The 116,407-nt window shown below is 39.6% G+C and overlaps 2 protein-coding genes across 8 annotated transcripts; one reads left to right on the plus strand and one right to left on the minus strand.

The window, feature by feature from the left end:
• Positions 1–21,620: 21,620 nt before the first annotated feature.
• LOC119744383 lies at positions 21,621–64,854 on the minus strand. 7 transcript variants are annotated; one of them, XM_038220288.1, is made up of 4 exons: positions 64,224–64,854; positions 40,378–41,052; positions 31,253–31,497; positions 21,621–27,086 (listed from the first exon to the last, which is right to left on the minus strand). In XM_038220288.1, exons 2-4 carry the CDS (start codon positions 41,036–41,038, stop codon positions 26,988–26,990), a joined length of 1,005 nt encoding a protein of 334 aa, XP_038076216.1. In that variant the 5' UTR covers positions 41,039–41,052; positions 64,224–64,854; the 3' UTR covers positions 21,621–26,987. The 7 variants fall into 7 exon arrangements, with proteins under 7 accessions (XP_038076216.1, XP_038076214.1, XP_038076213.1 ...); XM_038220286.1 differs by lacking the exon at positions 64,224–64,854 and adding an exon at positions 56,537–56,722 and having other exon boundaries at positions 31,253–31,494; XM_038220285.1 differs by lacking the exon at positions 64,224–64,854 and adding an exon at positions 56,537–56,722.
• A 905-nt stretch (positions 64,855–65,759) lies between these two features.
• LOC119744385 (serine/threonine-protein kinase ppk5-like) lies at positions 65,760–79,486 on the plus strand. The gene is made up of 6 exons (XM_038220293.1): positions 65,760–65,951; positions 69,366–69,487; positions 73,646–73,696; positions 74,352–74,503; positions 75,722–75,790; positions 79,361–79,486. Exons 1-6 carry the CDS (start codon positions 65,884–65,886, stop codon positions 79,469–79,471), a joined length of 573 nt encoding a protein of 190 aa, XP_038076221.1. The 5' UTR covers positions 65,760–65,883; the 3' UTR covers positions 79,472–79,486.
• The last annotated feature ends 36,921 nt before the right edge of the window (positions 79,487–116,407 follow it).

The following is a 116,407-nucleotide window of genomic DNA, read 5'->3' on the forward strand; positions in this document are numbered from 1 at the left end:
ATGGTTTGGGCTTTTGCCAAAAACATCCACCAAGTTCGTCGAAGATAAACACTGTGAGTTGTTTTGACATCTAGTAGGCCTAGTACGCCGTGCCAGCAAGCAACCATAAATGACGCAATGTAAACCGCGATTTATTTACGGACTAAAAGAAAAGGGGAGGGGGCAGTTTTAAATTTGAGAAATCCAGAATATCCCCAGGGAAATGATGCAAACGAATGTTCCAGTAAACGGGTGAATTGTTTGCCGTTATGCACATTGCACAACATAACATACAGTGACGTATCCAGTGTTTTCCCAAGGGGAATGGTGCCTAGGGCCAGGGAGTTGAAGATCAATATTTTTCAACCGGGGGCAGGGGTGTCTACACCAAAACCTGATCAATGAACCGGGATTAGAAATATTGGCCAGTAAAGACGTTATTCCGTAAGGAAATCTTGGGGAGGGTTCCGTTATGTAAATCATTAACATTGGTAACGTAGTAGGAAGGGGAGGGGTGGAACCCCCCCCCCCTCCCCACCACCCCTACCCCCGGATCTGCTCTTAAACACTATTTTTCGGTTTGATTCATAATTTGACGGCAAATCTAGAGAGACACGGACTTGTAATCAAATTTTTATCCCAGAAAAATGACGGCTCCCAAAGGCTTTGAATGGATTGCATAGAATTTTCCGAAGGATATTATTGCTTGTGGCTTGTCAATAAACTACTAGAAGCTCGTGCCAGAATACAAGCTGACTCGTGACTCTCGCGTCAAAGGACAGAACTTTCCCACGGTCCACCCAACACCGTACTCACCTAATCACATCAAAAGACAGGACCAAAACATCTTTTCGCAAACTGAATAAAACCTTGAATCTTGTTGGATCATGTCCGAGATTTTGACAGCTGGCTGTATCCAATTGCACTGAGAGTGTATTTATCTTTCTAGGCGCACGGTATCCATCGCTGGTGTCGTTTGCGGCTGTTTTCAGACCGGGATTGGTAGACTTTAAAGTGAGCGTAGGAGGTTGTCGGGTAGTTTGTCATTCATATAAACGATCTGAATGACAGACTGACAAAATTTCAGTACCAAGTTACGGCTTGTTCTGAGTCCTATCTCCTTCGCTGCTTGCAAACCACATTTAAACTTAATCGTCCTATATGGGACTTTGTCTTGGATTGTGAACGCGCTTTCTTACCCGATCCACCCGAGCCACAGTACCAAAAATGGCACTAAAACGTTTTCTTAATAGAACATCAAATCTCATCCGAAAAGCAAGCCTTTAATGTGCCTTTCTGTGACATATTTTCCCCTGATGTAAATGTAACCATGATCTATCACATCGTCTCAACTCCTAAGTTCACAACTTGAGCAGAAGGGATGATATTGGCCATTTTATCCCGACTTTCATCCAACAGCTTTAAAAAAAGGTCCATACCTCAAGTTGGAATTTACACCAATAAAGGGGAAAAAAACTTGAAGGACTTAAAGGTGTGTGAAGGAAGGTGTGGTCACCGGAAAGTGGAAGGGGCGGGGGGAGGCTTTGTGATTGTCTTAATATCGTTTCTGTTGTGCTTACGATTGCTGATAGGCAGTGGCGTCACCAGACTTTTCAGTCTGGGGGGGCACAGGGGGGGGGGCATCAGCATTTGATGGGGGGGGGGGTACTTAGGTGGATACGGATCGCCGTCCTGGGGGAGGGGCTAAGGGGAGGGGGTGCCCCCTCCCCTTTGGAAAATTTTCGCATACGGAGGATGGGCTAGATGCAAAATGGTGCCACATTTGATGCTAAATTCGATCTGAAGATATCTCCAGAAATTGCTATTTTTGGGGTAATGATTTTAACAACGCGCAGAATTTTGCAGAGGATAGGGGGGCACCAGCATTTGATGGGGGGGGGCACTCGGGGGGGGGCACTAGGTTTTCCAGGGGGGGGCACGTGCCCCCCCCCCCCCCCCCCCCCCCCCCCCCCTTGGCGACGCCACTGCTGATAGGTAGCCCGGGACCCCTCAGTAGTGCTACATCCCATTTTCACCCATCCCACTTCACGATATGGTGCTGACGTGACGTCGTTTGATGTTCAGGCAAAGTTGGCCAAGTAAACCAGATGATAAACACACAACGTAGATTTGACTTAGTGGAATAAATGCATCGTTCGCACGCTTAAAGGAGTGCGCGTGTGGTTATGAGAGACACTCTTGTCCACGTAGCTCATCTCACACAGTATCTCCAGGGTATGATGTTTATAAATAATACATATTGAATTGGTTTGTTTGATTGTTTGCTGGAAGACTTATACATGGGACCCGTGATCATTTAGAGGTCATTTTTAGCGGGGTTTCAACAGCTACCTATCACGTGGCCACTTAAAGGATAAAACCGCGCTCATATCCTCTGTCACGTTCTCAAATAGCGCTAACGTACGCCTCACCTTGAAATGAACGTAAGCACAATGGGTGTGTTCGTAGCTTCGGGGAAGACCCAAGGACGTTTGCATTGTTTGCATTGAATGCGCAAAAAAACCCAATTGGGTCCATGTGTTGGTCTTGATGCCAAGAAGATCGCGCAGAAGAAAAATGAGTAATAAGCAAGCGTTTAGGGTTGAATTCGCTGAGAGGAAACCTGTTCATGAGTTACGTGAATGCCTGCTGCAATGTATGTACCATGTACAAAGTGCAAGTTAAATCGAAACCTCCGCTAAGTATTATTTCATTTTTACGATATTGCATCACTTTTAAATCAAATTTCAAACAGAATGAGCAAATTTTGACAGGACTCGAAAGAGAAATTGGCAGCAAGATGTCAGTTTCAAAGACTCTTGCGTGATAAATGAACTTGAAAATGGAGACATTTTATACTCGGATGAACTTTGCTGTAAAGTGCAAAAATATAGACATGCATTTGTGGGACCTGTGTTACCAACTTGTCTGGCACGGTTCAGTACGTTTAACTACATCGTTTGAGCTTGAGTACAAAGAGATGAAGGCCTATAGAGCCAATATACAGAGAAGTAAAAGTAAAGACTTTCTTTCCACGCTATTTTGAGTTTCTTTTAGAATAGCTATTTTACTAACAATACTAAAGTAATTCACTTTTGAATGAGACGTTGGACGGCCAATTGGCACACGTTTATTTATGGTATGATTACTTTACAAACGTATTTGTGGCCCGACAAAAATTCACTTGAAGATCTCGTAGGATAAACGTGTTCCGGCCTCATACCAGTTTTCCCATAAAAAAAAGACTTCTTTCAGAGGGTTGCAGACGCTTAGAATACGAAAAGAGTCGTTTTTTCCCCTACAAGTTGACAATTCGTCAGCTTCTATTGAAGTGCAAGTATAGTGAATCTTTAAATGCGGATTTTCTATTAATCGAATTGCTACTAAATTCGGGGATTTGTAAGAAACGCACTGTGAAAAGTCCTTACACAACGATTTTTGTAAGTGTTTTGAACTTAATTATTGTCGAGGCATTCAATTTGTGACTTTTGAGACTTCGATTTATCGCTTGTATTCGATCTTTGTGTTCAACAAAGTTCATTGCCTCTGCTCTCATACCACATCTTTCACTTTCGTTTTCACTTACAATACATTCCACAGAAGGAGCGGCACGCTTATTTTCCATACCGTCACATGCCTATTGACAGCAGGCATGTTATAAGGCACACGACCGGGTCTGAGTATAAGCAGTAATGAAAGGGGGTGACACAGGGGTGGTGTTTGGGGGTGTAAAATGACAATCTGTCACGGTTCGTCTGATCGCGCGTGACTGGCACGCGTCGGGTAAATTGGCCGGTAGTGAAAACTGAGAACTGCTCCATACTCTCACAACGAACTCAAATTAGTTTTTTTCTTGATAAAAATGGGTTGGTGGATTGAAGATGAGCTTTGCCTCGCTAAGGAAAGAGAGATGCTCAGAGGCACACACAGTTTCCAAATTGGCAGAGACAGATAGTGTTCGTCGGACATGTTCGGCACACTTCTTTCGTGGGGTTTGCTTAATTCCTTCATGAGTTCGGTTAGGTTCGGCGAGTCATTGGTAATGATAATTAACACATGACAGTTACTGAGTCTGTAGGCTTCCTTGGAAAAGCATGGCAGGCAGATTCAGGACACTACATGAGTTATGAGAATATACCTGTCAGTGTGGGCCCATGAATAGAAATGAAATGGTTCCTTTCTGCTTCTCACCTCACTAATACTTGATAGAGCAGTTTTCAATACTAGACATTCTCTCCGAAGTTGGTGTATACGGAACTAAAATCCTGAACTCGTATTACCCAAAGTCCCAATTAACAATACATTATCATTACTCATTTCCAGAGTTTTGAAACACGGTGTGAATTTCATTTTCATCGGATGTACATCGGTGATAGTTTACATAAAGATAGGTGACTGAACGAGGGGCACCGGTCATAACCTACACAACACGCTGATAAGTGAAATATGAAACGAGCAAATATTAAACAGTCAACAAAAGGCCGCTATCCAAATGAATTATGATTGCCTGCACGCTGTGTTACCCTCGCTTTGTTGAACGGTCGTCCCCCTCGATGTTCCTCTTATAATTGGCTGGCTTTTAGAGACTTGAGAGACATATTAGATTTCGTTTCAGGGGAGCTATCTCCCCACCTCGGGTTATTTAGTGTCTCGCGAGGGAAGACTGCACCGTGTTTTTGATCTCCGCTTCCCCTCGCGTCCACGGCGAGCCGGACCAGTGGCGCCGCGTGCCGGAATTGCCGGTTGAAGCCTTGCTCTCGATAGCCTCTCTCAACATTTATCTTTTAGCTTTTGTAGGTATTCCCCGTGTATAACTTTCTCTCGTGTCGATATGAAGTAGTGGACTCCAGGCTTGATCATGTCAACTTATCCCGCAGGGGGCTTTTGTGTAGATACCCCGCCGACCCGTGCAACAATGTAGCGCCTAGCTTCCGCTGGATGCAGCCCGGGTAAAAAGCGACAATCTCCTCAAGATTGCGCTGTGCCTGATAGGCCTAATGATAGATGATACGCCGCATAGATGAGTATATGAATATGAAACTTGACTGATAAGATAGGATTAGTGGATTGAAATAGCCGTCGGGGTTTCACCTGGTTATGTGACGAGTGGTGAGATGCGTGAAGACATTAATGGAGGGATTCGCAATATCGTTTTCCCAGATGACTTTATAGTATCTTCATTCCCATCTTGAAGGAAAAAAAGTAGTCGTACTATCACCACTTTGTTAAGTTAGGAGCCCGAAGCTCCATTCGTAATCCAGGCTTACCTGGCTTGTCGAGGTCTGCAGAAAAATCATCTCAAAGAAAATTAATCTTTTCCTGAAGACATATTCTTTGTCTCAGGATAAGGGACAATTGCCAAATTAATTATCTCACCTTGAGCAATAGGAAAACTACGCTTGGAGATGGACGGATCATATTGGACAAGACGGCGTGTTGATTGTGTAAAGAAGGAACCATGTGTTTTGTCGTATCTTGTTAAATATACAACATTTGAAAACTTAAAAAAAAAGCGACCAGATTGTTTTGAAATATACCTTATTTGACTGTAAGTAAATATAGTCTCAAACATCCTGTGAACTCATGACAGCTGCATGTGTGCTCTCAATTCAAGAAAGTGGAGTTTTTGTATTAATTTCCAACGATGGTTGGCTGGCCATCGTTGACAAAAATAGTTACACATCCGTGAACGGCTGCAAGCCAGCTTGTCTGGTTCCCCGACCTGACAATTCCCCCACGTCTATAAAGGTACCCGACGTCTATTAAGGTACCCGACGTTTATGAAGGTCCCCGACGTCTATAAATTGCTCGTTTCGTCCGAAGTAGAGTCAGGGAACCTGACTATACAAGAACAACATTTTGTTCTTGGTTTGCCAGCATTTATGAACACATAACTTTAAACAGGTCATTGTAACAATACTTGCTACAAAATACTAAACCCAAACCCATCCTCTTCTGAAAATTACAGCAAAAACAAATTTTGTATAGTACCTTTAAGGTTCATTTCACCATGATAGTCACATATTTATCTAATATTTATTTATTCATTAATATCCTCCTGCGAATAGACAGTACATCATGACTGCGCAATGCGGTTTAGAATTCAATCTCACATTTTCAGCCCCAACTACTCGTACTTCTAAAGCTCTTTTTTCTAAAAGTTGTAAAAGGCACTGTTCAGTTCTTTTGGAAGTTAAAGCTGAACCATGGCCCTATATGGGAGCATCCTGAATTGGAAGTCACTGTGTCACTTTTCGCCATGCATGCCCGGTGTATGGGGGGCAGTGCATTCCCGCAACAATCTGAACACCTACAAGGGCAGCTCCAGGTAAAATTTGAGGTGGCTAACCGCCCCGGCCCCCTACCCCCACTCCGACTGACCAATGCTAATTATTTGATGATGGAAAACTCTCAAATAACGATTTGAATCACTGCAACAGGCAGCAGCGTATCCAGCTGTTCTTGTCAGGGGGGCAACCGCACATCCGCGCCGAAATGTACACATGTTTTTCTCCGGACACTTGGCCTCCGTAAAATCAAAAAGCGGGGGAGGGGAGGGGGGGGGGGAGGGGGGCTGGTACCCATCTTCCAAATGGGGGGGGGGGCGCTCTTCGAAACTGACCATTATTATGCATACTTTTCATTGTAATGGTTGTTGAGCGGGTTTTCTTTGGTGGGATTAATGTCACAAAAACTAGCAAAACTTCATTTAAATCTTTGCTGACAACAAAAATTGTCAAAAAATCTGTCGGGGGGGGGGGGGGGGTCAAGTGCAAAGTTTGCCCCCCATGCCCCCCCCCCCCGGCTGGATACGCCACTGGCTACATGTCTTCGGTCTTTTTACTGAAACGCAAATCCACCGCTCCATACTTTGAACAACCCAGCCAGCCACACGCTTGAAAAATCCTGGATTCGCCATTGTACTAGTATACTGTATAGTTTGCCGCCATCAAATCCTTCGGACATGATGGATCAAAAAAAAATATTGAGACAGACTTCAATATCATTGAACGGTCGTCTGTCAATGTTGTGATTGGCTGAATATTTGTCAAGGATTTACCATCACAAACTGACCTGGAGTGATCAATTTACGAGGAAGATAGAAGCGGGTTGTTTGAGCGGAGTGAGCAGCAAGTGTTTGGCCGTGTCGCCGCGTCGACTGCCCCGTTACACCCCGCCCGTCGCCGCCTGCTACCATTGGCGTCTGGAGGCTCGCCACGGGCTAATGATACTGTCGGTATGCTCAGAGATTGCCGCTAAAAAGCTTCAGGTTTGTACCAAGTTGACGACGACTGTTTGAGTGTATTTCAGACTGATATTACAAAATGTCCAGCTATTCCGAATCATTTTTATGACCATCATAAAATATAAATTTGAGCTTTTGTTCGTGACAACAATTTGAGTCGTTGTTTATATAATTGAGTTTTTTATCATTATTAAACCAATATTTCCCTATTTATCTTCAACGATACAATTTGCATTTATAAATTATTATCGGATGGGCAAAGTTTTTAAACAGAACACTTGTTTTTTTTTTTTTTTTTTTTTTTTTATCGATGAACAATTTATACCAACAAGGATCTAAAGCCGTTTCGGCAGTGCATTTAACTGCTTTGATGTGGAGATATGATTTCCTAATGGTGTTATAAATTTAGCTATTTCTTTAATTCTATAACAAAAAAATTATAACATGAAATAGCTACAGATTAATGCAGTTGTGCCGAATGCAGATGAACCATCTATTCATCCGAGTAAACTGATATGGCTGTTAGATTACCAGGTGGTACGCTTCAAGTGATGATATTGACTTTATCTAAACGCTTGTCGCCATTGTGTTTGTTCAGATAGGATGACCAGTCCATTCGAGTAATTGATATATCGTTTTAATATCAATTTGGTTATAACTGTAGCTGTGGTATATGGTGATAGTGAAGTCTGGTTTAAGTGATTCCCAAATTGATCGATGGAATCAGTCTGCAATGACTTGGTGTGCCAAATTATCGAAGAAAACGAAGAGAACACATTAAATTATTTCCAAATGTTACCCTAGACTTCACTTTATGAGTATGATTCTTGACAAATGAATGAAGGACATAATGATAATGTCTTATTTCGAGGCGTAAAACCTATATCCTGATGCGCGTTGACCTTAAATTAATTCCTGTTAACACTTTGTTGCATCTTTACTTTTGCTTCTACATCATTGATGAAAGAGACACCACACTTACTGAAAAAGGCGCGCAAATTACCATGGTAACAGCCAGAAGGGCGCGAAAACATATCTCAGTGATCTCTGGCGCGATTTTTAAATAAGTAATCACCTGACCGGAATAGGAGATTATTAAGAAAAGGTCTATTCGCATGATGGAACTTGGCGCCATTCGGTCCAGCATTGGGGGAGATTTGTTGCATTTGGTGGGAAATTAGAATACTGTTGCTCGCAGTTGGCTTGTCCATTTCACGCTTGATCGAATGCAGCGTCAAGTTTCAGTGTTATACTTGGTCCATATAAAAGATTGACCGTCACGTTGCTAATGGGCGTTTTTGATGCTGCATAGTGTTTTTTTTTACACTGATACAAATTTTATCGGCTTGCATTGTTTTATTGAATATTGTATCTAAGGTTCAAGCTTCAAACTGCCTACCGATTGGTTTAACTATATACACATTGTAAAAGTTGTCTTTTCTCGTCGAAACGTCCGGCTAACCTTAATGATTTTTAGTAAGTTTATGCAAGACGTTTAACAAGACGTTTATGCAAAGCCTATCGTTTAGCTTTTGCAAAATCCACGACAAGAGGGGCGTGATTGATAAATATAGGCCTAGACATATATTATAGGGTTTCTCGAGAATGTTGCAAGAGTAATATTTAATTGATATCGGAATACTTCCAAGGGAAACGTGAAATTGATGGGCCTTAAATTGTAACTGTATGGAAATAATTTGAATCTTTCAAGCTTTCGTGAATTATGATTGAACGTTAAGATGCGGTACCGGTAGTGAAACTATTCTCGTATAGCAATTCATCTATAAGGAAATTAAGAGAAATCTCAATTAATATTAATCAGGTGTACCGCAGGTGTTTCAATCCTTCAAGATTTATCAGTGATTGGCCAAGGCTTATGTATTGTCCTACTCAATCCATCTATCTGACGTTCACAAATCCCGCCCGATTTTCAAGCCCGACAGTTGTAACAATTTTGAAAATAATCGACGGCTGTTTACTACAACCTCAAAATAGTGCATCCTGCCCCTGCAACCTTTGTTTTTAAAATTGCCACGACAGATTTGAAAACACAATCCTTCACAATCTGGTTTCTCCAGGAAAAAGTCATTTCACATGTGTAATTTTCGAGCAGTAAACAGACGTCGGTATACAATAGCTGACTTGACTAGTAGCTCATCTCCAAGTTCGTTGGTAACCCCAGCGCGTATCTCATGGCTCCGTCACCTTGGGAACGCATTAGTCTCGCTTCATAAAAATCCTTGTCCTCTCACATCTTACCTCTTCAGGGTTAAGAGTACTTTGTACAACCTGCAGAAGAAAAAGATCTAAATACGAGGTTGGCTGTACTTTTGAATCTTTTTAAACTTCAAGGCACGTTTCATTTGAGCAATAGGTAGGAGAGTGATTATTATTAACTAAATTATTCAGACTGTAAATCGGTGCAATCATTTCATCCATGGCCCAGCTGATACCGCGTACTTTGCCGTCTCCGTCTCTGACTATCTCGCTGCCTGCATATACTGTACATCAGAAACCTACAACCAGTTCAGTTAATACTTTGGTACAACGATTTGGTGGTTCAATATTTGCGAACTGAAGTATCTCTCCACCAAATTTGAATGCCTAAACAAGCTTGCCGTCAACTTGGGATGACACTTTGTGAAATGGTTTTTCGTAATTTTCTGTCTTCCAGGGATTCTACAAGTATTAACGTTTTGCTGGAATAAATCAACCATTTTAACGGAGTGTGCCATAATAGTGGAAACCATGAAGGTGTCCATACCGCAGTGTTGAATAAGCAATACAATAATGATAAAAAGATTTGTCCGATTGGGCTAAAACTTTGATGAAGTACTGATCATAGATGTCTTTACATGCATACTAAACCACACTAAATCCGTCATTGCCAGGGGCGGAGTTTCCGCCCCTTTCCGCCCCTGACTATAAAGGAAAAAAATAATACTCGGCTATTAATTGAACGACTGTTGATTGTGTGTAAAGATCTCGACCATGTTACCATGTCAGTGATCGGTGGGTCAACCAACGGAAAACCATCTGCTCTGGATGACACACATAACAAACCATATACATTCTCTCTTTTCCTAAATGACAATTTTTTCTTGTTTGGATGTGTTTTGGCGGAAGCTCTTAATAGCTCAATCTGATCACCCTCTTTTCTCCGGAACACGGCAGTCATCCAGAGAGAGAGGCGTCCCATTCATGTTGTCACAGATCGGAAGAAGCCATCAACAATTCAGGTCAGGGAGTCTAAATCCGGCACGTCCGATCAGTATTAATAGGCGAGGGTATTAAAAATGCATGGAGGTGGATCAGAAATCGCAATGACAGTGGGGAGATGTGATAAATGGTTTTTGGAGATCAGTTGACTCGAGATCCATCGTGAGTGGCCCGGTGGGGACAGACCAATTAATGTCCACACCGTCATAATTGGGTCGGACACCTGATGGTTTGCACGGAGCAGGTGACGTCCAAGCTGTAATTGATGTATTTCTCCCTTTTATGTTTTGTACAGGAAGGATGTCAAGTGATGAATTTTTCAAATAAAAGATTACTGGATTGTTAAAATATACAAATCGAAAGAAATAAGAGGGCTTGAAATTTCGAACCTGGCCTGGTCTTTCTCAAAGGCAAAATGATAAGATTCATTCTTTTCGCAGGGATGAAAACATGCCACTTGCAAGGCTTGGTCATAGTAGCGTACTGTGGAGAGTGCATACCAATGACACCCCCCTCCCCTGCGGAAAAAAAGGGAGGGAATCACCCAAGACATACATTTTATGCTCATCTTAAAAACCAGATGCAAGAATGTAAATGCAAAATGATCGAACTCTGACCTCATGCACACCACCAATGCCACAGGTCACCATAAACTGTATACCAAATATCTCATTTGAAGCCAGTGCTAGCACTGATTAATTCAAAAGTGTAACTTCCTTCACAAGTTATGATTTGTCACGGATCGTATGAAGCATGAAGTCAGACATGTGCCACCCGAGCGAAGTGTGACTGCCCAGGGTCACACTATGGACCCTGTCAAGCCAGCCCGGTATGTGCACCATCTTCCTCGGTGATATGACTTGTGAGTTACTGCTCAATGTATCAGCAGGAACGTGATAAGCCTCACAATCACAATGAAACTGTCTCCTTCTCCATATACCACAGTAGATTTATGCATGTGTCTGCAATTTAGCGCCCGATTCCCTACTTCAGTTGAGCCTACTTTAGACACGAAGCATTGGCATATAAAACGAGAATGCATTTCATGATCTGTGACTATAGACCTCTGAGGGATTCTCCAACGTGACTGGAAATATATCGCAGCTCATTTCATACTTTTTTGAGGTTGATGAATGACCAGTTGAGAGTAGACTAAGTTACATCTTTGAGATGGTGATCTTTCCCCTCTGTCGCTTCAGTAGTTTAAGTGGTCTACTGGCAATATCATAATAAAACGATACTCTTTTTTTCTGTGAACTTTCCAGTCTTCTGACGTTAATACACACGGGATTATTTTTTGTTTCATGTGAAACGAAATGGGGCTGATTGATTCTGTTCTTCACACCGCGATTTACACCTTGCATGCAGACTAGGCCTACAACACATCGGATGATCTTAGACTTTAAGTGAAAGTTTGGGGAAATTGAAAACACTTCTCTCTATATTACTTATTCATGTCATTTTGTTTTAGGGAGGGAAAGAACGAATTCGATTCTTCGTGTTTAAGTTGATGGCCATCTCCCACGTTTAATACCCAGTACATCTGTTCCGTCTGGAGGTGAACACAAGTGCACGATCAAAGCAGAAAAGTGTCTATCTTCAGGCCTATAAGCATACGTTCAACTTGGTAAAGTGATAAGATTCTCCCTCCCAAAACGGCGCCTGCAGAGGGACTAAAACAACGGCCTTAACCTTTCCCAACTGTTGCCTCGTCTCCTGGTCAATCTTGACACGACCGAACGGTAAAACATCAAGGATGAGCCAAGAGATGAAATAAAAAGGACCTTTATCTGCCCATGTCGTCTGATTCGCGATAGATTTAACAATTAAGAGGCGACCCGCCGTCTCAAACTCCAGTCTTTATCAAGAAAGATTGGCGAGTATACAGACTGAAAAGGCGGCACCAGCTTTTTCTCCTCGACTGAAACATTTCTCTTGTGTTTTTAGATGATTTAAACGCGCCGAGTATAAAGGATATTGCTTCTCCCCGTACAATTGCGCAGACAGAATGCCGCCCCTTTTCTTTCTCGTAGCTCACTTTGCCTTCTGGGTATTTCGCCATCACACATGTCTCAGACAAATGAACGTTGAAGCCTCCACGTTTATTGCTATTCATGCGTGGATTGTCGTTTTGGGTTTGATTAGTTTGAGGATAAAAAGTGCAGAAGTGTTAAGCAATTCTTTTCCCAGAATGACTGGAAGCGTGTGATAATGAGGTCTTAATAAAAAAAAAAAATAACTTACGTCTGTGAAGGGCAACCAAATTCTGAAATTATTTCAAAACTCCTCAATGTCATATCTTTCAAAATAGGTCTTCAATAATGAAAGACAATTCAGGATGATTTTATGAAGGCATATAATACCGACATTCTCAATTCGGTATTTGGCGCGCTGAAATGTAATCGAAGTTATACTTGCAGGAAGATATAGACATGTTTCAATGATTACAGATAGTCACGTGACCGCCATGATACATGCTTCCACAGTCATGTTTGTATTTCTTATCAAGGGCGGGTGAATCTGTCTTGTTCTAAGGATGAAGCGGCATCTTCTTTGATCTCTTTCGCTCCTGTTGCTTGTTAACATCTCTTGCAATCTCCCAGACGGACCAGCCGACAAGATACGAGTTCACCTCCCCCCCCCCTCCCCCGCATCTCTCTCTCTCTCTCTCTCTTTCAATTACACTGGACCGACGGCTGTTCTGTGTACTTCGTTGGATCATCAGTCCAGGGTTTCTATTTGCTCTTATGGACGGAGCAAAATGAGAAAAGCCAAGATCAATATGGTCCCAAACAGTCTATTTTTTTGTATGTGAAGTTCCTAGAATTCGTAGGCATTTTTGACAAATTTCCCAAACTATTTTTTTCTTCAAAAGGTACCTTCACCAAAGCTTTAACAAAACAAAAATAAAATTTGTAAATGCGCCTGTGGAGCAAAAATGTTATAAATCAAAAAAGTTCCACCAACTTGCTTTGCATTAATATTACCCTCCACCTTACACAGGTGTGTCGCTCCTCCGGTCAACGAAACCCCATCCACACCCCATCCACGCCCCAGCCTCACCTTATCCACACATCCACGCCCCAACCACACTCCATCCACACCCCATCCACACATCCACGCCCCATCCTTACATCCACGCCCCATCCACAACCCATCCACACATCCACGCCCCATCCACACCCCATCCACACCCCACTCCACGCCCCATCCACACCCCAACCTCACCCCATCCACGCCCCATCCACACCCCAACCTCACCTTATCCACACATCCACGCCCCATCCACACCCCATCCACACCCCATCCACACCCCATCCACACCCCATGCCCCATCCACACCCCATCCACACCTCATGCCCCATCCACACCCCATCCCACCGATATAGTTCTGCACTCCAAACTCACCCGCCCGTATCTCATCGACACCGCAATAATATCTCCAAATTCACGCCAAATTGCCTCAAACTTAAGTACCTGCAAATTTTAAGGCAAATATAAATAAAAAAAAAAGGAAAGAAAATTCCTTAGATCTTCTACCGTCGTTCCATACTTATAATGCTGACAAAAGACCTGTCCCTTAAGTCAAAAATATGAATGAATAATTAATTGTTTGGTTAGAAAAAGGGTCATTTATTGAATGTTATAAATTACTCACTTCATAAAACAGCCACACACAAAAAAAACTTGCGGCTTGTCACTGTCCGCAGTTTCAGAAGTGTGTGTACTTTTCTAAATCTTTTTTCCCCTTAAAATCCCACTGAGGCCTTGCGCGGCTGTTTCCTTTGATTCTGTTGTTGGTTATAATTGGCCGTTCAGGTGGCTTCAATCGTAGCACTTGGTTGGCCTAAATAACCCGCTAATTTATTGCAGGAACTGGTTTGTTTCAAAAGATGTAAACGAAGAGTACCTTATTCATTACATAGACTGTAAACCAGTCTGGACCGCGCTGAAACTAGAGGCATGGGGAATCATCGTTTATCCGAGAAGTACGTGTGATCAGTCAAGAAGGAGTCAACGACTTGATAAACGACTAGAAATCGCACGCGCGCATGCAGATAATTTAAAGAGGGATGGCATCAACATCTCAAATTACTATTCGAGATATTTTGACCGAACGACCACCCACATACGCATCTCAGGTTTGAGTTCATTAAAAAAAAAAACTGCGGTGTAATGAAAACCAGAGGCTAAAGCCCATTCTAGAATTTGTCACTTATTATACTGAACTTATTTTTGCAACAAGACAATGTGCTTCTAGCGGCGCGGCTCGGTCGATAAAATCTTTCAAGTTTAGAAATGTTTGCACATAGCCCTAATCATCTTACTGAAGCACCGCCAAACCAACCGCGGACCACAGGACTTTTATTTGAAAGCAAATAGAGGAAACGTACCTGAGGAAGTATGTATCAAAGAAACAAGGAAACTGGGCGGTTATTTTGAAGTTCCGGACATTGACAATAACATTTTGATTTGCGGTTTTGTCCGACGGCATATCCACCGAGAAGCGGAGAGAATCAAAGAAGTACGACGACCAATCATGACGCATTTGTCAACCAGTTCAAAGGTCACGTAATCTTTGGCGCCATTGTATTTAAAATAGGACCTGTGTTTATTGCAATATATAACGTAAACATTCAAAGACGGTTCTTCTTATTTCTGGGTTTCTGGTTCTCATTGTTCGTCACTTGGACCGAAGGGCAAATTCAAAACTGACGATACATCCCAAGTTTGCTATATAACGACCGCTCGTTGCATGCAGTGCAACTGCACAAAAAGTTGACTTTTGGACTTACGATTTCTCGTAATCGGATTGGGCTGTCGCCTCAAGTCTGCCCTTCAGAACTCGATAGAGTCTTGTCTTTATTCAGACAGAGTATTGAAGATGCCTACACGAACGATAATTCCTACAAATGTCTGCCTTTGGAAGTGATGGCTGATTCTATAAAATGACGGCGCCGATACAAAATGTCTTTTAACTTAATGAATGTCACGGTCGATGAGAGAGTTTGATTCGACTCGATACTCACAAACCCTTTTTTGACTGATTAGAGTCTATACTGTCCTACAGAATATTACATTATGTGTGAGATAACTTTGTTCAGTAGTTAGGGATGCACTGTTGGAGATCCTTCAGGAGTATTATCAGAAGGAACCACTCCAAATATCAAAAGAGGAAATCTTAATGAAGTTCCTGGTCACATGCCTCCAAGGAACAATTGAGTGGGACCCTAACTACACGCAGTACATGTATATACCTTCCCTCGATATCTATGCCCTACAACTATGCGCAGACCTATAGGATTAGCCGGGGACGTCTCTATAGTCCGAAGTCCCATTGGTCCGAAATCCCATTGGTCCGAAGTCCCATTGGTCCGAAGTCCCATTGGTCCGACGCCCCATTGGTCCGACACCCCATAGGATTAGGGTTAGGGTTAGGGCTAGGGTCAGTCAACCTGAACCAGTGGAACTGCAACAGTATTACGTTTCGTCGGACCAATGGGACTTCGGACCAATAGAACGTTGGACCAATGGGACGTCGGATCAATGGGACTTCGGACCAATGGTACTTCGGACTATAGAGACGTAACCATTTAGCCCGTATGAAATAATTATTCCACCAATAATTATACGAGCAAAACAGAACCTTACGACGTATCAACACTTACTTACAGGCATTCTAGGCTGTTGGATTTGAGAACAGAGTTAGGGCGTATAGTGAGGGTGTAAGCGATTTCGAATCTTCCAAACCGCGATATTTGACTATGGGTAAGCCCCCTCCCCCTTTCGAGGTTTCACCGCTTCCCTCGAAGAGGCTCGGGGGGGGGGGGGCATTAGGTGGTTTTTCTTGGAAAACCCATTTTGTGCCCCCTTCAGAGAAAAACTGAGGCTGCCAAGTGTTCCCCCAGCAAATTGGACCGCAGTTACTTGTACAATTTCCTTTTTTCCCTCCTCAGTGCATAATGAAAGAACGGAAGGAAACGTGCAATTAGCTTATAAATTGGGTCAACTAACATCAAAAAATATAACTACCAAATCGTTTTGAAATACCTTGCTGGACTGTTGGTGAATGACAGTGTAAAGCATCCTGTAAAATCATGGCACCTGGTATACTGTCATTTTCAAGAAAAGTGGTATTTTTGTATCAATTTCCAACGCTGATCGGCCGATCAGCGTTGGAAAAAAATGGCTTTTTGTCAAATACTGGCCCCAGTTGACCATCGCACTTGTTTGCAATCGATTACACACCTATGAACGGGTGCAAGCCAGCTAGACTGGTTCCCTGACCTTACAATTCCCCAATATATGTAAACTGCTCTGTTTCTTCTTATATGGAGTCAGGGAACCAGACTACAGGAAAATGATTGTTTTTCTTGGTTTTTATAGCATTTTCGAACCCAAAACCTCAAAAAAGTCAGTGTAACTATATTTGCTATATATTTCCAACCCCCCAATTCCATCCATTTCTGAAAATTACAGCAAAAGCAAATGATGTATATTCCCTTTAACACAAACGATCTTTCTTTCGAGAAGAAATTAGAACAAAAACTTAACGTGCGACGAAGGTTGTCTGGTTCCGTCACTCGACAGAAAACTGACTAGAATATCGATGTCTGGCAAAGCAATTGAGATTCTAATTACTTCGCATTCAGTATAATGTTCACATAAAACATCCTTTCAGAAAAAAAATCATACATGGCCTTACTTCTGAAATTTTCTCAATATTTTCTATGTCTCGTTTTTGTCTCGTCCATGGTTGTTAACGCAGCGATGACAACACCTGATTTATCACGCCTGATTAGGAAGAAGGCGACACGATCAACATTGTAGGCGTGTGCAGACGCACCGGCTCTTCCCTCGTCTTGGTCAAGGTTTGAAGCAAGCGCCAGACATGGTTAAGAAACCATTCATGCAGGAACAGTTAGCTTCGGAACATTAGAAATTGATGAAGAGAAAAGGGGAGGGATGGGGACAAGACAGTCCGTCAGTGAACATTGCCAGGTAGGAAGCAAATAAAGTCGGGGCCCAGAGGATAAAGAAAGTGTTGACAACCCTTGTCTTTGCATCACGCCTAGCCTCTGTAACATCGGAGATAGTGGAGTAATGCTGCTTTATTAATTTGAACTCTTTGCATTCTTCATCACTCACTAAGGAACCAATATTTCACCTCGCTTTGCCGTTCGCTGTTCGTTGAGTATTGAGAGGTTCGGATCCTAGCTGGCCATCTTAGAAATAGAGCCTACTCCCAATCTATCACTTCACCTTTACTCCAAAAGAGTTTTTTTTATCAGGCCAGAAATTTACTGTCAACATTTAACAAACTATAGGCTTACGCACCGATGTTTATAATTTCACCAAAGACAGCTTGGCCCATAATTGTTGACAGAATACTTTGCGGCCTAAATCCCCAAAATGTCCCTTTGCAAAAACCAACCGTATTTTTAGATGCGAGAAAAAAAGTTTCAGAGGAGAAACTTAATACGCAAAGAGGAAGGAACAAGTGGTGCTGCGATACACCGAGGCATATTACGTACTGCGTCAGTTCTAAATTGATCTTGGAATAGTGCCAACATTAATCATACGATGACAATGTGTTTGTAACAAAGACTATTATTCCCTAACGCTACACTCACTAAATCAAATGTTTATTTTTTCTTCAAGCTTTGCCAGGGGAATGCACTGATCGAATCACAAATGAACTACGTCCATTCTCTTACTCTTGATCTAGCTCAAGATTTTCCCCAAATTTCGAAATCGTACGAACAATTATTAAGTGTGAAATCCCTGCTACACCTATATTTTAAACAATGACAATCAAACAACAGTCAGGTAAAAATATGACCGGAGAGTGTTCCACACCGGCCGGTTGGCTGCGCTAGTGGTTTTGGCTATTTGCCAGAAGGGGTCCGCTCATAAGTCCGACGCCTCATAGGTCCGACGCCTCATAAGTCCGACAAAATCGCATCCCCTAACCAAATAAAGGCCCATTAGTCCGACGCCTCAAAGGTCCGACGCCTCATAAGTCCGACGCCTCATAGGTCCGACGCCTCATAAGTCCGACGCCTCATTAGTCCGACAACGTAAAAACGAGGCGTTTAATTTGTCGGACTTATGAGGCGTCGGACTTATGAGGCGTCGGATCTATGAAGCGGAATTAATAAATTGTATGCCTCATAAGTCCGACGCCTCATAAGTCCGAAATTTCGGACTTATGAGGCGTCGGACCTATGAGGCGTCGGACTTATGATACGGCCCCTGCCAGAAAATTGACGTCTGATTGTTCGCCTGAATGTCAGGAGGCTTAAACCGCAGACCAAAACAAGATAGGCCTATCGATATTTTGGGATGGATTGGTAGAAATAAAACTGAACAAAGGAAAAACCACAGGCCTACTTTTTCCGCAGTTTTAGCGTAGACGATGTAGTGTCTGTCTGTTCGTTGCTCTATGGTCTTATTTAGAAAAAAAGGAGTTAAGTTGGCATAGTGGATGAATACAAACGACAGAACGACCTATCATGAGATGATTATTTTCCTTCTATGGTTGAACAAATTAAAAGGTTGACTCAGAATCACATCACTTAAGAAAATATTTTGCAAGATATCAGTCTCGCCACTATTCTTGTCATCGCAATCCGTAGACAAAATAAACAATAACAGTGCATCCTCCCTGCGGGTCTCTGTACTCATATCACATCAATTAAACCCAACTTAAAGATCATATTTCTCAACAAGTACGCTTGTTTTCTGGCCATCCTGTATCAGATTTCTGCCATTATCCTGTGTCGATGCAGACACCGGTTCAACCACAAGTATGATCATCTATGGGTTTCACCTGGTAAGCACGAGTCGTTACGACTGAGCGCGCGCCGGCTGGGGTTGACAAGGGGGAAACTTGAGCCAGACCACGGGTCTAATAAGCCAAGCAGACGACACAGACACGCGAACTTGAAGAAAACAAACCCTCAAGGCCTCAAGACTTTTTTCTTTTCTACTTTACCCCCACCTGGCTACTGATTCTTCTCAACTCAGCTGGGGACATGTTTTGGTCATATTTTTTTCTTGAGGAGAAACAGGGTTTCTCTCGTCATACGTAGTAGTACCACAATCGGGCACCATGCGGTCATGATCCCCCCTCCACATTGAAAACCCCGCCCTTCCTCCCGTTAAACCCGCAGCAAAGTTATGTTCCAACTATAAACTTACTATTGTTGCATGTTACAACAGTTGCTAATAGATTCAAAAATCAAGTTTTTTTTAAAACACAGTTCCCCGATATGGACTTTGTAGTGAGGGTCAAATAAACAATTAAAAGTTCTAGAGAATCCCTACACTGTACATCATACCTCAGTATACTGCAAAGTTGTAGCAGGCTTGAAGAGAATCGCAAAAACGCACATCAAAAATCTTGGTCGGCACAAAACAAACATTCATTGTTGTGCGGTGTGATATAAACTTTGATTTGTCACGCAAAGGTAACGCAAAAAGTCGAGGTTCACTTAGTAAGTCATTAATCATCAATTCCAACCCTTGCGGTTGTCAAATCTTGATTGCAATCAAATTATAACTGTCCATGATAACTTGAATCGCACTGGGGTCTGTGGTATAATTTGACCTCACGCCCCGCTGAGGTCAAACAGCGCTGCGACCATCGCGTGTCGATTGTAATAAGGGTGTGTGCCAAACTTGTGCTGCCTCCAAATCAACTAGGCAGCAACACACGAGTATTATGACTCTCGTCACAATAATAACTCGACTACCCCCTGGTGAGAAGGTCTTGTGGACAGACTTGCTGGTGTCATATCAACTTGATTTGTTTTTCTGCTGCTGGTTTTTATTCCTCCATGGTTTAATTTATGTCGACCAAGGCGATGTGGCATCAAATAGTGATAAAGTTCCGATGACTCATCTTATTTACTTTGTTTCCGACTAAGCATGTTGCTACTTTTACCTTCTACAATTCGGGGAAGGCAAAAACGAGCATTTTTATTGTTAAAAACCCATAGAATGCCCCCTCCAGAAAATGAGCCCCCCCCCCCCCCCCCACTGTTATTTGGGTAGCCCTTCAGTGCAATAAGTCCTTCAGTCTCCTGACGACGGGCAGAGTATACTGTCCGAAACGTTGAGTTCCCTCGGTTCTTTGAGTTCCCCCGGTTCTTTTCAGAACCTGCCAAACTCAACCAAAAACAAAAGAGATTTGTCACATGGTGCTACCGTCAATCTTTATCTTATTGCTGCCTTTACCTTCAAATCTTATTTGCCATAAATTCTGTTTAAAAGGAGAATCCTGAACAAAGTAGAACAAAGTCCTTCGTATTACAAAAACCATCATTTCAATACAACGCTGTACCCACCGAGGAGAAAATTGTCCTCGACCGACCTGCCACCCACTTTGAACGAGAACACCACCTCTATACGTTCGAGACGGTGCTTCAACCTGTAAACACTTATCACCGTCAATCAATCAATATTATCCGTCATTGTTCTGTGTGAGATTTCTGTTCGGGGAATCATTTTTGTTTACGTCTGGAACCTGCACAACGCAAAGCCACAAAGTTTACTCAGTAGTGCTGTCATAATACACGGGCTGTAAGGTGTTCGCGCAAGGACAGGTTATATTATCTCTAGGATGTACCATCAGATCGGAAGATGAAAGGGTGAAGAAAAAACGACACAGTTTTAAGTAAGGCCAAAAAAAAAAAGTCTCCGGTTTCTGGTATGCGCGCGCGTCGCCGTAGCCATGCGCGTCGGCAAAATGAAAAAGTTTTTTTTCAATGAAAGATGATGTCTCAAAACCGCCAAACTCACTGGTTTGACTGGAATCCTGCTGCTGCACAATTTTAACGTGTTTATAGAAGGGGTTATGATCGAGAATAAGCTTTATGTGGCCTCTCTGGACTCCCATATATTTTCTCTAAGTTTAGTTGGGCACCATTTGCAGTCATCAGCCGACATTTGAAGCAAAAAAGTCAGGTAAAAAAAAAAAAAGCCGCGTCACCGCACCACTTTTGGACAAGCTCCATACCAGAAACCGGAGACTTTTTTTTTGGCCTAAAACACAATAGTTGACAATTGTTGATATGCTGTTTGATGTTCAAGGGTCAGAGCTAGCGATTCTGAGACCTTCGGAGACCAAAATAACCCCTAATTACACAAAGTAAGGACAGGAGTGCCAGCGTTTAAGTTTATCAATTAATTTTGTCTTTAATTCAATGATGAAATATTGCGAATAATTAAACATTATGTACAGTCAATTTACAGTACGAGTGCTTTAATCCTTACAAAAATGCATTACAAAAGCCGACAATTGTAACTCTTTATTTTTCCTAGTTTTTTTAAACAAATGATCAACGGTTCTTGATTATAACTGTACAGATTTCATTACAAATTTAACATTCGCAAATTCTTCTGATTCACCATTCTTCTGATCATGAAAACAAATTCATCTCTCTTTGCCAAAGGAAACAAATAATATAACCTGGCAATCCAAATGTCCCAAGAACAAAAGCAAGTTGCAACTTCCATCGACAAGTTGGCCTTAGTGTAATAAATAATAAATATTGAAGCAAAATGGTATCAGGAATAATAAATATTGAGTGTCGTTTACCAGGATTGCACTTGCTGTCTGCAAAACGGCTTACGCAGAGTTGTCGACCAAAAAAATGAACAATGGCATAATAAATACTTAACCATTCCGCTATGCGCGTACTTCTACGCACAATATAACATTTCTGAATAAAATGCGTTTTGGATATTCCTTTAAGCTGTGAAAAGAATTGCAAGAAAACTGTGTATCGGGCAAAAAAATTGAAGTTCGTAAACAATCACATAATATCATAAGGTAATTCCATACTAGGTTATCAACCAGTCGAATCAGAAATTGGCTACATCACCATTGCAAATTTGTCTTTTTCTTATCAGTACATGACCTCGTCAAAAATGATATTTCTGCAATTTCTACAGAACCAGCCCTTTACAACAAAGTGGAAGCACAAATGATCGCAGATCGCCGCCGATTATCGTAACGCTACGCCGACTAAACACCACACAAAAGATCCCAAAACAAACCCTTTTTAGACAAATCTAACATTTACAACTGACTGGTTGTCATGCCTTATTAGGAGACGATTTCATTGATCATTCAGACAAAGGAAAAGCTTTTTATATTCTTTTTCAAGGTTTCAATCGATTGATCCTGTATATATTAAATATTAACAAGTACAACGAAGGAAGAAGGAATGATAATCTGGATTCTTTGTTTTATCGGGAAAATTCAGAATAAAAAATAAACTTTACTAATCTTGTTTCCTGAACTTTGAAAGACAAGATTTGTTATCAGGACATTTTCTAGGGAGCTGTAGGCTTGCTTCATTTCTAATTGTTTACGGTAAACTGAAGTAAGAATTATTCATGACTCCTAAATCTTCGTGATTTTTTTAACAGTATCGAAGTTACAGTTTTTTTGCAATGCTTCTTTTTATTTTAAATTAAATAAGTTACTTACAAGTAATGCATATAAATTGTTAATCTACTCTCTTAAAGCTATGTACATGAACAACAGCGCATACATTACATTTTTGTTTGGCAATCTAGACGCATTTTAGCAATCAGATGATTGCAAATGCTGGTTTAAATTTGCTCCAAAAATGTGAAAATTTCAGAGAAATAACATTTCTGTTAAGAGTACAGCTGAGAGACATGAGCCATCTTCAAATATATATATAAGCAACAGTAACATGTAGCATCTTCCATCGTATATCTGTCTGACGTCAAAACAAACTGAACAAGCATTTATCAAACATTCAAACAATTAACACGTTACTCGACTTTCGCAGTATCAAAATGCCTTCAAAACTTTGCCAAAAAGGTGTATACAAAATCAAGTGCAAAAAAGGTCACTTCATTTAATTTGGTAGAAATATTCAAATGTTTCCAATCTCAAATACTGGAATGGTGTTATGTCTTAGGTACAACCATCCTTTCCATCACGTAAAAACAAACTGTCATCGAGTCATAGTTTGGTTTTCCAGTTAATTGTTTGTCTTGAAGAAAAACAGCACGGCGAATCAGCAGCACCAATCCATGGAGGAATGTTGACCATCTATTCACCCTGTCTACTTGGCCTTCTATCGTCAACTTACTTAGAACCATTTTGTCCAAACACTGATCTTTAAGCCAAACTCACTGTCACAAACCGCACAAAGGATTGTCTAAACAATGAAGGAATCTTAAATATGTTCGTAAGAGGAAAGGATCATTATGAATGGTAAAAATGGCTTACAATGGATTAATGATTTTGGAATGTCACTACACATACTGTGTGGAAATGTTCCAAGGTGCGTAAAAAAAAACTTTTTAAATTAATCATTCTCAGAGGCTCAGCAGAGTTCATTTAACACCATAATAGCACCATGACAATTTCCTTTTAGCTTATTCTAAAACATTCAAAAATTCAAGTAAAACAAAATATATAAATAAATTCACAAAAGTAATAAATTAAATAAATATACACTTTGCACTTTCGTCTTTTCATTCTCTTCTGATAAACTTTGCTAACATTTCACAAAACCTTTCTTTTTCAACAACTAAAACTCTTAGTACAGAAATCTGCCTCTGCAGGCTAGTAGGCTTCCACAGTGAAGTAACAATAACTTGCATGGTAGCTATTGGCTCAAAGATTCCTGATAATTGAAGCTAAGATGATTTACAAAGATAGAACCACATTGCGGCCATTATCACAACTACAGCTCGCTCAGATACAGTTACCTCACAAAATAGTAACATTTCCCTTACATCACCGATGATTAAATTCTACAAAATAACCCCATAAATAGCTGACAAGTATCCAATCAAAGGACGGCTTTTGTAGAAATATTTCCAACTTGGCCACGCCCATACAGTGTAATTAGCCAATCAGAGGACGGCCTCAGTAGAACCTTGGGAAAACAAGGTTTCAATATTCATGACAAGGTTCTTCTACTAAAAGACTGCCCTAGGAATATTAGAAAAAGTGCTTTTATCAAAACTGTCTGTGAATAGTCAGAAAAGTATGTGCCATCTCATTCCCGAAGAGTGATAAAATTCACTTTATCTGAAACTAGAGTACAATTTACTCAATCAAATCAATTCTGTTTCCACTAGAAAAAGTCTTCTGGTTTTGTTTTTAACTCTTTCAATTTATTATTAGTTTATTTTTTTTTACTCTAAATCATCTGCTTTCTACTTCCAGTAGAAACTGAACCAGATTCCAGATTGAACTTTCACTCTCTGGAAATATTATAGAGTGAGATTATTGTCAAGAGCAGATTCCATTATTAGTCATTTTATGCAATTTTCTGGTTATTTATATCAATCATAATCATTCCACCAATTCCATCAACACAGTACTAAACTCATACTTCCACGATCAAACTGGCACAGGAAACTGGCATCTAAACACTTCATTGTTCAATACACTAATCTCAGTCTGCCGGGAAGATTTGCTGGAATTATCTCATACCGGATCATTTTGTCAAGTCAGCATTAGTACAAACAGCACATCAAGTTTGTCAACTCATTGCAGTCAAAAGCATCTATTCTTGAACTTATTTTTAAGAATGTTGGAAACAGACAGTCCGTAAAAGGGGTACAATTCAGAGTACTAGAGAGTAGGGCTGTGTTCTTATTAGTTGTGGTCTCAGTACTATCAAATGTTGCCCCAGCAAGTCAAAGACTGAAACGTTTCTGTAGGTTATGAACAAACAGTACATTACACATAACTTCAGCTAAAATTAAGTACAAAATAAATACAAAGTCATGTTTCCAAAACTGTATAACTTAAACTACATATTTTAATTTATACACATATAGCAACTATTGGGCTCAAAACATCTATCGTAGAACTCTTTTGCTTTGCATGTTTCTGAGGTTAAAAAAATGGTTTCAAACATTTATTTTGGCCAAAAGAGTATTGAAGTGTTTATCTTTGGTTTTTAAGTTCTTCTTTCATTTTCAATGAGTTTAATTTGAAATCAATCAGATTGATCCCTAGTCAAACAATTCATTTTTTATCTTTTTTTTTCTTTCTTTCCATAATTAGTTGATAAAACAGGTCTCCTTGGCAACTGGATGCTGGAAATAGGACAGAACGTGAGACAATGTTTATTAATATTAAGGTGGGTTACGCCCAGAATGCACTTGCACATTTGATAACTACAATCTGTTTGGGATAACCTCAAGACTTGCTTTGAAACATGTTGTAACCACACAAATGATGATAACATCTTGAAAAGGTCCACCGTACAACCAGCATGTAATGCTATGTTGTTTTATAATTAAACGTACCCTAGGTTCAGAATTAACAAAATGCCCATCAGAACAACTGGCACTTGCATCATGGTAGCTGCCACATAAATATCAGCACATAAATACTGTATAGGCACTGGGTACACTGCTCCAGTGAGAATAGCAAGTATCTTTAATTTACACTTTACAAAAGTCGAGGTAGCATCCGTTTATGCTTGGGGGGGGGGGGCAGGAAGGAGGAGTAGAGTTGGGGGGTTCAATATGAGCATAAGCTAAGAGGTTCTAAGAGCATTGAGCTGATGTATGGTAGCAATATACAGACATTATACATAGAAGCAATCTTTAAGTCTGTTAAGTTTATCATAATACAAATATCTGTATGTGACTCATAAAGTATGGTAGAGATACAGCAGGTGGCATCATAAACTCATTCACAACATCCGAGTGTAAGAATAGAAAACCTATGCATCCAACTACCAGACTTCAATAGTCGCCTACATTAGGGTTGGACAATAAGTCATCTTGACAGGTTTCATATACAGCGGAAAATCAACTTAAAAGTCTTGTTTATTTTGTACACAAGTCAATGCTGACTGCTGCAGAGTTTCTTCAGTTGATCTACATTATGACGAGACTAACGGTGACAGTTTTGAGGACGTTGCACATTCACAGACATCTTTCTTCTGTTTTAGGTTCAATCTAGGTAATCCCAAGCCTGTTTAGCACACGATGCGCTTATTGCAGTCCCCACGATGGTTAAAGATGAACAAATCCTTCTAGTTTCCTTCTCTGAATGCTGTCCTTAGTTTGCAATGAGTCCATTGTTCCAACAGCAGTTGATCCCTTTTACGCAGCAGCAAATTTTATAAATAGAAGTCACAGTCTTCTCACAAACATTGCAAGTCTTGGTTGCGTAATACGTCCTTTAACTGATGGGTCATTTCGTAGACTAGTTATGTCCATGTTGTAAGGTCTCGTAGTCTGTCGATCCAAGTACACACACTTTTAAAGGGAAATGCCCCCAACGCACTTTGAATAACTCGTAGTCGGTCCTTTCACTTTTAGGCATTTCTATCCCACAATGCAGCAGCATTCTATAAATAGATCACGCGTCCTGTCCCCAAGCAGGCTTTAGAATGCTCTCATTGGCAAAGTTGTGGAATTCCCACAATGCACTGTTCTGGAATCCCATGATGCAGCATTTTAAGTGGTTATCACATGACGACTCCATGTTAGCTGGTAGTTCATGCTTAGTTGGTCATCAGACTGGGCTACCCTCTCTGTGGCCATGATGGGGGTTGCCTCGGAGAGAGTTCAAGAGTCTCTGTAGAATGTTCTGCTGGTGTCGGGCACGCAGCCTCTGTAGAGTGAAAAGAAAGCCAAAACATGAATACAAAAGGATTGCATTACAACGTTTAATGTCATTTCAGTGATTCTGTAGGATATGTCTTAACATTGTCGTAAACTAAGAAAGAGAAATTCATTCTATGGATTCTATTCTATTGATTCCATAAAAGTGGGGCACTGCAAAGCATCACAAAGGGTGAAAACATATATTCCTATTTTAATATGTTGATTTGACACAAAAAAGGGGATGTTGAGAAACAAAGACATCGGAAAGGAGACCTTGGATAAAAAAAAAGTTGATTACGACTGATTTCATTGTCATTGTTAAAGTTTGTGGAGGTTATATAGGCCTATGTCTCTTCTTTTTGACAGCACTAATACTGTCAAGGGTTAAAAAAGGCCAGGCCACTCATCAGTAGAGTGATTTGGAAATATCTGAATGATTTTAACAATGAATACAGAAGTGATAATTTAGGAAAATGAAATATCTATGAAATAATCAGCAGAGGGTTGCCAAAGGGCCCAAGAGCAGCAATGTATACATGTAGGATCTATGGTACATGTACATGTACAATAATGTACATGTAGGCCTATGTATTGGATTTGCCTAAAAGCGCCCCTTAAAATTACCATTTCTTTTGTTCTATAAACTTTTATAATTAAAATCATCAAATTCTGGATTTTAAAAGGGATTCTTGCTAAAATCGGGAAAATCCCGACAAAAATCCTGAAATCGGGAAAATCCCAACAATAAATCGTGAAATCAGTAAAATCCCAACAACAAATTGTGAAATCAGTAAAATCCCAACAACAAATCGTGAAATCAGGGAAAATCCCGACAAAAAATCCTGAAATCAGGAAAATCCCGCCCCCCAAAAAAATCCTGACAAATTTCACCCAATATGACACTGATCTACATTCTCCTCCCTGCTTGCATTCTTGGTCAAGTTCATATTGAACTAAACAGCAATAAAGTATTGAACCCATCAAAGCTAAATGACATTCAAGTTATAAAGTTTACAATCCAGACAATAAAATCATAATTTCTGTACCAAATGGCAAATCAAGTAAGCTTGAAGCTGACAATCTCTTGGTCATACAGTCGCCCGTTTTAATTGATGGTGAATGATGGAGACAAGACTCTTAAGAAAAATCAATAGGGGGCCTATAGGTCATGGAGGATGTCAAGTCCAATGTTTAGAAGTTCAAGAACATAAAGATCAATAGTTGAAATGAACTTGAAATGATTCAATTTTTAATAATTGATTTCACAGTTTGTATAACCAACACAAAGGAATCCTGAAGACTCAGAGATCACAGAAGAACTATTCATTGTTACAGAGAAGCCTTACAATTCTCCTAATCAATCATGCCATTTGTTAACCAATCAGTCCAGTTATTGATGATCAATTATACTATACCCAACAATGCATTGCCCTTGACATGTAGCTAGAGGTTAATTAACTAAAAACATGATGGCCCCACAACGCGAGGTCGTAGCCTAAAGGGTGGATGCCACATATTGATCAGTTTAAACATGGAATCTTTAGAAAGTCCCTGGTAACAATGGGATGCATGCACTCAACCTTGTTGCTCTACTTGGGATATTACAAGCCAATATACTGGGACAACGTAATGACTCATCCGATCAGAATGAGTACCAGCATCTAAACTGGCATTGTTTAATGATGTTGTCATCAATTAGTATCCAGGTCCAACACTGGTTTTCAATTACCGGAAGACTGGATTAATCATTTGTTTGGTTTCATTTGCATTTTGAGAATAAACCACTTGGAAACACTATAGGCCTACAGATATTTTTTGACTAAACACAAGTCTGTAGGCCTTACAGGTGACAGAGTTTCACATTGTGAGATTGTGCAACTTGAAAATGACATGTGAATAAATAGGGACAGGTAAACTGTACATATAAAAAAATAGAAATATAATCAACAGGATTTTTCCCTGGAAATTTAAGTCAGTTATCTAAAAAAAAATTAAAAAATATTTTTGTGGTTGCGTAACACAATTGCTATATTGTCTTGGTTTGAGAAAATGCACAGCTGTCATTTGAAAGTTGAAGAAATCATATTTTTTTTTAACAACCACAAGTTATTTATTAATTGGCTGACTTTTTTTTAAAGCTTTGGCATCCATGGGTAATAAGTTATATGATTTGAGTTCATATGTGGTGAGTATCAATAATGGTTGAACTGATTTAACTAATAACACAATTTGAAACTGCACTGTCATTTAGTTTGTTGCTTCAAAAACAAATATTTTTCAAGCAAAGTTATCTTTCAATTAAGATCTTAATTCTTTTCAGGCTGCCTCTGGTCAACATCCGAGTAAGCTCTTTTCATAGTGTAGTTCCCAGCCCTATACATCACTTTCCGAGATTATTTCGCATCCTGCCGTCTAATTGGTCAAAGATAAAGTAATTGTTATTGACAGCAAGGAAGGTTATTGGAGGTCTGAAAACACCTCGTTCAACTTCCGCTTTCCATTTTTTCAGTGTGAACAACCGAGACTATCACATCATTCATACCAGCTGTCACACATGAACTTTAATTCTTCTTCCTTTGTTTTTCCCCAGTGGACCTGGGAAGCTCTAAAATACAACCCTGGATGAATTATGCAAATGAGAGGAACTTTTTATGCAACCACTTCAAATAGAAGGATAGTATTGCATGCCAGGTTTACCACAAAAATAAGAGACCACATTGGACATGACATTGCCATGCACTTTTTAACATCTAAGTTCTTTGGCTGTTACATAAAAAGTGAATTCTAGTTGAGCTCTCAAACAGTTTTGAGCCACCTAGTAAAATCATGACCTTACACAAAATTCAAAATACTGAAGACGAATTACACAGGAGTTTTAATGAAATTTGAGTTTGAGTCTTGATTCAGTTGGAGAGAGAAACTTTGTACTTAAAGTGGTTTCTCGGACTCTGGTTATTAAATTTAACTAAAACCCTGGATCTGGATATTTGTAGGAATTCAGACTACTCAGGTACTGTCCATTGGAAATCTGCTCAAATCTTTACACATGATCTAACATCCTTGCCTGAGGCTACACAATTTGTCGGTCTGCTGAAATATCAACTGTTAGATAATTTGCCATATCCTGAACCCCTAACCAAATAAAAATCATCTTTGGCAAGGCCCAGGTATTTCACGCGTGAGTAAACCCACCGTTAAATCCGGCATATTTTCAGCTTGCGGCGCTGGTATCATATCAAATTATACAGCATCAGCTTGGCCCCTTGGCTCCTCTAAATTGCTCCAGGAGGCACAATTTAGATCGTCACGGTAACTGTAAAAACAGGTGGTACAAGGGCACGCGATCCCGCTAATGAACGACCGACGATAAGAAGCAAACGGGAATGATTTGAGTAATCCAGTAAGTCCCTGTGCTTTCCAACATGAATGGATTATAACAAATCCATCCCTTCCAACTGCCAGGGAAAAAAATCCATAAAATTTAGCAGGAGCCAAAAAGTTGCCTTGCTTTTTTTATCACATGAATTTGATTTGCTTAATTTTGAACCAATTTCCAAAGATGGCTTTGCCGCTTACTAAAAGCCATTTATAAACTCTGGGAGTAGGACAGCATGGCTTAAAGACTACAACCAATACGTCAATTATGTATCAAAGAATAGTCCTCTTTGATTACATTTATAACAGGTGTAATAATTGTGAGTCAATCATGAGGCAATCATGAGGTAATCAAACATATTAAAAAAAGAGGAGACAACGCGACCTGTGCCAAGCAAAATAAAAACAAGGTTTTTACAGAATCACGATCGAGACTAACACATAAGGGATATGAATCCTAAATAAATCATATCTGTTTTATATTTATCTATTTATAAAATCAATCCAATTTGCCCTCAAACTTTTCAGTCACAAGTATTGTTGGATGTTTTTATAAGTTTGTTGTGAAAGCCAATCTCCAAGCAAAATGTCCTCCCCAGCACTTATAACCTGAGCAAGTTATTTTGGGGGATTTATGAAGGTTTTATTTTGTGGATATTGTATAGAGTTTGGAAGCTTTTGAAGCTATGATGGGCTGAAAATCCTTCCCTTAGGGTCCTATCTTCCCTATCCCCAAAGACGTCCCCTCTCCCTCTTCCCATCCTGATTTGTCAAAGCTAACGACCATCATTCTCTCACCTGTTGGTCATAATACGTCAGGTGGAATTCATCACTGATCCTTCGCAGCTGTCTCCCTACTCTGATCTCTGGTCTCATCAGGTTACTAGGAGCTGAGTTGGCTCGATCTCGGAAGGCGACCAGGTCAGGTAGTGGCATCCCCAAGACACCCTCCATGTTCTCTATGTTGCCTTCCTCCCCATCATCTGCTCTCGGATCATCTCCATTATTCTCTGAGTAGACACGGCCGCGTGATCTTCTATCTGCTGAGAAAAATCAAATAAAATTGAAACAGTCATAATACAGTCATATGCAGTCTGCACTTCATTTTTAATTTTCCGCATCCAAACTTTGATTTCCACCGAGACAAAAGTTATCTATTAAGGCAATTGATAGAGTGGTGCATTATAAATCTCTCAACTAGCATCTTAAATGCAACAAGCAAAAACGTCTGAATATTGCTTTCCATTGTCCATGTAGTTACTATTTACTTTTCTGGGCGAGGGGTGTTCTACCTAATGTAGTTCAGCTGATGCAATTAAGAAGAAAGAAAAATAGGCCTTTTTGTTCGCAGTTCCTAATGGACAAATAGCATTAACTCCATAGAGATACCAGTATATCTCTGCTGAAACCTACAATTTAACAAAATAACACACAAACTGAATCTACCCTTTAACGAGGGCAGGTTCGTAACAATCTTATAAAAAGTTCCAACAGAAAACACCACCACCCCCCCAAAAAAAACACATACAAACAAAAAATACCTTGAATTTAGAAAGTAACAAATTAATGTTAGTCTCAATGAAACAACTAACATTTACAATAAAATGAAACAAAGATTGACCCATCATTTGAAAATGAAAACTTTTTTTGTTTAATTATGAAAACCGTACTAAATCAAAACTCACCCATTTTTATCAAGTGTTTATTATCACAACACATGTTAAATATAAATCCTCTGGGATAAGGTGTATCAGATCCTTCCTCACTGATCATAAAACAAAAACTAAAAAACACGCTCCATAATGACTGTTGCAATGCCAGTCACTGCTTGCTCCAATTTGTTTACAAGTGAGGTGCTATTAATAGACATGACATCGCCTCTCGCCAACTACATGCGACAAAGGTATTTAAGGGACCAGTTTTTCCTTTATGTTATTCCTTTTGTAAACTCGTCTGGACAAGTTTGGTCATAGAGGTTAGCCTATTGATTGACCAACACTTTGGAGTCCCCCTATTCGAGTAATACTGTTTGCAGAGTGATTATCATTTCTTGCTCTGTCACCAATGAATATTAATATCGATTCCTAGCTTTACACAAAGGGATTCTGTCTGAAGCTGTGTAAGGATTGGGGGGGGGGGGGGGTACGGTGGTCCTACCACCAATCAACTAGTAAACTGATTGAGTGGGGAATACCCAATGACAAAGGAGTTTACTCTCTGGCCCCAGCTCAGTCTGCCTTGATGTGTACAGGTTCATGATTGACAGATACAGCATGCAACCACAGCACAAAGCCACGTCACCAAGTGTTATTGCTTCCATCTCTAATCCTTCTACCTCAGCCACCTGGTTTACCCAGCCATCTGAATCCAGCTCTCTGATTGGCTATTACCATGCCAGCTCTGCTTCATTAACATACAATAGGTTACATCTGGGAGGTGCCTCTAAGAGAGTTTAGCCAGTTGCCCAGGGGCAAAGCCTAAAAATAGTCACTCCCAACTGGCCTCCAGATAAAAAAAATATGGAAATAACCATCAAAACAAAAAATCTACAGGCAGGCCAATAATAAACCCTAGTTGCCCAGGCCAAGCAAATGCGGTGAGGATACTTTTTTTTATAGCCACAAAAGGGCATTTAGCACAGCCTAGGCCATTTGACTTTTAAAACTGATGGTACAGCATATCTCGTAACTCAAGGTAGTCTGTTCTGCAAGTTTGCTGGCAGCTTGCCAAAACTTGAAACCACTTCTAAGTGTGTTGGTTGGGCAGCATGGGCATTGTGACTATGATAAACTCCAAATTTAGCATGACTGATAGTGTTGTACCTCCTCATGAGCTAACCTCCAGATAAACCCATTTATACCTTGGGGTACATGTAGTTAGTAAGGGTCACAAAAGGGGCAGGTCTGCAACTACCCATGCCAATTCTTTTAGATAGGCCCGGCTTACCGGCTATAGCTCAGAATCACCACAATTGTCTTAGACCTCACTTCTACGTGCCCAAAATGCGACTTGTGAAGTCTGTTTTCTTTAATTTAAGCCCATGTAAAAATGATCAGAACACCACAACACTACTTAAATTTGTACCTAAATTGACTGAATCGTTTATTTTACTTTGGAGAGAAACTGTGTTATACTTTAATCACATTTCATTTAGCTTTTTGCAAGAAACTTATAACTTCACTGTTCATTCTATTTAGCACATTTGTAAACAATTTGTAAATGCACCTGAAATTTTAGCATTGTTCTTAAGTTCAATTGAATGTACATTGTAATGTTACCCCATATCTAAGACGCAGGCCCTGATCACTGACTGGCACATTAAATTCCCCCATGCTGCTAGATTGATCAGTGCTGTCCAACCAAATCGAGATATTTCTTCCTGTTTACTGTGAACTACAGCGCTTCCAAACCACACTTCCGTTCAGAAGTGGACAGAAGCGGAAATTATGTTTAATAGGCAACCTTCGGTATGTTATCATAGGAATTCAAAACCATACATCAAGGCAAAACTGATATCAATTGTCTCTTCCTTGTCCTCATGAAAAGAAAACCCTGAAAAAGTCCGCCCTAAATATTAATTTCCCAAGTCTGTTAAAAAGTACAAGATCGGAGCCACGGCTTCCATGATACTTTTTTTTTACTGAGCAAACTACAAACAAATATTCAATACTTTAATTGGTCTGCCAATCGTTTTTTTTTTGGGGGGGGGGTGTTTTGGAAAATTTTACCTTCTTTTGATGACAAAATGAAAATGATACATGCTGTGAGAAGTGCAATCAAATGTGTACAACTGAACTGGAATACCTTTAATCAATATACTCATCAACATTGAATTACACATTTTTATGTAGTGTTTGTCGAGATAAGCATTGTTCTTCCGGTTCGGCAGGCTTCCGGTGTTGCGTGTCTAAAGTTGCAACATCTGGTGGTCTTCCCACTAACTTTTCTAACAATCTAATGATCATTGTACAGCTCATCTGCTCAGATTGGCCTGGTTCAAAAGCTGTCAAATGTGTCATAAGGCCATGTTCTGCAAGTTCCTTTTTTTTTTTACTTATTCTGTTATTGATTTTTTGCATATCTGAATAGGCACTTCTTTGTTTATTTACCTTTTCTATTTCTATGATGCCATCTCTCTTGATGACACAACAAATTTGATTTGTTTTGTGCAACGGTAAATTTGCTCAACACCTGGACAAGTTACCTTGAATGATGTAACAATGCAACTTACTAATCCGCCAGCTAGACAAATATGTATGATAAACACTAATCAATGATCAACCAAGTTAACTGACATTTGTGGGTGATATGTCAGTGGCATATGTAATTCTATCTCAAACACTATGAAGACGATGTTGACAAATGTGACGGGCAAAACATGTCTGCTAGATGTTTTCTAAGTGCAGGTAGTAAAAGTATTTGGTAATGAAGTAAGGGGAATGTTGAGAGAAGACTATGCCCTTCCCTACCCACAAGAAAACTAACAGAGCTCTCAAGATTATGATCATTCAGCGGGCACCTTGTATTGGGTCTTCTGTAATTATTATAAGATGGAATCTGTAATTATTGTTGTATTACAAAATATGTCAGCCAAATTGACCAATCAATAGCTTAGTTCACCTTTCTGATCGAACTGACGTCACAAGTTTAAAAGTCGACTCCGAATGGCTTGCATGCATGGTCGGATATTTACACTGCTCAGACATCATATCAGACGTTGGATACAGAGAGGTCTAGCTCCGTTGGACAACGGGTGATACTGCAGACTAGGGAATGGGTGCGTCAGGACAAACATTGAGGCAGACCCTCCCCAAGATATCTTACTTCCTTCTGTCCCATATGAAATCAAGTTACATGCTCACCTTTCCCCAACATTACATGTAAAGAGAACGCTAGGAATGATATATATATATATATATATACCGGTACCTTCATTTTTACACGAATCCTTCTCCACCACAGGTTTCATTTTATTCCTTTTTTTCCTTCTTGACTGATCCATACTTGGCACAAACATATAGCAGATGGCGTCCAAACTTTGCTGCTCGTCCTATTCACGTGCCCTAGTACAACATGTACATTCACTTCCATAGTCAGACAGTGCATTGAGTGTGTATCTTACTGTAGGTTTTATCCAATGCTTTATGGTCCCGTGTTGGCACAAGGACAAACAGACACACCTACTACCGTACATGTACATGTAGCAGCTTCCATATGGAAGCGTATAAAACTATTTTAAAGTGATAACATTCAGCTGAAGGTCCACTAGTTCAAGTGCCACAAACAGTGTACTGTAGACTTCAACAGGTACATGTAGGTATTCAAGTATTATGCTGATGCAGACTGTACTTCACTACAATAGTAGCTTCAATAGTGAAAAGCAAAATGTCGACCCATACTCCATAACTATATACGGTGCATTATAGTGTAGGGTACCAGTACGTGTGATGGCTTGTACGTACCGGTACATGTACAAGGTCAATGCACACAAGTTAGTGTGGAACTTCCAATGAATATAACTGAACCAAAAGCTGCACAAATAAATATATGAGACATGTAAATATTCGACATTGTCCCAATTAAAATAGTACTTCCTTAATTTCAGTTTTTAAATCATTAATTTCAATGAATTTAGCTACATGTATAGTTAACTTTTCTTTTGTCCTAGTGATCTTTTAAACTTGGTTTGGAAAACAAAACAAAGGATCAATTTACAAAGTCCAAAGTTGACAAAAATCTAACCTTAAATAAATTGTTAAAAAACCTGCTAACCGACTAGCGCACATATCGAGTGTATAGTTGCACTTGAAAGGAGTCAAAGGTCTGATGTGTATAAACCTGTTTTATTTGGAGAATACACAACTATTTGCCTAGTGTGCTACAATTAAACAGGGCAATCTTTTTCCAAACATTTGCCCCCTTGTTTAAAATATTTTCCCTAGTTAATAATAAAAAAAATGCTCTAGGCACATTCACACTTATTTTAACTCCCTAGGCACTTTTGCGAGAATGTAACCTCAATCCTGCAAACTCCTCCTTGCATGTAAGTGCTGTGCTCTGCATCTGAATTAAGCAACATTTTTTTGTTCATAAGAAATGTTTTTTAACTTTTTACAATGATAGTGGTAAACAAGTCCTACAAGTGATCATATCTTCTCCAGGTACCTAGATCACTTGCGGAGGAAGTACCGGTACATGTTTTGTAACTTGTCTGTGTAGTAGCTTGACTTAATAAGGTAATTTGTCCTTTTGTTGCCCTAGCTGTACCACAAAATGTTGACATCTTGCCAAACTCCTGCTGAATGCATTGCACAACAGGTAGCAATTCATTGTTATGATTCAGAGGCGGTACCTCGCTAAGCACACCTGAATGATGGGCAGTCAAGTGCAGAGAGGCTCAACTGGTCGGTGTGGGCCAGACAAACTAATCCGCCATGAACAAAGAGAACCACTTTTGGCATTTTTGATTTTGAATGAGAAATACATCAATTGAGTTTATGAAATGCAAGCCAATTTGACTGGTAGGCCTTACTCTTTAAAGTTGAATGCAAAAAAATTGAAAATGAAATGGTTGGCCTAACAAACACAAATCATCCATTGTGAGGCAAAGTACAACGGGGATCTATGTAAAAGCAGAGCTTAACTCTAGTCATTGTCTGCTCATAACAAAGGGGCGGTTACAATCAGGGCAAAAAATACCCTGATTTTAGAGGACGCCTTAAAATGTGAATTATGCTAATTCATACGTTGCTATTTTTTTAATGTAACCTTTTATAGCTTGACCTATTAAAAAAGAATACCTTACAACTGCAGTGAAAACGATTGTTTTTCTTTCATTTGAAAAAAAAAAATCATTTTCAAGAACTACATGAATGGACTTTTTCCATGTTATTCTGTGCAAGTAGAAAAGTTTTTGAACAAGGGATTTTTCATTTCAATTTCTATTCAGTTTCTATAATTTAATTTTAGAATTAATTTCAAACCTTTAATCCCCCCCCCCTAAAAAAACAGAAGAAATAGCACTGAAATTGTACCATCAATTTTTTTTTTTATATCTACTTATGATGGTACAATGTACTTTAGTTTTTCGAGCAGGTGACCACGGATGAGACGAGGGCTTTTCAACCTTGAGGTGTAGATGACCACATCCTGTCAATCAAAACAAAGGACCTGGACATTTTGACCAGGAAATACAAGTCTTGTGCAACGCGACTGAACAATTAGAAAGAGATCCCATAACCTAAATCCAAAGCAATGATTTTCTTATTTTAGGCCTATGGCAACAATTTTCTCAAACTGCAAGGATTGCAGAGGATGTTAAATTAAACGGCGTGGGTGGAAAGTTGTGCGTATATTGCAGGGTATATTTCTTAATACAAAAAAAGTAATTACAGCTTCATGAGATTTGACACAAATCTAATATCAACTAAATGCTATTACACAGAAAAAGTCATTGACCTAACTTAGTAACCTAAATGCAGATTAGAACTCACCATAAAATTAAAGAAGAAAAAAGAAGTTGAAGAATGATCTGTGAATAAACAGAACTGACCTACATTAAACATATGCAACTGATTATCATTACAAAGGTTATTCATCCCTCCTCTATGATGACTTCAAATTCCTTACAGATGTGATAATTGCTTGGTTGACCTCACAGTCAGGTCAAGCGATACTGACAAACAAGAGACACTGGATGAGAACCATGCCTGGTGTGACTCCATTTATTGTAAATGAGTCGGACAATGGTCACTAAATTCCAAATATCTAAACCTCTACCAAAACAACTGAAGTGTTGAAGTCATGTTATCATCAACACTGATGTCCCGGATGGTCTACTAATGACTCAAACTCAGTGACTTGTTAAAATCAATTCATATGATGTATACATGTATATTTTCGTTACCAAATCCCAACTCTCTTCAGATTGTTACATTTTTGAGGATAGGCAATTCATAAGAGATAGCAAGTAACCAAAAAATGTAAACAATCATTTAAAAAGAAAGTAAACGGAAACAAATGACATGGGATGGGACAAACATTTCATGGTGGGTTTGAAATTCAGGATCATAAGTTTAGAATAATATTTAAAGGTATTCTTTATCCCAACTACACATATCTGGGTGTCATATAATCAAATCTACTATCACCAAGTCCAACTATACGCTGCCCACCACCAGGTTCAATGATCATTGTCGACCCTATTAAGTGTCAACGGTCTTCACACACTCGATTAATTTAATGTCTTCCCTAATTGCTCAACTGACCTTGCATCAGGTCAACCGATGACCGTAGGTCAATATTAGCATAATAATAAAACCTCTGGCTCCAAGTTTAGCATACAATCTAGTTAAATATACATGCGTTTTTATTATTAATAGGGGCGGATAGTTAAATATAGTAGGCCTACTAGATAACTATTTATCAGCTGACAATCGATTATTCAAACTTAGAGCCATAAAATCTTTCGAGCCTTTCCAAACTTTATACTTGTGACCCCCCAAATCTCAGGTCAGTTGTTGAAGGTTTTGTCTGTCTGTCTTAGTTGTGGTCAGTAATATTGTGAAAGCCAGGAGATAATTTCCTGTGGTTTTGATACAATGGGAAATGGGGACACTTTGGAATCATTTATGGAACTCTGTCAAATCTCACGCTATAAAGATAGGGATAAAGTTTGTCATCTCAGCCATGCAGAAAAAGAACCACACATTCCAAACAACCACAAAAAAACTTCATAGACTTTGAACAAAAGAAAACTCCACTGCTCCACTTACTCAATTCTAGTATTGTAACACACTCAAAACTGCAACAAATTGTTAGGACTCAAAATGCTGAAAACAGTTTAGGGGCAAACTGTTCCCAAGAATAGGGCCTAATACTTTAGAACCAAATTCAGTAAGCATGATGTCACTTTTTTTCACTATTTATACAAGCCTATTGATTTTTCATTTTTTCTTGTCCCATCTGTTCCATTCTCGTATTTCAGAAAATACCAAATTGCTGACTTGGTGAATGGAAGACAAGTCTGAACATGCTGATGATCAGATGATGACATTTTCATTTTTATTACTTGCATTATAAATGCAAGCAATAAACATGAATGGATGAATCACCGTGACAACAGGTGTTGGACTTCCTATTCTACTTCAAACTCAAAGGGGAAGTTTGCAATGGAAGTTGTAAACCTGATCAACCTAACGTCATTGATTGCTTTCCATATTTCCATATTTTTGAGGGTTTCGAGAGCCATTCATGGGTCTTTCTATGCAGTGGTGCTATTGAAGCTGTTGGCAGTATGAATTTGACTTGAAAATGTGCTGGTACCGGTATATGCCTGGAGGCATTTGGATAGTAAAATCGAAAAGTTCCTGTGGACAAATTTATGAATGACTCATCGTATAAATATTCGGACAGGAAATGAATAAATCTTGCTCCACCCCTTTTTAACATGAAAAAATGCCTCATAGAACCACATTTATTTTGCCTGCATATTTGTACACCAAACAAACTTTAAGTAAAACGATCATTGTAAAAAATCATCTCTTATACTATTGTGAATACCCGGTAGGTCTCTCTCAAAGATGGCCATCTCTGTAGAACTGCAACTGCGTATTTTACGCAATCAAGCACGCATTGCACACACAGTGTTGAAAATACGCCTGCTTGTTGCTTTAAATGTGTTCGAAATACATGTATGATGCAGCCCATGCGCGTTATGCAGGTACGCTCAAAATGCCGATGCACGTGGCTGTTTTGTAGGAAATGACGTCATTTAAGAGAGACCTATGGACCAAAATTAGCTTGCAATGAAAAAAAAACTATTATTAGCTATTTATCAACTACAAATCCCCTACTTTAGAAGAATATTTTAAGTTGGGGTTTTACATGAAATGAAACTGTACTGTGTGTAGAGTAATTCTTACCTTGCATCCGTCTTCTCATCACTTGTTGGTTTCTTCCGTCGCTTGGGTTACTTGATAGACTTGAGATTCGTAAACGAATTAACGTCTCGCAGAAGACCGGAGTTGATGGGGGAGTCTGAGTGGCGGCAGAATAGAAGTATCTAGGGGCGGAGCCATAGCCAGATGATAAGGGGGAGGAGTCACAGTGTGCTCCAGGGAACATCCGCCCGAGGTAGCTCAAGGTATGGGTAGGCGTTCCTCCTGAACTGACCCGTCGTGTTCTTGGGCCTTCCTGTCCCGAGTTGCCTGGGATGTTGATGGGTGATGAGGTGGCATTGTTTGGGGAATCAGTCTGAGATGGAACACTCAACGGTGAGGATTCAAATCCTTCAAATGTGTCAGATTCTTCTACATCATCCATCATCATCACCTCATCATCTGAAATCTCCACATCAATGCAAGCATCCTCCACATTCTCCTTCTGCATCATCTGTAAGGTCTCTGGATCCAGCTCTATGGTGACTCTGTGTTTGTAGACTGGATTACAATACCTCAAAGGTTGGTCACTGTGGTCAAGGCAGGTTTGGTCAGTCCAAGCTGACTGATAGGACTCAGGAAGTATCTGGCCGATGTCTGTCCGTTTGCGTAGTCGCGTCCGCACTCGGATCTCCAGCTCACTCATAATACAGCAGTGTGCTGTTGGAAAGAAAAGAACGGATTTTACGAGAAATCAATATTGGATGAGTCATTTATGGCTAGACAATTGATAGTAAGAGGACTGAAGATGATCAGGAAGACAATACCTCGTGGAAACAAAGGATGGAATCAATGGCACAATCAATACAAACTGCCACTGTAAAACAATAAGTTGTGGCTCTCTTTTAAGCACAAACAACTTCTGACCCAAACCATTCAAGGGTTAACCTGAACTCTTGATTGTAAACAATCCTACCTTGAGGAGCTTGAGGTCATCTTCAGTTTTAATTTGATCAGCATGGAAGTCCAACAATACTTGACCAATTATTGTCAAAAAGACAAGGACAAACTAAATCTCTACTCGGACCCAATCTCTTCACAATTTATTTGCAAACTCTAGAGCACGTGCAGAAAGTTTCTTTGTCCAATGGGGCATTAGTTCTATTTTGGCCAGCCTATCAGATCACGACCCCAGGAGTAGTTTTTTTGTTCGTTCACAAACTCACAACAAAAGTAACATTTTTTTCTCCCCTATATTAATACATTGCAAAATGTACGCAATTCTTGACTGCCGCCTGCTGTGTGGGCAGGTCCCAACATGTCCACTGTGTGTGCCACTCACTTTCTGCCAAATTAACGGGGTCTTTTCTCCACCAGACCTTCATAGATTTTTTCCCCCAAATCCGCTCTTCCTTTTCAGAGTGAATACCACTGCTCTAAGGGCCAATACACTCAAGAAGGAAATAACTTTGAACTTTTCAACTCGCTGGCTTCTGTGAAGGACTATCCCAGGGTAAGTGCAAAAAATCAATAAATGTGCTAGCTAAAATCCCTTCACAACAAAGACTCAGTGTAAGTGTATGATGATAATACGGTGCTTGTAATTGTGCTAATTGGGTAGCATGCATTGATGAGTACACAAATGAGTAGTTTAAAAACATGTTCGCCAGAGCTGAAATATCAATCCAGTTAAAAAGAAGTGGTCTAATTACATGCAGTCTACTCACCTGTAATCCTTGGTTTAACCACATTTTACTACCACTGACCCAAACACTTTGTACTTTTATTGATAAAACCACGGATAGACACAAGCAACGGACCCAATTATCAACTCGTGGAACCCTAGTACAACAGCTGAGACCCTGCAGAGAAACTTTGGCTAGACTTGGTTACTAAACATTACAGAAAGACCATCTCATAGCACAATGCTGTTTGTATCAGCACCTTGGGCCCAGAGATTGTTACTGCGCAGCCGGCTTTGCAGGCTTTGCAGGCTTTTTGCGGTCAGTGATCTTTCATAATAACAAACCAGACAGACAATGGAACACACGCAACCAGGGGCTGACACACTAGCTGTAGTTGTAAACACAGCTGGTTCAGTCAGAGGTGAGGCATATAGGCACTGACAACAGTGATTTGACAAGTAATTCAGCAGTCAATGGGGACCCATGCAACATCACCTGGAGGGAAAAAGTCTGGCATCTCAAAACATTCATTGCTTACAAAGAGACAGTTGGCAACTCAGGAATAGAACTATAAGAAGACACTCTGCAACAAGCCGATAATGTTTCTAATAGGTGGACATATAAAGAGGAACAATGAGTATTACAATGAGAGAGTTCTCTAAGAATAAACTCTAAGAGGCTCTAAGAATAAACTGATAATGTCTCTAATTAGGGGACAAATTAGGAAGTGAAACAGCTTGGAAACTGACAAAAGGAAAAGCAACAAATTATTGGACCTCCCACTGAAATGGGGTCAGTTCACGGAGCCATCAGGAGCCCTACTTTCATCAAAAATATCATTCATCTACTTCCCTCTTGCTGGAGAGAAGTTTTAGAACTTAATCCACTCTTAGAACAAACTGATGATATCTCTATAATTGGGCAACAAATCAGGAAGCATTGCAGTTTGCACAAAAGGAAGTAAACTAGTAACTGTTTGGACTTCCAATGGGAAGGGGGTCGGGTCACTGGTGACATCAGATGCCCTACTTGCGCCATCAAGATGATTCACGGATAACTTTCCAAATTAAAAGATACCATCTACTCCATTCCTGTTCAAGAACTCCCCCCCCCCCCTCACTGCATCATCACTCCCACTACAATCCAAACATTATGAAGAACACCCCCATGCAGGCACAATCAGCTAAAGGTCACCTGCAAGCTTACTCTCCATGTAAAATGTTGACCTACTTTAAGAGGTCTACCAAAATGCTAATGAGATCCCCTGGTGATTGCTCAAAGCTGACCCCCTTGGGTTTGATTTGTACACAATGGGCGTCTACTATCATGGCTCTAGGGGTCAGGTTTGTTTTGATCTGAAAATAAATCTTGTGTTTTATTTGGAGGTCAATGATAAGAACATTTGAAAGGAAAATGTTAAACTTTAGAATTAGAATTAGCAGAGGTTTTTTTTTGGGGGGGGGCTGTTGTTGAAATATAAGCAAGTTCACTAATTCTAATATTTAAAGTACATGTAACAATCTGAATCATTTGTAAATGTAGGTGATAACCTTTCAGAAAATTGTAAAACTTGACTGTTTTAAAAAATATTGTAACTTTTTTGGGGGCTGGCACATACTCAAGGGTTGGAAGGAGGCAACCCATTCTCAAACAGTTTAAAACTCATCCCCCACAACCATTCCTACACTTACATTTGCCATTACGTAAAATTTACAGCACTGTTTATACAATTCTGGCTGATGTAACCATGGAGGAATGATGTAAAAAAATATGTATGATTGAAAAAAGTTCATCTCACCTTTCCGGAATATTTACAAGGTTTATGTACATCGGGCTAAGTCCTACTAATGAATAGTCACAGTGGTTTTGTTTATAATGACCAGCAAAACCGGAGAAACATCTGGTCATGAAAATATTGCGGTGAGGATGCTTCCACTTGTTAACCAGCTAAGCGGTAATAAGTGACTCCACCCAGAACACCAGATGACGGGGCATGTAACAGATGGTGTGTCACATTCATACACGCTATCTGTGACGACAACTAAAAAACCTGTGAAAATATGAAAGAGCCAATCGTCTAATCCGATACATACATTGTAGGCCTCTATTGATTGTTTTAATTTGGATGGCTGATGCAATAGGAATTATGAATAAAGTCTGTAGGATGCCATACACGCCATAATTCGTGTATGATTTTTTGATGATTCAATTAAATATTTCTGTTTGTCATTTCTCTCTTCTCCCCAAACAATTGTCATAAATCTGTCAGCAGCAAGGACAAACCGCATAATCTTTTTTTTTGAGGGCGAGGCGTCAAAACATGGATAATTCAAGGGGCGGACACAGAAACACACTTGTAGCAAGTACAAATTGATAACTTAACAGGTCAGCTCACAGATTTGTTTTTACTAACCATTTCTCGTTCAATATCCCTAGAAAAAAACATGGCAGAAATCTCTTATCCAGGGATAAAGAATAGTCAGTACACTTGAATAAGAATGACTTCACTGATGCATGACTGTGACAAACACAGCTTGACAAGGACATTTCTGCAAGGTGCCAATCATAGACCAAATCATTGAAGTTACACTACTACTGACCAATGACACTCAACTATGTAAATAAGTACTGGACTATGAACCAATCAGAGGGTGTGATGTAACAAAGTGTTTTTGTACCAGCTGGGACAGGGATTTTCCAGGGTGAATCACAACTATTTCAGGTTATTGTGTAATGTCACAAAGCTCAGAGTTTTGGGGGCTACCTTAGTCTCGATTCAAGGTGTTGTGATGGTTACAAACAAAACTCCCTTGACACTTTGTCAAGTCTATAACTTTGCTGATCACAAAGAAAGTATCTGGAAAATTTCTTAATAAGAGGAATTGCATCTTGTACGACATACAACCCCCTTAAATCCAAAAAACTTCCTAAATAGGGAAGCTGAACCATATTTATTTCAAGAACAAAGAAAATTTTTGCTCTGTAAGATTTATGATGTTGATTGCATGGGGTAGACATAAGTATTGCCTAACAAAAGTAACATTATCAAGCTTGGCAAATGTTTGCTCTCCCATTCTGAAAAACAGTTCCTCTTACAAACAAGTTTTCTGCTTAGCTAGGTCTAATAATAGCTCTTTCCTTTGAATAGATCAATACATTTCTTCTCAATCGTTAATCCTCTTGTTGATGTCAAACCATGGATAAATAACACAACAACTTGCCAAGATTGTTTGCCATTGCCAACCAAGGTTGGCAAACTGTCATTGTTTACAAACAATCCTTGTTTACAAACAAATGCTCAGAATTACAAAATCTATGGCATAGCTGTGGATTGAAAACAAATAAAATTAAATTTCTTTCATCGTTAAGTTGCATGAATATTAAATTTAACTAGAGAGAAACACCCCCCCCCCCAAATCCAACCAAACCAAACTAAACAAAACCAAACCAAACCAAATGATTCCGTAATTGTTAGGTAATAGGAGTGAACAAACTGCTGTAAACAACTTGTTCTCTCAAGTTGTGAAACGTTAATTAAACAGAAAGTGAAACTTTTCCCCAGAATTATATTTAAAAAGGAAACCACAACTTGCTCAATTTGTAATGATGGTATGAACATAGGCCTACCTGGATTTCCGATGCATCTGGCTGCAAAAAACAATGCATGTTGGGCTGAAACGGTGAGCCCAGAACTTGCAGAAGATGTTTCCTTGGACCTCAATTTGCTCTCAATTAAAGGAGCTGCAGGTTATTAATCCCATATCCTTAGATTCTAGTGATGATTTGATAATTTCACATCTACAATTACAGTGCGCAATCCAATCTGGTCTGTTTACATCTGAATCAAATCTATGACTCACATTAGCTACCTCTGAATCTGGCCCGACAGTTTGATTATCTGTTACCAATACTCATCCACAAGCCTCCCAACAGGACCAAACAAAAGACAAGGTCATTCCACACGTCAACATCTAGCTTTGGTAAAGTCTCGTGCCCGCTTATCAAAAGATGATGCAGTTGATGTCAACTCCCCTGTGACTGTACTATACACAATCGTCATGGGTACATGGGTTAAGGTCACCCCTTGAAACCGTGCCAAGATTTGTGACACAGTGACTGAGCCAGTGTCCTGGGGGAGCCCGCCCCATTTAAATATTCATGAGAGGCATTTGGGGCTTTTATTGTTCCTACTCTTACGGCACAACCCTAGCTTACATGCAGCACAGGTGAAGTTGGGTGCAAAAAAAGTTCACCTACACCTACAGTGTGTAAATCAACATGTAGGCCTACAGTGTTGCTAGGATTGGCTTTGTTGTTGAAAAAAGTGGGCGTCGGCTTGAAATGCAAATGTTCGGTTCCAGAAGACAATAGTTGAATCAGTGCCAAAAGGTGGAACAATAAGCCTACCAGCCTGTGCATAGTGGTATCAACTTTCCTTTATATGGTTGGCTGATAAACAAGGGAGGGTAGCAATAACAATAGCGAGGGGGTCGTTAGCCAGGCCAAGCCTCACTGCCAGACTCATAGCCTGGCTTGGCTTTGTTCTGAGTGACTCACCAGACTCTATAAGAAGGTTTCAAGAAATCTGACAACCTCAAGCGTCCATCTGGTTGTGGTGGAAAAATCAGAATGAACAATTTCTCAGAAAAAGTTCCTTCCTTATTGGACTGGATTCCAAGAATGTGAAAGAAAGGAATTAAACATCTGGCTTGTAAGCCAAATTGCATTTTCTGAAGAAAAAACCCAGACAAACAGTGATTTCCTAATCCTCCTTGTTTTTATTTTAAAGTTGATAATTTCCAATCCAATTTTTTTTTAAATACGTACATCTTCAGTAATCAGTTTCTCAGGCAAAGATGATGGGTGGGGGAGGGTGGGGGGAGGGGGGTGTACTGGGTGGCACCTCTCATCTTCTGTCTGATCCATGTTTACCGGTACATACTTAGAAAATTTACATAGATGGAAAAACACAAAATTTCCTTTACAAAATAATGTCATATTGTGAATCCAACCCCCCTAAAAACCACACAACAATTCTCGAATTTGAAATGGCCCTAGATCCACCCATCAGATATTCCCCTTGATTTACCTATTGATCACATTATTAAATACATTTACTCATACCTCTGGTACATTCCCTGAATCTAAATAAGTTGATTGTTACAACTGAAATGACAGACAACTGCAGCAAAATTGAAACATCTCTAACCATACCGGTAGTTTCCACTTGAACCATATATATAGTTTTGTTTTGAAACTAGGATTGAACAATTCAAGACTGAATCAAACTATTAGATAGCAAATAACAGAAACTTGATATTCAAGAGTGCGCCTAGGATCAAAATTAAAAACAACAAAACTAGAAGTTGAACATGTCCTGACATGAATAGACAAAAACAAAACTTGAAGTGTTTCCAATCACTCAAACTCAAACCCAAATGGTCATTGTTTTTATAGAAAGTGAAACTTTGCCGGGGTTTTTTGAAATTCTCTTTTCAGTGCTCGAATCACAGAACTTAGTGTGCATTGTGGAAAGCAACTCCTTCAAATCAAGCGACACAAAAAGAACGAAACAATAGAAGAAATGGGTAAAAAAAAAAAAAAAAAAGTTCACACTCAAGGATTCCAGTTTTCCCGAGTTAGACAAATGCCATAAATTACTGCATCACGCATTCATGCAGGCTACTCATCAGAACTAGTACTCTTCCCAGTTCATCAGTTGCAATTACAGATGGTCACGTAAAGCAAGAAAAAAACATATGAAATAATTTGCAGAAATTGATCTTGACCTCAATGTTCTTTAAATCACTTGGCAAATATCAACCGTTGCAAAAACACCTGATGATGCAGTTTTCAAACAGAGTCAGAATAGTAACCGATAAATGAACCGACTTTCAAGTTGTTGCAAAAAACCCTAAATGCATTAGCTTAGGGGGAAAACCACAGTTTCCTTCCCTAGGAAATGTGAAATAAATCAAAATTGGAGATTAACCTGCTCTGGGATGAAACTGGCTACTGGCTCTTCCAGTGACAGACGGACAGAATGTAGTTCTACAAGGAACTCTGTAGCAGTACCAGTGATACTACACTGTTGTGATATCTAAAACCCCTCCCCATTTCTTTTAGAAAAAAAACCCTCCAAGCTCCACCCATTTGAATATCGGTCTATTAAAGCTGTTCCTCATTCAGTTCCAATCTTGATGCTGCATATTTGAGGGGAGGGGTTAGAGGGAGGGGAGGTTGTGTTGTATCCTGTAAAATGGTGTTGCAACTTGTGATTGAAACTTCCCAGTACAAGTATGAACAAAGGAAGTTTCAACTTCATCAACATGCATCTATAAAAACAAGGTTCTATTAAAAGAAGTTGAATTTGGCAAACATCCATCAAAACCTTAAGCGGAGATGGCACGATTACTTTTGAACAACTTGGCAAAGATTCAAATTGAAAGCTATCAGGTGCATGGTTGTTTACAAGCACTTGAAACCCTGCCCATATGTAACAAATGGAGAATCTTTTGTTTGCCAAATATAGAACTTCATTAATTGTTAGATAAACGTTAGAAAACAGCTTTTGTTTAGGGCTGCGTTGTACCTGGCCATATCTGACTCATTGTCATTGTTAATTCTTAGAATAAATAAATCATTTAAAAAAAATCTTTTGTAATGTTACCCTATGACCCACATGTTTGACAGCTGTCAGTTATTTATAAACAATAGACCAAGAGACTATACACTGGAACTTTGCCCAAAAAAATAAAAAATCACCAAAATGCATATTCCTCCAATCACTTGACCAATCACAGTCCAGGCAGGGTAGGTGAAAATAAGGTTGGACTTACTAGCAGGTAATTTTTCATGATGATTTAATCCCCATTTTTCATTTATTTAGTTTTTGTATGTTGCTTTTTATCTGTTTTGTTTGATTTGGGGGCAAATTTTAAATCCAGTTTTGATTCACACATGAAATGATTTATTTCTTTTCATAAATCACTTCAATACCCAGACGGTAAACAAAACACACATCCCTCACAAATGCCCCATGGGGGAGTGTCTAGGCTACTCCACTAACAAACTAAAAAAACGCAAAAGTTGGGCAACTTCAAGAAAAGATCACTCAAGAATCCAGACAATAATCCAACATGCAACTTTCCTGAAATCCCCACGAGACTGTCATTTTGCTCTGTCAGCTAGATTAATACAAAAGTTGTAGAGGTTTCCAAAACATTTATACAAACCCAACATGCCGACAAGCATAGATCTCTGTGAAAGGAACCTAGTTTTCAACCCCACAATACTTGAATGTTCTTTCATTGTCCCTCCAAAATATAGTGTACACACAACCTTCAGTTCCAAAAAGTGTTAAGTTCCAAAACTGCAATAAGAAAAGAAAGAAAGAGATCATTGATCCATTTAGACAGTACCTGTCATTTATTCCAACTCTGAAAGTCTGCTGATTTCAAGCCCCAGACAATCAGTAGTCCCTGAGGAGACTCATATGCCAGGGTTTTGTCACCCCAGACACACCAGGTCAGACCCCAGGTCATACCCTTGACATTGACAATGTGTCCCCTGGGCAAACCTCCACACAGCTGCACCACTCTCTTCTTAACCTCTTGTAATCAATAAGACCAAGAAATAAAAAGGTTCAGGCAGAAAGTAAACAAAACTGTGGAAAAGGGACTTGCTATCAAGTTAGCCTGATCAATTACAAGATTTGATTAAATAAATTATAAAGACTGACCCATTTTTTATGATGTAAAGAATACAGAGAACATGTTTTTGTTGTGGAAAATTTATTTGTCTTGTTACATTTAGAACATTAAAAAACAACAAGAAGTGTGCATGTAGCTGAAAACACTCAGTTAAAGACATTGTTCATGGGGAGTGACTCAGTCAGTCAGCTAGTCAGTCAGTTAGCTACTCAATCAGTCAGAGGACAATAAGCTGGCCATTGGGGTCCAGCATATATCCAAAGATTTTAAACACCTACTTTTCAAGATGATGACTTCTCGAGCACACATGCTCAGCTCAAGTTTTGTTTCTGGACTGTTAGTACCCTGGGACAGGCTGGGAGTACCGTATCAATACAGATTAGGAAATCTGACAAGCTTCTGACAAGTTTCTGACATCAAGCAAGTCTCAACTGACAGGTCTTATATGGTCATCAGGCTGATACTTCAAACAGTATGATGCCTGAAGCTGCCTGTGATAGACAGGCATAGCACTAGGGGTCTGAAAACAATATCAATGGAAACAGACAAGGTGACTGACTGGCAGCTGTTCTTAATCCCCAACCGTGTTACCATGGTGTAACTGCACAGTTCCAAAATACACACCTGCATGCACAAGGAGTTTCAAATGTTTCACTATGTGTTTAATTACATCATTTCCATACATTACAGGAACTATGGAAATATATAGAATTAACAGTTGGTCCAATGGCTATTGACTTTCTATACTTCTCTTGAAAAAGGTTCACAATTTATTGGCACGGTGAAGCTAGTGAGTCTGAGATATGATACACAGAGGCATGACCCCACTGGCCAACTAACCTGTTCGTGGAAATTTTTTGAAAGAAATTTCTGGCCAGTGACTTGATCTGACTGATACAATTCTAACAGCCTTATTTTGCTTTCTTTGAACTAGGATTGGGAAAGTTTCAGCTGCTACTACGTGAAGAAACACCACAAAACCTGCAGACAATTTCAGTAGCCCTGGTTCTATGGAGGGATTTATTCCAGAGGGACCATACAGAACTTTACTGGAAATTCATGAATGTGAACCATTAAGCAAATGAAATAAACACAACTGGAGACTAAAAAGAATTGAAGCAAAAAAAATGACTAAAGCGTATTACTGGATTTACAGATTGTGCAGTATCAGACAAATGGTAAGACATGAGGCCTTTCTTCTAATTAACACCTTTCCACTGATCAATCCCCCAGAAAAAAATCTTCCCATCATCCTTATGATCATTTTCTGACAGATCCACATGAACAATAACAATTCTGTTGACAAAAGCAACCCAATGCTTACTGTCACAATGGCAATATCAACAGAACTCTTCAGGATATTAAATGGAAATCCTCCTTCTTTCTTCTAATCTTAACTAAACATTGCAATAAATTGAAGCCAAGTAATAAGTACAACAGGTTGGAAAACAAATAGTCAAGATGGAAGCAGCTTCCTGAACCAAACAAGGGATTTCTGTCCTACAGACAATGTGGTGCCATGACTTGTCAGACTTCAGCCTTCAATTAAATGGGAGTCTTCAGTTTTCTACAGACAGGTAGTCTGTTGTGCAAGCTCTCAACCGATTCCATCCTGGTTAGAACTGCGATAAAAACCCACTGTAAAAGATGCTGTCTCCTCCTTCAGACAACTCGCCTCCAACTTGCCTCTAAGAAGAGGGCACACGTGACCTGGATAGATACGTGATGGCTCAGTCAGGCATACTCAGTAAGCTCCTCCATCAATTCAAGAATGGACTGGTAGGGGCCAATGTCAGATCCTACTAGTCCCCCCCCCCCCCCCTGGTGTCGTCTCTCTCCATCAACAAGAAACACCTGAGGGTCAAGGACTTGGTTGCTATGTCAACAGGTACTCTCTAGAGGCTGTATCTGCCCAGTTGACAAAATGCAAAGGTTCTAAGCTTCGGTTCAAATCAGTTGAAATTTTAAAAAAGTAAGCCAGGAACTTTGGTTTGTGGTGAGGCATACACCCCGCGATTTAGGATTCTGCGCTTACAGGGTATAGGAAAGCCTTTTCTGTTACTTGTTGCAAGCACAGAATGGTGATCATAAACAGAGAATTCCATGAAAGGCAGAGCCATGATAAGACTCAGACGCTATTTTTGCAATCTGTCTCCAAATTAGGAAAGTAGTTTTCCCTTCTTTTGAAACAATTAGCCCTTGGCTAACAATAAAGAAGGTTTGCGACGCTCCTTCTACAAATCGGATCTGAAAGTTGGTTTTGGCTTTGGGGAAAATAATAGGCCTACTGTATCACTTTTCTTGTACAATACGATGAGCAGAAACATACATCTTTTTCAGAACCTGTTTCCAGTGGCGTAACTGGGGGGGGGCTTAGTTGGGCACATCCCCCCCCCCCCATGGATGTCCATGTCCGCCCGGGTGCCCCCCTTAATATCTTGAATTGAACCCTCATGTGCCCCCACCCCAGAAGTTTAACTCTAGTTTAAATATGCTAATGCTTTTTCTTCTCTGTCGATTTTCATGCATCAAAATTGGAATAAAATGGAAGTGTCATCACATGCTTCCCAACAGAGAGATCTAAACTTTTAAATTGTTACTTTTAAAATGAATGAGGCACGTGTCACATGGGGAACAATTTAGACATTGAAATTGATGAGGACACTTCTACTGCACGATGGATTTGAAAGGAATTGGATGGATTGGCCATCAGAGATGTCCCATATTCACACTACCAAATATTCTACGCCTAGTGTACATGTGTCAAATTCAAGTTTGGCAATTGATAATCACTTACACATGCATTAGAATTTTACCGAAAAGAACCCAAAGTCAGCGTGAGTTCACATTGAAATAGCCTGTGTCATTTGGGATGGTAATCCAGCTGCATCTTTCAACACAACCAATCTCCTAAGCATGTAACGAGGAGTACTGATCAAATATTGAAATAACAGGTTTGGATTAAGAAATGGCGCATCATCTGACGCCAGCAAATCCGGGCGTAAAATCAAGCCGGTAGGCCAAGTGGCCAATTTGATTGGCTTTAACACCTGTTTGATGACCCTTGTTAACAATCATTTCATCTGCAAGCAAGCCGGGGCTAGACGTGGTAGTTTTACGCAAAGAGGCTCCACTGACCATGCATGAATTCATAGCTATTCGATCCACCGATTCCCCAGCACCACAACCTGAGTAGCCAATGCTGAGAAATGTCAACGATGGCGCCAGGGCATCAACGTCGACTGTATGCTTTTACTTGTAAAGAAGCCAACCAAATGGAAAGGGATTCTTTACTTTTGTTAACTGGTGCCATACTGGTGTGCATTAACAGCCTGTTGAGTAGACGGAAGTCCATCCGTTATCACAACCTCCCAATAGTCTGACAGTCGCCATGCGCAATCTCTAGAAGAACCATGTGTGAAAACAGGGTCACCTCAAGAAGGCGTCATCGGTACGCTCTCTTCTGATTTGCCAATTATGTCACATTGGGAGAGGAGGAGGACGGAGGATTGATCACAACAAACAATTATTGATTCTGTGTGCATCTACGGATGCTATCAATTGGAGAGAAGAGGATACCAGACAGAGACAGGAGATGATGGCTTATGGCGCGATGGAAGGATATTCAAACACATAATTCAATAGAGGAGTAAATCAGCCGGTAATAGGCAATCAAATAATAGGCTCCTTCAATTCTTACAGGACTGCCAACAGGATTATTGGTCAGGAAATGGCTGAGATAAATGCTGCAGACCAATGTGGACTGTAGGGAGATACTGTAGTGGATCCAGGGAAGTCAAATAAATTGCATTCAAGTCTGAAACCTGGACAACTTACAGCAGTTTGCTATTGAGTTCATATTGTTGGATTTTTTTTCTTTGGTTGTTTGAACAACTATTCATAAGTGTGACTACCAATTTGTAAAACTTGATATATTAATGGAGGAAAATTCCTTACGATTTGTGTGATTAGCTATAACGTTTTTATTTCTATTTCTTAGACAAAACAATCAACAACTGTATTTATGCAGATATAAAATGAGAAAAAAAATCTCTGAAACTGTGTTTCAACTACAATGAAATGACTGACAGAGATTTATGAACTACTTAAATTTGACTTTACTTGATGAGGAAAAATTGAATCCATTAATAATAACGCCGTTTCATACTTCATGTGATTGTGAATGCAAAGCGAATATTTGTGTTATGTCACAAATTTGAGTTTGCATTCGCTTCCGAATTCCGTGCTGAGTATGAACCGCAGTCAATTTCACGAAACGGTGCCCAGCTTATGCCATGCATAGGACTTTAAATACGCAACAAATTTTGTGCAGCTGCGCACGAAACTTACGATCGATTTCATGAAACTTGGCATAAGCTGCGCAACGTTTTAAACAATTGAAATAATTTGGACAAGGACACTAGCAGTTTTTTCGAAAGCTATTTGCATATGTTTACATGATTTCGTTCAGGGTCACGAAACAGTCGTTGAATCAACTCCGCCTGCCATTTTGAAAAAAAGATTTGTCAGACTTTCTTTGGAATCATGCGGCAACTGTAAAACTTCTGTCACAAGTAAAATAGCAATTCACGTACCTCAATCACAAAACTGTGAGTGTCTTGTGTATCAACCTTGATAAGTTGTTACGATCACGATTTGCAAGTCAAATAGTTCATTTTCAGTCGCTACAGCACAAGTACACTTGAAGACAAGTTACTAGACAGTCATGTTTTTGTCTGTCGTGTTTATGTTCTAGTTGTGCCCTGATCTATCTAAAAAAAAATATTTTTGTTTGTTTGTTTTTTAGTTAAAAAAAGAAATACCTTCGATGAGTACATGTTTTATAATTATGGTAAATGGGTAATCTGGGAGACATTCCCATAGACTTGTGAACAACATTTTTTCCATCTTTAATGTCACCTAACCTCAATTTTGCTTTATCTTAACCCCCACAAATTTTGGTATATTTATGTTTTGGACTACGAGCAATCGATCTAGCCTATTTGTGACGGTAAAATTTTGCCTCTAAATAGGAGCTGTGACATTAGGGAGACATTAATGGCCGGTGTCTCCCTAATTAATGAATGACGACAAAATGTCTCCCAGAGGTATCATTAACAGGAATTTAACTTCAAACCTTTTTTTTAAATTTAAAACCTGCAATCCTTGGTGAAATACAAATGGGGCACAACATCTGTGATCATTTTGTGCACTTTTGGACTGATTTTGATTGCACAATCCGCAAGTTTTACTCTTTTTTAGGTTCTCTTTTCTGTGGACTCCATGCAGGAACAGCACTGTGTGACGACACCAGAGAGCTCTAGTGTGTGAACACATTGTGTGTGTACTACAGGGGGAGTCAAAAAGAAAGTTACCCAATTTGAAAAATATTTTATAAATATTTGGCTTGCTCCATTTCACACAAAAAATCACAGTAATAAAGTACATCTTATTGACTTACATGTATAACTGTGACAAATTCACATCATTTGCATACTCTATTCCCAAGTTATGTCTATTTTCATAAAAAGATCACAGAACTCGGCTGTCCACCACTGTTCATTTACCATTCTACGAACTGATGAATGCCTATTAAGTACAATGAAACATGGATCTGTAATCTGCAATACCGTACTCACTCAGCTCAGCTTCCAATGGCATTCCATGGACAGCTGTAAAAATTGGTTCTTTTAGTAAAATGTTCATAACTCCTGATAGCATTGATCCATTTCAGTAATTCTTTTTTTGAGATGAATGGAAGATGTTCTTTTCAGAAATACAATGTACTTCATTGGTGTTTCAAATTTGATTGATTTTTAAGAAAAAAAATCATTACCTCAGGTAACTTTCTTTTTGACTCACCCTGTAGTTAACTAAGCAATGACATTTTCATCTGAAGGTGCAAGAACCTGCAGCATCATTACATCTTGGCAAATTCAGCTTCTTAGATAATGAATGGTCCTGCCAAAATCATTTCAAATTGATTCTGCTTTTAACAAAGAACTAAACTTATTTTTTTCCCCTGTTCTTACTTCTTTTCAAAAAAAAAGTAAAATCAGTTAAGGCAATGCGGTTTTTTTCTTCACATTTCATGTAATGGACAAAACACTAACTGAAAAAATTGATGTTTTTAAGTAGTGTTTCAAAAAACAAAATAAATCGATGGTTTGTCTCAAAAGTCACAAGTAAATTTGAACGTGAGCCAGGATTTTATTAATTCAAAATTTTCCCCAAACAACATTAAATGACACATTGCATAAATACAATTTTTTTGTTAATTATATTATCAAATCTGAATGACACATAAACTATCTGCTGATTATAGCATGACAGCTTATTGTTAATAATTGACCACAATGAGCCTGCACTCCCTGTACAGGGCATTATTTCCCTGCCATTTATAAATCATTTGTAGACAGTGCATTATGACTAATACATCATCATTACGACGGACCTACCTCTAGGCATGTGTGATCCAGCGATATGCAGTGCACCACCATACACAGCGTCACTAGCGTCAGGTAATATGAAAGACGGAGGAGAGATGTTGGCTATTCCGGGAGGACAGACTGGACTGCATCCTCATGATAACTGGATAGCTTTTTAAACGCTGTGCAACATCGTTGTCTTGACTACTTCCACCACTACCACCCTTTCTATCACCAGGGCAAGGTGAAACAGTCACGGTCAAAGGCCAACCCCAATTCATGGTGAGATTCTCTTGTTTTTAACTCAGCTTTTTTTCTTACAACAATCTGGCCGCAAGGATATTTTTGGGTGTCTTTCAATGGTACTTTGATCACTCACCTAGCCCAGCCTTGTATAGAGAGACACTCCATGCATCTGGCACTAGCCCTAGTGACATCACAACCATCCACCAATCAGAGATGGGTAGGATGATCGTACACACGGCCCCGCACGCACTCACTTTCATCCCAGCTACAGGAGTGAACATTATGCAAATGAGGGGTGATTATGAACGTCAAGCTTTTATCATTCGTGTACACGCTGCACATGAACTGAATGACATTATTATCCCTAATAGCACATGGGTGAATGGTCCATTGCTGTGTCCCGTCCGATACTGGCTCTCGACAGCCACTGATTAGAAGTGGTGATAGAACACTGATTTCCATACAAGCATTAATTTTCCTGTTCCACACTCTGCAGACCAAATGTGGTTTACAATGAGAATCGCCCATACACTACTATGAATTATCGTGCAAGGTATCAACATTTAATTCTAGTCAAGTCAGCCGTGCCTACATGTATACTGAAGTTCACATTGTTTGCTGTTCCAGTGCACAATATTTTTTTTACCATAATAATTTCTTCTAATTTACTTTCCTGATTTGAACTTGCAAGTGGCCTCTTCAGAAGTTTACAATATTCATCAATTAGACCCTACTCAAAACACAAATTCATAAATACCTAGCTGAGACAGTTTAACCAATTCCTATTGGTCAATAGCCTGCCACATGGGTGGTTTTAAACGGCCAGTTAAACACCGCTGCATTCTGTGCCACATTATGCAGTGCGTGCCGTGCGCGCTAATGTCCACATAAGGACATTTTTAGCACTATGCGCGTGAGGCACATACCATGGACATTGCCAGAGGGGTGTTTCACAAAACATGGAGTAAAACTGTTGAACAAAATTGTTACAAATTTGTGAATTTTTGACATGTTTTGACTTTTTTACCGAAAGTTATTTAGGAATGGAAATAAATATGTGCTTGACTGTTAATCAAGTACGTTTAAAACTGGCTAGGGCCCGCAATGCCAAATGACCCTGACCTTGGGCTCGGGCCCGCATTATCGGTGTCCAGGCCCCTAGCCGGTTTTAAAGTACTTGTTTAAAACTGGCCAAGCACATATTCATTTCCTTACTAACAATGGATTTGAAAAATCTTTTTCCGGTCACTGACAACTAACCATTATTTTTAACGAGTGATAATATTAAACAGATGAGTTCCAAATGCTGAATTATCTTCCACCTCATTAGGTAGGTCACTAATTTTTGGCATCCTTCCAAGTGGCATTCAAGGGCAATTCTGGTAGCAATTGTTTTCAGGGATGTTGATGAACTTAAAGTTGCTCGCCACCTGCTATATTTGAGTTTCAGCCCGAGAAATAGATTTTTTTTTGCTGTCGGTCTTGCCATAAAAAAGTTATTCATTTTTAAATGAGACATCGTGCAAAAGATATTTGGTTTCAACTTTCAAATAATTCACAGGTATCTTTTGAATATGCTGAAGAGCACAGTAAGTTATATTTAAATTTAAAATCATCATGTGTGCTAACTTTTGAGCTCAATATTGGACAAAGAACTTTGAAAAAAAAATGCAATTATTTATTGAGAATTTTATTTTCTTTGTAAGCTGAATTTTCAGTTCTGGAGTAAATTAAATTTACAATCTTTAAAGAAGTTTAAGGACAAGACATAACTGAAAAAAAAGGCATTATGAATATTGACTATGAACATTGAACAAGTTAGATAAAATTTTGACTAAAATAAAAGTAGCGGACAATAAAAGCAATTCGCATATATCTTATGTTCTAATGAAACCTGCAACTACCTTCAAAGCTGGGCGATGCCAACAGCATTGTCAATTATAGAACATCTGTGACACCATGCATCCCATTCACTATGGTTACTATTTATTCTCAAGTGTTTCTATAATGGAGGCAGAACTCTCTTGAATCAGGTTCACTGTAAGTTGAAGGATTTTACATTATCCTAACATCCTACTAGGCGTGCATTTGTTCAATACGTTCAGTGACAAAACATCCGGTAATTACAAACTTGCTGGTAACTAGAGTCTCAATAATCACGCTGGGTTTTAATCATCAAGTTGTCAATTTTAATGAGAACATTATCAGGTTTGGGGATTTTGCAATCAACCTGAACGTGTTCGTCTAGAGTTGAAGGATGTGTTGCAATAGGAAGAGCAATATTAAAAGTGTTCTCCAGAAGAGGTATAACATCAGGTTGTCTTTTCTTAATGAGATCAGTGGCTATAATGTTGGATGAACTTTACACATATACATGTATGCAAAATTCAAGGAAAACAAGTCAAAATTACTTTCATTCAATTAAAGATTTTTAAGTGAATTTTCTTGATAATGTGATGCTGAAAATAATCCTCCCTCCACCCTCCCTGTTAATCTCAGCCGGGGTACATGTTTTAAGTCATTTCAATCTTACTAATGACTTTTATCATGATTCACTGACCATGAACTAATGTCAACCCTCGTTAATCAATACATGATGAGCAATACAAGAAGAGAGAGATAGAGAGGAATGTTAATGACTTACAAAAAACAAAAACAATTAGTTCACCTCAGCCTTGAGATTATCTATCATTTCATGACTGAACAGAAATCAATTTGTGAGGAATTTTAAAAGCACCTTCCTGCCCCCTCCAATTCTAAACATATGGGTTGCTTTAAGTAAACATGAAGGTAAAGACAGTGTCAATCATTTCAGACAATGGATAATCAAATTATTTTCCAGATTAATCATTTTCATCCTCAGTGTCCTGTATATGAATATAGTTTCTAGTGTCATGCTCATTGATACTGGGCACAAAGTAATAAATAAGCAGCACAGAAAAAAAATAACATGTTCATCTCATAGTACATTGTAATTTAATAAAAGATAAAGTAGTTGACTTGTTTGGATGAGTTGTTTTGATTTTGCAAGTATTAGCCTATCCTACACAGAGGGGAAAGAACTGAAATAATAGTATGTAGTCCAAACACATCTGAGAATGCCAAGTACTGAGGGGGATTTCACTGAAATAAAACAAATGTGTGTGCTCCACAAAAATGGCACAACAATAATTGTAGGTTTCAAATAAGATTTTAGAAATATGTAAATACTAACAGTAACATAACACAATAATTGACAGTTTATTACGCTGGAACTATTTTTCTGTGCACCTTCCCGTTTCCGCTGTATTCACACAACACATTATGATAAGTAAATGTTTATTCAAAGGAGGCAGTAGTTCAAGGACAGTATCAGTGAAATGCAAAAACAAATAATTAGTAAAGTGTTAATTCAAGACATCCATCGATTTACAAGCCAGGAGTATTCAGACAACAAAGACATATCGACTGAACAATTGTGGAAATTGACATCAATAATTTGTATGTCTTCAGGCAACAACTCAGGTCAACATAAGTTCAAGTCTGCCATTATAAAAGCCGGACAATGTCAACATCTTTCCTCTGACACATCCACTGACAGCATCATGACAACAGAGGGCGATATTTAGCATCTCTTCACCAGAACTGCGGGGCACGAAACGGCCAAGGTCGTTCGTGATGAGGCTCGGCGACGCTGCCATCGCAACATGCATAACTATTCTAATCTTCTCACAGTAAATGTATGGACGGGACTTATCACGCACACATCCTATACACACACACACGCACTGTGTAGTGTACTGCTATAATGTATGCGCAGGATTTTTCAGCGGCAGTCACGTACATCAAACCGTACCCGTGTACTTACAATGTACTATACACATTAACTGACATCGTATCCACCGTGCGTCTTGACAACACCCAGTGGGATGTGTAATGAGCCAACAGGGAATGCGTGCAATGACATTACAATGTCATCTGCAGTTGTAACATTCCAACATGATATTATTTGTATTCATGAACAATTATCATTTTTTAATTTTTTTTTTTAATTCTAATGATATTCTAGGTAGGGGAGTATTGTGTTTTAATATTAATTATTCCATGCATCTGTAGTAAATAGATTCACAGAATTTCACATAAACGTCTTGCAATGTCAATAACTCTAAGATGCAAAAACTTAGTTCTCGTTGAACAATTGTTCCAAATTTTTGTTCTGCTGCCTGGATTAATGAAGATTGATGCTGATGCAATTTGAAAAGGAAATTGCATCATGCAAATTTCAATAAAAAGAAAACGATTGTGAAGAAAGGTCGATTCTCCATATCTTCAATATCTTTTTTTAAAAGAAAATATATTTTGATATAGTATCTATTTCAAATTCAACCCATTGCTTTTTAAGTTCAAAATTTCATTCTAAAACTTTGACAATTAAGAAAAACTTCCCTGATAAAAGTTGAGCGTGAGTCGGTGTCTTTCCGTATCATAATATCACTGCCGCACTTTTCAATCTTAACTGATAAAACTGTACCCTATGTCTGAAATAAAACGATGGATATATGAATGATGGATACGAGTTGGGAATACGAAAGATATGAAGATGATTTATCTAAAAGCCTTGACCTCAACATAACCCCTACAGGATGGAATGGAAAAGCGATACATTATTATGCCTAAGTGAAATCAGACAAGGGAATATAGGCTCCTAGAAAATCAATTCCTTCAGTAATTTATTTTTGGCTAGAATCTGCAAGCTATTGCAGTATGTGCAAACTTCTGTGAATACTCATTCTGTGATGCTATTTTATCATCGTTGTAAAACAAAATACCCTGATGTCCTTTTAATTATCCAGCAGCTTAAACTAAAGTGAAGTACTTGAAGTACGTAATTTTAGGAAATGATTCTGTCAAAAATATGTTTATCTTCTGTACAAAAAGGGATCATTGGATAAAACTAGATTTGTCTGAGTTTCCGACTAGCTTTATATCATTTTCTCAACTTTTGAAGTACAAAGAAAGTGACAAATCATGAAAGCTTCATGAAGGTTGGCCGACCTTTTTGACTAAAAATAGACAATTTCTTACTACTTGACAACAATAATACACGTACCTGGATACAAATGCTTTAATTTTTTTTATCAATACACCTGGAATTTAAACTAAAACTGATTTCTGTAATTCAGTTAGCCTTCAACAGACAGACCGATAAAGAAAACAAATTAACTTCAAGGAAACCACAATTGAATATCTTACAGAGGCACGTCGGCATTTTCTGTCATCAGAATAAGGTTCAAAGGACAAGACAGCCCAGCATGCGTGCAGACAACCATTGGTTCTATCCAGATCAGCTGATTAAGACCAATTCACAATCTACTGCGCATTGGTGGACCGACCTGAAACGGACCAGGGGCCGCTTAGCAACCGCATCATCACAAATACACCTGGTTGTCATAAGAGAGACAGCAAGATGGGGGGGGGGGAGAACTCCAGAGCCGGGCCTATAGTCCAGACAGCTCACCATTGACGTAGTTCACAACCCAAACAAAATCAAATAATGGCCACGGCGGGCGGTGCTCAATGGCTGTAGTTTTCAGGCCCCTGGATGGACACACAGCCTCATGAGTCATCATCTACTCAATATACATAACAGCTAGAAAGGTAGAGAGCTAGCCATTTGTATAAATAATCATTTAATTCTAAGCAACTGTGTACAACAATCTCTTATTCTCAGTTCAGGACCCTGTAAAAGCATCTTCTTGTTAGACACAATGGAATTATCGTAATGGGAAAAAAACCCAGAAATTAATCAAATGTCCAGGAAAACAAATAAATCAATTTCTAATTAGGTTAGTACAGGCACATTTATATAAACTGTTCAACTTTGAACAAAGAAACTTATCATGACATTGAATCATGTACACGCAGGCATTAACTCACTTTGTGAGGATTTTTACCCAAAATGGGTGTGGCAAATGGGTGTGGTCACAGACAAGCTTTCCAGAAGAAATATGAAGGCTTTATGGCTTAGTGTAATTGCTGCAAACGTTAACATGTTTCATCAGTTAATTAGATTCAAAAACATATAAATGTCATTACATCCCACAACTAATGAATGTGCCCAGGTACAGAATTGCATCAGATGCATTGAAGAAAATCTCCTAACTATTGCTCTCAAACATGGTAACGCACTGTATCAAATACATATATAGCATAGAATATCAATTTCCATTAATAGAAGTTGCCATTTGAATTTGACCACTACTTTCCATTCATCAGTGGTCTAAACTTTCAAAGTTTAACACTACCTTAATTGTGGTTTATTTGTAAATTATCAAGCTTTTAACAATACAGTACCTACCCCTGGTACTAAAGCCAGCATTTATCAAACAGTAGGGCCTAATCCTACAAAGGAACCACAAGCGAAATGGCTTACGGTCTCCTCAATTGTCATATCCCAGTTTTGCAACTTAGAAACTTTGCAAAGGGTTGTTATTTGAGATCCTTTCCCTATTATAGCTTTAGACTATATTAGTACTGTACTCCAAATACTCATACTAGAAAGTTGGATTCCGAAGAAGACAGGGCCCAGACAACATTGCAGCGATCACAACTGCGAATCTCACTTCAATCAGTTTTGTTTGTTCAGTACTTCCAGAAGGTAAAATATCAAGTTTCATGGTTCAGTGTTTTCAGGGTTTTATCCTCAGCCGAGCCTTTCTAGACTTCAAACAAACATTTAAACCTACGTAGGTGTTTACAATCATTATGAAAGCAAACACACCAACTCTGTAAGTATAGAGCTAATAAAAATCACCCATTTTTTATCAACCTACAAATTCAAAATGTTTCTTTTTTAGAGTGCACACAAAACTCACACAAACTTTTTACATTAAGAAAAAACGACACTTAAAATAAAAAGTTAAATGGCTTATTCAAAGAAAACATCAGGGAATGTTAGAACATTTATCTTATCACATGTTCTGGAATGAATTATTCCAACAAGCGTACCAACTTTTACCAATTGAGACTTTGGAACATCTAGCATCTAGGCCTAACCAAATTATTTTCCCCACAAAGTTTTTAGAAACTGCAATAAAATTAAAGCTGCTGTACATCACAGGATGCCAGCTGAAGTTGGATACTGTCACAATAAAAAATCTCCCAGCCAGGCCCGAAAAAAATGAATAAATAATAAAAAGAAAAGAGACAAATTTTATTTTATCGTCAACTTCATTTTTTTCCAGTTTCCGTACACAAAAAGGCAGTGACAATATCGTTGATTGGTCCGTGATGCAGTTAGTAATACATGTTTCGCTAGTCAAAAAGAAAACTTTCTAAAAAAGTAAAAGCTTCCATTGAAATCCAGAGTTCATTTCTGTAAAAAAAAAATGATGGAATAGCTGAGCCGATGGCAACGGAAAACAAACGCCCACTGTAGGCTTACGTGTAACCACCGACCGCAAACTGCTCATCTAGAAACGCTGCAACATTTCTTATTATAAAAAATAAGCCACAAGCTGATGAATGCCAAACATAAAACATCGTTTTTGTTTACCGTTTCATGTTTGATCTGTAAAAATACTAAAATTAATTTGCGTACTAACTACTCAACACCGAAATCACAGCGATCCGAGCGTGGCCAGCCGCGGTGCGCCACAAAACACCGCAAACGTAAAAAGATCGCCATTTCAGTAGAAATCATTTGGATGCACAAATTAAATACCTGCTTTACCCTTATCACGTTGCTCACTCACAACAGAACCCACACGTACGCACACTTGTTTGAATAGACTACATACAGCTGGCTGCAGCAGCTATAAATTCAATATTATTATACTCACTTTCCGATGCGGAGCTTTAGTGATGTGGTCATCCGCCCACGCAATGTCTACTTCGTAACTGTCAAACAGCACGGAAGATGGCGCACACCCAACGTCCAAACTTCACGGCAACTAACTTTGTATTTAATATTTTTGTTACAACAGCGCGGTGTAAAGTCACACAAATAACTGCAGAGTTGTTCAAGAGCGATGCAGTCTCTCTCGAATTCCCCGAAATCCAAAATGCGATCTGCATTCGAAGCGGAATGCACGAGATGAAGGAATTTTGTTGATTCCAGTGACGAAGAGAAAGGCGCATTGGTTTGAACATGAATAGCTGACAGAGCACGCGTTTCCACCTGTCCGTCCACTTGTCCTCTCTCCAACTAATTTCTCGCGGAAAAAAGTTGTGAGTTCTTTGTTTGGGACATGGGCCGCAGCTTTCGGCAACAACATAAAAAAGAATTTGAGATGATGTCAACCCTTGGCCATACATGGGAGCATCATGGCTAAATATGGGTCCACGTTGTACAAAGGCAACAGCCAATAGAATGGTGCCCAATCAAAATAGTGAATATGTAAGCAGTTGAAACATGTCAGGACACGATTTTTATTCCTTTTTTTGGCACTGGGCCCAACCATCAGTGGCACGCGAAATCCTAATGATGTGCGCATGTACACGCACAAGGCTGGCAACTCGGCAGTGTGTCGTGGCACGCGAGCCAACCAAACGCAATCTTGATGGCAATGATGGTGGCGCTATTCACAACTTGTGTTTATTATTATCCTGCTTGAAAATCATGCTTCAATCATTTTCACTTTGCATTTTCACGATCCGATGGCGATGTGTGTCACCACACTGCCGACAATGGCAGAGTCATGAACACATCATGGCTTTCTCAACTGTTGTCATCACTGATAAACCATGAGAAATCAAATTGAAAATGAGCTGCGTAATTACACATTCACATCTCTAGAAAATGTTGCTTTAAGTTGGCTGTAAAACCATGGAGGAAATCCTTCCTCCATTGTAAAACTGTAAAACAGACGACTTCAGCATACAATGGCAACTTATTTTCATTACACACTCACTCTCCTTAAAATAAAATGTAAAAAATGACGCCATGAACAATGGATACATGCATCTGTTTTATTTTAAAGCAAAAACCAAAAAAAAACCAAAACAGAAATTATTAATTCATTCTTAATTTATTAAAGATCAATTCTCCGTGCGATAAAAGCAATGTTGCGGATTGTCGAAGTACTTGTACAACTGTACTATTATTGTTACAAGATTTTATTAAAAAACGTTTTCATTCACAGCCAATATTGCCCAATTATATACATTGTAATGGAAATGTAATACATTTTGCCACAAACGTGCCGCCGCTCGCTCTTGTGTTTACAAACAAAGTTGACCTCTGAATGCCCTTTACATTTAAGCGCACCGTGTAGTTCATGTTTCCTTTTTTTTGGGGGGGTGACATTTTTGAATGGGGTGAATTGAATGATACTTATTTATTATTATTTTTTACAGTTTACTCACTCATGCAAATTGCTACATTTTCGTAGTAATTGAAAGGTAAGTTTAGGTGGGTATTTTTTTGGAAAGGAGAATAAACAAGAATAAAAAGTCATTAGTCATCAAATAGCCGTCTGTGACTACGAACAGGGAAAAAAAATGGCGGTCGCGGGGAGTGCTTTGAAACGGCAGCAATTCACCAAAAGTGCCTTTGGAATTCCTCTCAAGTAAGTTGTTGTTATATACTTGTATGCAATGAGACAGAGTTTATTAAAGTAGATAGTTGTTTAGGCACTTTAGAAAGGATTTATTTACCCCTGTGTGTCCGTTTTTTTGGCGAAATTATTGGTGGTCTGTTGACATTCACGATTCGATGTGGCCGGCTGTACGTGCATGCATGCGCGTTAACCTGCGTTATCAGTGTACGGTACGGTGTGGCAGGTCTGCACGCACGGGCAGTGATTCGTGTACGTGTTGTGCCCATTCTTGAAAATCACGCATTCTCGAGAATGGGCATGCACATTCCCGAGAATGGGCGCGCATTCTTAAGAATGAGCGCCCATTCTTAAGAACGAGCACGCGTTCTTAAGAATGAGCGCTCATTCTTAAAGGGAAAATACAACATTTGCAAACATCAAAAAATAAAACTACCAAATCATTTTGAAATACCTTGCTGGACTGTTGGTGAATGACAGTGTAAAGCATCCTGTAAAATCATGGCACCTGGTATACTGTCATTTTCAAGAAAAGTGGTATTTTTGTATCAATTTCCAACGCTGATCGGCCGATCAGCGTTGAAAAAACTGGCTTTTTTCAAATACTGGCCCCAGTTGACCATCGCACTTGTTTGCAATCGATTACACACCTATGAACGGGTGCAAGCCAGCTAGACTGGTTCCCTGACCTTACAATTCCCCAATATCTGTAAACTGCTCTGTTTCTTCTTAAATGGAGTCAGGGAACCAGACTACAGGAAAATGATTGTTTTTCTTGGTTTTTATAGCATTTTCGAACCCAAAACCTCAAAAAAGTTAGTGTAACTATATTTGCTATATATTTCCAACCCCCCAATTCCATCCATTTCTGAAAAGTACAGCAAAAGCAAATGATGTATATTCCCTTTAAGATTGGGTGGGAATATCACGTGCACAATTTATGAATTTTGCCCAATCTTAACAAACATTGCACGACATAATTATGTTAAATGAATTGTATAGCGGTTAAAAGGGAAACAATTCATATAAAGAGGAAAGAAAATGTGCTATGCTTCTGTACTCGTATAACTACGATAATTTGAATCAAATTACACCTGTTATTATTGCTTTTTTCTGCCCACTATGGGAAGTTTTGTAATAACGGAGGACTGGGAACTAGTCTGGGAAGTGCTTTGTTTAGGCTAGACAAGTTACAAGTCCCTGCATGTATCATATGCGTGCCACGAAAAAAAACGATGTCCAGAAGCCAAGGGCGGATCCAGGGGGGGGGGGGGGGCCAAAGGGGGCCATGGCCCCCCCCAAAACGAACCAATTTTTTTTTTTTATGTGACATCGCAATAAAGGCAGGCAATGAGTACACCACCATCTTTTCCTCAAAAAAACATTGGTTAAAGTGGTCAGAAATTGCCTCAGATCGCACCACAGAGCATCTAGAATCCAAAAAATGTTCAGGGCCCTTAAGCGGGCCCCGAACCCCACGCCGTAATTTTTTTGACCCACTTTTTGGGGGCACCAAAACTTTTTTTGGCCCCCCCCAAAAATTGTGTTCTGGATCCGCCCTTGCCAGAAGCTGCCAAAATTGCTCTTTTGACTAGATAGAATCCAGCTCTGCGACGTTATGGTGGGATGTGAACAATAAATTGGTGGCAATTTAAATGGGAAATAGCATTAGCACTATGGGATGTCGCAGTATTCATTCTCATTCTTCACATTCTTCATTCTTACGTCCCCCCCCCCCCCCCCCCCCCCGCTTTTATTATCCCAAAAATCAGAATTCTTTGCACTAGTATTATTATGTCTCTTATATTTTCCCGGTCCCCCCCCCCCATATTAATACGCCTTTACTTATCATATCCACTCTACTTTTCAGCGCCTTGCGTTGCAACAGTATAATTATTGAGAATCAGTGAACGAGGATTCAGCTAGACTTGCCAAGCGCAGCCGGTGCTCGGCATCGACAAGACCGTTATCTTGTCGCGCATTCTCGAGAATGTGCGCTCAATCTGGAAGAGTTATTTTTTGCCAAGATTGAGCAAGGATCCAGTTGCACATTCTCAAGAATGTGCATGCCCATTCTCGAGAATGCGTGATTTTCAAGAATGGGCACAACATACGCGATGTTCATGTGTGATGTGTGGGAGTAAAATGCTCGATGTATAGCTGGCTGTTAAACCATGGAGCTATTTTATACCGTGGAGGCAAATCCATTTAAGTTAAATCTTCCCACAAATTAGTCGCTGACACAGAAAATACATTCATCATGTTCATGGCGATCATGTACTGTAGTGTAGGGCCCCTGGCCTGTGTTGTTTTGATCAAATTAGGCCTAGAGTCAAAAATGTTTTTTTATTGCCCAAAAATCACCTTTATAATCAAAAGCAGACTTTCCTCAATTCTAAGGACATCCATTTTGCAATTTCGAACAGTTTTTTGGGGTAGAAATCACGATTTTCCTGCGCGGTTTGTGCCTTGCAATTCAGCACACCGTGCGTGCTCATGGTACATCGTGCAGTGATCGCCATCTTTATTTTTGGGTTGCGTGTTGTCGCCGCGCTGTTATTGTCATTTTACCCCCAAGTTGAATAATTTTAAAGTGGATTTTGTTCCCTATAGGAACCGGGCCCTACACTACACCATCGCCATGATCATCATTATGGATTAAATGAGTAAAGTTTCACAATTTAAATTTTATTTAAATTTAAATGGAGTCTTTTTCTTTTTGTTTCAGTTCCCCACTGTCATACAATCATGACAATTATAATTTATTTGGTTATAGGATGTGTTACTGTTAAAAGGAAAGCGTTTGTTTTTCTGACATTTGAAGAGTTTATGTCAAGACCTTGATGTAAAATGAATGAGAAATACATTGTGATTTTCCTAATTTGTGTATAATGTTTACATGTTGAGTTTTCCAAAAAGCTGTTTAAAATGTGGTAAAGAATGCAATGCATTATTCTGTAATTATACCAGTACTTGTAGTTGTACTGATGGTAATAATACACATTGTTGTTAATTACTTTTGAAAAGAGTTATGAATTTGGGTGGGACCATTTCAGATTTGACTAAAATATGGTGGTTCATGAATTCCCACAAGAAAACAATATGGTGGCATCTGAATGCAACATGTTTTTCCGATGAATTAATTCAAATATTAAAATAGGATAAATCAAAAACGGGCTAAACCAATCTTTGGTATTGATTTTTTTTCCGTTCAGAATTCATAATTATTGCATGTTAGTGTAGCCTGTACAATCAAGCTCTTTCTATTATCGGTGTGAGTATGAGTACATAAGATAATAGAAAATAGGAAACTAAAAAAGTTACATCCTGTTAATCTCGTACAAAAGGCTAGCAATTTGAGGGTGGAAATATTATAATTTTCAGTATTTCAGACTTGACTGACCCAGTTTTCTTATTGGTGTACAGATCCTCAACATTTTCCCGCATCCAGCCTCCAGTTTTACACCAGGTGTGTTATGTGACGGGTGGCCTTGCTAAACTCTATCAAACCATTCATGATTTGAACAAAGACTGTGCGCATGACGAGGGTGAGTTGAATAATTGACACATTTCTCCTCTCTCTCCCTCCCCCAGCATCTGCTCAGTGTTGCACTTCCCCACCCCACCCCACCCCGCCCCACTCCACCACACCCCACCCCACCCCACCCATCCCTATCCCCATCCCCATCCCCATCCCCATCCCCATCCCCATCCCCATCCCCATCCCCATCCCCATCCCCATCCCCATCCCCATCCCCATCCCAAGCCCCATCCCCATCCCCATCCCCATCCCCATCCCCATCCCCATCCCCATCCCCATCCCCATCCCCATCCCCATCCCCATCCCCATCCCCATCCCCATCCCCATCCCCAGCCCCATCCCCAGCCCCAGCCCCATCCCCATCCCCATCCCCATCCCCAGCCCCATCCCAAGCCCCAGCCCCAGCCCCAGCCCCAGCCCCATCCCCATCCCCATCCCCATCCCCAGCCCCAGCCCCAGCCCCATCCAAATCACCAGCCCCAGCCTCATCCCCATCCCCATCCCCATCCCCAGCCCCATCCCCAGCCCCATCCCCATCCCCATCCCCATCCCCATCCCCATCCCCATCCCATCCCCAGCCCCATCCCCATCCCCATCCCCAACCCCATCCCCAGCCCCATCCCCATCCCCATCCCCATCCCCATCCCCAGCCCCATCCCCAGCCCATCCCCAGCCCTATCCCTAGCCCCATCCCCAGCCCCATCCCCAGCCCCATCCCCAGCCCCATCCCCATCCCCATCCCAATCCCCATCCCCAGCCCCATCCCCATCCCAATCCCCATCCCCATCCCCATCCCCATCCCCATCCCAATCCCCATCCCCATCCCCATCCCCATCCCCATCCCCATCCCCATCCCCATCCCAATCCCCATCCCCATCCCCATCCCCATCCCAATCCCCATCCCCATCCCCATCCCCATCCCCATCCCCATCCCCATCCCCATCCCAATCCCCATCCCCAGCCCCATCCCCATCCCAATCCCCATCCCCAGCCCCATCCCCATCCCAATCCCCATCCCCATCCCCATCCCCAGCCCCATCCCCATCCCCATCCCAATCCCCATCCCCATCCCCATCCCCATCCCCAGCCCCATCCCAATCCCCATCCCCAGCCTCATCCCCATCCCCATCCCCATCCCCAGCCCCAGCCCCATCCCCATCCCCATCCCCATCCCCAGCCCCATCCCCATCCCCAGCCCCAGCCCCAGCCCCAGCCCCAGCCCCAGCCCCAGCCCCATCCCCATCCCCATCCCCATCCCTAGCCCCATCCCCAGCCCCAGCCCCATCCCCATCCCCAGCCCCATCCCAATCCCCATCCCCAGCCCCATCCCCATCCCCATCCCCATCCCCATCCCAGTGTTCTCCAACATGTAGAACAAACCTGGCGCCCCGCCATGCTTTCTGCGGCGCCCGCCATGTTTAAGAAGTCCCCGCCAAGCTTTAAAATCCTGCCGCCAGGTTTAAATTTTTTTACTCTACAGTGTACATTTACAACTAAAAGAATTTAGAAACAAGAATGACCACTTCATTTTCGAATAAAATTGAATGACTTCCCGCTGAACCTAGTCTAAGTTTGCGATGCGCGCGGATCATAACTCACTTTACTATTCTCTATGATCGATGCAGTTTAGTCTGGTTCTGACGATTCCGTTCTCCTCTATCATCATATTATTCGGGTATCGTCTGGTAACAAGATGTACCATTGTTCCATGCAAAATAATGCTACACGACCTACGTACTGTACGTATACGTACACACGTGTACTGCTTGGATTGCAGGCCAGGCGACGTGCGTGTTACTGTTAAATACGTTTGCGGAATTTGCAGCGGGCATTGGCATCGTTTTTAATAGTCTTTGACTAAAGCATGTTTTAAACCCTAGACTTTGGGGTTAAGGCTAACTTTTGTTGGATGTTGTATTCCATGAACTTCAGTTGTAGATAGCCTTATAATATAATAAAATATTTCGTTTGCTTCCCAGTAAATTGCAGGGCTTGAAACGACGGCCACGACGGCCAGTGCCGTCGTTGCCTTCTCACTGGCCGAGGTGCCCCACAAAAAATCCCCGTCTTCACGGCCAGTTTTGCCTTGCCCCATATTTACCTTGGCCGTCGTGCCCTTTTTGCAAAAACATCCATCAGCCTATTAAAACCACTACAATCCTTGATTTCAGTTGTTTTTCTACACATTGACAATGTATTTTGATGTCATCCCAGCCCGATCGGGATCGGGGTTGTCTTAAAATCTCGCTGAATCAATCACACGCGGCCGGCCGTGGCCAAACACCAGCGATTCCCCATGCACTGTACTGTACGTACTATTAGGTACAATGTACACACACTGACAACTGAATCCCCAGTTCCGGAGTGTGCCGATACTTCAAGTAGCGACAACCCCGCCGCAAAAATATATATCTGTATTAGTACACACACACACCAGCAGGAGTACGTACAGCAGATCTTACGTGCAGCCAACCGACTTTCTTTTTCTCAGTGCTTGCACGCGCGGTACACAATATAATACGCATTGATGTTCTTGTACGAGGCGAATAAGCTCGAGGGCAAAACACGCGTGCACATGGTGTTCCGATCATGCCGATTGTCAAAAGTTATAAATGGCGATCGTGTATGGGCCCGGTTCCCTAAGAGAACAAAATCCACTTTTAATTTATTTGACTTACCAAACTAGTTGGCGACATTAAGAACAAACAGGTAGGTCATAAATAGAGGGAAATTTGGGGGGAAAATGACGATGACAACGACAAAACGCAACATGAAAATAAAGATGACGATCGCACGGCACCGGCACCACCCATAAAATCGCATACAAAAACAGTAATTTGTATCCCTTTTTTTTTCTTCAAAATTACAAAAAGGTGTCATTTGATCTGAGAGAAGTCTGCTTTAGGTTGAAAAGGTAATTTTTGAATGCTAAAAACATCGGGGAAACTGGCCTGGAATCGCCTCAGATTGCACCACAGAGCATCTAGAATCCAAATTTTCCCGGGGCCCTTAAGCGGGCCCCGGACCCCACACCGTAAGGGCTTCGCGCTCCGCGCTCGCAGGAGTCCCCACCGACCCCAGCGCCTACCTTTAATTTTCAAAGTTGGAGAACACTGCCATCCCCATCCCCATCCCCATCCCCATCCCCATCCCCATCCCCAGCCCCAGCCCCAGCCCCAGCCCCAGCCCCATCCCCATCCCCATCCCCATCCCCAGCCCCATCCCCAGCCCCAGCCCCATCCCCAGCCCCATCCCCATCCCCAGCCCCATCCCCAGCCCCATCCCCAGCCCCATCCCCAGCCCCAGCCCCATCCCTAGCCCCATCCCCATCCCTAGCCCCATCCCCAGCCCCATCCCCATCCCCAGCCCCATCCCCAGCCCCATCCCCAGCCCCATCCCCAGCCCCATCCCCAGCCCCATCCCCAGACCCATCCCCATCCCCAGACCCATCCCCAGCCCCATCCCCAGACCCATCCCCAGCCCCATCCCCAGCCCCATCCCCATCCCCATCCCTAGCCCCATCCCCAGCCCCATCCCCATCCCCAGCCCCATCCCAATCCCAATCCCCAGCCCCATCCCCATCCCCATCCCTAGCCCCATCCCCAGCCCCAGCCCCATCCCCATCCCCATCCCAATCCCCATCCCCAGCCCCATCCCAAGCCCCAGCCCCAGCCCCAGCCCCATCCCCAGCCCCAGCCCCAGCCCCATCCCCATCCCAATCCCCATCCCCAGCCCCATCCCCATCCCCATCCCCATCCCCATCCCCATCCCAATCCCCATCCCCAGCCCCATCCCAATCCCCATCCCCATCCCCAGCCCCAGCCCCATCCCCAGCCCCATCCCCATCCCCATCCCCATCCCCATCCCCATCCCCATCCCCATCCCCATCCCCAGCCCCAGCCCCATCCCCAGCCCCATCCCCAGCCCCATCCCCAGCCCCAGCCCCATTCCCAGCCCCATCCCCAGCCCCATCCCCAGCCCCAGCCCCAGCCCCAGCCTCAGCCCCAGCCCCAGCCCCAGCCCCAGCCCCAGCCCCAGCCCAAGCACAGTAACCAACTTTTTAAAGTATGGAATTTGCGTCAGGGTGATCTGCGTCAGGATGATATGTTTATATTGGGTTTGCCCTTTGCCAACTTATATTTTTGGGGATGACTTTTGTTTTCAGAGTCACAATACTTTACTGATGAAGATGGCACATTTAATCCAACTAAAAAAGGTATGTTTATTCCTCACTTTGTTTATTTGTTACCCATATGTTTGTTTATTTGGATGCTCCATTGTACTGGATTGACTGGCTACATAAATGTACTTGTGCAGACGCAAGTCAGACATTGCCCTATTATTTGGATAAACTGGCATCAAGTCTTCGACAGATATCATTGTGTTGATGCTATTTCATTATTTGATAATACTTTAAAACCGGGCTCTTTTTAGCTAAATATATACATTTTTTTCATTTCATAAAATAACTTTCAAAAACAAACAATCCTAAAGAAGGGTAAATTAGCAAAATCTGACAATGTTTGTTGTGACTGAGTTCTTTAACATCATTTGCGTTAGTTGATTCCATTTTCTGTTTCTGGAAACAGTTTCGCTGTAGGGCATCACATATTCATAGTATCTTTTTCTAGTTTTTCCCTCACAAAAAGTACAAAATGTTATCTCATGCAGACTTACATATTGTCTCTTTTAACGCTATGTTGTTCTCTGAAAACCATATGTTTCAACTCAACATTTCAACACTTCAGGTCTACCTGTGAAACTTCTGAACAAATCTAGACATGCATAAAACCTAAATCATGTCATCCCTTGTGGTTCTTGTAGTCAGAAATCAGTGTTTAGTATCAATCATTGTTTATCTGCCTTCTTAGTTCCACTGCTGGCTAAGCGATATAGTTTCATCAGGATTCTTGGTAAAGGTTGCTCAGCTACACTCATACAAGCTGTGGACACATTCAGACCTGACTGTCATCATGTAGCCATCAAGGTACTCAATCAGGAATACTATACATTAGGATACCAGGTAAGTTGATTACAATAAAACCAAAACCAAAACATCAAATTAACGAGAAACCAACATGGGAGAATAATCAGCTTCTTTCCTAAGTTTGAAAATTTAATCTTAGACAAGCTTATGTATGTATACCCTTGCAATACTTGGATGATCAAAAGATATTAAACATGCACTCCAAGTAGCATCACATTCTGTGTCCACACAAAGCGCTGATATCTATATTACGGCTCATGCTTTGTGTGCTTGCATTCAGCAATCATGACAATCATCTGTCTAGCTTTCATTTGTGCCTCAAGAAAACCCAATGGCGTCTCACTGCCTCACTGTCTGACACCATACATGACCCAGAAACAATGAACTCAGTCATATTCTTTCTTTTTAAAACATTTTTGAAGAGACACCAGTCAAAAAGGAGAAGTTAATTAAACATTTGATTGAAGGCTTCACTCAATGTTTTGACAGGACATTTGTTGTGCTTCAGTGGTTGCTTTGTGCCATGGAACATTGCTAGAAGGAGGGCTTAATGTTGGAAAGGACTCAGCGATGGTGGCAATGCTTGCCTGGGGATAGTTTATGCTTATATTAATTTCATGCTTGCCGTCTGACAAACCATACACCTGTATGCTCAACCTGATCAAGAACCATTTATCACATTTTCTGAGTGCTCATCAATGTGGTATTGAAAATACATGTAGGCTCATCCTGGGTGAAGCCGTTATGCTTCATTAAATATTTTGCTGGCCAGTGGCCAGGGATGGATGAGGGTTGGATGGTTTTCCAAATCTGACATGGGTCAAGTTTTTAGTCATCCATTTTTTATCTTAATAAAAGCTGTCAAAATTCTCTCATGCTTTTCTATGGTGTGTTCTAACAGAACTTCTTACTGTGGCATTTGATAATTTGAATTTCCAGTCCTTCATTGTAAGCATGGGAACAGTCTAACACTAAAAAAACCAAACTTTTTTGTGAAACAACCCACCCCCAACATCAGACAGAGGCTACATGTAGCTACTGTACAGGCCTGTATGGTAATTGTTTTGCTCTGAAGTTAGAACTAATTCACAAAGGGTCAGTAAGTCAATGGTCAAGTACAAATATCTGATGTCATTTTACTTTTACCCATATCTGTCTAAGGTACAGAGCTTCAAGTCTGGACTATGTTTGATTGATAATGCTTGACATTTTCAAACTTCTTAAGAGGTGTTTTTTGTTTGTTTGATTTGACAGGAAAGTAACAACATTGAGAGATTGAATCATGCTGACCCACAGGACTTCTCAGGAACCGTCAGGCTGTTGGTAAGCTTGTTGAAGTTTGATCATCTAATTATAAGGAACAAATTCAACTTCATTATTGATTCTTCAAATGCAACTATTTGCAACATTTTAAAATAAAATCTTGAAAGAAGTTAAGAATGTCGTTGAAATCACAGAATGATTCTAAAATGAAAGAATTGATATGAAGTTTGCTGAATGAAATGAGAGGAAAAGGCATTACAGTAGGATCATGATGTAAAATTAATTTTGGAAAAACGTTTGGAATTCTAAGAACTTTTAAAAAGAAGTATTATAAGGACTTATATTTTGTTATCCAAAGATTTGTGAGACTGTGCGACTGCCTAGCATCAGCAGGGTCATATCAGGTGACTAGCTATATGACCCCATCTAAAGTGCATTCAATGCTTGAAATAATTCAACACTTGATATTAAAATAGTGTGAGAGGCACTCCATTTATGAAGATCAGTGACTTCTATTGTCCCTTTTGCATGCTGGGTGTTATTGTGAAAAGCCTGGACAATCGGTATAGCATGGCTCATTGGATTGCTAATATGCCTATACACCTGCCTACAGTACATTGTATGTATGTCATAATTGCATGGATTCAGAAGTTGATGGATCTTAATGATCTGTGTAATGACAAAAAAACAATTATTAAATTTTTGATATCTTTTTGAGCCATATAAGTCCATGCATTTCCATATAAACTGCATTCAGCTATTGTTCTGTAACTTTGTACAAGAGCAAAGGAAAATAATGAGCATTCCCTAATATGTCATGCATTATGCCTTCATTTGGCTGTATGCGCAACTCTAAGCACTATTTGAAAACTCATGTAGGTATGCTTACTTACTGCCTTACTGGAAGGGTATTGGTAAGAGCACACGTGTGTCATACATGTATATATGTAACTGTTAATCTTTTGAATCTAATTATCTTTTTAAGTATTATTTTTAAGGTGGTCTTATTTTTCATTGATATTTATACCTATTTTTAAAATATATTTTGTATGTTACATGTACCATTCAAGTTAGGATTGACAGGCTTTCGAGTCACAGTGTTTTATTATACTTTTGTCAATCCTGGCCAGCTTGGATTGGATTGTTTTTGTTTAGTTTTGTTTACTTTTGTGGATTGCTTGTTGTACCTTGTAATTTGGCCGAATAAATAATAATAATAATAATAATATCGCATGACACTACAAATGTACATAATGAAGTTACTTTAGGCCACTTCTGAATCTTGTGTCTAGATGCTACATGTATTATCTAGATCTTCGTCCGTTACAAACTACACTTGAAACATGATGACAATACATATTATTATTATTATCATTATTATTCTGGTTCATTCAAATAAAAACACGAGGTAGGCAGCCACAAAAGAGTCGCTGATATAACCACGTTTACACTTTACAGGAATTAAAAATGGTTAAATAGCAGTTAAAAGGAGTAGAAGCATAAAATTGCAACAAAGTATCATGTATCGAATCATGTATACAGTACAAAACATAGATACTTTGTAACTATTACTATTGCTTGGAAAGCCTGTTTCGTGACTACATGTACGTGCACCGCCATAACATTAAGACACTATACGTATTCCTATACGTCAGTTCTTTCATCAGAAAATGATGAATGATGAATTATACCAGAAAAATACATTTTTCAAAAATCTGAGCATTCATGTTGCACTCAGAGTGAAAGCGTTAGACTCAAGATGCTTAAGTACATTGTAAAATATTAACCACAGTTATAGTAAAACATTGATTAATTGATCTGAGTGCATGTCTTACATGCTTACTTGTGTGAACATAAAATTACTCATAGTGAGAATTACTCATGTAAAGTAATGGTTTGTCATGATTGTGGAATGAGAAACGGTAATTGATGGCTAGACAGAATAGAATGCGTCCATCCAACCATCAATCATTGTGAGTGATGAGTTTGAACAGTAGATGAATTGCTAACAGTATACGGGGTACCAGTACATGTTCAGTGTACATGTACCAATGCAATTCAATTGTCTTGCCAAGTGTCATGCATATTATACAAGCCCACATAATGGTTAGCGGTGGCATGCTAACAAGTTTACTTAAAACAAATAATAATATCCTCCATGTATCTTACTGCAAAAATTCAAAAAATGACAATATTCTGTGGTGTGATTAGATTTGTAATGACCCAGGAGAACATTTGAAATCCTATGAGATGAAGTCCAGTCCGTTGATCTTACCCAGAGTCATAACAAGTCAATCCCAGAGACAAGCATCAAAGGCCAGTAATCACTTGACCCCGGCCAGAAAGTACAGCCGAGATTCCTCTGAGCGTTAGTTTATAAGACATACATGTACAATGTACTCTTAGACTTGTATTGTGTCTTGCAGTCCTTGTCTCACTGAGTGCACAGCCAGCATTCATTTGACCCATCTCTTCATAGATTCAGATGTAGAAGTCGTTATTCATAAGTTGAGCTACCGTATCACTAGTGCTTGTATTATGTTGACTTCTGTCTATACCTTACAATAGATATGGCATACAATAGATATGGCATACAATAGATATGGCATTGAAGGTTTTTGTTTTCGGAGGGAGTACTGATGCTTTTATGTTTGTGTTTGGACTCTTTGGGTTGAAAGTACTTTTTCCCGTGTTATTCACTAATAATGCTTAGGATCTGAATGACCTGAGTATTGCACTTTTAAACAATTTATCATTAAAAATACAAAATATACAAAGTCATTAGTTTATTATTCTTTTATTGTCGTGCGGCTGATATTAATATTAATACCAGATCCAACCCTGTAAGAAAAACATGTGTTTTCTGCCATGAAGCTGAATTATTGTGATTAACCTTGGTATGTACATACCTGTAGTTAATCCTGTTTTATTACTTGAATAATGCACGATCGATTTAAGTGCATAATGTACAGGAAAAGTTAATAACTTTGTGAATTTACAAAGGGCATTTGAAAGCTTGACAGGTGCTATTCATTAAGTCTGAATAGTGGATTGCTATCATCAAATTTAATTTATATACTGTTGAAATACAGTAACTGTTCTTCATGCTTTTCTCATGTGTCCCTCTCTCAATTTATAGCAGAATTATCCATAATATCAAGAACAAATAATAACTGAAGTACACTGTATACCCATGCAAATATATTTTAAATTAGTAAGCCATATTTTTGAATGTTACATGTAAACTTGTAATTACAACCTTTGAATTTTAAAAACAAAGGTAACTTTTTTGCTGAATTAAAGATCTGAACTGAGGGTACATTTCCAGGAAGAAGTGGTAGAAAATGGTGTCATTATCATGCAGTTGAAGTACATGTAGGACATCAATATTGTAATCATGTAATGGTCATTGTTTTATTATGTGTGAAATGATTCAAAATTTCTTGCTTTATTTATTACTCTTTTACTCCACAAATAAAAATTGGAAATGGGCAAAATTGACTCTGCAAATCTTATGCAGTTTTCACCCTAACTTGTTTGTGTGCAAAGTGAATATGTGCAACATATCAGCCTTACCTTACCAAAAACTGTGTTAAACTTTGGAACTTATGTATTTCCTGCCATTTTCAGAATACTTTTTCATTTGACGGTCATTTCTGCCTGGTGTTTGAGCTCCTTCATCCTAAGCCACTTCATCATTATTTCAAGAGGATTCCAACTGGATCAAAGGTAAGATCTTAAATCCCTCGATTAGTTGTTTTTGGAAAGATTTGTTACATGTTTTTGACACCCAGCACCAGACATTGGCCATATTCCAGAGCCATGGCTGCGTGTATTGTCAGCATATGTACAATGTACCAGCATGTACCCGCGTAGCTGTCAATTTTGTGGAAGACCTTGGGCTCTATAGACAAGAGATTCCAATGCAGCAATTGCAATAAAAACTGATCAAGATGGTCCTCAGTAAATCTCTAATCTCTTTGGCTACAAATTCAGATTTATGACAAGGTCAGAAACATTAACTTAACAGTCACCTTGACTTTATACAGGTAGTGTTGAATAATTACGTGTAGTTTACTGTCATTTTGCATTGAAGCCTTTTTGAATTAAACAATGGCATAGGTGGTTGTCTTTGGGAAAGCTGGGAAGGGGAGGTTGGAAAAGTCTTTGTAACGCTCTACTGTGGTGCGTTGTGCTGAGAAGACTATGACAAGTCCACATTGGATTGATTCTCACACCGTCTCCATACCAAGTGTTTCCTACTCATAGTAACTCATGTAATTGTATACTCACCCATTACATCTGCAAATTTGTATCACAGTAAAGTCTGGGAGGAACAAATACACCTTTGCCTTCTGTTAATGAGTGTGTCAATTTGCAGTGTCTGTAGGACAATCAGTGAAGTAATCAGCGGACACCCTTAAATGAAAGCTTCAACGTCCAGTGTTTTAACTGGATATGTAAATGTTGGCAAGTAATTGAAGCATTAAACAAACTGATCTAATTACGGCCGGGTTGCTTTTATCACAGCTGGGCTGTGCTCACTGGTCAATTTCCATCCCTCCCTTGACCATTGATTAGTTTTGAATTAGCCAACCCTGACCTATCTCTTGTCAGACCATCCCGCTTGCCAGGCCCGCCAGCTAATTTTCCCCAGGTCAGTGGATTATTTCCTTTTGCCTGGCTGAGTTGAATGGTCCCTGGATTGATGTAGTGTAGTGATGCACAAAGATTGGCCAGCCCAGTGGATGTTGGAGTTGAGATAAGTTGCTGAAGTTATTTGGGATCCTTGGAGAGAAATTTAACACATGGTCTCCACATCAGTCAGCTGTGCGTTCCAGCTAGCATAGTGAGATTAACTGGTCTAACTAGTCAAATCGCATATTGTAACAGTATTTATTTTGTTTATGTTATTACACTTTACACTTGCAAAATTTGTTATAATTCACATCAATTAATAAAGTAAATGTTAAGACACACAATATTTAAAGAAAAAGTAAAAATGTAATGGGGGGGGGGGGGATCTCGGCCATTGAGTGATGACAAATTATGAAACTTGGTGCATGCATAGAACAACTTAATATGAACATACCAGATACATTTCAGCACTGTAGTAGGTTGAAGGGTTTTGGAATTATCAGCTTATTAATTATTCATATATATGCACAAATGGTAATCCTGCTTTATGAACACTACACATGGGTAAATTCAGTTTTCACGGCGCGCAGCAAAGAAAATTTATTCGCTGCATGGTTTCCTATGTCGGAATGTTATGTTTTTGGTATCAAAAGATGCGCAAGACTCGAGGCTAAATAGTCAGGAAAGCTTGGGTTGGGAAATTTGTACACTTTTGTACAGTCAAGATTCATCGTAAGTACTGAAGTTGATATTTTATAGCTGAAGCCGCAAAATGTAAACAGAGTTATTGCAGATTTCAACTCTTAATTAATTATTTTTTTGTGGAGTGATAACATGGAGGACAGAGTTGACTAACCTTTTTTATTGATGGTGTTGACAATATTTAATGCCTGGTGAATACTTCACACACACTTGAATGCAAAGCAGATGTACATGTACATGTACCGGTACCACCACAAACAATGTAACAGCAAAAACAATGAAAGTTAAAGAAACTACAATTATCACGCTAATTGGTATGTGTGACACTTGAAGTTGGTTTTTAATTGAGTGTACTTGGCCAACCTTTTTTCCAAAGTAATGATGGGCATCAGTCCAAAATCTATAATGTCAATGTAATTGTAATGCTTTTTTTCCCTCAAAATGTTGTGCTTTTTGGCTGTGGACTGCACAAAAAAATGATATTAAAATAATATTAAAATAAAAAACGTATTTGCCCTGTGCTCAGGAATTGTCGGAAACATTTTTGTGACAATTTCAAAGAAAGTGATTCAATTTTACCTTAAGCTATGATGGCATGGTCATTTGAAGAAAAAAAAATGAGTACCTGTGGAAACAGTTTGGGTAAACAATTCTACATCATAAAACACTGATGTCAAACTTCAAAGCCACTTGTGAATTTTGATAGCAACAGCAAACTACGGTGTTTATGTATGAAACATTTTGACTGAATCTTATTTGCTTTTTTTGCTTGATTTGCACTGATTAGCTTAGGCATAAGGCTGTATCCGAATGGCTTGGCTAGATGTCCAGCAGTAATGTGTGTAATATCAAGCCGTAGGAGCGGACTTATATTCAGTGCAGTACTATATGCAGCTGAAGAAGCTTAGCTCGCTGTGTCAAATCTGTAAGTGGCCTATTTGCGTCAGGTTGACCTACATGTTAGATATTGGATATCCTTGCAATAGAGAATACTTCAGTTCCTAATTCCTAACACCCCCCCCCCCCAAGGTCCCATACCTAATGACATCGTTCACACAGGCTCACAGCGAGCATCACGATTACACATACATGTACAAGCGTTAACAATGAAGATTGTAGACAAGGATTGAACACTTCAAGATCCAGTGCAATAATCTTTTGAGAAAAAAGGGGTTAATATTTCTGTGCTGTTCTTGTGTCCATTTAAGAAGAGAACATTTGTAAACAACCTGAATGAAAAGATTAATATCACAATTTAAAGCAAAACTTTTTTGTATTTAAATTTATAATTTGGTCATTTATTTCAATATTTGAGTTTAATTATATATTAGTGATATGCATTTACATAGTAGTAGTTGTTAGCATGATATGCATATAGCTATTAGTATTATCAAAGTCGCTAGGATCTACAAAATACAATTATGAGACCAAGCCATCCGTATAGTTTTCATGTGTAACTAACAGCATAAAAACCAAGTTACTAGCACCCATAGAAATACTTTTGCTTTGATAGTGGTACCTGTGCAAGTAAAGTATCAGAGAAAAAGTTGTAGCCCAGCTTTTAACAGTGGCTGACGTGCAGTGATTGAACAGTTTTCCTTGCATGACTAGATTCTACATCACCATCTATCCATGCAATCTAACCACACACAGCTCTGCCAAGGTAGAAATCCGTTTCAGATTACATGAAGATGAAGCGGAGCCATTGAGCGTGCAATTTCCTTGATTCACTCCTAGACAGCTGTATAGATGTACTCCATCACCCACCTTGTCAAATGTATCGGCTAAGTCTTCCTTTACTCACTGCCATTTGGGGAAGAAAACGCAAAAAAACGGACTCTCTTAGCTGAAGAATCAGCGCAGCAAAGAAACAACCTCAAGCTAGGGGTATCAGTTTACGTACTCTTTACTAAAAAAAAAACAAGAATAGTGATTTTTTCCCCTGAGTGAAATTTGTTCTTTATCTAGTTGCGTGACAGGGCTTGAGGAGTGATGTTTTTTTCTGGTGGGGGTGTTGTGTTGCTTTTTTTGATTGATTACAGTGTTGGGGAGATTGTCACGTACGTTGATGCCACTCTTAATGAAATTGGATGAAATTCAGCTCGGGGCAGAGTTTGCTGAAGTATGTGCCAGTGTGTCACTGCCAAAAGATTCATGCTTTTTGTGCAAGTCAAAGTGGGAAAATTTCAGAAGCCCCAGTTACATGTACATTTCACTGACCTTCACGAAATTCCAAAGTAACAAATTTATACAAATTAGTCAATAAATATGTATATTTGCTGTTTGTGTGCCTTGGGTTGTACCGGTATTTAGGCTCAATTTAAGATTGGGTTTGTCCGTAAAACTAAATAAATAAATAAATAAATTAAAAAAACTTAGTCATTAAAAAAAGCAAAATCCATGTAAAATGTCCACATCTAATAGGCCAATACACATCTGTAAACTGCAAACTCGGAATGGTCAGTTTATGACGTTAAGTCTCTGATTTCAATTCAACTACCGGGTACTTAAGTTACTTTGTACATGTACCTTTTTGGTGAGAGATCATTCTAGCTGATTTGATGGAGTGCAGTTTAATACTTGGAATTGCTATCTTGTTCATATAATTACTACTGTAGTTGTACTGGTTTGTGCACATAGTACAAAGAAGGTACAGTTCTGAATAAGCACCAGGCATGTACGTATCAACAGCTTTAGTGTCTTCACATGAGTGCTAGACTTATGGCAGCAGTGGTATTCCTGAGTATAATAAACACTGACAACTGTGGACCTAGGTCAAAAGAGTTAGGGCACAAACAATACGTCCACGATTGACCGATTGTCCACGATTGAAATTCGTGTACAAAACCAATGAGAGCTGTTGCTAAAAAGTTGGAGTACAAACAAAGGAATAGGGGGTCCACGATTGCCGGTGTTTACAAAGATGGGTGAGTTTGCGTGTGTCGCTCATCACTGTGAGGGGGTACCTGTGCACAAAGTCTAAGATAAAGCAATGGCGACATTATGTTGGTAAGGTGCAGTTAGTTTTATTCCTTTACACAGATATCACAAGAATCACAGCTCATTATCTATTGGGTGCATGTATGTTAGTATGTAGTCAGAACCTGAATTGCATCGATCTATCTGAATCTGATGAACTGGATAAGAAATACAACTCTTTCAAGTGTGGATTTCCAAAACTCAAAAGTTTAAAGACAAGTTCATCTGACCACAATGGTAATTGAGTAGAGTTTGTCGGCACTTTGGGTTTTCTGTCATCATATGAGATTGACTTTCAAAAGATCCACCAACCCTACATTCTTCTTCAGGTCGTTGCTTTCCCACACACTAGCAACTAGATATCAATATTGTGTTTTTTTATCTGAGATAATCAAAGCATCCACGGATGTCTTCGACACATTACTGGGTTGTTAGAGTGTGTATATAACCGGTATCATTTGATATTAACACAACCAGCGATATGGTCTTGAATCCTACAGACTTGGGAGGCAACCAGCTGGCTCTAATTACTTTTAATCTACAGGCGCTGGTCGCGGATTGCCGCCACGGAATGATTGATTGGTCCATTAAGACAGTCCGAGGCTCTGATTGGTCGGCTTATTGTCAGGGACCAATCGCTGTCAGGCGTTGTGAGGGATTGTATGCAAATGAGGTGTCTCCTTTCAACCGTTCATCAGGTTGGAAAAGTACGGCCGGCCAATTTTGTCCGGGCTGGGTTTGATATTATAGCATGTAGTTGGTGTTGGCTTGTTGCAACAGACTTAAAGGAGTGTTTTGGTTTGCACTACAGGAATACAGTAAAATGCTGCCATAACAAACACTGCTATAACGAACATTGGCTGTAATGAACATCCCCTTTGACTCCTGAAATATAAATTATAATACACAATCACTATAATGATCGACCTATAAGGAACATTTTTTTTGGCGGACCCCATCATGTTCGTTATAGTAGCATTCTTCTTACTAACATTTGAGTTCTTGGGTCTTAATGTATACGTTTATGTGTCACTTTTTATCATAAAATACAATTTGGATACCTTCACTGTAGATGAACCAGTGCAACCAACGAAAGCATTTCTCACAGAAATGCATCAGTATAATAAATGTACCCTACCTTCTTGAAAAATATTGCAAATGATGCTGAGAAAAGAATATTGAAGTAGCCATTCATTGCCATATGAGATTTTCTAGGGACATTATCACTGTGTCTTTATTTTTTTTATCCAGGCGTGTTTAACATTTTCCCAAGTTAATAATCTATCACAATGTGTACCAGGGGACCCTACCAAGTCTTGAGAGATACACTGTAAGCCATTCGTCTTTATCATTTTAAGTCAGCAAAGTCATTGAGTTGGTATGTACTTGCAGTTTCTTTATGTTTGGTTGGGACACCAATCACCAACTATATGCTACAATCCACTGACGATTTTCCCACGGATGGAATCCCGCCGGCAGGAATGATGGGAATAAATAGAATAACCGGGAGGCACTCAGTGTTGTTTTGATAAAGAGATGCAACGATCCAGATAATGATGAAACCAGACATGAAACATGTGCACTGGCTTTCCCTTGATAATATCCTCTCCCACTGCACATCCCAATACTCCACTGTGTTTGGTGTACTGCATTGACTCTTTGGTGTGTGCGTGTACATGTATGTGTGTGTTTACAGAGACTCCTTCAGCTATCTACTGCTGATAAGTGATGAACTACTTGTCTATCACAATCAGGCTTAGGGCTTTGTGTGGCATGGTGCCTTTCTCATTGGGATGTATGAAAATATTCATTAGAGCATTCTTTACAAATCTAGAGGTATGCTTACAATGCTTGGTGAAGATTTTTATGATGAGGGAGTCAATGGTGCAGTGTACTTATCATCAATGTCTGCGTTGTTGGTTGATGATTAAGTATCCCCATGATGAAATTACCTTCATGCTCAAATTACTTGTGTGCTTAATGTATATTTTGCTCACATACAAATTCATACCAGGGCCTTCATTCTTGACTTTCCTTTTGATGCAACATTTGATAGAGATTTTCTTCAATCACTTTACAGCAAAGGTATCTTATATTGTGCCAAATATTGATATTATACTATTGTATGTCTTCCATGACGATTTTCTTTAATCCCAAAAGCTTTGAATTTGTCTTATCTTTATCAACAGACCTGGGTAGAAGAATAGTTGTTGACATAACTTCATTTTAAATCAGATGTTAATGAGAACTGTGTGTGTGAAAGGGAGGTACTATGAAGTAATTTGTGTTATCTGATATGGAGGGAATGCCTATTGTGTTTGAAAGATTGAGAGTGAATGGCAAAGATGTGGTTCAATTATCTAGTTGAGTTAACGGATGGTGAGTTCATATTACATCAGTGTTAATACTCATTGTCTCCATTGTGTTGCCATCCTTTCTGATACTAAGTCACCCCTGAATATAAAGATAATATTCCAGTTATGTACTTCTAGTTGGAATCTGTCTGAGTTAATTGTTTTCAGACATAAAGAACTGATAACTCTCTGCTAAATGAGGCAGCTATAGAGACACTATTAGCACTGGCTGATTGCATTATTCTACATACAAATCCTAAGTTCAAAAGCCAGCCTGTGAAGTCATACACAATACAGTGTAGCTTAAATTGCATCATTAAAATATTTTGGTTTCAAAGTTTCTCTGAGACAGACCAACTTGAGGTCCTCAACAACCAGAGAGTTTGCCAAACTTCAGATGGTATTTTAAGTAAGCAAATGAAATAATTATAAGATGGAATTTTGTGTCGGGGTGATATAAATCAAATTAGGTTTGCCCTATGACAAATGAAATAACCCCAATTGTTCTGAATGACTAAGGAACTAAGACTGAAAACAAATAATGTCTCGCCACACTGATTAATTGTGGTCAGAGGCTGTCATCCTCCTAACCTCTGGTGTTTGGCAACACAAGAGAAATCTTGACATTGGTGGCAAACTAGCAATTGAACCTCTGTCCTCCCAATTCCATTCATTCAATTGTTCATCAATCTTATTGAAGAGTTCTGGACTATGTCCAAACCCAATTTATTCTAGTCTCCAAGTTTTTCTTGCTCAAAGTGTTGTTTAAAGGGATAAAAAGGTGGAGCGGCACAAGAATTATAACACAGTCCCTGATTTCAGGGACACTTGACCTGCTAGTATAGATTTATTTTTAAATTTTGGGAGTATTTATCTTGTCCTGGTTTTGAAATTCTCATTGGCAGCAGTCTACATGTACATGTACATTGTTTACAATCTCTTGACCTTACTGACATGATTTTCAAATTGGACATATAGTGTTGTCAGGGCTTGACCAGTCTGAAATGTCCAAATATGACCCTCATGCGTTGGTGGTACTTCAGTTATGGACTCTCTGGACCTTAGAATCAGCAAGAAACCCTTGACCACTCGGCCAGTACACACTTTGAAGTCAATCCGAAGTTATTACACCAATTGTAATTTATCACTCCAGTTCTGTGTACCTTCTAGTATTTGATCTCATTGAATCATTTCACACACACACACTCATACCGGTACCTAAGATTATTAAGTCGCAGCGAATACCAAACACCAAAATACCAAACAGCAGCGATGCTGCTGTTTGGTATTCTTTTGTTATTCTTCTTTAAACGCTTCTTCAGTGACTTGGAGTCACAAGTGAGTTTGCTTGACACTGCTTGAAGTACATACATGTACTGTTTATCCACTTCTTGATCAATTCGGCGTTCAAACTTAAAAGCCATTTCTGATTTGGAACCACTGATATGCAGCACTCAGAGCTCGTTTGACCAATAGGGTTACCAAAATACGCATGCCTGGTCTGAAAAAACACAGATGAATGGTTCAACAATTAAGATGCACAATGTGTGCGTAAAGCAAATTAGAAAGTGGACTGTGTAGTGAGTGGACACAATAGTTTAAACCAACAAGCTCAGTGATTGAGTGGTCAAGATATCTTCTGAAGTAAACAGGAACTTGTGAGTTTGATGTTCTACTTACCGTAATTTTCGGAATATAAGCCGCGCGGCGTATAAGCCGCAGCACGCAAAAATCTGCAAATTAAGATTTGAAGTCGGCGTATAAGCCGCACCGGCGTATAAGCCGCACCGACGGCAGCGGTTTCAATTTTAGGCCTCGAAATTCTAGCCAAAATGCTCTGAACCAGTTCCATTTGCACTACACTACAGAAGCTATCAAAAGGGCCACAAAAGTTGTATCAAATCATTTACAATCGATACTCTCACAAACAAATGTGGAAATTGATGATGAGAAATAAACACCGGGAATTGCTGCCGGCTGCCCCGTCCGTTCCCCGGCTGTACATCGCCCGGCGCGGGCCGGCCTATGACAACATTTTCCTGCAGCACGTGAGAGAGTATGCAACCCACCGTGATTTTCCCCCATTGCGTGTGTTGTCTGACTGGAGCGCTACGTACAAATCTTGCTTTGTGGCAACAGATGCTGATTTGTTTTGTCCTAAAAAATATACAGGTCCGTTTTTATCTCAAAACTTATCGAATTTTTGTGATTACTAACGAGCAGTATTCAAGTTTCGATCGTAACTTTCTTCGAAAATAGTCAAAACGATGCTGCCATTTTCATGGACGAATCCATTAATTTTGTAAGGGGTGATGTAGTCCCTGTTTTGAAGTTTACATCGTTTCTTGAATACATTTCAAGTACAAAAATTATATTGTGAAGTTGAACAACTGATTATCGACTAAACAAATGTTTCGGACACCATAAAAAGTATGAGTCGTCTTTTTTCTTTTTTTAAACAGCGGAAATGTTGGTAATTATTGTTTCCAAGATAGTACACCCCTATATTACCTCAAATGGTGTGGTCCGCTGGGGAAAGCATGCTGCATGCAGCAGTAGCACTAGAATCACGTACGGCTTGTTGCAAGCGTCGATCGAAGACAGCTTTCACCGTACTTTTTACCGCTCGGCACCTTTACGTGGCACGTGGTTTCGGTTCGTTAATGACTTTCTTAATTGATAATTCATTTCAGCAACATATCTCTTCTTATACCAGTACATTAAATACACATGTGAATTTCATTTTTATTCTTCAAGGCTCGGCGTATAAGCCGCCCTGTGTATAAGCCGCAGTAAACATTTTCATGGGCAAAATCAACGTATAAGCCGCGGCTTATATTCCGAAAATTACGGTAAGTAAGGTGGTCAAGTTCTTCTTTCAAGCTCCCTGACAGTATCAAGTACCTAGGCTTACTCGGTATTCAGTGTTTATATAGTTACTCTGAGAAAGAGAAATTAAAAACATAAAAAAGATCAAACATGCTACTGGTACATAATGTACATTATTGGAGTTTGAATTGGGGCGATTAATGTTGGACAGCCAAGGAAGTACCAGTGCACAGACCTGGCAGCCTGGATGCAAACAATGCAAGGCAATTTCATACTTGCTCATCATTAGATTAAGTCAAGTATCCCCTACCCAAGTGAAGTATGTCACATGGCCAGTGCTGGTAGAACTAACTGACGACACTCAGTGGGGTTCCATCAAGTTAGCAGTCAAACACCATTAGATTTGTGTACTCAATATCAGACGATGGGTATCTCTTCATCCAGAAACAGGTGTTCAGATACGCCTCAAATGCCTTTTTCCCTGAACAAAAATGCGGAACAAAACATTTCACTAAATTCTTTAAAAATTAGCCAGAAAGGCAGGTTCTGCATTTGGAAATCAATGGATTTTTTTCTGCAATGTTTGATTTACTTTATAGTAACAGGTGCATCAGATGGCAGGATAATAGTTTATTAAGAACTGTAACCTAGTTTCTGATAATCATCAAAATATCTGGGTATCCATAAAAATTGATAAATTGATGTTTACCTTCAACAACAGTGATATTATTGAAGGCAAGGGAGATAAATGCATTTATTCAAAGGGAAGATGTTACTTTGGTTTTCAACCAACAAAATACCATCTTGTCCAACATGTACCTCAAGATTCTTCTTTCTTACACCATCCCTGTAAAGGCTGATCCTTGAAAAAAATTTGGGGGGGGGGGATGTTGCAACTCTAAGGGTGTCAACCCATGTTGTGAGTGTAAATTTCTTTTGATTGTTGGTATATTACCTAATGAGAATCAAGTACATTTGTTGGATTTGTTGGAGTGCTTGCTTTGTTATGCCAAAGTGTCTAGTAGGCTACCTTTTGAAATGAGTGATGGTGGGGGAGGGCTGGATAGGAAAGTACCAACACTGTCCCTGGAACTTTTCATTCCGGATGTAATGCACTTTCAAAGTTCACTGCTTTATTTAATGCACAATTAACCAATATTCATTTATTTTCCATCCAATCTTGAAATCCATATCCACTGTTTGCATTTCTTGGCTGGGTCCAGCCAACTCAATTATGCTGTCTTCTATTAATCACCATCTGTTGGACTCACATGCCAATTGCTATTATATTCCCATGACAAGTGAAATGTGTACAGTCACAGTTTCCTCATTGAATCATGCAAGTGTCACAATGTAAATCCAATGGCCTTATTTCTGCCTGAGAGGTATGCGTAGTGAGGCTGGCCAGTCATGTGCATCGATTTGAAGTAGGCCAGGCTAAGTCCTGAGTCTAACCTGACCTAATTCATTGTCATGTATGTAGGACGTGACCTAAATCATTGGACCAGCGTGCCACAGTGATAGGAATTATGATACCTAATTAGGCTTGGATTTACCTGAGTAGTGCTGGTAATTCTCCTAGGAGGGGAAAGGATGGTTTCACTGCGTGATGAGCTTTAAGTAACAGGGATTCCTTCAAGTAAGCTCAGGTTAGAGTCAAAGACATGACTTTACTTATTGAACCATGCTATGACAAACCTAACCCTCATGGGCACGCGAGTAACTTCATGATTCATTGTTTGTAAACACAGAGTCAATTTCAGTTCTTTATCTTTAAATTCGCTTGTTGAAAGATGCAAAATATTGTCACAGTTTGAACTCAAACATCTTTGGTGTGTGAATGATGCTCAATGAGCTTTGTGCACTGAAGGTATTGAGTGACTTGTGCTGGAATCTGTGAATGTCAGTAGACGCCGGATGTCAGTGCAATGCCCTGCGGCTTTTACCTGACTCTGAATGCATTATTGCTGGAGCAGTTGTGGCTTTTACCATACAGTGGGCATGCATTTACACACCTGTTCTCTTTTCAGAGTAAGTTGAGAACCAATCTCTACTTTTAACTCAGTGCTCATATTTGAGATACCAGCGGGCCTACATACATCTAGTTATAAAGACTTGACCTACTTCATACATTTGTACATTTGTCTGACTTATGCATTTACCTGCATCGAGCACCGTCCCTTATGTACTTGTATCAAGTGTCCCATCTGTTTAACTCCAAGGTTTTGTTATAATTGAAGTTAATCTACAAAATGGTATTCATTTCAATGCAATTAGGGTGAGTGCAGTGATATTGAAATAAAGGAGAAATTTGTCAGACGTGTATGTATGAGTGTATAACCCAATATTGCTACTGCCTTGGCATTTTGGGGAACCTGATATTGTTGTCGTCTAGCCTTGGTATTTCATGGGCTCCATCAACCAGTACCCCCTCAACGGTATGAAGGGGAGAGTTGGGGGAGACCATGGGAGAGACATTGGAATGCACTGCTGACGGCACCTGATGAGCACTGAAGACGCTATGGCTTTGTGCACTTTCCGAATAAAAGTAGTCCCATATGCGCACGCAAACCATCACATGTTCATAGTATGCCCCAAGCCCCGGCCGCACCGGAGCATTAAAAAAGCCCTCTTTTGCTCTCGCACGGAGCCCATAGTCCGATAACTTTGAGACTTAGTGGGTAATTTGGGCTAAAATAATGTAGAAAAAGAAATAGATCTAGGGTATGTACATGCGTATCAGGTATCAAACTACATGTAACACCCCCTCTTTTAAAAAAGTATAATTGAATTTCTGTATTAAGAAATAATCAGCAAAATTTTTATTTGGTTCAAATTATAATTCAATTAGTGCTGTCAACTTTTATTAATTGAATACGGTTCTGATGTAGCAGATAGGTAGTTGAGTTAATTGGTGTCAGACAACAACATACAATGTACTGGCGCCTCCCAAGACACCTTGTAAGCATCTCTTGTTATGCAAGGGTGACGGCAAACTGTTAAGGCGTCTTTGAGTGATGCGAGAAAAACCCAAAGAGGAGCCAAGATGCATTCATCAACATGGATTTCCACATCCAAGAGCTCCTCTGTCAGACAAATAGACGTTAGTCTTACTGAGTTGTGGCGGTATTCTTGCATATTTCATTGTCTGCGGTCACAGAGGATTGCCATGTTTAGCAGTGGTCAGAGTGAGCAGCAATTTATGGAGAGTGCTCTCTTCGTGTCGGGGTTTCATAGTCAAGCAGTTTTGCGGTTAAGACGACTGTCGTCTGAATATCGTGGTGAAGGAGACAGTCAGTTGCATGACAAGATTGATTGGGTGTCCTGAAGTTATGCAGAAGTTCACCAGTAGAATAATATCTAGGACAACATTTCAAGGTAGGAAACGTTTTAATTTCAGAATTCAACAAACTGTAGATCCAGAGCTTAGTTTCTAAAGTGTTAAAGTTTTTTAAAAGTTTACTTGTTTATTTGTTATTTGTTCATTAATTGTCCACACTGGTGTAAATACAATTACATACATACTCACTCAAATAAGTGTGCTTACTTTTTTGCATTATTTATTATAACTAATGATGTTTTCAGCTGTGGTTTGTCCCTGTTGTCTTATTTGAGTTAATACTCAGTGTAAAACCCATGTAACTAATGAAAACCTTCCGGTGAAGGGTTTTGAAATGTTTAAAGTAACTGTGTCATACAGAGAGTCACTGCACAAAAACACAGCACGGTGGAGAGCAGTGCAGTGTGACTAAATCTGCCTGCTTGCCCAGACCTTTAACCACACAGAAGAATTGTGGATGGTTTTGAAGGGTTAACAATACTCCACAGAAGATTACCTCAAAGGCTTCTGAGGTGTATACATGTACATGTAGGTGCTAACTCTATGGGCAAAGTGTAAAAGGCAAACTTGAAGGGTTTTGAACTACAAAAGGGTTATCCTAGTCCTTTCCAGTTGTGCTTTCTACATGTGCAAAATTCTCTACCCTCATTGCCATGCTACATGTACCTCCCCTCCCAAAGACAAAATAGGAAGTTCCAAGCTGTTTTCTCCATGGTGCATCAAATCAATGTACTTGCAATATTTTCAATATTTCATTTGTTGTTGGTTTCGCTTTTAAGCTTTGGATTTTATTGCCAAACTGGAATAAATATCCAGCCTCTAAATAAGCTGTGCTGTTTTGAATATAATAGTTATTAGAATAAATAGTGTGCAATGCAATATCAGAGCTACCAGTATTTTGTTTCTGACTATTAATAATGGAAACACAGACAAGCCAACATTTAAAGTTGCAATGAATTTTGATGATGTACGGTACTTTAATGATGGGGTAAAATTACCATTGCCATACCACACGGGCGCCAAAGTAACACCTGCTACTTTGAATACAATAGTCAAGTTTACCCTTTGTTGGAGATCAGCTGACATCATGAAATATGGATTTTTATATCTGTTTCAAATAGTACATCTTTAGTATGTGAATGCTAATACATGTAGTACCAGTGCAATTCCTTTTGGGTTTTTGTTTGTTTGTTTTTTGGGTTGCTTTTTTATTAGGGGGGGGGGGGGGACTGCATTCCATTTAGCATTTCCCAACTGACCATCAGCCTAAAGTTCTCTCCTCCATAAACAAAAATAAAATAAAAGCAAAGATGTGTAAGTGATATACCCATTGTGACATTGAGAGTTGACAATTATTTCTTTTATAAAATCTTCTAATTATACCAAATGCATTCCCTCTTTCTTACACTGACCTTCCCGTGTCCCTGTTTGCTCTTCCTTTAATCTGTACAATCATGTTATAAATGGTAGGCCTAACTCTTGTGATATTGAATCTGATGGATTACACAATGTTTTCTCTTACCTCCCCTTCATGCCACCATCAGCATTTATCTACCCATCCCTCTACCCTTCCCTTCACTCTTCTGCAAACCGTTAGTAAAAGAAACCACCGTGCATCCAGCATATCATCAACAAAGATGCCTGAATTTTTCTTACCTCTGATAAGCAATCCTCAGTTCACTTTAACCCTTCGTCTACCTTCTACCCCCTCTCGATGATCCTTCATCCAAAGCCTTAAGAGATGCCCACTACCCCTGGTTCTCTTCAAGCAATGATTTTTCTAAAACCTTTTCTAGTAACCCTTATATCAGATTTATCCCCCCCCCCATCTACCTCCAATGCCCCCTCCCCCAGCCCTCATTCTGAACAGTTAGTAAAGAGATGCCTCCAGGACCATTTCTCATGCTTGTTTAGCAATCCTTGAATTCCTCAATGTCCCATCCCCCTCTGTCTGCCTCCACCCCCTCCTTACCCCCCTCACCCCTCTCTCTATGCAACCTCCTCAGACAGTAAGAGATACTATTCTGCATCCGGTACCTCATCGCCGAAGCTTTAAGAATGCCCAGGGTTATACCTCAGAGTCATCAAGCAATCCCTGGTGGACTATTTTAAGGTATGACTGAAGCATGAGTCATATGATTGGAACGTGCATCATATCAATCAGAGGGACGACTATCACACTCCGTTGCTTAAGGTGTGTGCGCTTGATGTGCCGAAGGTCTTCTAGTACCTGGATGGTCTATGTTTCAGAGCGATATTGATCTACGGATGCTTCATCAGTCCAGGATGTTGTGATGGGTGGGAGGGGAGGGGGAATGTCTGGAATGTTGCTGGTAATGAATTATTGGCACCTGGAACAAGATGCTGTCCTCAGATTTGTTTTTCTCAAATCTTTACTCTCAGTTATCTTAAAATTGTATAATAAAATGAAAATATTATTTTTCACAAGCATACCGGTACATATTTTAAAGAGTGGAACATCTCACAAAGCATCAATGCAAATGCTATGCTGAAATATCTCGCACAGTATGTCCTGCCCATCGTCAAGAGACGGAACTTGTAGTGGTAGGAATGCAAACATGCATTTATGTGGATTTTAAAAATGAAAGTCATATAATTGAAGATAAATAGCCATCTTTTATCATTACATTTTATTTTAAAACAAATACACCTACAGGTTAACACCGCCCCCCCCCCCCCACAAAAAAATTAAGGTGATAACACAAGCTTTGGATGAATGCTGTTGTTAGGACAAATCAATATTTGGAGTAAAAAAATCATTATAAAATTGATTTACTCTGCATGCTATTCGCGAGCTTGCAAAGTATACTGACCTGGAAAACAGTAACAACTCACCAAAAAGCCAAGCTTTATGCTTTAAGTTAGTCTTGTTGTGTCTCACAAAATACATGATAGTTAACAGCCTTAATGGAGAGAAATACACCTCATGCATTAAGGCTGAGAACTAAAGAGACCAATGATTTTGTATTGTTTGGATGCATGATGGAACCATTTACGCATTCATCAAAATAACAAAAAATAGGTCTCTCTCAAATGACGTCATTTCCTACAGATTGCCATGTGTATCGGCAATTTGGGCGTCAAATTTTTGTGATGCGCGTTGGCTGCACCGTATTTTGAAGAAATTTTGAGCAACACGCGCTCGCACTGCCCGCACACCCACCTGATGGTGTTGAACACGCAGTTTTAAGTTTCCTACAATGATGGTGTCCTATGAGAGAGATCTATAGCCTCCGAGGTGCCTGCAGTGCATAAGGTCTATGGGAATTCCTAAATATTTTTACATGGCAAAATTAAAAGTTCCGCTTCTAGACAGAATTAGTTCATGATTTAATCCAGACTACCTTTACCCCAGGGTTGCTGTAAATAATCTGTTCAAGTTAGCCAAGTGCCTACAACTTTGTTCCCATTACATCATCTGATCCTGAGTCATTCCATGAGACCCTTACATCATACTGCATCTGATCATTGCCTCACAGCATCCAAATATGATGATTATGATCAGCGCTGTAAACGTAACACCCCTGGAGTCCCTGCCATGAACCTAGCGTGCCTGCCGGCTGGTCAGACGATGTAAATGCCAGGGCTGGCAGTCTGAGAACGTGACATGGAAACTGTGTTAAGTTCGGCGGTGTTGATATTGGTTCGTTGACAAGGTTTTTGAGTTAGATTGCTGGAGACATAGAGGGGGCTGACATCATCGGCGATGATAGTTTGATGTTACTGGAGGGATCTTGGGGAGATTGTATCAGTTGGCTTGCTGAAGATGAACTCAAGATTCACTTGGGTGTTGTGATTAAAGTTTGCGAGGGAAGAAATAGGATGTATCAAACATAAGAATTATGGATCTGTGTGGAAAGATAAGATCGACTGCATTTTTTTGCTTCTAGATTTCGCTGTGAATTGTACACGTACATAAAGCTGTCCGAATTACGTCCAATAATGAGGTCCAAGCATTGTATTCAAAGGTAAATGATGATCTTTTAATTAAAACTACATGCATAATTGACAAGATAATCAACTAAAATCATTTTCTGATAGCGATTCTTTGAAAATACAGTTTTCAATGGATTGCACTGGGTGAACCTTACATACACAAGTACGTGTACATGTAGTTGTTACGATAAATTAAACAAATCATCTTCCCAAAATAAAAAACAGCAACACAAAATATTAACATCATGGTTATTGGCAAGAAAGCAAACAAATCATTCATATCCAACATAAATGTGTAGCTAATGTTCAGCATGAACAGATTGAAGAAATTAAGATCAATATGCACATATGCTGCAGTGTAAGAATACTTAACAACATGTACCGGTATGCTGTTCAGATTGATTGCCAAAAAGCTGAGCACTGCACATATTGAAATGGGAGGTACTTACAACAGTCTGTCACTCATTCAACTTGAGACCAATCACATCTCCAGCCTGTGATCTCTTGCAGCCTGTGGCTGTTTACTGTTCTTTTTATTTGCTGAAGCATTGAATGAAGCACTGTCTTTGCAAAAGAATAGGGGTGGAGCCTTGGCTACATTTCCATCCAATCAGAACTCTTCCTTCTCACAGGTAGTTTCCTGAGACTGTTTCATGTCTGAGCTTTTAAGTTCTGTGAATTTTCAATTAATGTAATGGAATTTTTGCTTTAATTTCTAAGAATAGGAATAGTGTGGATTACTCTTATGGGAAATGAAATGACTTGAGTGCTAAACATGTAGTGTACCATTCGGAGCATCAATATCCAGCCTCATTATTACCTACATAACATGTATGTATGTGTACCAGTACTTAACTTGCAGTGGACTTTGACTAATTCTACTGGTATTTTTTAGCCACATGTGCTTAGCTAGTACATTTAGTTGCTTTAAGTGTTTCAAGACAACATCATTGGTGTCTGAATCATATTTTCTTATCACAGTGATGTGAACTACCCGGTAGATATTGCCTGACTCTGTCTTGGGTCAGAAGGCTTTTCATTGAAAGTAAGTGTTTGGTCAGCATCAAAAGTTTTTGTTTTTTTTGTTTTGCGCATTGTACCGGTATTTAGCCGTTTAGGTGGGGAACAGTCCTCCACATCAATTTTCTAAGCCTCTAACAATTTTATTGAGCTAAAATTAACCAACCCAAGACTAATGACACTATAATGGCGGCTGTTCAGGGCACACCTTAAGATTTCTGTTGTTGTGTTTCAGGTGGGGTGTTATTTATTCAAGTGGAATAGGTTGTACAATCACAATGATTACCACTTCATGCATACAATAAATGACCAATCGTAACCAAATATACAACTTTGTGCAAACAACAAGACTGTCAAATGAAATCTTCCGGACAAGGATTGATCACGCTACAAAGAAAATTAGAAGCACACTGCACTTTAGTACAATACTGCTGTTTTTAAAATTTTAACGGAAGTTAGCGCTTCTGAGCCCGCTCTGTTTATTCTTGTCAGATGCTTGACCTTTTTTTTACCTCAGTGCTTGCAAGATGAATAAAGTGCAAAAGCTTTGCTCTTGTGAAGGGTTGAACCAATCAGCAATCGGCTGCGCTCAGCCATTTGACAGGTATTAAAATACATTTTATAGATCCCCTGCACTTTTCTCTGGACGCTCAGGACCCCTGATCAATAAAAAGACAAAAAGGGAACCTGCGGAGAACGATGCACGTGTGGAGCAGTGGCTGTATTAAATGTCCAATTGAATGGAAGAAATTGAAATGACACACCTAGACAGACTGTGAATTGGACAATTTAGCCTCAGTCCTCAGTTGGACAATTCAATGTCAGTATGATGGTTCTCTGTCAGTCAGACAGTTTTTTTACCTGTTCACAATACACGCTGTATGCTATCAATGCAAGACTTCTCCTATTACCATTACCTAGCAACAATCTTTCTTTCTTTTCGGTTAGTGGTAATGTTTATTCAGCTTTATCTGAAACTTGATGGTTCTCTTTTTAACATCAAGAATGATTGAATTTGAAATTTTCTGAAAATGTGTGTGTAGTGTTGATAACACCAACCGATTACATTTTATTGTGTAATTTGAAAGTTATAATGCTCCTACTAGTTTTGATGACAACAAGCGTAGCTCTGACTGTACAGGTGTGTCCCAGGCTAGGCTAGGCAGGCACCATGGTATGCTTGATAGTCATCAGTGGTATACATGTTTTGTCTATGGCAATTTATCCTTTTGTGTTATGCCAAAGCTATGTTTGACTTTTCTGAATACAGACCAAGATTTGCCTAACTCACTCACTCAGCTGCAAAGACAGCATTGGTCTGGTTTGCTGACCTACTGTGCCACATTGAACAGCTTGGTAGCCATCAACCCATACAGATCCATAGCAAAATAAGATTGCACCAGGAGTTACATGTTGAAGCGATCGGCAGTGGTGAAGCGATGCCATTGTCTGGTAACAAACAGCGGAAATGCCACCTTTATTGAACAATTTACAAAAGCAGCAATTTACAAAAGCATCCCCATTCACTCAATAATACGGCCTTTCAGAGGAGTCTGTAGGATGAAGGGATAGAATCCTACATGTAGAGTGGATAGCCATCAAAGGTTGGAAATACAAAGAACTTGTTTTCTGCACAATGACAGATTTGCAGAGATTTGGGAAGATTCATAGCATAAATGTAAAATGTTATAGGACAAAACTTGTATTGGAACAGTTACATACTGTTGATTTATTATTTATTTATTTATTAATTTTACATCTTGAGACATTAAAATAAAACTTGAACAAGGGGCTATAATGGAAATACAAAAAAACTAGAAATGTGTTTGTGGACAAACACAAGCTGTTTCGACTGTTACATTATGTGACAAGGACATGAGATTATGACGACTATTAGTGCATGCAAAGTTTAAACCGAATCGGACGAATAGTTGCGGAGATAAAGGGCTTTAAAAGATGCAAGGTTAGGGCGCCCTCACATGACGACCACAGAAGTGATACTGTCGCCACTGATATTTTCACATTAACACTTCCCAATATGAGGGCATTCAAAGTTTTAACGCAATGGGACCCATGCGTACAAAGATATAGGGCTGCAAATGATGCTATGTTAGGGCGCCCTCACATGACGACCGAAGAGTCACCTTGACTTAACCTATATTCTGGTGTATAACGTATTCAAGTTTGTGTGAATGCAAAGCTTCAACCAAATCGGATTCATACTCGTGGGGATATGGAAATTATACAAAGTGAGGGCGCCCTCACATGACAGCTAATGACGTCGCGATGACGTCACCTATATTGCCACACGAAACACACCCCAATGTGAGGGCATGCAAAGTTTCAACGCAATCGGACCCATACTTGCAAAGTTACAGGGCTGCAACAAATGCAAAGTTAGGGCGCCCTCACATGACACCTGATGACGTCAACATTACGAACACCTTATAGGACCATCTGCGGTTGGTGATATGCGTGTCTGCCAAGTCTGAAGTCAATCAGATCTATGAAAGTGCCAAAATGTACTGATTGAAGGAAAACGTGTACAAAACCTTTGGAGTAAAAATGCACCTTTAATGTTACGTAACCTGACACTTGATGACGTCATGATGGCGAATTTCTTCTAGGATCATCTGTGGGTGATGCTCTAAGTGTGTACCAAGTGTAACGTCGATCTGATTTACCAAAGTGCCAAAGTGGACTGGTAGAAGGAAAATGTGTACAAAACATATGGGGGAATGACTGAAAGAGGAGAAAAAAAAAAAGGAAAACTAGAGATGAGTTTGTGGACAAACACAAGCTGTTTCGGATATTCGAAATACTCTGTGCACGTCATGAACAATCAGTGACGTCACTAAAAATGTCATCTATAACAGCACATTATATGTACATGTCAAGTTGTAACCAAATCGAACATGTTGGTCTGTAAATATAGGCCTATAAAGAACAAAATGCCCCTTTAAGGGACGTCACATGACATTTGATGATGACATCACATGAATTTGTCTATAACCCAATTTGGCATTGGTACGATCACGAATTTCTTCTAGGACCATCTGTGGGTGGTAGTCTAAGTGTGTACCAGGTCTAACGTCGATCGCATAATTTACAAAAGTGCCAAAGTAGAGTGTTTTAAAACGTGTACAAACCCTATGGGGAAAAATGCATCTTTAATGTGATGTAACCAAACACCTGATGACGTCACGATCACGAATTTCTTCTAGGACCATCTGTGGGTGGTGGTCTAAGTATGTATCAAGACTGAGGTCGATCGGATTTACGAAGGTGCCAAAGTGGAGTGTTTTAAAATGTGTACAAAACATATGGGGAAAAACGCATCTTTAATGTGACGTAACCCAACACCTGATGACGCCATGATCACAATGGACCATCTGTGGGTGGTGGTCTAAGTATGTATTAAGTCTGAGGTCGATCGCATTTATGAAGGTGCCAAGGTGGTGTGTTTTAAAACGTGTACAAAACATATAGGGAAAATGTGCATCTTTAATGTGAAGTAACGTGACACCTGATGATGTCACGATCACGAATTTCTTCAAGAACCATCTGTGGGTGATGGTCTAAGTGTGTACCAAGTGTAACGTCGATCAGATTTACGAAAGTGCCGAAATGGAGCGTTTTAATACATGTACAAACCCTATGGGGAAAAATGCATCTTTAATGTGACGTAACCTGACACTTGATGACGTCATGATCACGAATTTCGTCTAGAACCATCTGTGGGTGGTGGTCTAAGTATGAATTAAGTTTAAAGTCGATCGGATTGACGAAGATGCCAAACTGGAGTGTTTTAAAACGTGTACAAAACATATGGGGAAAAATGCATCTTTAATGTGATGTAACCTGACACCTGATGACGTCACGATCACAAATTTCTTCTAGGACCATCTGTGGGTGGTGGTCTAAGTATGTACCAAGTTTGAAATCAATCGGATTTCAAAAAGTGGCAAAGTGGAGTGGTAGAAGAAACATGTGTTAAACCTATGGAGAAAAAGTCTGAAAAAGGAGAAGAAAAAAAAAAAAAAACTAGAGATGTGTTTGTGGACAAACACAAGCTGTTTCGGATATTTGAAATACTCTGAGCACGGGATAAACAATCAGTGACGTCACTATAAATGTCATTTAGCATATTATAATATGTACATGTCAAGTTACAACCAAATCGAACATTTTAGTCCTGTAGATATAGACCTATAAAAGAATGAAATGCCCCTTTAAGGGACTTCACATGGCATTTGATGATAATGTCACTTTAATTTCCATCTATAACACCTCCATGTGAATATGCATACCAAGTTTTAACCCAATCAGAATTGTACTTCCGAAGTTCAGTTTGAAGAAAAACGTGTACAAAACCAATAGGGAAACAATGCATCTTTAATGTGATGTAACCTGACACCTCATGACGCCACGATGACAAATTTGTTCTAGGACCATCTATGGGTAGTGGTCTAAGTGTGTACCAAGTATATAGTCGATCACATTTACGAAAGTGACAAAGTGGAGCGTTTTAAAACGTGTACAAAACCTATGGGGAAAATGTGCATCTTTAATGTAAAGTAACGTGACACCTGATGACGTCACGATCACGAATTTCTTCAAGGACCACTTGTGGGTGATGGCCTAAGTGTGTACCAAGTGTAAGGTTGATCTGATTTACGAAAGTGCCGAAATGGAGTGTTTAAAAACATGTACAAACCCTATGGGGAAAAATGCATCTTTAATGTGACGTAACCTGACACTTGATGACGTCACGATCACGAATTTCTTCTAGGTCCATCTCTGGGTGGTGGTCTATGTATGAATTAAGTTAAAAGTCGATCGGATTTACGAAGATGACAAACTGGAGTGTTTTAAAACGTGTACAAAACATATGGGGAGAAATGCATCTTTAATGTGACGTAACCTGACACCTGATGACGTCACGATCACAAATTTCTTCTAGGACCATCTGTGGGTGGTGGTCTAAGTATGTACCAAGTCTGAAATCAATCGGATTTTAAAAAGTGGCAAAGTGGACTGGTAGAAGAAACGTGTGTTAAACCTATGGAGAAAAAGTCTGAAAAAGGAGAAAAAAAAAAAAAAACTAGAAATGTGTTTGTGGACAAACACAAGCTGTTTCGGATATTTGAAATACTCTGTGCACGTGACGAACAATCACTGACGTCACTGTACATGTCATCTATGACAGAACATTACAGAATGTATAATACGTACATGTCAAGTTACAACCAAATCGAACATTATAGTCCTGTAGATATAGGCCTATAAAAGAATAAAATGCCCCTGTAAGGGACGTCACATGACATCTGATGATGACGTCACTTCAATTTTCATTTATAACACGTCCCTGTGAATGTGCATACCAAGTTTTAATCCAATCAGACTTGTACTTCCGAAGTTATAGCGATTCGACGAAATGCTCATTTAATGTCACGTCACGTGACACATGATGACGTCATCGTTACGAACTCACTGGGGACCATCTTAGGCTGCTGGTCTTACTAGTGTCTGACAAGTGTAAAGTCAATCAGACATACATGTATAGAAGTGGAAAAGTGTATCAGTTTGAAGAAAAACATGTTCAAAATCAATAGGGAAACAATGCATCTTTAATTTGATGTAACCTGACACCTAATGACGCCACAATGACGACTTTCTTCTAGGACCATCTGTGGCTGGTAGTCTAAGTGTGTTCCAAGTCTAACGTGGATCGCATTTACGAAAGTGCCAAAGTAGAGTGTTTTAAACGTGTACAAACCCTATGGGGAAACTGCATCTTTAATGTGACGTAACCTGAAACCTGATGACGTCACAATCATGAATTTCGTTTGGGACCATCTGTGGGTGGTGGTCTAAGTATGAATTAAGTCTATAAGTCGATCGGATTGATGAAGATGCAAAACTGGAGTGTTTTAAAACGTGTACAAAACATATGGGGAAAAATGCATCTTTAATGTGACGTAACCTGACACCTGATGACGTAACGATCACGAATTTCTTCTAGGACCATATGTGGGTGTTGGTCTAAGTGTGTACAAAGTGTAACGTCGATCAGATTTACGAAAGTGCCGAAATGGAGCGTTTTAAAACGTGTACAAACCCTATGGGGAAAAAGTATCTTTAATGTGACGTAATCTGACACCTGATGACGTCACGATCACGAATTTCTTCGAGGACCATCTGTTGGTGGTGGTCTAAGTATGAATTAAGTCTAAAGTCGATCGGATTTACGAAGATGCCAAACTGGAGTGTTTTAAAACGTGTACAAAACATATGGGGAAAACTGCATCTTTAATGTGACGTAACCCGACACCTGATGACGTCACAATCACGAATTTCTTCTAGGACCATCTGTGGGTGGTGGTCTAAGTATGTACCAAGTCTGAAATCAATCGGATTTAAAAAAGTGCCAAAGTGGCCTGGTAGAATAAACGTGTGTTAAACCTATGGAAAAAAAGGCTGAAAAAGGAGAAAAAAAAAGAAAAATGACAAGGACATGAGATTATGAATATTAGTGCATGCAAAGTTTCAACCGAATCGGACGAATAGTTGCGGAGATAAAGGGCTTTAAAAGAAGCAAGGTTAGGGCGCCCTCACATGACGACCACAGAAGTGATACTGTCGCCGCCGATATTTTCACATTAACACTTCCCAATATGAGGGCATTCAAAGTTTCAACGCAATGGGACCCATGCTTACAAAGATATAGGGCTGCAAATGATGCTATGTTAGGGCGCCCTCACATGACGACCGATGACGTCACCTTGACTTAACCTATATTCTGGTGTATAACGGATTCAAGTTTGTGTGAATGCAAAGCTTCAACCAAATCGGATGCATACTCGTGGGGATATGGAAATTCTGCAAAGTTAGGGCGCCCTCACATGACAGCTAATGACGTCGCGATGACGTCACCTATATTGCCACACGAAACACACCCCAATGTGAGGGCATGCAAAGTTTCAACGCAATCGGACCCATACTTGCAAAGTTACAGGGCTGCAACAAATGCAAAAGTTAGGGCGCCCTCACATGACACCTGATGACGTCAACATGACGAAAACCTTATAGGACCATCTGCGGTTGGTGATATGCGTGTCTGCCAAGTCTGAAGTCAATCAGATCTATGAAAGTGCCAAAATGTACTGATTGAAGGAAAACGTGTACAAAACCTATGGCGTAAAAATGCATCTTTAATGCTACGTAACCTGACACCTCATGATGCTATGATGACGAATTTCTTCTAGGACCATCTGTGGGTAGTGGTCTAAGTGTGTGCCAAGTATATAGTCGATCAAATTTACGAAAGTGCCAAAGTGGAGCGTTTCAAAACGTGTACAAAACCTAAGGGGAAAATGTGCATCTTTAATGTGAAGTAACGCGACACCTAACGATGTCACGATCACGAATTTCTTCGAGGACCATCTGTGGATGATGGTCTAAGTGTGTACCAAGTGTAACGTCGATCGGATTTACGAAAGTGCCGAAATAGAGCGTTTTAAAACATGTACAAACCCTATGGTAACGATGTCACGATCACGAATTTCTTCGAGGACCATCTGTGGATGATGGTCTAAGTGTGTACCAAGTGTAACGTCGATCGGATTTACGAAAGTGCCGAAATAGAGCGTTTTAAAACATGTACAAACCCTATGGGAAAAAAATGCATCTTTAATGTGACGTAACCTGACACCTCATGACATCACGATCACGAATTTCATCTAGGACCATCTGTGGGTGGTGGTCTAAGTATAAATCAAGTCTTAAGTCGATCGGATTTTCGAAGATGCCAAACTGGAGTGTTTTAAAACGTGTACAAAACATATGGGGAAAAATACATCTTTAATGTGACGTAACCTGACACCTGATGACGTCACGATCACAAATTTCTTCTAGGACCATCTGTGGGTGGTGTTCTAAGTATGTACCAAGTCTGAAATCAATCGGATTCAAAAAAGTGCCAAAGTGGCCTGGTAGAATAAACGTGTGTTAAACCTATGGAAAAAAAGGCTGAAAAAGGAGAAAAAAAAGGAAAAACTAGAAATGTGTTTGTGGACAAACACAAGCTGTTTCGGATATTTGAAACACTCTGTGCACGTGATGAACACTTGATGAAGTCACTTCGAATGTCATCTGCCAAGTGAAAAGTCAATCAGACATATAGTGCCAAAGTTTGATTTGAAGAAAAACGAGTACATAAAACCTATGGGGAAAAATGCGTCTTTTATGTGAAGTAACCTTACACCTGATGATGTCACGATCACGAATTTCTTCTAGGACCATCTGTGGGTGGTAGTTTAAGTGTGTACGAAGTCTAACGTTGATCGGATTTACGAAAGTGCCAAAGTAGAATGTTTTAAAACGTGAACAAACCCTATGGGGAAAAATGCATCTTTAATGTGACGTAACCCAACACCTGATGACGTCTTGATCACAAATTTCTTCTAGGACCATCTGTGGGTGATGGTCTAAGTGTGTGCTAGGTCTAAAGTACATCGAATTAACGAAAGTGCCAAAGTGGAGTGTTTTAAAATGTGTACAAACCCCATGGAGAAAATACATCTTTAATGTGACGTAACCTGACACCTAATGACGTCACGATCACGAATTTCTTCTAGGACCATCTGTGGGTGATGGTCTAAGCATGTATCAAGTCGGAGGTCGATCGGATTTACGAAGAGGCCAAAGTGGAGTGTTTTAAAACGTGTACAAAACATATGGGGAAAAATGCATCTTTAATGTGACGTAACCCGACACCTGATGACGTCACGGTCACGAATTTCTTCTAGGACCATCTGTGGGTGGTGGTCTAAGTATGTATCAAGTCTGAGGTCGATCGGATTTACGAAGATGCCAAACTGGAGTGTTTTAAAACGTGTACAAAACATATGGGGATAAATGCATCTTTAATGTGACGTAACCCGACACCTGATGATGTCACGATCACGAATTTCTTCTAGGACCATCTGTGGGTGGTGGTCTAAGTGTGTGCTAAGTCTGAAGTCGATGGCATTTACGAAAATGCCAAAGTGTATGGGTAGAAGAAAAACGTGTACAAAACATATGACAAAAAGTGGACAAATAAGAAAAAAAAAAAAAAAAATCTTAACGAAAACAAGAGCTGTTTCGGTGTGTACACCGAAACAGCTAAAAAAAAAAAAAAAGAAAAAGAAAAAAAAAAATCTTAACGAAAACAAGAGCTGTTTCGGTGTGCTACCGAAACAGCTAAAAAAAAAAAAAAGAAAAAAGAAAAAAAAAAATCTTAACGAAAACAAGAGCTGTTTCGGTGTGTAACCGAAACAGCTAACTAGAAATGTGTTTGTGGACAAACACCAGCTGTTTCGGATATTTGAAATACTCTGAGCACGGGATGAACAATCAGTGACGTCACTATAAATGTCATCTATAACAGCGCATTATAATATGTACATGTCAAGTTACAACCAAATCGAACATTTTAGTTCTGTAGATATATAGACCTATAAAAGAATAAAATGCCCCTTTAAGGGACTTTACATGACATTTGATGATGATGCCACTTCAATGTCCATCTATAACACATCCATGTGAATATGCATACCAAGTTTTAACCCAATCAGAAAAACGTGTACAAAACCTACGGGGAAAATGTACATCTTTAATGTAATGTAACGTGACACCTGATGACCTCACGATCACGAATTTCTTCAAGGACCATCTGTGGGTGATGGTCTAAGTGTGTACCAAGTGTAACGTCGATCGGATTTAGAAAAGTGCCGAAATGGAGCGTTTTAATACATGTACAAACCCTATGGGGAAAAATGCATCTTTAATGTGACGTAACCTGACACTTGATGACGTCACGATCACGAATTTCGTCTAGGACCATCTGTGGGTGGCGGTCTAAGTATGAATTAAGTTTAAAGTCGATCGGATTTACGAAAATGCCAAACTGGAGTGTTTTAAAACGTGTACAAAACATATGGGGAAAAATGCATCTTTAATGTGACGTAACCTGACACCTGATGACGTCACGATCACAAATTTCTTCTAGGACCATCTGTGGGTGGTGGTCTAAGTATGTACCAAGTCTGAAATCCATCGGATTTTAAAAAGTGGCAAAGTGGATTGGTAGAAGAAACGTGTGTTAAACCTATGGAGAAAAAGTCTGAAAAAGGAGAAGAAAAAAAAACTAGAGGTCTATGTCTGTTTGCAACAGAACATAGGGCTTTTCCGCATTATGATTTTTTTTAATCAATAATACCCTGAATATGCATGAACATAAAATCTGTCAAAGTTAGCCGAAAATCGGCTAAAACGGTCACTGTGGACAGGATTTGACCTCGGCAATACGATGTATGTGCGTGTGCACAAGGTCTTTGCTTGGACAAAGAGTGATCTAAATAAATTACTGGCAAAGAGTCGAAAACAATCTTTGAAAATCGACAAATATTTTTTAATTTGTTGATGACGTCATCGTGACGTCACTTCGAACTTTGCATACTAGTATGATTAACTACCTACCCACCAAGTTTCATGACAATTGGACCTTTCCTTATATGAGTTTTGCAAAATCGCATTTTGATGACGTCATGATGACGTCACACATTTTTTTCAAGTTTTGTGCAAATAGCTATTACATAACAGACCAAATGCAAAAAAGGATTTTGCATTTTGCATGTTGCGTTCGGGAGATATGGCTAAAAGGTCCAAACAAATAAATATTCATATAAAATCTCAGGATGATGTCATCATGACGTCACCTCATTTTTAATCTATAACACTTCCTGGTATAGCCACTTACCAAGTTTCAACCCAATCGGACTTACATTTCTGTAGATATAAGACTTCACAATATGTAGGTAAATTTTCAAAAATCAATAAAGAATTAGGTGATGACGTCATCGTGACGTCATAGTCTTAGCATAATTTTTGTATGAGGTTCTTTCTTGGCTGTAACTTTGATGACGATTCCAGATCGCTAAAATACGAAAATGGTGGCTTGAAAACGTGTACAAAGTCAATAGGTTAAAAATCCCACCGCAGAAAAACTGCACCTTTAAATGCGTGATTTTCCTTTAAACTGAAACATTTTTATAAAATATTACTTGTTATTCTAACTCTTGGGAATATTTTCAATCAAATGAAAGGCGTAAAAAAATACGACTTCTTTTTCCTTCTCATAGTAATTCTCAGCCGAAGTTCAGAACTACTCAGTAAGATATATCAGTGTTGTATAGGAAAAGACTTGTGGAGAAAGCTGTGTACAAAGTCTATGAGCAAAATTAATTATTCATGAATCCATAATAAATCATTTGATGATGACGTCATCATGATGTCATAGTCTTGGCATAATTTTTGTATGAGGGTCTTTCTTGGCTGTATTTTTGATGACGATTCCAGATCGCCAAGTTATGAAAATGGTGGCTTGAAAACGTGTACAAAGTCAATAGGTTAAAAATCCCACAGCAGAAAAACTGCACATTTAAATTAGTGATTTTCCTTTAAACTGAAACATTTTTATAAAATATTACTTGCTATTCTAACTCTTGGGAATATTTTCAATCAAATGACAGGCGTAAAAAAATACGATTTCTTTTTCCTTCTCATAGTAATTCTCAGCCGAAGTTCAGAACTACTCAGTAAGATATATCAGTGTTGTATAGGGAAAGACTTGTGGAGAAAGCTGGGTACAAAGTCTATGAGAAAAATTAATTATTCATAAATCCATAATAAATCACTTGATGACGTCATCATGACGTCACTCTTCGGGACACATCTTGGCTATAGGGACTATGCTTATGCCAACTTTCAATGATGTCTGACAAAGATTAATGCCAAAAGTGATATAATACGTCCCTGTCTATGCGCATGCATGAACATAAAATCTGTCAAAGTTAGCCGAAAATCGGCTAAAACGGTCACTGTGGACAGGATTTGACCTCAGCAACACGTGCGCTGCAGGCTGACTGACATACGATGTATGTGCCTATGTACAACGTACGTGCATGTACATGTACATGTACATTGTGGACGTCCTGTCCTGTGCATGTTTTGAAGCAGAGGTATTGTCAACGTGAAGTTTTAAGCGTGCGCAGGGTATGTTCGAGTTCGCTTATCGCCTCGAAACTTTGAAATGTTTTAGACCTACCCTTCAATCGACAATTAAAGTAAAAACAAATATAAAAACTGCCATGGTTGATTTTTCAGGAATTTTCAAATGAAAAAGACTCTTTTTATTATAACTTCCGGTCTGATGACGTCATTTGCCTAAAACTTCGCAAACGTCTTAAGTGGGTCAAGGTCATTATATACACCAATATTTAGGCGATTCCGACAAACTTCGCCACAGACATCTATTCAAAATACATTTTTGCTAATTTTCAACCTGTCGCTAGAGGGCGCTCGAAGATTGCATGACGTCATCGATAGATGATTTGAAGAATTCTATCGGCCAAGAGACTAACACCGTTAAAAGCAAGTTCATTTCTATTACCATTTTCAAATAATAAGCCACTTCCGGTTTGGGCCTTTTTCGACCGGAAGCAAGGGTCACGTGATTGCACGCACACTGAATAAAATGAAGACCTTAACCTGCTCTACCACTTGCCGGCAACAGAATGCTGCGGACGCGTACGGTTGATTTCTTATGCATTTTTAAATATTAAAAGTGTCACAATTTAATTGCCTATAAATAAACACAGGATGACGTCATCATGACGTCATCATTCCACAATGTTGTTTGAATTAGGGTCTTTGCTTGGACAAAGATTGGTGTAAATGAATTACTGGCAAAGAGTCAAAAATGCCCTTTGAAAATCGACAATTATTTTTTAATTTCTGTGTACAAAGTCTATGGGAAAAATTAAATATTCAAAAATCTATAATAAATTAGTCGATGACGTCACCATGACGTCAATCTTCGGGACACATCTTTGCTATAGGGGCTATGCTTATGCTAACTTAGAATGATGTATGACAAAGATTAATGCCAAAAGTGGCGTGTAGAATAAACGTGTACAAAGTCTATGGGGTTTTGGGAAAAAAAGAAGAAGAAGAAGAAGAAGAAGAAAGAAAAAAAATCAGAACAAAAAGAAAGGCTTTTCCGCAACAATGCGGAAAAGCCAAAAAAGAAGAAAAAAGAAAAAAAAAAATCTTAACGAAAACAAGAGCTGTTTCGGTGTGTACACCGAAACAGCTAAAAAAAAATCTTAACGAAAACAAGAGCTGTTTCGGTGTGTACACCGAAACAGCTAAAAAAAAAAAACCTGTCATCAAACAATATTACCCCTGTCAACAATAAAAGCAAGATAAAAATTCTACTCAAACCCATGTATCATAATCATATCTCCTTAAAACCAGTCTTTAATGTACACAACCATTACATGGACGGATGCAGGTTTGCAGAGATGAATGGTATACTGCACAATAACTGTTCAGCTCTAATAACGTGACTTGATTTTCCACACTAGTGACACCAGTCCATGATATCTGTGGTGCAATTTCCGATCCAATGGTTGACATTGGGAGGTACAGAGAGTGAGTAAATATCCTTAGGTAGTAATAAAAAGTACGTTGGAGCTCGGTAGGGCATTGAGGATTTCTATGAGTTGTGTTCACAGCGAGTAATGACAGGAAACGAATGTGTGCTGGAAACTACTTTGAATCAGTGAAGGATTTGAACTGAAAAGTTCAAACGTTTTTGCTTTGACTTGATTAGCACCTTCAGTCACCTGCTATATGTACTTGTACAGGTAGGTCCAATACATGTACAGTACCATGCAGTTGCTCAAAAGAATACACATGAACATGTAAAGGTTTGTCAATTTTTGTTTCAGTTCAAATCACCTAAAACTAAACAACTAATCACAAGCAAAGAAATGCATTAATTTTGGTTAGTAATAATTAATTTATTGTTGGTGAGCAGAATTCTGCAGTGCTCAGCAAAGTTATAATACATGTACATGTATGTACATGTACATGTATGTGCTTATTCATAAGATGGAATTTAGCACTATATGCGTGAACCTGTAATGCACATGCAGTGTGTCCCGTTCACGGGGCTTTCAAAAGTGGTAAAAAAGCGCCCTCTCTGTTGGTGCACTGAGCCCATAGGGCTCTCTTCATTACCTAGGTGACCCAGCCTAGTAGTAGTAGGCAAAGGTATAGCAAGCTTACCATACGAAGTACCGGTAGTTACCGGTACTGTACAGGTAGTAGGCAAGCCTTCAAAGCTTTGATGGATGGAAAAACACAGAGCCACAGGTATAGTGACACAAGGTAGTGACACAAGCAGTGACCATTATGCAATTTCATAAGGAATTTGCGGTTGTATTACATGTGGTATGTTACACAGTTTAGTTTACACTAAACTGAAAAGTTTACAACGCACAACGTGGTTGCTAACCAAACGCTTGCCTACTGCAATGATGGCTGATCACAGGGAAAGTGGTACATGTACATTGTCTTCACACAATGGGACCCTAAAGATTGCCTAATAACCTTTAACATGTACAACATTAGCCATTAGATGCATAGCCATAGCTGATGTATACACCACCATACCAGCTGAACTTGCTACCATTTGTTGTTTAATGTGGTCTCAAGATTCCAACATTGAAATGATTTATGGAATAATGCGGTATATACATTGTAAGAATGATATGGCAGAAAAGGGTTGCACTACACATGTGTACATGTGCGGTAACCAGTAGCGTAAGGGTTCATTTATAACCACTTAAGCACACATTTACTTCAAAAATAGCGTTATTGGTAGCATTTAATGTTTTGTTCAAAGGAAATGCTTGTCACCAATTTAATTTCATAAACTATAGTTTAGTGATGTTATAATAGTGACTCACCAGTATATCATTCCTTTATTCTGAGACGCTTGAGAGATAAATCAAATGATTGCTGCTTCAAATCCTACGGTACCATTCATGTGTTGAATTGATACCCAATATACACCATTAGCCTCATCACTTAACAACCCCCCCCCCCCATCACTGATACAAGGCTCAATTGAAAAAACTTATTGTCAGATATTGCTCACACATCGCCCAAAGTCTTTAATTCCTTAATATCAATTTTTTTTTTACCCCCTCCCAACCCCCTAGGGCCTTTCCGCACATAATAAAGTAACTGTCTCTTTGCATACATTTCCATGTGATCATTTTTAACGGACCCCTCTTCTTTGGTATCCCGAGGCCATATTTCATATCATTGATTAATTGCATCTTGGAGGCTTTCAGGAAAATTTGCCGTGCAGGTCAACAACCCGTCGAGCGTAGACCTGCGTGGCTTGGCACGGCGGCGTGAACCGACGATGGATCTTAGAATGAACAGTCAAGGGAGGATTGAATCAATATGGTCTTGACTGTCAAGCTACAGGGTGGGATAAAGGGGGAGGCCTCTGAGGTAAAGTGGATAATGACGGCTTTAGGGATTAACTCAACTTACTAACGGTGCCGGTGTGTTGCCAGCAGGAATTTGTTTAAACAATCCTATACTGAGGATGGAATGATGGAGACATCAGTGTTGATACATTGAGTGCTCCAGACAGGAAATTTGACACTGGATTCTGGTAAATTAGATATTTGTTTTAATCGGTTCACGAACCCATCTTCAACCTCAATGAAGTTGCCATTTTTGAGCTCTGTTTTCTTCTCAGAAAGTTTGTGGTCATAAAGTTTATGTTTGTTTTGAGGGTACGTGAATCCAACTGAAAAGAATAAGTATAAACATAAATACGTATGTTTTTGTTTTCATTGTCGGGCCATCTTTCATAAAACAAAATTTGTGAACTCTTTTGTGAGAATACAAGCTTTGTGCTTTCTAAATATCTAATAATTGTCATAATGTAAAGCAGGATAATATGAACCTTGATGTGGTGGAGAAATAGAATGTATGATGCGAAGAACCTTTTTAAGTTTTCCCTTTTCCCATATTTGTTTTGTACTAAATAAGTATAAAAATATAAAGTCAAAGACCTTTCCACTTTTAATTTATTGACAGATTGACAGTGCAATTTGCCGATAGGCAGAATAAATAACCAGCTATCAACTGTCTGTGAGTTAATCCCAAGATGGCCATTAGTTGTCTTTACAACATCACTTTTTTGATCCCCATCTTTTCATTGCATTGAGCTAATGGGTTTAGACAAGACAAAAACTGAAATGAAGTGCAAAACAAAAGATCTTGCTTTTCATAGATGGGAGATTGTAAGTAGTCAATTATTAAATGAAATCTTACTGGACCGTCGAATACTTTATCTTCAGTTATCAAAGGATGAAATCTTCAGTGAACAATGTATGGTACCCTGACTTATTCAGTGTTGATAATGGTGTCAGGAACCTTTTATGTGGCAAAAGAAAACTTTAGTAATGGATGTTGAAAAATTGGTGACTTTGAAATATCTAAGTTTTCGGCCCTTGTTGCTACTCCAATTCTTGCCACTTCAAAATCTCAATACTGTACTTTAAATGGCAGGCGTGTTGGAAACAAGGTACTCATTTCTATGAATTCAAGCAAACAAAATGTCTCTAAGGAAGTGAAATGGATGATCACCTTTTCAGAGCAAAGAGGCAGATTCTTATCCAACTACCGGTACTCAACAAAGTTAAAGTCACTACGTACTTAAGAAACACCTGTAGATTTCGTGTACTCCAGATCTCATACTACACGTGCATGTACAACACTCATTGCCCAACCAACTACTCTAAGGTAATGGTCATGAACGATTTGATCGATCAAGCACAGTGTCTAATGTTTGATCATTTGTATCTACACAACTCCCAGTGGTTTGATGTCCCCACTCACAAGACAAGGACCACTGCACATCCCAATGCAAACCCTCTACTTAAAGTCATTCACCCCACCCAAGGGGCTCCCCCACCCCCCCCCCCCCTCTCCATCATTGCAACCCCCCCCCCCATCAATCCCCCCCCCCCTCACCATCAGCATCACCAACAATCATGACAAGAGCAATCCACTGTGATTAGCTTCTCTCCTGTTGGACAAGGGGGTGAGGTTCAAAACTTAGTGACAAGTACCTGTCAAATCCGCAAGGATTGACCAATTCCTAAGTGGATTACGACTCGTCTTTAATTGACCCGTTGGCTAACAAGGTAACAACAGTAGTGTTTAGACAGCCAAAATGGAAAAGACTTGGTAGAAACCCTACGGGAATGCCGCTATGAATATTAATAAACTGTCGTTGGGTAAACGCTTCGGGGGCTAAAGAGTGTTGAATTTCTCTCCGAGCTTCCTGTACACTTCCTTGTGCTGATTGGAACTCACTAGTAATGGGAGGCTGTGTAATTTTATGGGTAATATTTGGAGGGGGGGGGGGGAGCGTAAATTCAAGTGTGATGCTCAACGCCGTTGCCACTAAAGACAACATGTGGTTGTGATGGCTTGAGTGTGTGCATCAACACCTATCAGGAAGTGATGTGCTCAGTGTGTGAGTGCATTAGGGGAAGGAATTGGTCCCAATAGAGGTGATACGATACCAGAATAAGCCAAATACCTGCACTTGTGCATGGCCAAGTGTTTGAATACCCACTAGTTCATTACCAGGTCGTTCACCTCGACGCAGATTGAAAATATAGGAGGATACCAAAAATTCCGCTAGATGAGTTTGATTGGATTAATTTACAAATTTGCATGCAAATGATGACTTTGATGGAATTTCAAGTAAGGATTGTCCTTGAAGGAAATCACCCATCAGTGCTGCTTCTTGATGAGCAACCATCACATTCACAATATTAAACCTTCGTCTTCACCTTATCATCCTCATTGGAATATCTCACTGCATTTGAACCAATTTTGGAAAAATGATCAGTTGGTGGTGGATGATCTAAAGGACAATATCACTTGTGTCAGTCACCTTGATTGCCGTGTGTTATCAACAGTCAGTTAGTTCCAACTGAGAGTCCCTTTTCCCAAAACAAACTCTATCCCACCGGTATCTAGTCATCAAGCTTGATGCCATCATTTTGTGTGGTTTATCTGTTAAACTAATAAAAAGAAGATTTTAGTTTGTGGACCGTTTAAGATACATTTCATTCAGATTCTTTGCTTACTAAATTCAGATTTATGTGAATGTTTACAGTAATTCCTGACCTATAGTGATGAATAACTTGTAAAGTTAATAAAATATTGAAAGTTAATCTACTAGAGTACTATAGGCCTATCCATTGTTGCACCAACAGATCCGTCTTAAAGCAATACAGCCTGTTGATTGATGATTGGTGGGCAATTTGTTGAAGCGGTCAGAAATAGGACTGGACTGTTTTAAGTGATGTGGAACAGAACAGCGTCGCGTTAATAGCAGGATCGTTACGGTAGACGTCACTTGTAACTCCAGCGCCAATTAATAATGCCTATAATTTCTGTCCATTCAACGAATTTGATTTGAATTGTTCATTTATGAGTCCCTTTGTAATTTCTCAAGTTCTCAGCCTTTGTGTGTATGTTATTATTTGGCCTCATTTTCTGTACCGACTGATGTGTAAATTTGACAAAAGGCTTTGGACTGGGCATAATTGTGTTCCAATATCTCACTTTATTTGTGCACAGTACTTGCTTTATTACCTAATTAGCAATTGTCAAGTGTTCCGTGTTCTAGTTTAACAGGTCATGCATGAGCTACACTGTTCATATTCGTCACCCCACTTAGTGTGGCTCTGTGACTTACTGTATGAAGACAATGTTTATTTTCTAGGGTGCAAGTAATTTGCATCGTAATTGAGTGACTTGTCATTATGTACGATGGGGGGGGGGGGGGGGGGGGGGTCATGGTGTACCGGTATGATTTTTTGTGTGCAAACTGCATGTTAGCCTATAAAGATACATTTC

This window comes from Patiria miniata, unplaced genomic scaffold, assembly GCF_015706575.1.
Source record: "Patiria miniata isolate m_02_andy unplaced genomic scaffold, ASM1570657v1 HiC_scaffold_7, whole genome shotgun sequence".
NCBI classification, from domain to species: Eukaryota; Metazoa; Echinodermata; class Asteroidea; order Valvatida; family Asterinidae; genus Patiria; species Patiria miniata.

Coding starts and splice junctions, on each gene's coding strand:
- LOC119744383 (XM_038220285.1), bottom strand. CDS start 56,684: ATGTTCACTCCTGTAGCTGGGATGAAAGTGAGTGCGTGCGGGGCCGTG. Junction 41,053..56,536: donor TCTATACAAGGCTGGGCTAG/GTGAGTGATCAA, acceptor TCTTTCCAACAG/CACACTGCTGTATTATGAGT. Junction 31,498..40,377: donor GATGAGAAGACGGATGCAAG/GTAAGAATTACT, acceptor GATTTTTCTCAG/CAGATAGAAGATCACGCGGC.
- LOC119744385 (XM_038220293.1), top strand. CDS start 65,884: ATGGCGGTCGCGGGGAGTGCTTTGAAACGGCAGCAATTCACCAAAAGT. Junction 65,952..69,365: donor GCCTTTGGAATTCCTCTCAA/GTAAGTTGTTGT, acceptor ATTGGTGTACAG/ATCCTCAACATTTTCCCGCA. Junction 69,488..73,645: donor AGACTGTGCGCATGACGAGG/GTGAGTTGAATA, acceptor TTTTGTTTTCAG/AGTCACAATACTTTACTGAT.